Genomic DNA, 144,179 nt, shown 5'->3' with positions numbered 1-144,179 from the left:
TTTAAAAATAAATAAATTTATACTTATATTTATTATTATTGTTTTTGATTATTATGTTTTATTGATATTATTATTTTTATTATTATTATAATAATAATAATTATTATTATTATTATCCACATAAAAAATTGTGGCCAATACGGAAAAATTTATTGAGTATTGTCTTTTTATTATAATTTTCTCATTTTATCGAAGATCAATATTCTCATTTATTCGCAGATTAATATTAATCGTCGCATATTTTTTTTCTAATTTACTTTATAAAAACGCATGTGTCATCCACTAAACAAACATAGAGTTGAGTTAATGTGATATATTACTATACCACAATAAAAAAAAATAATGACGTGGCATAAAGTTTTTTGTTACAAATATATATATATATATATATATATATATATATATATATATATATATATATATATATATATATATATTTTCTTAAATTATAGTTTATCGTATTTTTAAGGAATTCTTTAAAACAAAATTTTTAATTATATTATCTCAAGTTTAATAATATTTTTTCGGTAGAATTTAAATCTTAAGTAATTAGGATACAATGATTTAATTTATGTGTACCAGTAAAAAACACGTGTTATGTACATGTGTATCTTTATTTTTATTTTAGCAAAATTTTATTAAAGTATAATATAAATTTTATTAAAAATAATTATAAAATAGACCATTTATATAATTTCTTACCATTAAATAATTTTTTTATTGTAAATAATTATCTGAATTTAAAATGTAACAATTAAATGTAAAACCTTTATTTTTGTTTTAAATCTCTAAACCGATCATCCTAAAATCACAAACACAAAACTTCCCTTCAAAACTCATTCTCCTTTACAAATCTTCAAGCTTCTTCATTCAATTTCTCATTCATATTTCATCCCTCTTGTGATCAAATGGGTGAGTTTTATTCGTTCTTCGTGAGTATGAGATGAAAAATCCCTAATTTTGATGTTTAATATGTATGTGTTAGAAATTTTGAGGTTTTCTATATGAAGTGCAAATGTGGTAATGTTGGTTGGTTTGAGTTCTTTAACACAAATTTAGTGTGTTGGTAACTTGTATGAAACTTGGAATGAGTTGATGTATGTTGGGAGTTGTTAAATTGCAAAATTGAAGTTATGCATTAAGCAGACTTGTTGGGCGAGCCCATCACTCACTGAGTTAGTGTCGAAATTAATTTTTACAAAGAGTTTCTCTTTTTAAGCGAGTTGTGTTTTCTTGCTCTGAGTCATTTCAAAAAAAAATTAATTATTACTTCGTTAATTGTTGGGTCGAACTAAAATATTTACAGTATGTCCTAGACGTATGATTATTTGTTTTGACCGTTAGGATCTTTGTTTGAAAGTTTATAGTGAGAGCAATTTTTCTTGTAAGGTTCCCGTACATTAGGTTATTAACAACTATGATCTTTGCCACTTGTTTAATATATAACTTTTTCTATAGGTATCCAATTGGGTTGATTCTTTTTGCATTGAGTTCTTGAATAAATTATCTTTAATATGAATGTTAAGAATATAATTTTTGGAGTTTTGTAAAAACTGCAGTTTTATTTTTAAAACCCCCAACCAATTTTGTATTTGTGTTGTTAAGTTATAGTGTAATATGTTTGGTGATTATGTGAATGTTTGGGGATGATATGAACTTTTTGGAATATAATGATGTATGAAATTGTGATGATGATGACCTTGTCAATGGATATGTGCCTTGTATATTGATGATATAATGGATGAAACTTGTTAAATAGTGAACTGAGAATGGTGAATGGATTTTGAAGGGAAAATCCGTTTAAAATATGTGTGCTTTGGTGTACATTGATGTAGGGACTCCAAATTTAAAAGCTTATCTTAAAACTCTACGAATCATTCAAACTCATGTAGAGGAGAATGAATTAGAATGGAGAGTAGCAGGAGGTCCTAGTTGGAAAAACCATTTGTAGTTCTAGAAACCAGTATAGAATTAATCTTGTTGGTGGAAGTTATCCATCACAAGTGCCAACGCTTCCAAATAGTTTTACATCAATGCTTGTTATTTGGATAACTGAGTCTAATGGATCTTTTATGATGTGGCTTGTTGCTTATAATGGTGTGAATTACTTAACTTCCTAATATGATTTAATTTGTGATTAATGAAACAATTATCTTTATATTAGTTTATCCTCTATTGGGTGTGTGTGCTTTTTGTGATGTTGTTCTTCTTTTGCAATGATCACTAATATTTGGTGTGAACAGATGAGGTTTTAAGTGTTAGCTCTCCTAATGGTGATGACAATGCAATTGTTTAATTTTTTAAATTTTCTTTCATTGTTAAATTGTATTTTTTGAAAAACTTTTGTAATGTTTATCTTTTTGTCATTTTTTCTAGAGATTTAGACTGTGCCAATATACCAATTTTGTATTTATCTCTTGGATAAATGTAATAGGAACTCTTAGTGTATAGTGTTATCTGTATAAAGTATTAAATATTAAATATGTGATATTTTTCTTTAGTAAAATTATTTTATTAATTGGGATGTTACATTAAAATATAAAATAGTAAAATAATTATTTAATTTACAAAATAATTAATTTTACATTAATGATAATTAAAGAATAAAAGTAGAAATATAACTATTTTAATCAAAAAGTAAAATTAGAAAAAAAATAGTATACATGTAAAATATTTTTTTTATGTATAGATATAGATTTTGTTGGGAAGAAATATAATTGCTGGTAGTACGTAATTTTTTCAAGAAAATAAAACTTTAGCTTTATGGCAACCGTACCCAAGCCCAACAGAAAACGACTAAACATGTTGCACTTTTATTAGCCTGCAATAAATAGCCGCATCGCTTGTTGAATCTAAACAAGGGTTGCTTTAAATATCATATTTTACTCTCAGTTGCTTTGATTTATTTACTTTTGGCTTAAATATCTTTTTCGTCTTCATTTTTGTAGTGTTTATTGTGGATGATCCTCATTTTGACAGAATGTTTAAAATGGTCTTCATTTTTACCGAATGTTTAAAATGGTCCTCATTTTCGCAATTCATATTTTATTTGGTCATTTTCTGTGACGTCGTTTAAATCAGTAACAGAACCATCTGTACAGAACATGTAACACACCCCAATGCAACATAATACAAACAGTGCCACCTATACAGTGCTCCGTTATTGACTTAAACAGCGTCACAGAAAATGACTAAATAAAATACGAATTGCGAAAATGAGGACCATTTTAAACATTCGATAAAAATTAGGACCATTTTAAATATTCTGTCAAAATGAGGACCATCCACAACAAACACTACGAAAATGAGGACGAAAAAGGTATTTAAGTTTTTACTTTTTCAATTTCATGAATTTCCTCTTTTAATATACTCTATAAATGTCGTTCGCACTATTCTAATATATCCGTTAAATAAATGTTTAACCTTTAATAAAAATAGGGTTCCAAATTGTACAAAAATAAAGTTAATTTGTTAGTTTTTATTAGTTCTAAATAAGGTTATCAAATTTCGTTTTGACCTGTCTTGATTTTTTATATAAGTTGATCCATATCGATTTTTAGCATGAGTTAGTTTGTTTTAGCTTTTAATTTGGATCGGCGAATCTCGACTTTCAATATTGTTCGTTTTGATCTTCGACACGATCTAATTTGTCTTGATTTTTGGTCTGTGATTAATCTCGACTTCATCTTGACCTTCAGTTTGTCTTGACTTGTCTTGATTTTTGATCAGATCCGACTCGTATTGACCTTTAGCTCGACCCAACCCATATTGAACTTTGGTTGGTCCATCTTGTCTCACCTTTCGGTCGAAGCTGACTCTTCTCAAACTTCGGTTATAGACAACCTATCTTGAACTTCGTTTTGAGGCGGATTGTCTCGGTCTTTGACTCAGCTCAACTTATATTGACCTTTGGTTTGACAGTCTCGTGTTGACCTTAGTCTTGACTTAACTTGGGTCGAATTTTAGCCTGCACCAACTCTTGGATTGACCTTTTGTTACGTCCAACTCGTCTAGAACTTCAATCTGAACAAACTTGGGTTGACCTTCAACACAATTTGACTTAACCTTTTATTTAGACTAAACATATTATATTTAGGAGTTAATTAAAATCTTATCATGAAACCAAAATCACTTTAGTCCTAACCCTAACCCATTTTAAGAGAAAATTTTAGGAAGTATAGATTTTTTTTTACTCATTAGGAGTGGATTTTAACTAATCAATGACACTTCTAATTCAATATATTGCCAATCCTATTATTTTATGCAATTATTATACAACAGCCTTTATAAAAAAGTTTATTGAACAATTCAATTTATGTCTTAATTAAATATTTCAATTAAATATTTTATTATTAAAAATCCGTTATCAATTAATTGTTTAGAAAAAACTAGGGGTGGCAATGCGGGCCGGCCCGCCCCATTTAGGCCCGCCCCGCATAAGGCCCGCATAACGCGGGCTGGCCCGCCCCGTCCCGCTCCGCCCCGCATATTTTATGCGGGCTGAAAACACTGGCCCACTCCGCATACTCCTTAGCCATTCGGCCAGCGGGCCGACCCGCTTTTTTTTTAATTTTTTTTTTAATTTTTATGATAAAACTTTCAATGTTTAAAAATTGGGAAACTTTAAGAAGTTCACAAAATTAAGTAAAGACTTTGGAGAATTAGATGATAAATTGATAATTCAACATTTTGATCATTTTCATACTATGACATACACAATGTATTCTTTAAATTTTAGCACATTAAAAATTACATAATACTTGTCTTTTCCAGTTATACAAGAATTTGAAACGTTAATGCAAGATTCCATAGAAGAAGTAATTAATATACACAAATACAATTTTTTTTTTTATTTTGTGCGGGCTTGCGGGCCAGCCCGCGCGAACCGCGGGCCTATGCAGGCCGAACCCGCACGGGCCTACAAGCTCACTTCCTTGGCCCGCTCCGCATTTTTTCTCCAATCCTCCGGACGGATCAGACCCTAATTGCCATCCTAAAAAAACTAACTGTCCATATATTTGCATACACATACCGACGGGACGTACAACTGCACAGTTACATTAAAATCTTATTAAATACAGCATACATGATGTTGAATTAACAGATGAATTAAAATTATACAATTAAAATAATGAAGATGAAATTCCTAAAATAAAAATAAAAGGAATTGAAACAACTACGTAGAATTATGTATTTGGTAATAAGGATAACAAACGGGATAGGAGCATCCAAACTCTGGTAAGACATTTATGGAAAGAAAAAATTGGGGAAGACATTTTTTAGGTTTTTTTTTTTCTTCTCATGCACCCCATTTGTTTTCCTGCAAATGCATAAAATCTGTAATCTCAAAATTAACCTTCACTAAAATTATAATAAGAAAAATTTTCTTTCTTTTTTGTTTTTTTTTAATAACTTTCTGATCAGGGGGTCCAAAATATATTTTCGAATTTAAAAATGTTTTTCAAAATACTTAATCCGAAAAGTATAACCAAATTTGATGTTTTGGGAAATATTTTTGAATTTAAAAATATCTTTCGGAATAGTCCGTTAGAAATATAAAAATATTTTTTAAATTGAGAATTTTTAAAATTTAATATTGTCATCAAACATTCGAAATATTGTCTATTTTGTAACATATGTTCTGTAATTTTGTCCATAAAAGTTATATTAAAGGATAGGAGGAAGAATATTATACATTCGTATTATGGTTCAGTTAATAATATGTACTTCGTCATGATTTTGTTTTTTTAAAATAAAAAGAGAAAACTATTTAAATCGTCTTCTATTTAGATTTCTAAACAATACAAACGTGATAAGTACAAAATTATATTATAAAAAATATGAACAGAAATACCGTCCAAAATATTTATTCCAGAATATTTAAAACAAAATCTTCCCAGAATAGTGAATTCCACCCGTAGGCATTTTTTATGAAAGGAACCAAAGCAATTTGAAGCCAACAGCAAGGTTTTCATGCCAATCCATAACAGAGAGCCCGAGAGTATATAAGAAACGAGCCAGAGGGAGGATAATCCTTATCTTTCAACTCGACCTTCAAACTGCCACCGTAAGCAATGTCGTTTCGCGCTGTCATTGCACACCACTGATAACCACCTTGAACCACTTACCAGCAACCAATTTGTCTTCGATCTTAACTCCGCGGAGATTATAATTTAAATGAGGGGAACAAGTTTTACGGGAGATTAAAAAATAGGTTAAATTATTCATTTGGTTCCAATTTTCGTATGTAAATTTGAATTTGGTCCCTTAACTTTTAAAAGTGTTACCTTTTTAAAAGTATTACCTAGGTCCCTTAATTTTTAAAAGTGTTACCTAGGTCCCTAATTTTGATATTTTATATCAATGAAGTCCCTTCCGTTAAAATGACAGAAACGGCGTTAAGAGAACAGTGACGTGGAAATATGAGACTGAAATGTGTCATTTATATTTAAATGCATTTGAAAACAGTTAAAAATTTTCAATATAAATGTGTAATGAATCATACATAAATATCTCATTGTTCATCATTCTCTGTGGAAAGTTGAAGAAAAAGATGGTATGGATATAAAGAATGTTGAAGGTTGTGGTGCGAATATGAATGCAGGGTGGTGGCAGGAGAAATTGAGAAAGTTATTGTAGGGGCTGGAGCATGCACCTCACTGATCACATTACTGTGCCACTTCACTGTTCAAATTTCATATCTCTATGTCACTGTACTCTTAACGTCGTTTCTGTCATTTTAACGGAAGAGGCTTCATTGATACAAAATATTAAAATTAAGGACTTAGGTAACACTTTTAAAAATTAAGGGACCAAATTCAAATTTACTTATAAAAATTGGGACCAAATAAATAATTTAACCTAAAAAATATGTTTCATTAATAATTAATTTTAATGATCATGAATCGTTAGTCATTATACTAACAAATTTAGATACTAATTAATAAAATAAAAAATTATTATTTATTAAAAATAGTCAATGAATAAAAATTTATAATTAATTATTAAATTGGTATTTAAAATTGGCTACCATAATTTTGATTATTAAAGAAAATTGATCACTAGAAATAATTATTTAAGTTTTAGTTACTAAAATAATTTAGTATTTAAATTGATCTCTAATTAATAAATGATTAATTTAGTGATTAATTATAATTTTTTTAGTATAATGACTATTTTAATAATTAATAATTTTTTATTTTTTAAATTAATATATAAATTGATGATTATAATAACTAATAATTTTTATTATTAAAATTGGTTATTATTATTAATGAAATATTTTATTATAGTGGGAGTGTTCCATAAAAAAAAAAAAAATAAGATGAGAAAGAAGCAACCCATTTATTAATGCAAAACATCGTTAACAACTTTTTTCTTTAATTTGGCCCATCCCAACCAGAGTAGAATGTCACCCCGATGCAAAAGGGTAATTTTTTCATGCACCTCCGTAATACTTTCAACCTCTACTATTAATTTTTGTATTCTGGAATGTAAGTTTTGATTTTTTCTGGAATGTATAATCTCAAATACTTTTTGTTTTTGTTTCAGAATATATAATTTGAAATATATATTAATTATTCTCGAATATATAATTCAAAATACAATAATTGTATTTACAAATGCATAATTCATGATACAATTTTATATTTTGAATTGTAAAATTTAAAATATATTTATATTCCAAATTATGTAACTAAAAACATATTTTTAATTTTATATTTCAAAAAATATAAAATACAGAAAGGCATTTTTAAATATATAAAAATTCATAGTGATGCAGGTTGAAACTATGGAGGTGTAAGAAGAAATAGTCATGCAAAAGTTGTTTATTTGGTTCAAGCCATTAGTGTCATGTAGATAGTTTGGAACTAGATATTTACACATATTCGTACAAAGGTTGAATTAGTCAGATGATATCCACTTTCTTTCAGATGTGTCAATTTGATACTTTAAAAAATGTGTCAATCGAGTCCCAACTTTTGACAAAATATCTCAATTAGGTCTCATTCAGAACAAATTTATTAACACCATTAACTTTATTCATAACTTTTACCACTAAATTTTAATATAAATATCAATACTTAATTTTGTAAGTCATTTTAAATATCAATGTGGTTAACGACGTTAATAAATTTTTTTTTTTTGAAATAGATCTAATTGAGACATTTTCAAAAAGTTGAGACTCAATTGACACATTTTTAAAAATGGGTACCAAACTGATACATCCAAACAAAAATGAGTACCATTCGACTAATTAAACTTTTCTATAAGAGTGTCTAATAGACTTAATTAAGTTTTAAGTCTTTTATAAATTTATTCATATGTAGTTAAGTATTTATTAAATTCTAACATTTTTTTACATTTTCTAATTAAGTCTCTATTATTTAATTTTTTCGTTAATTAAATAGTATGATTATTATCTTATGCATTATATTGTTTCTTTATCTCACGCGGAGTTCGGATTCCTTCCATGGTATATAAACATTGCTCTTACCATCATGCCGGTCAGACCTTGGTTTTTTACGTTATGGTAGATCTTACTGAGACCCTTTAGAAAGCACATATATTTGACATTAATTTAGGACAAATCACAAGTAAAAGCAATATCACAAACACATCTTGGTATAGGTTTCAAAGATTCAAACTATCCCCAAAGAATATTGAGATAAGTGTAAAATTGAATACACTTATTTCTCCGTATTTAACGAATGAATTTATCGGAGCAAATCAGATTTGGAAATGATCTCTTTTGAGAATCTATCCTTTAAATCATCCAAAGATTCTTGCCATCATCAATGTAAACCATACTCGGGCAATGTTCAATTTATCCAAAAGAAAATCATAACATTATTGAATGGACACGTCCCGGAACGCGGATGCTTCCGACAACAAATTTCAACTTGTTTTTCCATACAAGAGTTCTCATATTTTGGCTCCAAGAATGGTAATTCTGTTTCAGAAATGACAAGAATAACACAGGTTCTCACTTCCATATAAATAATAAAGACTGGAATTCATGATCCACAATAGAAAAATCTATGAGAGATGAAGAAAAGAAATAACGAAGAAACAAGAGCAAAAAATTAAACATGAAGTGACGCAGCAGAAACAGGTGCTCTGATACCGTCTTCAGAATGGTACTCACCAAACATGTTTATAGTAACATCACTCATTATACATAAGAAAAGAAGAAAAGAAGTTAAGGTAGAAAACTGATTGTGATAAAAGAATGAAAACAGATAAATGTTCTGACAAAGATAATAACCAAAATATACAAATATGAATCTAACAAAATACACAAATAGGAATCTAACCAAAAAAAAAAGTTTAAGCCAGAGATAATAACCAAACACAAATCAAAAGCTAAACAATATATATCACAATTCTTATTACAAACAACAATACCCCGAAGTAATATTTAGTTCATGGAAGATTTTGTTGGGGAACTTTTACAAAGTGACGCCAAAACCAGTGTTTACTCCAAACGATGTACATGGACTCCAAAGGAATTCCTTTTGTCTCAGGCAAGAAAAATATAATAAAGATTGTCATTACAACAATCCAACCCGCGTAGAACACGAAGGCACCAAACTTAAAGTGGCATAGCATTGCCAAGAATGTCTGAGATAATATGAATATGGTTACGAACTGCACACCAATAGCTATGCTTTGTCCAGTGCTTCTGATTTTTAAGGGGAAAATCTCACTCGGAATGAGCCATGTGAGAGACCCCCACGACCCACCAAAGCTTGCAGCGTACAAAGAGAGTAACACCAACACCACAATCGCATTTCCCTTTGATATATCCTTTGTTCCATGAACACCAGTTACCACCGCTAGCACAATGGATAGCGCAAGCTTCACAGTAGTCATCACAAAAATTGTTAATTATTATGGGTGCCACCACGTTTCAAATAATAAAATGATAAATATTTTGCTTACCTGGCAAAGAAACATGACTATGCCACCAGTTACGAACAAGAACCTGCGACCAAACCGATCAACAATAGCAGTGCCCAAGACGATAGAAGCAAGGTTGACTGTTCCGAGGATAATGGCAGAAAGTAAAGCAGCATCGTGTCCCAAACCCACTGATTGAAAGAGGTTAGGAGCATAGAATGCGACGACGTTAATCCCTGTGAGTTGTTGAAAAAATGTGATAGCAACTGCCATGACCAAGTGTGGTCGATACTGCCTCTCAAATATGGTCCTGAAGGGTTCCTGCTCCACAGATTTTGCAATCTGAGACCACTTAATGAGTTCTTCCAACTCAGGTTCAACATCGATGGAGGATCCTCTGGCTTTGCGCAAGGCTCTTCTGGCTTGGTCTATTTTTCCACGCTCGACCAAGCTACTTGGGGTGTCAGTTATAAGCAATGCACCCATTGTCATAACTGCTGCAGGCACCACCGCCAGGCCAAGAGAGACCCGCCACCCCATTTGTGCTTTGCGGTTCCGTAGTTTATGCAGCCCGCGGCAACCACTCCTATTCCGACGAAGAAATTGAAGCCCGCGTTGAAAGCTCCTCGCCATTTCGGTGGAGCTATTTCAGAAAGATACAATGGCGCAGCCTTTTCCAGATTCATGCAATGCAACACACAGATGACATTAATAGAAGCAAAAATAAAATGAATATGACATGAATTGAGAAATTATATTCTGTTATTATGAATTCATTATTAACTGCAGCAGTATATGAAATGTGAATGTGTTGACTCACTTGATTTGTAAAACCAACGCCAATTCCGAGTAGAATACGACCTAATATGAGCATAGCAATATTTTCAGCCCCTGCATTTAAGGCACTACCAACAAAGAAGACGATTCCTCCAAAGAGGATGATGTTTCTCCGACCAAACGCTATCGTGATTCTACTAGCTGCCAGAGATGACACTAACCCAGCGAGGTATAAAGAAGAGGTGAACAGTGTCAATATTTGACTGTCATATACGCAATACATGTTTACTTCGGCACTTGCGATCTTTCTCAGTATATTTGGGAAGAATTTTTCCAGAAACGGTACCATTGTTGTCACACCTCCTGAAATTTGTTCACATTTTTATCGAAGGGAAGGAGTAAGCTTTACATATTCAAATTAATGAAAACACTATTTAAGTATATGATAAAACTAGAAGGACTTTATAGAGTTTTTCTTCTTCTTCTTTTTTTTTGTCTAAACAAGTGTTTTTACTTTGGTAAAAAAATAAAATTAACTTATATCAATCAGGTGCTAAAAAGCTTCTATACTACTTATAACATCGTTGTAAATGTAACTATTTGTTTTGTTAAGATGGTAAATTGCAATTAAAATTAAAGGTTTGTTGAGGTGGACAATTAGTTCCTGGGCAGACATAAATTGAAGGTCTTTTACCAGTGCTTTAAAATGCAAACCTTTAAGAGTCATTTGACTTGAAGTGAGCATTTGGTATTCTGTCCAGGATGGAAATATTTCTAGGAACCTTTTTACATGTTTTGCAACATGTTATTTCTATTTTTTAATTAGCAGTACTTTTATATTTCAAGATAGAACATGGGCTTTTTTTTCTTTCTTATTGCATATTAAGAAAACTAATAAAAATACCGTTAATTTTTTTTCCAAAATAATAATTTTTTTCAAAAAAATCTTTAAATAGATCACCGAACATTTTGGACCTGTTTATATTTTTATATTTTGCTTTTTTGCTTTTCTAGAATGGGGCGAAAAAACAAAAAAAAATATATATATATATATGAAAAAGTAATTTAAAATAATTAATTAAAAGTATTGGATTTAAATTTTAATTACTTTAAAAGGAGGAATAAAATAAAACTAGTTAATGATTTTTTTTAATATAATTTGAAATTAAATTTATTAATATTGATTTTTTTTAATAAAACAAAATATTAGAATGAAAAGTACTTATGACCAATAACAAGAACAATGATAATAATAACGTTGTCAAATTTTAAATTTTCTTTTATTTTTTATTTATCCTTATCTATAAACCATTATAATAATAAAAAAATTATTCTAAATTATGTTAAAAAATTAATATTTTTAAATTTTTGACTAAATAATAATTTTCTTAAAAAAAAATTCAAATGAACCAGAATATTATTTCCTCAAATAATGGACGAACAGAAGTCAAATTCTCAACTATTTTTTTTCTCCGATATCAGAAACTTTTTGGGAATTCGAAATTAAAAGTCAATAATGACAAATTTAATTTTAAATTACATTAAATAAAAATCATAAATTATTTTTTATTTTATTCCTTATCTTAAAGAAATTAAAATTTAAATATAATATTTTTAATTAATTATTTTAAATTAATTTTCATAATTTTAGTTTTAACTTTTAATTTTTTAGTTTTTTTCCTTTTTTAGAAAGAAAATTCAGAAAACCGTAAAGACGGAAAATATTGTTCCAAGTTTTATTTTATTATTATTACTATCAATCTTATTTTTAACATTAAGTCTGTACTTGGTATGATTCAATTATTGCGGTAACAATTGTTTTGGGCAAAGTTTAGTTTCCATTAAAAGCTTACTAGAAACTTGTCAAAAACATATAATTAGTATCACACTCATGTTGACGATAATTATACATTTAAAAATTAACTTGAGTGCAAAACTAATAATGCAATACTTTTATATCTATTCACCCATGTCCATAATATCCTTACAAATAATAAAATAAGTAAAACCTGAGGAAGGTCAAAACATTTCCTAGGAAAAGTAATTAAGTTTGAGACGTAATGTATTTGCGATTTCAGAGAAAGCTAGTATAAACCATAATCGTAAGAATTATGTATGTATGTGAGAGTAATTAACAACTCTGATGTCTAAAATCAACGAAGTCAAATTAAGGTTGAAACTTAAAAGGAAACTTTTGAAAAGCGAATATGATGTTCATATAAGAAAATTTAGAAAAGGATTAACTAAGAACAGAATAAAGGTATTATTAGATTGAAAGAATGAACCTGAAATTCCAACGTCATATCCAAAAATGAGTCCACTCGATGCAGCAACGAGGCAAGTGATGACAACGGAAAACGTGATCTTGCCGGCGAAGCCATTGACCGCCGGTGATGAATCCACAGGAACCACCCCACCGGCCATTTTGATGAACCTCAGTCTTCTCTACTCACTCAAACTTCACTTCACTTTGCTTTCTGTACTGTCTGTGTAATGGACATTGGACAACGGCGTGGCCACTAATTTATAGGCCAACGATGGAAACCAATGAAACAAAAATAAAAACCGAAAACTTTATTCCTAAATAGTCATGAGTGTATGAACGCTGTCTGTTGCAACTTGCAAGTGGAGGAGAACTATTCTGCATTTTTTCTATAAAAAAAAAATTGTAATGTGTTCATTTAGTTACAGGTCAATGGCTAATGATGATTACTTTATGATACACTATATGAGTTGTCCAATAACTTTTCAAAATGATTAATTACAATTCAAGACAAGCATAAAATATATATATATATAAAAATTCCTCTTGATAATGTTTTTATTCCTTTTGATTTTCACTACTAGAAAAAAAAATTTAATGAAAAAAAGTTCATCAAAAAATAAATAAATTGTGTTCACAAAAACAATCAGTTCTTTTACTAATAATATAAATTTAATTAATAAACAAAATTGACTTGCCTCAACCCATTTGTAAAATATAAAATAACAGAAAAAGAAAAATTAAAGATCATCCTCATTTTACATTTGTGATACTGTAAAAAAGAAGATAAAACATGAAGTCTCCTTAATTTGTACACATAATTTTCCAATTCAACTACAAATCTTAAAATATTGGATTGTTCTGTTTTTCCATTCAAGTGTATCATATTTACGAGTATATTACAAATTGTATTATACCGTGCTCTTGATAAATTATTGTGAAAAAAATTACCACAAATTTAAGTATTAAAAATAGTTTTGTGACAAATTCTTTTGTTATAAATTATTACTAACCAAAAACTATAATTTATAATCATGATGTAACTTTTTTAACTTAACATCGTATCAACCCAACTATAATAGTTCAATTGGCACTTGATCCATCTATAATGGTGGACCTTAGAATGTTTATAGGGGGTTTTGGCCCCCTCCCCTCCTCCCACATTTTTTTTTCTATATAATATATATATATATATATATATATATATATATATATATATATATATATATGTATAATTTAATTTTAATGTATTTGATATTTTTAAAAATTTTATATATTTATTTTGGAGTTAAATATTCTTTTAGTTTTTTAGTTTTGAAGTGAAATTGAAATTCGTTCATGTTAGAAACTATGTTTAAAACTTTAATATATTTTGATCATAAACTTTAGACATTAATATATATAGTTTTTTTTAATCCAATTACACTAATTTTGTTTTGTTTTGAAATGTAGACGCATTTCATGCTAACATTTAAGTTATTTATAGGTCTGTCTTGATCCTGTTTTAATAACTGCTAAGAAACGTGTTTGATGCATTAACAAAATTTAACGTAATTGGGTGAAAAAGATTATATCCATTCATTTTTAAAGTTTGTGAATTCAAAATGTATCAAAGTTTCAGACAAAAACAAATTTCAATCTTGCGTGAAAGTTCAGATACTAAAAACACACACTCTTTATCTTGACATCCCCTAAGTTTTGTTTGAAGATCCATCCAGTCTCCGCAATGAAACAATTGATATACCTTACAACAATTTAATTATTATTGGATCACATAATGGTAATTTAAAATGTTTAAAGTTAAAATATTCATAATTAAAAAAATGTTATTCAAACTATCCATAACATCTTTTATACGAGCATTTCATTAACCATTATATAGTTTATATATAAAAGATCATCACGTACGGTGTTTATGCGGAAATTACGTGGGAAAAATAATTATATGCTTCAATCTCGTGCATCAACCATAAATTACTAGCCAAACTTTTACCTTTTAAACCTTTTAATTTATGGATGGGCATAATCAAATACACAACAAGATAGAACATTAGACATGCATAATTGCTTTGTGTAACCAGAGTATAACTAGTTGTTGTGATGGAGAAATTTTTTTGCAGGAATTTTATCGGAAATATTAGAAGGGACTCTATAGTATTTTTTTTTTCGGCAATTTATCTTCTATACACTAGCGAACACATAGGCATTGTCGCGTCTGTGTATCTGCTTTTTTTAATTTTTATAAAATTAATAATATTTATTTTTAAAATATATATAATAAATTTTAAAATAGTTGTTAAATAAAATAATTGTTTAAAAAGGTTTTTAGAATAACGGTCAAAATAAAAAAGATTTAAAAAAAACGGTTACAGAAAAAATAATTATAAAATAATTAATTTTTAAAATAGTAATTAAGACTAAAATTGAAAAATGAAAAGTGGACACAAAAAGAGGAATCTCCTTTATATATTGTTATAGATAAGGTTATAGATGGGTTAGATTAGAACACTCTAAATATTTTTTAATAAAAAATTTATAATTTCATATTTGATAAATTATTTATCAAGAAAGTTAAACTACATAAAATAGAAAGGAAACAGGGTTGTTAACAAGTTTAGTTAATATGGGGGCTACCAAGTTTACTAAGAAAAAAAAAGACAAATATGAAAATACAGAATCCAACTTTTGAATATAATATTAAAATTAAGATGAAAATAAAAATTTTACATGCGAAAAAGGAAACATTTTAATAACTTTAATTTAAAATATGTATAAAAGTTGTTATTTTTTTTCTTGTATTTATTGATCAAATTTTAGGACAAGGAGAGAAATTAAATTAACAACAAAGCCAACATCTTAACTTTTTCCTCAAATATCATATTCACAATGCAAAAATCTCATGAATATATCAATTTATAAATAGTCATCATATAATCATAACATTGATATCATTGAAGACGGTCTAAAAGCACGTGATTATGTAAAATAGAAAATAAAAGTTCCATTTCTACTTCTAGAGATGATGGTCAATAATAATAACGATCATATGAAAAACACATAATTAATTAACCAAAACAGAAAATATCAAAATTGTCTATTAACAACCAGAGAATATTATTATATGAAATTTTGTACAACACATAAATTATTCTCTTATATATCCTTCGATTCAAAGTATATTCAGCATTCTAAAATAAAAGAATTAAACTTAAACCTCACAATACTTTACTATAAGAGTATAAGAAAAATTAAATACAAACTTAAAGTGTATTTGACCGGGATAAGGAATATCATAAACTTAGAATTTATTGTATAATCAATAACACTTACTTCATTTTTTATCTTATAATATGAAACTTTTTAAGATATATTATTTTTATCCGCTCAACATTACACATGTAAATAATTATAATTAATAAATAGGAATTCCATTTCATCTTTTAGAAGTATAAATTATATTTCGTCTTCTTCAAGGAAGAAAAAAATACCACATATGTTAATAGTGAACTACAAATTCAGATAAAAGAATAAGTAGAATAATGTAGAAATTTTATTTCTGCAAAGTGAAAATGGAGACTATGTATAAAAAGATTGTAACTTCCATAAATGGCGTATTTGCACCAGAACATCAGTACTCATCAGAGGTCTATTTGCACCATACCCTTCATAAGTGGCGTTTGTAACGTCAAAATAAAAAATAAAAATGTGACTTCCATTAGCTAAAAAAGGAAAAACCTATGACGCAGCTCAACAACTTTGATTATCTATTAGCCTAATACCCCTTCTATTATATGATGCCATTACATCTCTCTTTTTTCTCTCTCATAATATGTTCCAGTAATCATGCACAAACTAATTTATATTCAAAATTACTTTTCATTACGAATTTTCGTAATATAAAAAGATTAATTAATCGTCCTATACATTACATGCTAAAGTATTGATTTTAAAATTGATAGTTTTGTTTCTTGTTTATTTTATTTTATATATTCGTTAAATATAGTGAGCTTCATCCTTACCTTTATATTTTATTTTAACTCTATTAAGAAAAAAAAAATCTACATCGTTCCAAAATTAGAAAAAGAATCAAAAGAACTATTTTTAAATCATAAGTATTACAGATCCAACTTTAACTAAATCTAGAAACACCTACATCATATTTACTGTTTAAATTTATTTTGGTGCTTGTTGACTATGATATATTCTTTTAATTAGGGTTTAATTTTTCTGAAACAGTAAGCTTGACCACACAAGTGGGCAGACAGGCAAATGCAACATGATGTAATGATTAATTGTTCAGTCTTTATTTATCATTTATTAGCCAGGCAGCATTTTTTTTTCTTCCGGGGGTATATTATTAATATTTACGAAAATAGTATTATATATATAGTATAGTATACAAGTGTTTATAATTTATTAAATTGAACCGCAAACTATGGATATCAATTCAAATTAATAAATTTCTGGTCAAAGCAGCTCAATATCTATATTAAGAGTATTTTTCAGAAATCTACTAAAATTATATATATATATATATATATATATATATATATATATTAATTCTAAAAATTCTTTCAATTTAATAGAAAGCTTTGTTCAAAATAATTTGTAAATAATATTTTTTTAACTTGTATAAAAATTTAACTAATTTAAGTTAAATATTTAAACTTTTTTGTTGAGAAATGTGAATTTTTATTTTAAAGAACGCAAACTTAAATATTAGTTTTACTATAACTTTAAGATTACAAATGGCCTAATGCACTTCAAGTTGGATTAGGACCAATATTTCCTTTTCTTTTATATAAAAAATTTGTCAAATTAGATTAAATAATTTTCTTTAAAAAATAGTGGTGATAAAAATCATCTCTTGACAAAAATATTTACGAAAGTTGGCAATCCAGTATAAACTCTTTACAAGTTAATTACAAATATACGTTTGATATTTTTTTAAGTATTTAACTAATTTTATGCTATATATTTTTTTTATCGGCAATACATGTTATACTATATATGATTTAAACTCAAAATTACGTACCAAGTTAATTATATAGCCTTTCAATGTCAAATTCATGCAAACAAAGTGATTCAATCATTACTTAATTGCATTTGGCGATAATTTTTTGTCCATGAACATTTTGTCATAATTGAGCTGTGGCGATATGACAAAAATATTCAAAATATGGAGTTATAAAAGAAAAAGACAATATTCGAAAAATATATATACTTTTATTGAAACAGGATTTTGGATTCAAAACTAAAATACTCTTAATAGAAAAATATTTAAACATTAAAGGTCGGTTAAATAACTCTTACTCATAATCAATTAATCAAATTAATCTTGGTACTGGTTGAAACGACATAATGCTTATTATATAAAAACAATATATTTCTTTCTGTTTATTTTCTCCTTCCTCTTTAACAAAATAAACCATACGTTTGACGGAAAATGGATAAGAACAGAAATTACACCCTAAGCAACCCACATGAATTATTGAATATGCAAGTCAACTCATCTTTAATAAAGCTAAAGCACTAAGAACAAGAACATGACATGCAGTGTCTAAATATTTGTGAGGTAACAGAAAAAAAAAAATTAATAACAATATTAAAACATCATGTGGGTTAGTTGACAGTTGACACCACACCACACATCCAAAAGGAACAAAACACCATAAGATCCCACATTTCCGCTCAATTAATTTAAGATAACGCCACGTGAGCGTCATTTGAAGGAAATTCGAATTAATAAAATATACACAGACAAAAAAAAAAAACCCTAACAGAACTATAAATAGAACTGAGTTGATATATATATATATATATATATATATATATATATATATATATATATATATATATATATATATATATATATATTACTATTTTTTTTTCTAAATTACTTATTAGGATAACTTTTAAAATACTTATGTGATGGGTAAGTTAGAAGGACAATGTTTTCTTATGAAATCGTTTTTCACAATTTCGCTTTCTTTATAATTGTATGTTGAGATTATTCCTTTACCATATAACTTTTTTTAATTAGTTTAGAACTTACACTTAATTTTAGTTTTTATTACCGAAGTCTTGTACATAAAATTTTTGTTTAATTTAATTTATACTGATGTTTTTAAAACATAATTTCAGACTGAATTTAAATAAAATGGATTCATACTTACAAATAAAATTTTATATTAATTGCAAATATAATTTAAATTCATACTTAAAACAAATTTTTTGATATAAATTCATTTTTGTAGACACAACTTGATGGAGATAAAGCAAGTTTGAGATATATTAAGAATTTTGAAAATTGATAATTTTGAAAATAAAATTGTACCATTTTACTGCTTGAAACACAAACAACTTGCTGTATTATGTTGAGTCTCTTTTTGTTCTATTTTCACAAAAAGAAGGCTAAATTTGGCCAGAGCTAAAAGCCACAGGTTATGATAATTATCTGAAGCAAATAAATGTAAGCAGAATATTATAAATATCGTTAATATTATTATTATTATTTAAATAAAATGTATTTTAACATACACATTAAGTTAAATCAACAATTATTAAGTGTTTCTGTTAGTTTCACTTTTCAATATAAAGACAGAAATTATAAAGTGAGGTGTAATGTAACATAGCGTATAGACTTTGATTTACAAACATCAATGTCAATTGCACTAAAAAATAACTTTTTGGATTATAAGAAACTATTCGCGCACTTTGCATGGTTTAGTATAAAATGAACATGTTGATAAAAATACTCCAAAATATTTAGTCAAGGAAACACAATACTCTTGGAAAGGAAATCTAACTGTAGCAGGAAAGAAAAATAGATACACAGAACTGATATATAATAATTATATTAAACTTGGCTAATTAGATCAGTGGCATACAAATAGTTATGACTAGTTATAACTGGATCATTACAGAGATTTTCTACATATACAGAAAACATTGAACTTAGAAGGCAAAGTCAACAATATTTAATTTTTAACTGTTTGTTATAAACAACAGTCCTAAAGTGAAATTTAGTTCAAGGAAGATTTTGTTGAGGAAGTTGTGTTACAAAGCGGCGCCAGAACCAGTGTTTTCCCCATATGGTGTACATTGATTCCAAGGGAATTCCTTTCGTTTCTGGCACGAAAAGTATAACAAAGAGTGTCATCACTATAATCCAACCCGCATAGAACAGGAAGGAAGCAAACTTAAAGTGGCACAGCATTGTCAGGAATGTCTGGGACAATATAAATATGGTAATAAACTGCACGGCGACAGCTATGCTTTGTCCAGTGGTTCTGATTTTTAACGGGAAAATCTCACTCGGAATTAGCCACGTCAGAGGTCCCCATGACCAGCCAAAACCAGCAGTGTAGAAACAAAGCAGCACCAACACCCCAATTGCGTTGCCTTTTGATATGTCCTTTGTGCCATGAACACCAGTTACCACTGCTAGCATAACTGACACCGAAATCTTCATGCCACAAAAATTGTTACTGTTAGTAATATAGGGAGACATTGGACAGATATATAACATAAGGAAGTAACTAAATTTTGCTCACCTGACAAACAAGCATGACAATGCCACCAGATATGAACAAGAACCTTCGACCAAAGCGATCAACAACAGCAGTTGAGACGAGGAGAGAGGCAAGGCTTACTGCTCCGAGAATAATGGCAGAAAGTAAAGCGGCATCATGTCCCAAACCCACTGATTGAAACAGGTTAGGAGCATAGAATGCAACAATGTTAATCCCTGTCATCTGTTGAAAAAATGGGATAGCAATTGCCATGGCCAAATGGGGTCGATACTGCCTCTCAAATATGGTTTTGAAGGGTTCCTTGTCTACAGATTTTGCAATCTGTGACCACTTAATGAGTTCATCTAATTCGGGTTCAACATCACAGGAGGACCCTCTGGCCTTCCGCAAGGCTCTTCTGGCTTGTTCTATTTTGCCTCGTTCCACCAAGCTATTGGGAGTGTCAGTTATAAGCAAGGCACCAACTGTCATAACCGCCGCCGGCACCACAGCGATGCCAAGCGAAACTCGCCACCCCCACGTGTGTTTGGCAGTTACAAAGTTTATGCAGCCAGCGACCAATACTCCAACTCCTAGGAAGAATTGGAAGCCTGTGTTGAATGCTCCTCGCCATTTGGGTGGAGCAATTTCAGAAAGGTACAACGGGGCTGCCTGTTTTTCAGAATTATTGCAACATGCCAATAAGTTATCTTAAGGTTCATTGCTTAAAAAAGTGAATTTGAACTATTTAGTTATCTTAAGGTTAACTTATTTCAACCATTATAGGTTTTATTTTTTTAGTTTTTATTTTTTGACTTGTTTATAATTTAATAACGTCCATGTGTTTCACGCTAAAAAAATAATGGCGTGATCCTGATAGAAGGTTGAATTCAAGCCTCTGTTTCGTTCACTATTTTGGTAGTTATAGAATTATTGTTATGCAGTTGTGTTACGTCCTTTGGATGATCGTGCCGGCTCTATATATGTGGGATATTTATGTTGGAATAAAATAGAATATTAATGGCCTGAGTCAAAGTTTAAAATACTGTGACGAGTGACCTGATATAATTGATAAACATGCACGCAGCACTAATTAAGAAATAAAGGTAGAAAAACAAGAAAGTGACATATATTGCAAGTAGAAAGACGGAAATAAAAAGATGTACACAAGAAAAAAAATATGAGGCGAAAAGGAAACATAAGATAAAATAAAAACATCTTAAATATTTTCTTAGTATGAACAATGAATGCGAAATTCCACGTGAATTAATAAAACAGTACAAGAAATATATATTTTTTAAATTCTATTACTATATTTTTCTACTACATTTTATTTAATAAATAACAAATACATTTTTATATTTTTTAAAAAATTAAATATTTTAGTTTAGTACTTTCTTGAAGTCCAAGATTTATCAGATGATTAGTAAAATAATACAGCCTTAGTTTTAAAATAAATTTATCATGTATTTATAATTTATTTTTTGAATTCAAAATAAATTTGGAGAAAAAAAAATAATGACAGATAATTTTTTTATTATTGGGTAAAGGACAAAATTAGGAGAAAAGATAAACTCCTATATTTTCTAAAATTATAATATTTTTAGAAAAAGCGAGAAACAAAAGTGTGGGACTTGTTAAAAAAATGGAAATAACATATTTATTTGTTGTCTATTTAATATAAAAATATATGATTAGAGATAAATATGTTTTATAACTTTATTCTCTCTTTTTCTTATACATTGTTTCTTTTATTGACTTCTCTCAACACAGAAAACTTAAAAATCAACACATTTACAATGTATTCACCTTTCTCTTCCACCTCTTTTTACTCATTTTGTTGTTCTCCATATCTTTCATCGTCCAAACAAAACATAAAGAGAAAAAACGGTGGAAAACAATATGATATAGTCTAAGATATCAAAAGGTTATAAAATACAGAAGAATAAAGAAATTATTGCAATTTGGTGGGCAACAAAGGGACAAAAAGCATGGTCTAGGATATTCTAGCATGATTAATAATAAGTACTTTGATTAATAAAAATGCGATAGTAATATAGTAGTTTAAGAAATAAAAAATGTAACTTACTTGATTAGTGAAACCGACCCCAAATCCAAGTAGCACACGACCCAGAATGAGCATAACAATATTCTGTGCAGCTGCATTAAGGGAACCACCAAGAAGAAACACTACACCACCTAATAACATGGTGTTTCTTCGACCCACTGCTGTTGTTACTCGACTAGCTACCAGAGATGATACTAACCCCGCAAGATACAGAGAAGACGTGAACAATGTCAACACTTGACTGTCATAAACACAGTACATGTTCACTTCACTCCCACCGATCTTTCTTAGTATGTCTGGGAAGAATTTTTCCAGAAACGGCACCATTGTTGTCACTCCTCCTGAAATTTTTTAACATTTTTATTCCAAGGAAACACTCAGCTTTAGACATTATATATTTCATTACTAACTTATCTTTATCATAAAATGTTCAAACATAAATTACACTTAATAATCAACTTTTAAAAATATTTTAGTCATTAAAAATTTCACTTTTATATTTATAAAATAAATAAAAGTTGAAAAATAAAATAATAAATATAAAGTGTTTGTATACCCTCTATTTTAAACGCTAATAAACTATTTTGTCAAACTCATCCAAATTCTTAGATACCATACCAATAAAACTTCTCGTGGGCCCAATGTGACGTGTGCAAAGTTACTGTTAACTGTATACAAATGTCGATGTCCATAAAAGTTTAAACATTTTCAAACACAACAATTCAACTTATGCTCCATTTTCTTCTATCATGCCCACATGATGTAAGATTTTATTATTTTTCAACATCTGCAATTAATGGACCTTCAAATACTTTCAGATTCAATTCAAACCATGTGCCATCCACAAAAAAAAAGGGTATTTTCTGTTTGTGAGGCCAGTGACATCTGCTTTTACTATCTATGATTAAAATTTCTCTTTTCAAATTCATTTTGTGGCCCGTATTAAATTTAAATATTTTTAAAATATCTTCTTTTAATCTTTTCTATTATTACTATATTTGTGTTCTAAGATGCTAAATATATCTAGTTTTTCTACAAAAATATCATAGTAATTAATTCTGCCAATATTAGTCCCCGGCAAAAAATTAGTGGAATAGCTAATTTTCTTTAAATTGAGGGATATATAATTACATTTAAATTTATACTTGATTAAAAAATTATAATTGAATATACCTTATTGGTAAGGTAAAAAAAACTCTAAAATAAAGCAAGGGTGGAGTCTAATAATTCTTAGAGAACTTGAGCCAGTATAATTATTCTTATACTGTATGAATAATAATGCTATCTAAAAGAGTAACATCTGGTATATCTCCTATTTCTGCTAGATCTTTCGATTTTCAACCATATGTTTGAAATCATTGAGAATCTAAAGCAAACTCTGCAAAAGCAAATACATATCATTCTGCTTCTACTGTGATTTTCTGATGAAAATATTAGAACAAAAACGCAGAAGCTAGAGAGTGTTGTTTTGTTTCAGAATTGACGTGGTTGTAAGAAGAATTTAGAAGAAAATAACCTGAAATTCCAAGGTCATATCCAAAAAGGAGTCCACTGGATGCAGCAACGATGCAGGTGATGACGATTGAGAGCGTGATCTTGCCAACGAAGCCATTGGTAATTGGTGATGAGTCCACAGGAACCACCCCACCCGCCATGTTGATGAACCTCTTTATCTCTTTCTCTGGTTCGGTTCAATTCTGGATTTTTGTTTTGCCCTCTGTGCAGTGGCCAATGGCGTGGCCACTAATTTATAGAGGCCAAAGAATGTGGAAGTATGAACGTTGTCTACTACAAGTGGAAGAAAGCGCCACTACTTTTTTTTTTCTATTTAAATTTTGTCATTATATGTGTTGATTATCTTGTCTATTGTACACGCCGACGTTAATTCAAAATGTTTATTTGTCATGACTTTGTAGTTACATTATTACAATGTGCAGCACAGTAAGCACCCGGTGTGTACGAAAATAGTTAAATGAAGAGAGTGATTTCTCTAAAAATGATTGGTTCTTTATGAAAAATAAATATATTTAATCACAATTAAATTATAAAAAATAAAAATATGTATATGATTTTTGTAAGAATTAAATATATTTTTAATCTTTTATTTTTTGGTAAATATTAGAATCGGTTTTTTTTTTTTAAAATTTTGACCTAATTTAATATCTCAATTTTAAAATTTTAGAATTATATATATTTAATTATTTTAATTAAATTTTAGTAAATGTATTTTGCATTTTGAACTCTATAAATTTTGATCTCTAAAGTATTTGTTTACATTTTAGTTAACATGGGCTATATGTACAAGTGGGGGGACACCGATATACAAAATGATATAATTAATTGTTCTACCACATGTTGGCCAGATAGATTGGTTCTTTATGAGGATACATTGTTAATAATAGTCTTCTACTGTTATAAAAGTCTGTCTTCTATAGCATAATACACGTGTGCTTACTAAATTCAACAACAACCAATCCAGCTTTTGTGTGACTTCTAATCGCAATTCAAATTAATAAATTGCTGGTCAACCTTAAGTAAGCTGATCAAGTTCATATTTTTACAATTTATATAAAACATGTTTGAATATAAAAAAGAAAAAACACGAGGGTTTTTAATATTTCACTAAACAGTGAAGTAAAAATATTTTAAAAACTCATAATAAACTTTATAATTAACTGGTTTAAAATGAAAAATTTATAAATTATTTAATTGCCTTATATAAAATTTAAAGTAAATTATGTTAAATATTGAAGTTTTTGTGCTTGAAATACATGAATGTTTGGTTTGAAGAAAGCTAACTTAAATGATCATTACAACTTTGCTACCTGACCCCGCCACGTGTCTGCAATCTGATGCTTCTGGGTTTTAAATGGTCAAGATCATTTTCGCTTGTTAACCGTTCATATTCTCTTCACTTATATTTTCGAAACTGCCTTCTCCCGCATTCACTTCTCTCTGGAACCGCTTCGTGTCTCGCTTTTCTCTACATCTACATCCTCATTTCTCTAGTTGACTTTGCTTGCTTTCATTTTTTCAGGTGCGTTCTCCCTTATTTCTTCTTGGTTCTGTTTACACTTTTTTTGTCATCTTCTCCGCATGACCTGTTATTACTGCCCTTTTGATTCATAAGAGTTTGTTGTTTTGGCTGGTTCTAATTTAATATCTCCTATAGCGCAAAATCCAAGACAATTCCTTTAGTTCTTGATAATGTGAATACCTGTGATTCTGTTCTATGTGGCTTTCATGATTTCTGCACAACTTTGATTTTCAGTTTTGATAATTTTTCGTCCTCTTTACTTTACGTTTCAGATTCATGGGGTTTTTACCCTTATCCTATCTAACAAATCCTTCTTAAGTTATATGTTCACAACTAGGAAAAATAAATAAATTGAACGTGTTTTTATGAATGGAAAGATCTGAAAAAAAGTAAGATGATCGATTTGATCAAATTGATTTAAGTAAATTTGAAGGTGAACTTTGTGTATTTTTTTTAAGAGATTTGAAGGTGAAAATGGGATAAGTTTGAGAATAAATTTTATGAAAATTTGTGTAGAATTTGAATGATGTGACTAATAAAAAATGAATTTTAATTTATGAAAAAGTTAAATTATCAAATTAGCCTTGATATTAAACATAATATAAAATGATAATTAGATAAGTTGTAATTAATTTTAATTTTTTTATAAGTAAAAATATTAATAATATTTATTAATTAAAAAAGAAATATTATAATATATTTGAAGTTAAAAATAAAATATTTAAATTTTGTTCATTAAAGCAAAATCAGATGTGGATAAAAAAATTCAAGCTCATTGAAATCGGATACATCACAAATGTAATCAAGTAAGTGGAGAAAAATAAAGGAAGTTGGAATCAGATATAATCACTAATGTACTCGGGTAAGTGGAACAAAATATATGAAGTTGGAATATCTGTTCCATTACTTCTTCATAATAGACATGTATCTCCAAGAAGGAAGATCAATGGTGTAATGGTACAAAGATTTTCTAATATAATAAAGAGGGAGTGATAAAATGACAAACTTCTCTCCCAAATCTCCTCAAAACACTAGGATGGAAAATGAACATAATCTCACAAATCATTATCTATAATTGTTAAAGTATAATGCAAATTCTAGAATAATTTTGAAAAATTTAAAGATGGAGTTATTGAAATGTAATAAAACTTCTAAAGTATTGAAGAAAAGCTTAGGATAAGAATAAAATTCAAGGACATTCAACTATGTAAAAAAATTTAAAAATATTTGCACAAATTCTAACTAGAAGTTTCTAGAATAATCTCTGGGTCTATAAATACTCATGTATCCTACCATTTATAACATCAAGAAAAATAACACAACATACAACTACTCTCAACTACAAAATACACTTTTCCAACTACTACTTTACACTCTACTATTTACACATTTTCTCTTTCCTTTTTAACAACCTTAAAATACTAACAATAATTCATTTCCTTTTATTGAAAACAAATATTCATGTTTCTTTAAATCATCTCTATCCATTCATCGACTACTGTAATTATATTCATAAAAAACATGCTCTTAAAATAATAAATAATAATTTATATTAAAATAAAGAATAATACAGTTGGTAAGAGTTCTTTATTACCAATTAAGGACACGGAAATTATGTGTTCCATTTTTATTATGTTTATTTGATGAAATTTGTGTTTTGTTTTATTGAACATCTAGGAAAGTGGCAGACAGATCTTATGAACACCCGACGAAAGTAACAGAGTCACATACAAGTTAGTCATACAAAACTTCGCATATTATTATATTAGAACACTTTGACAATTCTTAAGCAGAAGATCAGTTTCTAGGCACTTAGAGCATCACACGTGAATCCAAATATGTTCGTTTTCAAACTTTTCCAGTGGCTCAATCTTTTGGAAATTTGTCAGACTCATGATTTTTATTCAGGTTGAGACTTGTTATCAATTATGGTTTGATGGTGATATAATATTCTCTTTCAATAAAAAAAAATTATCCATAAATATTTTCATCGATAATTAAAATTTTAATTTATTAATAAATTTTATTAACAAATTATCATCAATAAATATTCTGATCATTAATTTTAAAGTTTTAAAATTTATTAATAAAATTCATCAAAAAAAATTAATTTTATCAACAAATTTCTTTTGTATCAGGAATTACAGAATTTGATGAAATGGTATATTAAGAATATTTAGGTATTTCAATTCGTATGTAACGGTTTGAACAAATCAAAGAGTATCCACAGACAAATTTAAGAAACTAAATCTAGTCGTTCACAATACTAATTGTCTCTAATTATATCTAGTGATCAGCCTTTCGATACAAATTTTACATCAAACTTGATAAAATCTGTCTAATCTGTAATTTTCACCAAATATTAAATATGATTAACCGTACGTGATATTATTTTATTATACTTTTATATTTCTTTGTGTTTTTCTCTATTATATATATATATATATATATATATATATATATATATATTATAATCATTGTCAAATAAATAAAATAATTATATTTCTTTTATTTCACACTTATTTGAGAGAAGAGTTTTAAAATATCATGGTAAACTTTAAATATTAGAAAAACATTATACCCAATTATCGTTTCTTCATTAGTATATTCATTGTAAGTAATTAATACTATTTAAATTTTAAACCAGATTTAACTAATTATAAAAACTTTTTTATATTTAAGATTGTGTTAACATTTTTATCTTTGTTATTTCAAATAAGATTATAATACACCGTAAACTTTAACATCTCAATTATACTAACATTCTAAAATCCATACATCATCCTTTATTTTTTATAGTACTATAGAGAATTTCGAAAAGAAGTTATAGATGAGTATTACTAAAATTTGTTGAAAAATAATTATAGAAGTATTAAGTATATATACAAAGTTGTCACATTCTAGTGTCTTCAAACTTTTAATGGTCAAAGAGCTGTCATATCATGTTTATTATTGAATAAACTTATACTTTTACCACGATGTACTTTATGAAAAAAAAAGACTTTGTTTAAATTAACTCTTGTTATAAACAAATATCCATTTTATTTTCTCCTTTATTTATAAAGAAAAACGTGATTTGACTAAAAAGAATAAAACCAAATTACTTGCTAATCAACCCATTAATTATTGAATAGAGAAGTCAAGTCGCAATGAATAAAGCTGAAACACTAAGAACAAGAACATGACATCCAGTTGGCTAGATGGAAATAATAATGAAACAGAAGAAATAAAATTAGTAACAATATAATGCTTTGAATGAGCCAGACTTTGCGCATTGGAGAGTCACATTTCGTGCATAGGATGACCCAAACCACATATGCATTTTATTTCTTATATATGTCTTGCCAAATTACACTTTTTTGTTTTGAATTTTTTTTTTCTTTTCAATTGTGGGTGTGGCGCACATAACAAAAATTGACATTTGTGTTCTCTCAATAATATTATTTACAAAAATAATTTTTTATAAAGTTGTCAAAATTATTAATTAGAATTATTTTTTTATTTTTTTTAAATTACAAAAATAAAATAATAAAATTTTAAGATTTTTTTATCAAAAATGATTGTTTTTCTCAAGTAAAATTTTGTTAAACTATCATTTCTCTATTATTTATAGACACATGAGGATGGAATTTTATACACTGCCTTTTCCTATAACAGTGGAATCAGCTACTCGTTGCTAAACAATGATAAAAAACGTTAGAGTTTTCCACATGTACCTGAATGATACTATATATTGCTGTAATTTTATAATTTCTTAAGATTTTAAATTTTAATTTAGTACGCTAATCAAGATATCTTATTAAATATCATTACAGGAAAAAAAATTAGATCAATTAAACCTACCCAAATGTGCGTCCGTTAGATATATTTTGACCTGAGTCTGATATTATGGTAAAAACTAAACCTTAAGTTTAATTTAATATTATAAAATTATATATATATATATATATATATATATATATATATGGATGTTAAGTATCAAATAATTATAGCTTTCATTCTGGTGGCATTTCATTCTTATCAACTCTGTTTTCCTCCAATAAATTTATTTAACTCTCAGTGAGCAATCCTCATTCTCTATCCATTTGTGTCTCATAGAATTCAATTCTTTGAATGAATTATCATCATTCTTTCTCTTGCTCGTTTTACTTCAAAATTCCTTGCACACTTTTATTCCTCCTGCATAATTTCAATAATATTAGCGATACTTTAATATTTAACCTGTTTTTCTATTTCTAAATACTGAATAAACGTTAACGAATTTTGATAAATGTGATCGAAGTGTTCCTTTTAGTTGTCGCAGTAAACAACTGATATGTACTAAGCTTTACTGACTTGACAATTTCATACAAGAACAGTCAGAAAGCATATATTTAGATGCTCGTAAAAGCGTTTATTATGAGAGTTTTTCTTCATATACATCTGCGGCTGGGGAAGCTAATTTTCTTTTCTACTGCTCCTTACAAACAACTAAAGTTATGTTTCAAGGAAGATTTTGTTGGGCAGCTTCTTCTTCTTCCACAAAGCGACGCCAGAACCAGTGTTTACCCCATATGGTGTACATTGACTCCAAAGGAATCCCTTTTGTTTCTGGCAAGAAAAATATAATAAAGATGGTCATCACTACAATCCAACCCCCATAGAACAAGAAGGCAGCAAACTTGAAGTGGCATAGCATGGACAAGAATGTCTGGGATAATATAAACACGACTATGAACTGCACGGCAATAGCTATGCTTTGTCCTGTGGTTCTGATTTTTAAGGGGAAAATTTCACTTGGAATTAGCCAGGTGAGAGGACCCCACGACCAACCGAAACCTGCAGAGTAGAAACATAGTAGCACCAACACCAGAACTGCATTGCTCTTCGATATGTCCTTTGTACCATGAACACCAGTCGACACTGCTAGCACAACAGACACCGCAACCTTCACACCAATGGTTACAAAATTTGTCAATATTAATAAAATTCAAGTGTCAAATATTTTTTGTACAGACATTATACCTAGAATCAAAACCTCATTCGGGTTTGCTTACCTGGCAAAGAAACATGCATATGCCGCCAGTTATGAAGAGGAACCTTCGGCCAAAGCGATCAACAATACCGATTGAGACGAGAAGAGAAGCAAGGTTGACTGCTCCGAGGATAATGGCGGAAAGTAAAGCGGCATCGTGTCCCAAACCGACTGATTGAAAGAGGTTAGGGGAATAGAATGCGACGATGTTAATCCCTGTCATTTGTTGAAAAAATGGGATAGCGAAAGCCATGACCAAGTGGGGTCGATACTTCCTCTGAAATATGGTCTTGAAGGGTTCCTGGTCCACAGATTTTGCAATTTTGGACCACCTAATGAGTTCTTCCAATTCGGGTTCCACATCGGTGGAGGATCCCCTGGCTTTGTGCAAGGCTCTTCTGGCTTGGTCTATTTTGCCACGCTCAACCAAGCTACTTGGGGTGTCAGTTATAAGCAATGCACCCATTGTCATAACTGCTGCAGGTACCACGGCCAGACCAAGAGAGACTCGCCAACCCCACGTGTGCTTTGCGGTTCCATAGTTTATGCAGCCTGCAGCGACCACTCCGATTGCTATGAAGAATTGGAACCCTGCGTTGAAAGCTCCTCGATATTTTGCTGGAGCGATTTCAGAAAGGTACAACGGCGTTGCCTTTTCCAAGTCATTGCAACAACTAGTTAATAACTCATTTTTCTACTTTTGACTTTTTTGCGGAGTAATTGACTTCTGTGCATGATGTAATAGAAAGTTTGACTTAATCAGTTTTTCCTTTAATTATTAGAAAAATCATTTGTGAACATGATCATACATTCACTAGTTTTCCGGTATTTGTTGTTACAAATGAGAGGAGAAGACAACTTAAAATCATTGTATGGGTTTCCTTTGACCCGTTTGGATGATTGTTGTGGTTCAATGCATACCTGGGACTTTTATAAATATAAAAAATCAAAATTTAATGACTACTTGTTGGAATTATAAAAATTATGTTTACGACTTTCAAAAGGATAGGAAAACATGATAAAAAAAAATGAGGTAAGTTAAGTGATGGAGGGGAATAAAAAGAATTATTTACAAATTTATTTTTGAAAAACTGTAATACCTATGATTATATATCACGAATATCCTTTCTCTTAATTAATATCATAACGAATATCTTTGGCCATTCTTATTATTATGGCAGTCATGATGTCATCGTGCATATGTTAGATAAATTCTTCCATAAATATTTTTAGAAAAAGAAACATAAAATAAACTTCTTTTTGGTAAGTTTATTTCTAAACGTCTTTTGATATTAACTTTATCAAATTTTATATTTTTTATTTATATAAATAACTAATTTTATTTTACAAAATAAATTGTTTTAGTTATTTTAGTTTCTTTTCCTAAAAGTGTTTTTATAGAAGTTTAGCAAAAACACTTATAGTTTATGAATTTTGAGCAAGTGGTAGCGGTGTAAGAAATATGCATGTGTGAACTCACTTGGTTGGTGAAACCCACTCCAAATCCAAGTAAGATACGACCTAAAATGAGCATGGCAATATTTTCAGCGCCTCCATTAAGGGAACCACCAATGAAAAAGATGGTTCCACCAAGGAGAATGGTGTTTCTTCGTCCCAGTGTCATTGTCACACGACTAGCTGCAAGAGATGATATCAACCCAGCAAGGTAAAGAGAAGACGTAAACAATGTCAGCACTTGACTGTCGTAAACGCAATACATATTTACTTCCGAACTAGCAGCCTTTCTTAGTATGTCTGGAAAGAATTTTTGCAGAAACGGTACCATTGTTGTCACACCTCCTGAAATTCATGCACATTTTCATTCAATGAAAACCTTTTATGCCATATAAATCTAAGCATATACTTATTTTCTTAATATCAATACCCCTTTTGAATTAGTATTTCATTGAAAATTTAGTAGCACACGAAAGTATAATTGCAAGTTATTTTCTTTGAAGTTCGCAATAATTACATTTAAAGTTTAGTTATTTACATCTACATCTATTATTTTGTAAATAATTAACACCATTTAGTTAAAAAAAAAAACTAAAAATAAGCTTGATGTTTTTTATGTAAAAAAGTATATAAAATAGATTGATGCTTAATTTTAATATGATTAACGTTATATAAAACCCATATAATTATTCTTTATTCTTTTAATAATACTATTGAAAATAAGATGGTTCTCTTAACTTCCCCCTATATGTTTTTGATATTGATTTTCAACCATGTGTCAAATCACGGGAGTCAGCGAATGATTAAGAAGTTGTAGCAGAGTTCCTAAAAGCAAATAGCGTTGGAAAGAAAAGATAATAACCTGAAATTCCGATGTCATATCCAAAAAGGAGTCCACTGGATGCAGCGACGATGCAACTGATGATAATTGAGAACGTGATCTTGCCGGCGAAACCATTGTTTGGTGTGTCCACGGCGAAGGCACCACCGGCCATTTTGAACCTCGTCGTGCTCCTCAACTATACTTTCTGTGTTACTCACTCTAACTCTGCGCGGTGGCGCTCAGAATAATAACACCGTGTGCATGGCAACTAATTTATAGGCTAAGCGTCTTGTATGGACGCTGTCTTGTGCAAGTTGCTCCCAGCGGAAGAAATTCTGCGGGATATCTTTTTTATATTTTTTTACTACAAATGTCATTATAGATGCTGATTGTCTTGTTAATCGTACACGCCAACGTTAATTAATTTAATTATTTTTAGTAACTCTTCGTTATGTGATACCTTCTCTTTGATATTTTCTTCTGTACAGAAACGACCACAGAAATAGAACTCAAACGTTTTCATCTACACTCTCTAAAATCTCTCACCAGTATTGTCAAAATACATGCAACTCAGTCACGAATCCAGTTAGTGGTGAAACCCTAGTGGGAATATTTTTAAAATAACCTTGAGTGTATTATACATAAGTATACGGCAAACACATAATATGCTATCTGATAAAAATTATTCATTCAATCTTCACTTATCGTTAATTAGCTATGAAGAATAACTCGTTAACTCTATACAATTTTGGTGGGGACATACTACTGATATTCCTGTAGTATAGAAGTCTTCTCTTATACACAGTAATGTTTATTTGTTGGAATGCAAGTATAAATACAAAGTTTTACATTACATAAGAAATGATGTTGAATAATACGTAAGTAAGAAAGAGTCAGAGATTTAACTTGTAGAACGAGTATAATGTCATACTACTTGGTTTGTTTGAAGAATTAATTTCCTGTGATTGATTACCCACTCAAAATTATTAAATAAACCACAAATTATGGATGACAATTATATTCCGGCTTGTAAGTGACCACGATCACAATTCAAATTAATAATTGTTGTCAACTTATAATTCAGCTACTCAACGCATATGCAAGCTGTGTTGTTCAAGTCCGTATTTTTTTCAAATTTATTGTGAGATTTCAAATAAGTTAATTAATTTAACTTATGTAATACTGAAATTAAAAAGTATTGACAGTAAAAATTATTTACATTTTATCGAGTGCAAAATCTTCGCAATACAATTTTGGAATGAATCACCATTAATTTACACGATGCATGTATGAATAGGTATTAAATCTGTAGTCATAGCAAATTGCATTGCCTGGTCCTCCAAAATTGAGGGTCAACTTGTGGTATACGCATGAATTAAGACATTAAAAAATTGTGCTTACTTGGTCACGTACAATATTTTTTGGATAAGGAGTTGTGATTTGCTGGTTTAATACAGCTCATATCTGCAACGTTATCTTCCAAAGTCAGAACAACAAAAAGACAGGCATAATTAGTTAAGATTGTTAGGGTTAGGGAAGTTCATTAATTATATTTTATTTAAATAGCCGCTGTTTGTTTTAGTTTTCAAAATAGAAGCACACACAGCAGCTATTAAACAAAGTCTGATGTAATGCAGATTTTGATTTAAAGATAACAAAACATATCAACTATGAATATAATACACAGTCTGCAACCAGTATTCAATTTATTCCCATGCGCTCATATTTTTAGAAATTTAAAGAAAAACGTTGAAAAGGAAAATAAAAAGTATATATATCAACATTAACACGTGTTACGAGAGGTGGTAATATTTTATTGAGAGCCGGAATCATGTGTTCAGGAGCATGTGAAAACTTGTTTGATATATGTTAAGCTCTTTTAATTTAATCAACTAGCTTACAAGTTTTCAGTTTTCAGTGATTTGTTCATGGATTTTAAGTTTTCAAATATAAACTAGCTTAAAAGTCAGTTTTCTATGGTAGGTTTAATAAAATAATTAACTATACTTCATAATATAAAATTAATTTTCTGAGATTTTTAAAACCAGTTTTTCCAAACAATTTAAACTTCGAATATTTTTTTACGAAAAATGTCAATTTGTAAATTAAACAGTATGAATTGGGTCATGGTCTTGTGTTGTAATTCTTCCGTGGGTTTCGCTCAGTTTACAATTCCTAACCAACCTACGACCAAAGCCCAAAAAGCTTTTAATAACTACGTAAAGCGAACTTTGCGAGTACAATTTTGGTTTTTATAAACGCTAACCACCACAATTTTCTTTCACAACTACAAAAAAATAATAATCAATTTTAATAACAAAAAATAATTAGTCCTAATCTAAAAATTAAAAATTAAAAATAATTAAAATAGTTTTAAAAAATTATATTTGATCTTTGTTACTAATGTTTTGTTTACAAAAGAAAATTGTTCTTTAATTAGAAAATTAATCTTTAAATCACTCTCTAAACATATTTTTAATTATTAAAATTAATCACTATTTAAACGTTTTCTTGTAGTGAACTCTTTATGGTTAATAATACAAAAAATGTGTTGACTGATTTGTGTGTTCATATTCTATAGAAGCCCCCATGGTTTGAGTTCCAGTTTTTTGAAAAGAATTTACTCAAATATTTCACACGTAATTAAAACAAAAATTATCTAAAGGCTTAATTAAAACAGGGCAACTATTAAATATAAGTATACCACAATCTTCAACAATTAAGTCTTAAATCGTATGGAATTTTGATGCGCAAACAACGTAATAATAGCAATAAAAAATATATAAGAGGAAGAATATGTGAGAAACAACAAATCATAAAAGAAGATACCAATACTTTTTAACGTAAAAATCCTTCTCAATGTCACTACTAAAAATTCACAAACACAACTCAATCAATCAAAATACAAGAGAATCAGATCAATTACATTAATAGATACCTAGAATAACTAAATACATCAGACCAATAACTTTTTAAATTTGAAAAACAAAGACAGATAAACATAAAATATAATACTAATGGAAATCTGATCTTTCTAACCAAATAATTCAAATTGACTTTCACAACTGTAAAAATGAAAGAAATCTATCCTGCAGACGCAATGCCAAAATTTCAACTAAATTCGACCAATTTAGTCTTTAATAAAATGTTAGAAATATTTAGTGAGTAGTCTAATCAAATGAAGAGGTTGATAAAGGTGATGAGGAGTCCAGCAAGTAGTGAGTTTCAAGTATAAAACCCAAAGGCAATCTGATTCGAAAATCTATGAGAAGAAATTACTCGATAAAAGGTGATATGGTCGATGTCATACGGATTATATAGTTGGAAAATCTGAGAAATTATATCACATGCACTGGTATGACAGTATATGTGTAAGATATCATTGAAATAGCAAAGGTGGAAATATACAGGTTACGCCCTGTGTTTGTTAATATTTATGCAGAACGGTATTCTCAGGATTGTTGAGGAAGAAATTGAGCATAGAACCTTGTATGTCATAAATGTGCAGGTAACATCCAAATTAAGCAATGAGGAGCTGGGAAATTAATGCGGTCTACTATCCCAAATCCCTATTGGGAATCTGAAAATCATCGGTACACCGGAACTCATATTGGTACGTGGCATCGAAATGGTTTAACCGGTCAAACCTTTTTTTTTTTTTTAAAATGAATTTTAAACTTAACTCAATCCATAAAATCAACCAACTTTGTAGGATGACGTCAAAGTATATCGAGTGTGGAACTAAATATTAATGGGTGATCCGATAGAGGTCCGTGAAACAACATGTCCAACTAACAACAAACTTTTCGATAGTGGATGACACAATAATCCGAACAAATGACAAATCTTGCTAATATAGATTTAACTTACTCTGATACGAAGTTAAGAAGTGAATTTTAAGCCTAATTCAACTACACAAAACTGACTTGTAGGATAAGATTTATACCCACTTGTATATTCTGAAATCACCTTATCTTTATAGCTAATTGGGGATTTCCAACACTTTGCATGTTCGTATATTCTCTAGGATCTCAAATTTTCAATTTAACAAACTTCAGAACAAGAAATAGGTCGAAGAAGTTGATTTAGTCACACTATGGATTTAAGTGTTTTTCTCATAAACTTAATATAATTTTTTCATCTAAAAAATCACAATTGACTGCGGTCCACATAATTTATGTAAGTTCATACATTACTGCTTCTGCCAACAATTTTTATGCTTGGTCAGCTACTCCTGTAACAAACCTCCTCCAAAACCAGTGTTTGCCCCATATGACGTGCATTGACTCGAGAGGAATTCCTTTGGTCTCAGGCAAGAAAAATGTAATGAAGAGGGTCATCACTGCAATCCAAACGGCATAGAACAAGAAGGCGCCGAACTTGAAGTGACACAGCATTGTCAAAAATGTCTGCGATAACGCAAATAGTGTTATGAACTGCACCCCCACTGCTATGCTTTGCCCAGTGGTTCTGATTTTTAAGGGGAAAATTTCACTTGGAATTAGCCAGGTCAGAGGACCCCATGACCAACCAAAACCTGCAGCATAAATGCACAATAACACCAATACCATCACGGCTTTACCCTTTGATATGTCATTTCTACCATCAACACCCGTCACCACAGCTAGCAAACCGGACACCGCAATCTTCAAAGTACAAGTAAGCGAAATTTTATTTATATACTATTCTAATATCCAATTATGACAAAATAATGCTTGATATATATGTTTATTTACTTACCTGACAGACAAGCATGACTATTCCACCAGTAATGAATAAGAACCTTCTACCAAACTCATCAACAAAAAAAGATGAGACGATGATGGAAACAAGGTTGACAAGTCCAAGGACTACGCTAGAAAGTAAAGCTGCACTGTGTCCCAATCCCACGGACTGAAAAAGGTTAGGTGAGTAGAATGCGACGATGTTGATGCCCGTAAGCTGCTGAAAAAGTGGGATAGCAACCGCCATCACCAAGTGAGGTCGATACTTCCTCTCAAATACAGTCATGAAGGGCTCCTCCTGCTCCACAGAATTCACATTATGTGACCGGTTCATGAGCTCCTCCATCTCCGGTTCAACATCAACGTGGGATCCTCTTACTTTGCGCAAGGCTTTTCTAGCTTCGTCTATCTTCCCACGTTCAACTAAACTGCTCGGGGTGTCAGTTATGAGAAAGGCACCAACTGTCATAACTGCTGCAGGCACCACGGCGAGGCCGAGAGAGACTCGCCACCCCCAAGTGTACTTCGCCGTTCTGTAGTTTATGCTGCCGGCGGCAACTACCCCAATCCCGAGAAAAAATTGAAAGCCTGTGTTGAAAGCGCCTCGCCATTTGGGTGGTGCGATTTCGGAAAGGTACAGTGGCGTAGCCTTTTCCAAACACATACGATAATACCATGCATACATGCATACAGTTTATCAATTTTACTCACAAAATATTATTTCACTTTTCCTATTTTTTGAAGTCAAAAATAAAAGTTAAGACTAAATCTACTATTACGAATTTTGGAATTCTATAGACATAAAAAATTTAAAAGCTAACCTGATTAGTGAAGCCAACTCCCAGGCCAAGAAGAATACGACCAAAAATGAGCATGGCAATACTTTGTGCGGCTCCGTTAAGAACACCACCAACAAGAAAGATGGCCCCACCCAACATGATGGTGTTTCTTCGACCAAACTTTGTTGTAACCCTACCAGCTGCCAGAGATGACACCAACCCAGCAAGATAAAGAGAAGAGGTGAATAATGTCAACACTTCGCTGTCATACACACAATACATGTTTACTTCGGAACCCGATGCATTTCTTAGTATCGATGGAAAGAACTTTTTAAGAAATGGTACCATTGTCGTTACACCTCCTGAAATTAATGTAACATTTTCGTTAAATTCACATTCAGCTTTATGTAAATTTATAGTCAAACTATGTTTTTATCCTTTAAATTTTTTGAAGTTTGATTTAATCATGTAAAAATTGTTTATTTTTTGTTTCTGTAACTTTTTTAAATTCATAATTTTTTATTTATTTTCTCAAGCTATGTAAATCATTTTTTTTAATAAATTGTTATCTGAACCGATTGAAGAACTAACTGAAAGTCGTACATTTCAAAATTAGAGATAAAAAAATTACAATTTTTTTAAAGTGACATATATATTGTACTTCAAACAATTTGAAACAACGATGAGCATATTTTATCCAAATAACTATTTCTTGTCATACAATCCTCCATCTGAAATTTAAAAATAAAAAGTGTGTTGTAACGATATAACTAAACATTACACTGTAAATAACTTTATATAAAAAATAGGTTTATCTAATTTTTATAGCCAAAATAACTAAAATAATCTTCATCAAATAAGAAACATATTTGATTTCTGCATAAACTAATATGTTAATTGAAATTTTATATATATATATATATATATATATATATATATATATATATATAAGAGATTTTACGCAAAGACCGTGTTAGATTTTTGTTTAGAATCAGAATTTCATCTTAAGTATTTGCGTAAAAATACTTAAAATTATTTACAAGATAAAACATAAATTTAATTACAAATGATACAAAAGTACATAACACATTGGTTTAATTACTAGGATGATATTCACTTTTATTTGGATGTGTCAATTTAGTATCCGTTTTTAAAGAGGTGTCAATTGAGTCACAATTTTTGACAAAATGTCATAATTAGGTCCCTTTTAAAAAAAAATTATAAATGCAGTTAACGGTATTAATATTTAAAATAACTTAAAAAATTATGTATTGATATTTATACTAAAATTTAATGGTAAAAGTCATAAATAAAATTAACAGCATTAATATTTTTTTTCTAAAATGACCTAATCGAAACAATTTTCAAAAATTAGAACTCAATAGACATCTTTTTAGAATCGGATACTAAATTGACACGTATAAATAAAAGTACCAAGTACGACTAATTAAACCTAAAACATTCAACATAAATTTTATCTTATAAATAAGAAATTAATGAATGGGTTAGGCAGACTATCTAGTTCAACATCAATTATTTTGGTCAAACATTTAGGTTTCGTTCATTGATTAAAAAAAAATAACAAACATAGTTAATCTTTTTATGAACGTGTGGTGGGGTGTCATTGGGCAATACAAATTGGTCAACAATTACGTAACAGAAAAAGTGTGCTTGTGCGACTTTTTGGTACCAAATTTAAAACTGGGTTCATTTTTTCTCTTACACTCATAAATCATTGTTTTATTACAATATTTTATGTATATATATTATTATTATTATCTTATTATTTTATTATGAGAAGTAATTTTTAAATGAATGTGTATCAAAAAGTGAGTCTTAAATTATATTTTTCCATTCAAAAATTGGTATAAAAAGTCAAAAGATGAAGAGAATGATTGAAAGAGAACTAGAAAAAAGATGAAATAAAATTGCCCAAGATATAGAAGTTTTATTGATTGCAATAATACATAAGAAATACGGTAAGAAACTGTAGAAGTTACTCAAGAATACTATTGGATAAAATAACAACTTTATCTAAATCTTTTGAACTAAGCAACTTTATAATCTTTATTTTTCTTCTTATTTTTCTTCGATAAGCAAAGATGTATCCTTATCATGTTAGTATATTATATTTTCTCGTATACCTAATCTCTCTCTTACTTCTTATTTTCCTTACTAATTATATTATGACCAAAAATTTATATATTATTTTTATCTCTGAAAATAGGATATTTTTGAAAATTTTCATAACCTTTTTATAAGACTCTTTGCATTTATTTTATATATTAATTATTTTTATCAAAATAGTATTAATCATTTTAGTTCATAAATGATAAATCGTTATTTATTATGTTTTTTAATGAAGATTGAAATTTTCAAGTTTTCAAAATTAAAAACACTAGTATCCTTCTTTTTTCTTTATATATTAATTTTTCAAAACTATTTCTAAAATATTACAATTTCATATAAATTTCACGTTAGTAATTAAATTACTTCTTCAATAACCGAATTATAAAAGTCTTACACTTCATAACAAATAAAGACTTTTTGAAATTTCACTATTGATTTGACGATTGATAAGATTATTGTCCATACATGCAATTGTTATAAACCTTAATAATCACTTTTCAGAAGTAGAACTATTTTCTTACGGCAAGAGAAAGAAAGGATATAACTATTATATTATATTTTGATAGTCTAAATTTTTTTTACACCTATTTAACATTATTTTTCATCGTTTTTTTTCACAACTATAAAACTTCACTTTTTAATAGAATAACACAATAACTTGCTATAATTATTCATTCCTACAATTTGAATATATTTGATTATTAATTGAATTTATATGAATAGTCTTGCTATTCAATAGAATAATAATCTAATCTAATAATAGACGATATAAAAAAGAGTAATTCTTTGAGGAATCACATATATTAATAGGGAAAGAAGAAAAAACCCGAAACTCCGACGTCATATCCAAAAATGAGTCCACTGGATGCAGCAACGACGCAAGTTATAAGAACAGAGAGTGTTATCTTGCCGCTGTGGAAGCCACTGGACGGTGCATTCACCGTGAATCCCCCGCCGGTCATTTTCAGCTTTGTTCGTTGATCACCTTCACAGGTTCCAAGTTGTTAAGGTGATTACTCGAGCGTGCCCCTAATTTATAGACCAAGAAGTTTCACGCACTTATCTTTCACAAATCGTAATTGGTCCCACATGTAAGAAATTTTGTTATTTTTATTTTTATAAAGATTAAATTATTTTTTCATATAATATGATAATATATATATATATATATATATATATATATATATATATATATATTTATAGTATTGAAAATAATCTGTGTGAGCCAAAAGTCTCACATTGAATGAAGTAGACAAAATTAAACATTATATAAGAATAAAGGTCCATAATACCATTATCTTAAAATTTTTGGATAAGAGTAATATCAAATATTTTATATGTGTATGACTAATGTCATGTACATAAAATCATAATCTTTCAAATAACTATAACCGTATTATATAAAATATATCCCAACATATAGTGACTTAATTAGGAATTTGATCATCTATGTACACTGTTTTGGTTTTTATTAAGTCTTTTTTACTTAATTATTTTTTTAAAAAAATCAATATAACTTGTGTTAAATAGTTAAAAATATCATATGTTAAAATTTCGATCTATCAGGTACTTAATTATTGTGTAAGTTTTTAATAAGAGTGAGTATAAATATGCATAATTGATTTGGTAGGATAAAGTAACTGATGTTAAAGCTCTTGTTAGTCTATCATTCCACATTTCTCCATATGATTTTTTTCGTTTCACTTCGCTATAATTTTCAATCAACTATATTTCACAGAAGAATAAAAACAAACTAATATATATCATCTCCGACAATTAGTCTTTTTCTTTTTATCACGTAGAATCAACATATAAAGGATTTTCTTATGTAACTACAATAAAAACATTTTTTATGTCTATATATATCTAAGTTAATGATCATTTTCCATCAGAATTAAGTGGTTTATAAATAAAAGAACATTTTAATGCCGAAAAGTATATATACATTTATAATAATGGCTTTGGTACTATTTTTTACATCTATTATTTGGAAGTTTCATACTCTCGGACCTTAGTTTTCGTACTTTCGCTGCACGCAATTCGATTTTAGTGGATCAAAATCGGGATGGACTTAAGTGAGTTGAGTTGACCTCTTTTAAATATAATTTTTTTCTCTTCATTTAAAAATAAAATCAGGGTAACTTTAATTCAGTTTTCAATTTTGAATATTTTTTATTTTAGTTTCATTGATTCTTAAATCTACCGTATTCATCTAATGAAAAAAAAAAGCTATTTAATTAATTAAAATATAAAAAAATAAACATAGACAAAATTGAATATCTAACAAAAGAAGGTTATTTTCTTTTATAATGAGAAAACCAAATACCTATATATAAAATGAAAAATAGAGCAACCAAAGTTATATTCAAAAACAATAAATACGTAATATTGTTGATATATATCTAAATTCACTTGAGGTGTAAAGGTATAAAATTAAATATTGGTTTAAACACTGAAACGAAACTCTCCTAATACAATGAAATGACACTTTAAAAAAATAGAAAATATTTATTTTTCACATGTACTCATTTTTTAGGAGATCATAAAATATTAAATGATAATATATTTTTTAATAGAAATTTAAAGTTTGATTACTGTTTGTAGTGAAGGATTGATTTCTCGGTGTTAGAACAAAATCTCATTCATATGTCATAATCATTAAGCTTGGTTAAATTTATAGTAGTTGTTGACTTAAGCATTCATTTAACTAACCTTGACTGTAATAAATATAGATGTGGCATGAGGCAATTTGTTCCTCGTAAATATCTTGATTTAGTGCAAATGCTTGATTGTTACTGTCATATACGTGTAATCATCACATTTTACTTCCTGATAAATCTTTTCAACTTCTTAACATTACAATTACAGAAATTTAAAAACTAAATTATGGGAGTGAAATATTATTTAAGCGATTAATAATATTTCTTTTGGTTAATTGCAGATTTGGATCAATTAAAAGGAAAAAAAAAATATGTATCTAAGTACAACCAACATTGAAGACAAATAAAAAAAGATTATGCTTTTAGTTACACAAAAAACAGAAAGAATTACTTGTGTTTAGCTAAAAGATAACCCTTCTATTGAAAGAAAACAAGTAAATAAAGACACTGTTCTGATTCAATGTATACCTTACGAACGATTTACGTGATGTTATTTATATTAATTGCAAGTTAAAAAAAATTAACATAAATTCTAAGAGTAGTTTATGCATAATACTAACATTAAACTGTGGATAGAGACACTGGAAAAATATCATTGAACTCAAATTTGAAGTATTAAATCAATTTAAAGAAACTGTTTTATTCCATTTGGTGAACAAATTTGAGTAGTAAGGAAAATTAATTCTCAATTATAAAGTTATTTTCCTTATAAAATTTGGTTTTAGATGCATTGGGTTTAGAATACTCTAATTAAACAGAAATTCAAACATGCTCTGACTGAATTAGTGAAAAGAATTTTACAAATTTGATTTGATTTTTTTTTCCTAGATGAAAGGATAGACCTACATATATACAAGTGGACTCGGAAAAGTATTTGGTCAAAGTAGCAAAATGAAGAGCGCCTGATTTTGTGTGGACACTAATAAATATGGGTACACTAACACATTACATAGTCAAGTCAAATACTTATCATTCAATTCCACCATATATATGGTCTATTACTCAGTGATGAGTTTAAAAGAGAAAAAGGGATGGAAAAAACCAAACAACCAAAATGTAACCGCCTAAGTAAAATCAAGGTGTTATGACAAACATAACCAACCAAGGTGTTACGAAAAATAACAAAAGAAAAATGAAAATAATGCACTAAAAATTAAATACATGACTGTAAAATATAGAATAAATACGTGTATAAATATTGCATTAAAATAAATAGTTATTTTGATTTTATAAATACGTATTTTAATTAATGAATATTAAATATGAAAAAATATATGCAGTCAGACAAATATAAAAAAGAATAAAGTAAACGATGATTATTATATTAAAAAATCGATATTAAATAGAAAAAGAAATAATACACGTAATCGTATTCTTAATTAATTCATGATAGATTTAACATAGTGCTACATTCCTATTGTTAAAAGTGCATATCTTAAAACCTATTGTTAAATAGTGCATATCTTAAAAAGGCTGACCAATTACTGATCTTCAATTTAATAAGCTAATATAAGTTAAATATGTTAAAAAAAATTGAAATTAATTCATATTTGAAACTTTGTATTAATATAGTCCTTCATATTTGAGAAACATGAATTTAGTCTTTTTTTAACCAAATTGTGTTCTTTTATCAGTAATAATTAACATATTAGTAGAACAAAAACTGTTTCATTCAAAAGGTCTGTATACAAAAGATAACAGAAATGAATAACAAAACAAAAACTCTACTTTTCTAATCATTATAGCAGGTTAAGTTAATTTGACATTTCAAATGTATTTCAAATACATTTATCAATCAACTACCATTAAAACAGGAATGTGTTAATCTGAGTAAGCAATTCACATGTTTTTAAAGTTTGAGAACTAAATTGAAATAAAGTGTTAAAAAGAGACTAATTCAATTTTTTAGTAAAATTTAATAGACCAAAAACATATTTAACCCAAGAGCATAGCCTAAAAGAACTAATTACATGCTTACGGTTAAAGGAAATTATATTCATTGATAAAAATTATTTATAACAACTGCAAGCTATTAAATGATTGAGGAAAGCAAGGAAAGAAATGTCAGGTCAGCTATCCTCTTAGACTATGTTTGGATGGAGAGATGAATTTGAGGAAATAGATTTAGAGGTGAATATGAGGTTATTTGAATTAAAAGAAAGATAGTTTAATTTGAATATATTTGAGAGAAAAGTTTGTAAGAATTTGTATATGATATGATGGATAAGTTAGATAAAGAAATGTTATAATTAAAAAATATTTCATAAGTATAAATTAAAATTAAAATTTACTTAAAGAAAAAATATTATAATTTTTTATTAAAAAATAATATTTATAATCACAAACTAAAATATAATCAATAAATATCAAAATTTAAATTATTTTATTATTTTAATTGTATATTTATAATAATATAAAATATACATAAACATTATTCAAGAAGGAAAAAGAAACAAAGTTGAAGAAAGTTTAAGGAAGAAGAAGGAAGTTGAAGTTGCAAATCAAAACGCCATTGATTGCTCGTAGAAGAAAAAAAAAACTGAGTGGTGAAAATTCAAACGTCATGTGAAAGTGAAAATGACTAGGGGTGCACGTATATAGCAGAGGCATATAAGAGTAGTAAATTTGTTTGATAAGCAGTAATTACTGGTTACCTGATAAAATTCTTATTTAAAATATATATTGGTTTGGACATATTCGGTATCACAGAAAAATTTGGAGGTACCGAAGAAATACTTAGAGCTGCATGGAGAAGTTCCTTTAAACATTGAAAACAAATAGGGCCTGTGGAATTTTGGGCCCCAAACCCTAAATCGACCCATCAAACAAGGGTTTCATCTTCCTGCATCCCAATTTTTCTTCCTGCACCTCTAAGTTTGACTGTGAAGACCATTATATTCTTAAAAAAAATAAAAATAAATTATAAATTAAATATTTCTGCAACCCGCACTCCCAAGAATGAAATTCGGTACCCTGTTTCTGAAAGCCGGTAAAAACGATTTCTGAAAGTCGGTAATACTGGTTTTTGAAAGTCAGTAATACCGGTTTCTGAAAGCCGGTAACACCGGTTTTTGAAAGTCGGTAACACCGGTTTCTAAAAGCCGGTAACACTGGTTTCTAAAAGTCGGTAACACCGGTTTCTAAAAGTCGGTAACACCGGTTTTTGAAACCTGGTAACACCAGTTTCTGAAACCCGGTGACACCGGATTCTGAAAGCTGGTAATACCGGTTTCTGAAAATCGGTAACCCCAATTTTTGTTTTTAATTTTTTTATATATATCTTTATGTATTATAAAATTATATTTATATATAATTATATTATTTATATTAAGTTTAAGAAAATTTCTAATAATTCTATTTATATATTTTTTAGTTGTATATCTTTATTGTTTAAAAATAAAAATTAATTTGATGGATGTTGGTTGATAAAAGCGATTAAGGTTCTATCTCTGGTCATAATAAAATTATTTTTCAATAAGTCATCAAGAAATTACTAAAGTAAAAAGGAAAAGTAAGGAGATAAATGATTATCATAAATCATTAATATTTTATTATGATTTATGTATCTTAAATTTATGATTCTCTTATGATGTTTTTTCCAAATTAAGTTTTACTCAAATTAGTATGAACCATAATTATGATTTTAGGAATTCTTTTATCAAATTGGCATGAACCTTAATTATATTTTTACCCAAATTAGTACAACCTTAAATTATAAAATTTAAAGGTTGTTGTGTTTTCTGCTGAAATGGTAAAATTTATGGATATATCTTGGGTTGCATTACAAATTCTGCTACACATAATGAATTAGTTGGATAACCTTGATTTGAAATAGAAATTAGAATACCTCTGTTGTGTGAATTCAATGATTTGGAAATATTAGAAATTGAAAAGTGCATACGTCTATAAAAATGGTTTAAGTAAAGAAAATGAAGAACTTTTTATTTAACTAGAAAATTAATTTATATATAAAAAAATTAAAGTTGGCACCCCTAAAATTTTTATTCATGTTTCGTCACTGTTCGTATCTTGAAAATCGATAAAACCGAATTCTGAAAGCCGATAATACTGGGTTCTGAAAGCCGGTAACTCCGACTTCTGAAAGCCGATAATTCTAACTTTTGTTAGCCGGTAATTTCGGTTTCTGAAAGCCGGTAACTATAAACCAAAAGAGTAACAATGGAATTATAAAAAAGTTGGGGGTGTAGAAAGAAAAATTGGGGGTGCAAGAAGAAAAACCCTTAAACAATGTGATCATACCTACCTTCAAATCGTTGCAGGATGCCATACAAAATTACAGAGTGGTTTATTAAGTATGTATTACTCACTCTTTATAGCTTTGGTTCAATATACTTTTAGACTTAAAAACAAATTGGAAACGGCTCAGCATAATTTTGGATATCAAACAAACACTTGAAACACATGTACATTAGGATCACTACAATATTTTATGTCATGTTTTTTTGAAATGAATTTACCATTCGAAGGTAATTGTGAGCAGTGATTCAATAAATTTATTATGTTCTTTTCTATTGAATGAAGAGCGGTGAAAGACGCTGATTTGTAAGAGCATCTGTTTTGTAGATGAGATTTGAGAGTGATGGTGCTTCTTTTATTAAAATATACTCCTTTTTTTTATTAGAATAAATGAATAGAATAGAAGAAGATGCACTCTCTCGTGCTCGAAGTTTGTCCTCCTTTTCACCATTGTTGTTGGTGGAGGCCATGCATGGCTTGAGACAACACAACTTGGAACTGGATTTGTTTTGGAACCATATCTGTGAGTGAATGGAACTAGTTCCATTTTAATTGGAACCTATTCTATTTTGACGCAATACTCATGGAAACTGTTATGTTGGAGTTGTAACATGTTCCATTTTTATGCATTTTTGTAACATGTTACATTTTCATGGAACTTGTTCCAAATATTAAATTTTTCAAATCAAAAATATTATAATATTAATTTTTTTTCAATTAATAAATATTATTAACAATTTTATTTATGATAAAAAAATATCAAAAATTAAATACAACTAATCTAAATATCATTTTATATTACTTTTTTAACACCAAGGACAATTAGATAATCTTACATTTTTATCTATAAAATTTAATTGTTTTTAGTTACATTAATCAAATCCTTCACAAATTTTCACACAACTTACTCTCAAATCCACTTCATTATCACCTCCAAATCCATAAAAAAACAACAACATACACATCACCTTCTAATCAACCAAAATCAAGACAAACATTATAACCTTAAGATAACTTTTGTATGAATTCTATAAGTGTTATTATAGTTTTGTTTTTCTTAATGGAATGTAAAAGGAAAAGAACTCTCACATAAATTAGTTTTATTGATACTAACATAATAAATTCAACTATGTAGATCCTTTTTTTTCTTTTTTTTGTTAAAGTAAAAATTGGATTTGATTTATCATTTTTTTTTTCGTCTAATCCATCAAAACGTTGAAGTGGGATGCTGACCCGTATATATTTTTCAAAAATAAAAAATTTAATAAAGTAAATTATAATATTTTAAATTTAAAATTAAGTGTCTTATAAAAATTTAAGTACCTTATATATAATAATTACAAAAGAAAAATACATATTAATAATTTGTTAGTTACTAGAAATAAATGAAGAAGTATATTATGAAAAAAAATGTTAAAATGATCATAAAATAATAAAATCTATATTTATACTCTAAATATATTATATTATATTAATAAAATAATAAATAAAAATGTTTAATCATATTCAATATAAACATTAATGCAAATTACAAGAATGAATCTAATTTATACTCACTTAAATCTAATTCACACACTAAGTTTTTTAAAAGAATAATTTTTTAACCTTCTTATCAACACACACCACATAACCTTCTTATCTATATTTTTTCGTGCGTAAAACATGAATCAGTATCAAATTATTTAAGATTAAATAAACAAAAACTTATATGTAACGTAGTCATTAAAACTGCAATAATTAATTATTTTCTGTAAAATCTAATGTTAATATCCTTATTCAAATTATCTGCAAATCAATATTATATACAAATAAAAATATATAAAAAAATATCACCTCTTAAAAAATTTTGATAAATCATAATAATGAAGAATATTTATTTTAAAATATGAGAATATAAAAATTAAAATTTTGATTATTTGTGCATACTGTAACCAATGTTGGTAAAATCGAATAAAAAATTGAACTGCATACAAACATTTAAACAAACTATTTAAAAAAATATATATTTCAGCAGCTTTAAAATTAAAAAATAATAATAATTGATTTAGAAATATAACAAAACATAAACATACGAAAATGCAAAACCAATAATTCATCCTTAAAATATTTATTAAACACAGCGTAGAACCTGACCTGAAATTCCAGGAAATGTGCCATAAATCACACAACAACAAGGAAATAATACACGACAATGGCTTTAGTTTGAGGACCGACATACTTAAACAGACTTAGATAAAGAGTAAAAAGACTATTCAAAACAACAACATATGACCGTGAAGCATCACTTCCTCAGCAAATTTCCCGAGAAAATCCTCTTGCAAAAAGGACTGGAGCGCAACATTTTGTAATTGCGAATTGCATCAACCAAAGAAGCATGCAGAAGGCCCTGTCAAACATAATCTTTAAGTACTTAACAAGAATTCTCACAATTATTTGTTTTTATATATGTTGTGCAAGTAATTTTTTCAAACCTTGGTGAAGGTGAGAGCAGATTGAATGACATAATTGGCATAAGGATCTTGCAGAAGTCGTTCAAAATTAGGGGCAGCCAGCAATTCTCGAACTATCCTGGACCTCGTATCTCCAACATTTCTGAGACATTTTTCAACCACATGACTGCTGAATTTCTGAGTAGACAAATGTACATAATTCCCTTTAAACTGACCAAGCATTTTGGCTACGGCAGTTGGAGTATCAGTCTCTATAATATATTGAACAACATAGTTTCTGCAAAAAATAGTTTATGACTGTAACTTAGTGTATCAAAACAATGGACAGATTAGGCAATTTCTAATATATATGAATAATATACTGATGTCCAAATAAAAAATTATCATATCAAATGGATTCAATTACCCAAATGGATCCTGGGCGAGGAGAAGTCCATGCTTGCATATTTCTGAGATCAGCCTATCTCGATTTTTACCCATAGAGTAATAAATACAGCGTTGCAGTACACAGCATCCATGCTGATGAGTAGCTATTTCAACACAAAACTTCACAGAAGCATCAAAGATAAACTGAAAGAGAAAGGCTATGTGTTTAAATATCAAACATTGAGTAATATATACATACTACCACTGTTTTGGGTACTCAACTACCATATCAATAGAAAGAATACTGTCTTCATATATTGTTAAGAATCCACGTTCTGAGTATTTGACATCTTCATATAAAAATAATTCCCATTTCCATTTTAGACAATGCCCAGGATAATATTATGATGATATGACGGTTCTAAGTATACTTTTTTATACTGCATTGTAATATAATTTCATCACAATGTTTAATAAATTCAAAACGTATTCAATTTTTACAAAGAACATGCACAACATGTATGATGTAACAGTTTAGACAGTAGAAGAGTTAAAGTAGGAGGGAGTTATACCTGGTTATCTTGAGAGCTGAAGCATTGCAAGCAGCGTTGAATGACGTGATTTCCATTCAAATCCTTAATAAGATCAAGAAAACCCGGTTGAATGGCAGACTTGACCAATGAAATCTGATCATCGGAATCGAGGGTCTCAATCAACTTCTGCACCACGCGCGTGCTGTTTACAGTGACAGTGTAAGCTCAGTGGCCAAACCACGCAACAAAACAAAACGCATGCTTCTTTTTATTTTATTTTATTTTTTCTACTCATGTATAGAAGAAGAAACTTTTTTTATAAAATAGGGAGAAACAAATATACCCGTGAGTATTCAAAGAGATTCTAACGAGCTGGCCTGGTCGATTAGTCAACATGAGCACAATCTGCAGACGTTGATGATCGGTGCAAACATCGAGCAACTTCTGCACCAGATAATTCCCGAAAGAATCCACCATAAGTTCAACAACACTCCCGATGATTCCCTCAAATACAATACACATATCTTCGAAGCTTCCCTCGTCAACCTTCCGCTGCAGAAAACGACAACCATTCTGATCCTTTGCCAGGTTGTAAATGTAACGCTGAGAGTCCGGCACAGAATAATAATCCAGTGGCATGGGAAGAGAGAATTCCCCAGCGTTTTGACCAGAGGGACCACCAGGTAAAAAGTTCTTGGAAACACCGCCACTCACACAAAACTCGTCACGGGGAGGACCCCTTCTATAAGAAGAGCCATACCCATTCTCAAAGCAGTGCCTTGAATCTCTCCCTTGCAAGATAATGCTATTGTCACACCTAAAAGCCGCAGGGTCTCCCCCCACTCTCCTCGGAGGCAGAAAGTGAGGAGGTTCAGTCTTGATCTCTTTCGCTGCTGCAACATAATAATGCGAAGGGTTATTAACATTGCAATTCATAGCCGCAATAGGAGATAACCTGACGTGGCTGTTGAACCCTCCGGAAGAATGTGGAGCCATATAACGATCACGAAAAGTGGGATAGTTGCCACTACTCGTGGCCTGTAACTGATTCCTCCTCTGCTCCACGGGGTGATGATACACATGGTTAACGTGATCATCTGGGGTGTCAAAAGTGTGACCTTTATCGAACAGCCCGGCGTTGTTAACATGGTGGTGATAGGGGAGGAGGGTTCCGGTTTCAGTGAACAACCCGGCGTTGTTAACATGGTGGTGATAAGGAAGGTTCTCCGTCCCGTTGAACAAACCAGCATTGTTAACATGATAGGGGAGAGTTCCTTGTTCACTGAACAAACGGGCATTTTCGACATGGTGATGGTATGGGAGGTTTCCTGTTTCATTGAAACAAGATTCATAAGGGTTTGGAAGGGTTCCTGTTTGATTAAAATAAGGACAGGGGTCCACATCGGTTTGGGTTTGATCGAGGAGATTCATTTTGGAGAAATCGGAAATGAGTGAGGAATCATGGTCCACCCAGAATTTGGGAGATGGAGGTGGTGCTGAATATGGAGGAACCCTGGTAATGGGGGACCCAACGGCCACGTGGTCAGGGTGAAGGACGCGGAGACAGGGTAGGGGTGTGGGATTGGGTGCATTGGGAATCCCAACAAACCTGGTTTCTCCTCCTTCCTCTGCTGCTGCGGTACGCTTGTTGTCCTCTGACATCTTCAGACTGATGTGTGCGTCCATGATTCAGGTTTTTTTTAGGTGAAGAAGAGTGAAACGGAATTAGAAAGTATAGGTGAGTGCAGCAATGAGTGTGCCTATGAATCCGGTGGATTTGATTCCATAGGGATTTGTGAGTGTGAGAGGGATTTTGATTGCTAATTGCTACACCACTGCCACTGAGTGACTGATACAGGTTTAGCAAAGCACCCACCAGCTCTATTAAGCCTTCTATTACCCTAATCCTACTTATATATCTCCCTCCTCACATCAACCAAAACTTCTCCTATTTTCTCCTATCAATATATTTTTATCTTTCTTATTATTTTCTTTTATTAACACAATCTAATCAAATATATTTGAGTTTTTCAATCTCATTTATTCTGTTAACATTTATCAATAATTCAAATTTTCTTTCTATTATTTAATATAAAAGGCAAATTTAACATCAATTCTGTTATTTGAAGCTAAAACAAGTTTAGTTGGTTATCTGTAAATATTACACGAATCTTAATAACTAGTTTTTAAATATATAATATATTAATGTGTATGTTAAAATTTGACAAAATAAAATAATAATAATAATAAAGAATTTGGATTATTTAAATAATAATAAACACTAAAACTGACAATATCACTGGGAAAACAAACAAAATAATACTAGCTAGTAACATGTTTACTATAATAAGTTTGGTTAAAATTAGGATGGATTAGCTTTGAAAATCATATCGTTGGTAAGTTTGAAAAGATTCAAAGATCATCCTTGCACGTGACTCGTGGAGATATATACTTCATCATATAAAGTTGTTTAATAAGTTTTATGTGATACATAAATTGAAAGAAGATATATAGAAAAGCTTGTAGATTAAATTTATCGTAATAACTTTATGATGATTTTGGATAAGAGAATTATATTTTAATTAATTATTTAACATTATTGTAACTTTTTTTAAGCACAATATTAACCTATTTAAATACCTTAATATGAAATATGCCTTGAATAGACTAATTATTAGTTAAATCTGATTATATAAAAAAAAAAAAAACTAATCATGGCTAAAAAGAACTGTAACAGTAACATCTAGGTCAAAGAAATTATATAAAAGTTATATTGTTTAGTATAATTATTTTATTTAATTAAAAATGGTAAAAAAATTAAGTAAATAATTTAATGATGCAAAAATGATATATATATATATATATATATATATATATATATATAATCCTTCAAATTCTTGAAAATAAATATTATGTTGAAACATATATTTGCTAAAGATTTTGGTAAATTTGATAAGAGAAGTTAAAGCAATAAAACAGGAATAAAAATAGCTATAAATGCGAGAATTCTAATTTCAAATTTTAAATAGTAAATGTAAGCTTGAATCCAGCCATATGGGAAGTGATTTGGTAATGGGTACAATTCATAAAAGTGATAACAATTTTATCTAAATTACTGTTTTACCCAATTTACATTAAATTAGTTAAATATCAAGTATTCCATTATATCCTTGATATAAGATACTATTAATAGAATTTATAAACCAATAAAACTAATTTATTCAGTTTAGTTGACTATTTAAGAAAAGGTTACCGCATTTATTCTTAATTATTTATAATTTTACCTAAAAATATATAATTACTCAAAATATTTAATAGAGATAGGTAAAAGAATTAATATTACACATAAAATGTAAAATACTTTATAACATTCACCATTGATCTCTTATAGAATATGAAGAATAAGCCAAAGAAATATATCATTAAATAGAGTTAAAGAAAAAAATGTTATATATAATGTAGTATCTAATGTTTAAAATTATTTTACAATAATAAATAACCACATCCTAAATTGTTTTTATAATACTTTTATATATACTTATAAGAAAGGACATAAATTGTTACTAAAATTATTTAAAAGTTGTCATTATAACTTTTTCATGTCTTTAAAGGAATTATAATTTTGTTTAGAAAAGTTATATAAGATTTACCTCTTTTATATAAAAAGAAACAAAATTATACGAAACCGTGCACCTTTTGCAAAGAATCACCGCCAACCTTTATAGTCCTCTAATCCTACTTATATTATTTTTCAGTTTAATCGAAACTCACCCAATTTCTACCCATCAATATATCTTCTTTATTATTTTATTTTATTTAACCAAATCTAATAAAATAAATTTGAGTTTTTTATAGTTTTATTTATTCTATTAAGACTGTATGAATAATTCTAATTATTGTTTATTATTTAATATAATGAAAATTTTGACTTCAATTATGTTAATTTAAGCGAAAACAAATTTATTTAGTTCTCTTAAAAAAGAGAGTAAACATTACAGAAATCTAATCTCATTAATATTTTTACATACATAATATAATATATATATATATATATATATATATATATATATATATATATATATATATATATAATATGTAAAAGTTTTTAACAAAAGTAAACTAGTCAAAATTTATCTTACCATAGTTGAAAAAAAGTGGCGATCTATACCAATATTATTTTGATAATAAGAAAAAAATCACATGTGTTTAAAGATTGTAATTCGTTACTTGAGATCTTAAACTTATTAATAATTAAATTAGAACTAAAATTTTTAGTTATTTCTTGTTTTAATGTAAATAATCATATTGTGTGCAACATCTTCCATTTAATTCAGTAATCTTATTTTGATAATCTTTTCATAAATGATTTTTTATTGGAGCTGCAGAAACAAGAATAGTTAAAACAAAATAAATCAAACTATCAATCAAGTAGAATGTTTTTTACTAAAAAATTGATGATAGTCAAATGACAATTAAAATTCCGGTTATAAAAAAATAAACAATACAATATTTTTTCTTCTATATTCATAAAACAAAGAATGTTCTTCTATAAAAGAACATTCTTTTTTACAGTTATTTCTTTTTAATGTAAATAATCATATTGTGTGCAACATCTTCCATTTAATTTCGCAATCTTATTTTGATAATTTTCATCATATTAAATGATTTTTCTATTGTAGCTACAGAATCAAGAAGAGTTAAAATAAAACTAATCAAACTATCAATCAAGTAGAATGTTTTTGACTAAAAAATTGATGATAGTCAAATCACAATTAAAATCCCGATTATAAAAAAAAATAATACAATATTTTTTCTTCTATATTCATAAAATAAAGAATGAATATACAAGAAGCTCACGAGATAAATTATTAAACTAATCTTTCCACTATAAGAAAAATGCATCATTAATAACCAATTTTAGTGACCAAAAGTTATCGGTCACTATAGTGACCAATTTACAAAATAAAAAATTATTAATTACTAAAATAGTCACTATTATGAATAAAAATTTATAATTGGTCGTTAAATTGACCACTAATTAAATAGATTAATTTAGAAACTAATACCTTTAGTAGCGAAAACCTTGGTAGCTAATGTTTAATATAAATTTCCTTTGTAAATCAAACCTTAGTAACTAAAATATATAAACCAATTTAGAGACCAATTAAATTTTTTTTTATAATAGTGACTATTTTAGAAACCAATAAATTTTTATTTTATAAATTGATATCTAAAATAATCTATAATAACTAACAATTTTTTATCACTAAAATTAAATGTCAATGATACATTTCATTGTAGTGTTCACTATCAAGTGAGACGAGAAATAATTATCTTTTTTTTTCTTTAAAAATGGAAGAGAAGATATAAAAAATTTGAGAAAAATCAATGAAGAAACTCAAAAGAAATGAATGAAAAAATAAAAAATATCTTAATAAATCTTTTATTATATTTGATTTTTTATTTTATTATTTATTAACGTTAAATATTATAATTTATGAATGATATAAAAATATTTAATTTAATTATTGTTAATTTTTATTATATTACATATAAAAATAAATAAAAATTCAAAATTTTTGGAGCCATAGCCACCAGTCCCTTGCAAGCTCGGCCACTGGTTGGAAAAATCTTTTATTGTGAGGTTCAACTTTTGACAAAATAAAATAATAATAAAGAAATATCCCATAGAATAAATTTGTAACAGTAACAACTTTTTAATTATTTAAGATGGTAATAAGCACTAAAACTATATATCATTGGAAAACAAAATAAAGTAATACTAGTAACATGATGATTTTACTAATAAGTTTGATTTAAATCAAAATAGATTAGCTTTGAAAATGATATTGTGATGGTTTAAAAAAAATAAAAAATAATCTGTCATTATTATTCCACATGACACACCATACTACTTTGTTATACAAAGTTGTTTTACAAGTTAGATTTGATATATATATTGAAAGAAGATATTAAAAGAAGATATAGAAACGTTTGTAAATTTATCGCAAAACTAAATTTATGATGATTTTAGGTAAGAAATCTATATTTGAATTTTATCACGATTTTTTTGTGTGATTATTTGAAATATATTGATTTAATATTTTAAAAAATATTAATTTTTTTAAGAACACAGCTAATAAATAATACTAAAAATCTAATAGAAATTATCAACTTGTTAAATTTAGTTTTGGCATGACTATAATTTAAAAATAAAATTAGAAACTTTTATTTTTATTAGTATTTTATAAATATGTTTTAAGTAGTTTCCTATAACAAATTATTTTCTTATTTTAATGGAGGATATAAAAAATTAAAAGTTACCGAGAATATTTGAAGTCTTTTGGCACTTAACATGTTTTAGTTGATATTATTTTTAGATTAGTTGAAGTGTAAGGCTTAAGTGTATTTTAATTTGGTTGTGTTTGTTTATAATTTTCAGTGAGTCTATTTTAATTTGATTGATTGTGTATTTAAAAATGCTCTTTGTGAAAGGAAATAAGTAAGTAGAACCCTTGTTGTACATACTCAAATTGGTCATTATTTTGTACAGAATCAATAATATGTTGCAATCTTATATCTATATTTTGAGCATGAACAAGAGTCTTTATTTGGTTAATGTATCACATGGAAAAATTATGGCTTTTCTTTATTTGTCTAACTCTTTAACATGAATCTCTTATTTTACTTTTAGAAAGAGATGTGAACTTATTTTAATATTTTATTATTTTTATATTTCAATAAACAACTTAATTCTTTAATATTATTGTACCATGTTTAAGTCCAATGGCCAATAATTTTTAGGGGTCAGAATAATACATTCAAAATTTATATATTTAATTATTGTCACTAATACAATATAATAGAAAATTATAAATTAATACATAATTTAGTATAACGGTACATTCTATCTAAAAAAAAATCACACATTGAATATTCCTATGTTTGAACACGTCTTGTCGGATCACGTTCCAAATAATAAATACAAAACTTTTCACTTATAATTATTCTTTAAACCTTATAAAATAATTCATCTAATTGAACAATTAAATTATTAGTATCATGTTTCCTGATATGTAAAATAGTTTGAATTTATTCTTTTAAAAAATAAATTTATTCTTTTATTTTTCATCAAATATATATATATATATATATATATATATATATATATATATATATATATATATATATTATAGCCACAATTCAAATTTGGTTATGAAAAAACACAACACATTATTTTTTCATTATATTCATAAAATTTAAATATACAAAGGCTGAAGAGATTTAAATGATAACACTAATTCTTAAACTAGTATTTTATGGTAAAGTGAGACAAAAGAGAGTTTTTTTTTTATTATTCAAGAATATTTAGAATAGTTTGAATTTATTTTTTTAAAAAATAAATTTATTCTTTTATTTTTCATCAAATAAATAAATATATATATATATATATATATATATATATATTATAGTCGCAATTAAAATTTGGTTATAAAAAAATACAACACATTATTTTTTTTCATTATATTCATAAAATTTAAATATACAAAGGCTCATGAGATTTAAATGATAACACTAACTCTTAAATTAGTATTTTATGGTACAAAAGAAAGTTATTTTTTTTATTCAAGAATGAAAGAAAATATATGTAAAAATAAGAATAAAGAAAGTTACTTTGTGTCTAAGTTACTTTTTTCTTCCTAGATAAACAAGAGAACATATGAGAATAGAAGAAGGGTATAATATGTGGTAAATTCAAAAAATAATGAAAAAGAAAATACAAAATATTTTAATTATTTATTATATTATATTTTATGTTTTATTATTTATTAACATTAAATGTTAAATGTTGTGTTATAAAAGGAATAAATATATATTTAATTTAATTTTCATTAATTCTTAATATGTACATTAACATATAATTTGAAATTTTGAAAGAACTTTAAAAGATGTCAAAAAAATTTTGCGAAGTCATGACTTTCTCCGGTCTCTTAAAACATCCATGGCTTCCATCAGTCTTTTAGAACATCCGGTAATGTTTAAGCCCAATATTAACCTATTTAAATACCTTAATATGAAGTATATGCCTTGAATAGATTAGTTATTAGTCAAATCAGATTATAAAAAGAAACAAAAAAAACTAATTCATGGCTAAACAAATATGTAACTAGTGGCGGCCTTTATAGGGACTAAGGATTATGGCTCTCTCAAATTTTTTTTATATATATATATTTTAATGTATAATTTTAAATTTATTTTTTAGAATTATAATTTATATATTTAATATTTTAATGAATTTGTATCCATAGAAAAAGTTTACTTTGGATTATTCACATTTATTTTTCAATTTTATATTTTAAATATTTTTTAAATAAAAATAATTATTTTATTAATATTATGATAAATTAAAATTAATTCAACCAAAATTTTGACACTATAGTATTAACCGATAGTCTGCCAATATATGTAACAGTAACATCCAACATAGGTCAAAGAAATTATAAAAATTAACATGTTTAATATAATTATTTTATTTAACTAAAGATGTAAAAAATAATTAAATAACATGTTTACAAGAATGATATTTTTAGCTATATATCCTTATAAATTCTTGAAAAAGAAAATGATGTCAAAACAAATATTTGCTAAACATGTTGGTAATGTCTGGTAAGAGAAGTTAAAATCATAAAATAGAAATAAAAAGGCTATAAATGCAGAATTCCAAATTCAAATGTTACATATTAAATGTTAGAGTTGAATGCAATTATTTACGAAATGATTTCGTAACTGCTAAAATCCATAAAAATGTTTTACCTCCAACGTGAATTAAATTAGTTAAATATTAACTATTCCATTAACTCCTTGATATAAGATACCATTAAGGAAATGTATAAATGAATAAAACTAATTAATTCAGTTTACTTTGTTGACTATTTAAAAAATGTTACCATTAATGATTTATAACTTTTTCATTGATAAAAAATATTTATACTCAAAATATCTAATAGAGATCAGTAAAAAAGAAAATATTAATACTATACATAATTTGTAAAATACTTTATAAAATTGACCATTGATCTTTGTAACTACAACATTAAATACTGGTAAAGAAAGAAATGGCATACAATTCAATTGGTAACTACTGATTCCGTATGTTTAAATTTATTTTACAATAATATATAACCACTTTTTAGCTACTTTATAGCTGCTCAAGATCAATGAAAGATCAAGGTTAGCGAAGATCTGATATATAGTAATTATCTCAAGCGTCATTCACATACAGTATATAAATGCAAAACAAGTGAGAAAGGCAAAAATAAAGAGGGATTGATTAAAGATACACCTTATATATAACTCAATATATTTAAGTATAAATCTAAAAACAGTGCATATATACACTATAAAAATGGTTCGGAACTTGCAAGTTAACTAAGTCCATCATGGATTAAGATCGGGTTAGGTTGAAAATATTTTACAAATTTAAATTCGAGTTAAATTTTATCCGTTTCATCTAGAACCGGGTTCACCCGAGTCAAACCTATGGTGAGTCAGGTTGGTTTATCAACCTGCAAATAAAAGGTCACATAAGTGTTTTTTGTTAAGTTGAATTTTTCATTTGGGTAATGTTAGATTATTTTTTTTAGCAAACACATAAATAATTTGTATTTTTGTGATTTTAGTTTGTATTTGAATTATATTAAAATTTACTTAGATTTTAATTTAAATTATAATTTAGTTTTGACGGCAAAAAAAATTAAAAAATTGTATGTTTTTTAATTAAGTGATCCCGTGAGCCAAAGCGTTTAATCCATTAACCTGTGATGAGTGAGTCGAATCGGGTTTAAATTTTTTTGACTCGTTAATAAGTGAGTCGAATTGGATTGACTTGATCAACCCGTAGTAGATCGAGCCAAATCGGACCAGGTTACCCGCTTTTATAGCTCTAATATATACACTACATTCTCCATAATATTTATCAAATTTCTTTGGATTAATTCTACATGTGTTATTCAAGATCCGATCCAATTTATGCTGTTGTATTATTTATGCATTTTACTTATTCTATATGACTGCTAATTCCTCTGTCTCAGCCTATTATGCTGCTTAACTTGTTTATATACGTTCTCAGTATATAAATGAATTTTTAGATGGTTAAAATTGTAATCAATGTAGGATAGATAGAGTATAATATTTCTTAAACGTGATAAATTTATTTATTTTTATTAAAATATGTATATTATAATTTGTGATTGATTATGTAAAATTAATTTATAAAATAAGTGATTATTAAGTTCTAAATGTAAGTAGGTAATAAGAATACACCTTACAGAAAAAAAACATAATAAAAAAATTATATAAATTTAATAAGAATGTACTTACATGACTTCCAATTCCATAAAAAATGAACTCTCATATTAAGAAAATTTATTAAAAATAAAGATTCAAACATATTTTAACTCTTTTTGATAAGTTTACCTATGTTTACTGTTCATCATGGGTTTAATAAGACTTTATTAATATTTGGTTTAATATATGGAGCAATTGAATTAGCTTTTATACCTTTCCCTAAAATAAAACTGAAAACTCCATTGTAAATTTGTAATGGTCTAAGTGAAGCAACAATACTTGGAGAGTTTATAACCTTTTAAGGTATGTCATGTTTGTTAATCTAACAAGGATTTTATTCATCTTCCTTCTTACAAGGGTTTATGTTTGAAAGAATTGATTTTGATCTCTAAAATGTATCTAATTTTCTCTAAATTTTTTGTACCAAAAAATTTCATCTTAAAGTTATACGTCGTTATACTCTTTATTTAATTGTTTTTGTAATCTAATGAGATTTGCAATTTTCCTTTTCCCTTTAAGACTTTTAGAATTCCTCTGATTCTAGATGTAGTTTATTAAAACTGAAGAACATTTTTGTTCACAATTGAGAGAGTTTCTCACACCTTAATACTTCTCTTGCTCCAACCAATCCGCACCAGTTCCTCATTGTTGTGAGTGACACAAGCGTTTTAATTCACTATAATTCAGATTCATCCTACATGACCCTATGTCTAAGACTTTATTTCCAAAATCGTAATGAGTTTTCAAAGGAATAACAATGGAGATTTTATATACACTCAATAATTCTTTAGCTTCTTCTTCTACTATGGCTTTAATTGCCGCGCGTATCTTCCATTGAGATTTTTTCATCTTTTTTGAAGTTGTGAATGGTCATATATCATCCAAGGACCAATTAATGAACTTTTCTCCGTCTTCTTTGAAATTCAAATTCACCATTAAATATTCATTATTGATTCAATATGCTCAAACTCTAAAAAGAGTTTTCATAATCCTTTAAAATTTTCGCATATTTTTTCCTTAAAAAATTGCAATTAAACACTTTTTTTAGGGTGCAAAGTCTTTCACCCATCTAACCATTTTAGCTTTTTGATTTATGTTTGCTTTCCTATATCTTTATCTCCAAAAGATTATATAATGTATAATGTCACGTTCCTATATATATATATATATATATATATATATATATATATATATATATATATATATATATATATATATATATATATATATATATATATATATATATGTGTGTGTGTCTTCTATATATAATCTATATATCTTTTATATATAAGGAAATTCCTTTTTTGAGTGTCCATATTTGTTTTCCAAATTTACCCTTTTAAATATATTTTTTAATTAAAATAATTATTTTTATCAATTTCTCTATTTCTTTAAAACTAACCTTTTTTATTTTGAAAAAAATAATAATTTAACCATTTTTTAATTCTAAAATTACCAATAAAATAAATAAAAATAATTTACAATAAAATTAAAAAAAATTATTTATATTTAATTTCATAATAATAATAATCTTATTATTTTTCACTATCGTAAAAAGTGTGTGCGCGTAGTATGTATTTTTACTAGTCCATATATAATGTGAATTTCTTCTTGACCTTCGTTTAGATAACAAATTATATTAAAATAATGTTTGTGAAAATATTATTAATATTAGTGTCTATCGACTGGACTATTTTTATGGAATGTTTGATACATAAAAAAATATTTTTTCAATAATTTATGTAAAATTTGTTTGTGAACTGTCATTAACTCTTTTATATACTGTCTATTTGTCTAATTTAAATAAAAAAATACCATCACTTTTAAGAAAAAAAAACTACATGAACATTGAATAAATGTAGAAAGGTAAGTCCATAACCATTTCTTATATTATACAATCTATCATGTCCACCAAAAAATTTCTTAATTAATATTCATTTTATTTTATTATATATATATATATACATGCATATATATATATATATATATATATATATATATATATATATATATGTATGTATGTGTGTGTAAAAATATTACCATTTTATTATAACTAAATAAAATTTTAAAAATAATCATTTATAATATATTTTAGCCTTTTAAAAATAATTTGCTTTTGAATTATAAAAACGTATTTAATATTTGTTCTCATATCCAGTATGATACTTTGTTCTTAAAATTGTAAAAGCTATATAAAAAAATATTAACTGGATATTGAGTTTCTTATTTTTCAAAAGTAATTTGGTTTAGTGCTAATTGGTCATTCCGTGGTTAACATCAAATATTACGCGTTCTTTGGTTACATAACAAGATGTAACAAAAGCGTATATCGTCCAATTATATATTAAGGATAAACCAAAATGACATAAAAATTGGAAGGCAATTAATTACATTTATATAAGAACATAAAATGTACAATTACAAAAACTATAAGTTCTAAAAGTGATTTAAACTAAAACCATTCTACCTGGATTGGAATTAGATTCATTTCGGTCATCGAGGCTTTTCATTTTAATAATCCGATATTGGTAGCTTGGAAGATTAAAAATATATGGTTTAGTTGTGTACAAATTACAAAAAATATGAACTTCTAAGGCAAGTTGTTGATAAAATTTGCCTTACATGAGACAAAAGAAGGGTCTGGTGGAATTCAATTCCTAATTTTAGTGTGAAAGATTTCTTCCGCAATAGGTTTCAAAAACCCTAATTCTAGATAGATTCTCTGAATGAGGGTCCTGGGCCTCAGTGTTGGACATATGTGTTTTTTGTTTCATGGGTTTGGTTTATGTCTCCTGTGATTTTTATGGCTAAAAGATCTTTGGTATGCTGATGCTTTTGCACACCAATTTCATAGAGAAAAGTTATATATGCGCTAAATGTTTAAACTCTTTTAATTATTTATCGTTTTTTTTGTATAACAATAATATTTCAACGCAAAACATGTTATTGTGGAAAGTCGAATTCTGAAAACTTTATTCTTTTAGTTCGTTACAAAATAAATGAAAACTAACTTTATTTATTTCTAATTTTTTTTATATTGTGTAATAAAACATTATTTTTCAAGAAAAGGAATTACATGAAAAAATACCAACATTGTAAACAAATGTTAATTGCGAATTAAAAAAAAAAACAATGTTAACTAAAATGATCAGAAAATATCACGGAAGATTACATTTCCAAATCATGGCCGAGGATATTCCGGGTTATTTTACTCTAAATCGCATAACTTACTCTAAAACCTATCTAACAATAAAACAACAAAAGAAATTTGAAATTTTATAAACAAGAAAAGTTTGTTATCTGACTGATATTTTTAAATAACGTTAACCTGTCATTAATTAATAGTTACAACAAAATTATTCAATTTCCGAATTAAAAGAGTTAGTGATAAAACAATGTTTGGCAATGGAAAAAATATCACGAGAGATATTATTGCATACTGTACCGTTGGCATATTCAAACCCGTCTAGCAGCCAAAGTGCGTTTTTGCACGCATTCACAGTTCTGAATGCAGACCAATCGGGACTATAAAAAGCGACTTAAGGAATCACAGAATCAATTAAACAGTTCAAATCACTTCAATAAAAGCAAACACAGGGAAGCACAGGATTATGGACATACAACCAATTAGCATATGGTTCTTTTGTTCAAGACATCAAGAAACCTAAAACACCAATTCCCAAAACCCAGAATACAAGGTCAAATAATATAATAACACATCCCCACTAAAAATTAATTAAAACAAAACAAGACAGTATGAAGATAAGTTAGACCTAATAAATTATACCAAGGCAATGCTGCTCTCACCACCGGGTGGCTTCCGTACGCCACCTAGGTAGTCTCTTGCTTCCACCTTTCCATCAGCAAAGATGTTGCTGCCACTCATCTCTCGTAGTTTAGCCCCACTCAATGATTTCTCAGCAGATGAAGGTGGCACATCACCTTTGAATATGTCATTCCCAGAAAGTTCTGCATATTTCTTGTCATAGATCTTCTTTGCTGTTTTCATTGGTTCCCCAGCAGCGTTGGTTTCGCTTTGATCTCCATCGGCCTGTACACCAACATCACATCACAAGCCACTTATTTAAAGATGCCCAATGATAAATGCTAAACAAAAACATCATTCTATGCACTATGCATGAAGAACATCAGCTCCACTTCCTTGTAAGATCATTGCACAAATGACATGTTTGTCTAAAAAATGTTCAATATAAATATTTTTTTGCCCCACCAAGCATAAGACGTAATCTCCTACACTGAAGGCAAACGGTGGTGAGTTCCCCCCACCAAACCAAGTTTTCTTCGCTCACTAGAGATGGATAAGGAACCCAATCTCTAGCTAAGGGGGAAGAGCGCTTGCCCCACTCATGCCAACCAGAGTTGATTAACAGATGCACTCTTTGCACTTATATGTTATTGAAGTATCTAATTTTTAAATTTCTCGGGAGAGTGATAAAAATATGAAAAATATTCATCCAAATAATTTAAGGTTAGCAACTTAGAGTGGTGCATACATGACGTTCTCCAATGCCTATGCTCCCTTTTAACTCAAGTATGCGAGGAGTTATTGGACTGGGTTTGATTTCTGGTGGTGGAGCAAATATGTCATGACCGCTGAGCTCCTTGCACTTCGCATCAGAAAGTTGCTTTTTCAATATAGAGTCTTCACTTTCCAAAGTTCCACTTAGTTCACGCTGCTTTGCCACCTCAGGCAAGGAAGTTGGTTTTTTTGGAGAAATACTCTCTTCATCACCAAAGGAGATATGGCTGATTCCAGCAGTCACTTGCTTTAATTCAACAGTGAACAATAAAGCTCCAAGTTAGCCAAATTTAATAACTGACACAATATGTAAAAGCATCTGTGTTCTTGCATGTAAACACACATATATAAGTACCTGGTACATACGTACTCCAGTCTTATTTGGGTTCGTACTGCCAGCTTCTGAGGGATCGTCTTCTCCATTGGCTACAAATATTCCACTACCAGTTATCTCCTTCATCTTATACTCCGAACAAGGCTTTCTGGAAATTCCACAACTAGATAATTTCAGGCGCAACACAGCAAAGTTGATCTAGGATTCATAATACTGCCTCCCGTCCTTTTAATAAGGACAGGAAGAAATATGATTAAAAATTTAAATTCATATTCATTTCAATGAAGTCTAGAATCATAATAAAGTAGGTACAAGAAAATAAAGAACACATAAATATAAGAAGAGGTAAGCAATGTTCTGTATTATACTTCTCAATTTCCAGGCAATCTCCAAGACTGGAACAAAGAAAGAGAAAGAGGGATAAAAAAAATAGACGAATATTGGAACTTTCAGTGATATGACCCGTTTCCACAAAAAGATTAATAATGGTAGCTCACAAAGTGAGTGAGGGATTAGAACACAGAATATGAATGTGCTGGAGTCGTGGGTTTTCCAGGGATAAGAGTGAAGAGTGAGAATGAACACATCTTGAATTTAATTTCTCGTCACTATTTAAAACCAGCCTGATGTTGTACATGTGACTTCCCCACACTAATGGTAGAAAATATATGAAGCCAAGCTGAACCCCAAACTAGCTCAAATCATCAGTTCATTTTCCAAAACAGAGAACAAGACGTGGTGAAAATCAGGAAGGAGCAAGAAAGCAAGGTTAAAAGATAGATCCGATCATCCAAATCCAACAAAATCAGTCAATCTCATTCGCCCCTTTTTCAAACAGCCGCTTCAATTAAGGGGTCAATAAGTAAAATAAGGAGATACTCCATAGAAAGATTGGGACCAAAAACAGAAACAAATTATTGATCATACATCAATGACAGAAACAAAGGGTAAAAATATACAAATTGTGTATATCTTGGAGAAAAAAGAAACAGCCCCTTTTGAAATTTCAAAACAAGACCAAACGGGTTAAAAAGTTTTAATAATAAAAAAAACTGATGAGAGAGAGAGAATGGACTAGATCTCACCGTTTGTTTAAGCTCTCGACTTCCTCATCGGTGACCTGACCCCCAAATACGACCTTCCTGATCCCATCGGACGGCTGAAATTCCCCGATAGAAGATAAATAAATAAAGAAGTTTTAAAAGAAGCGAAAGAAGAAAGAAAGAAAGAAAGAGAGTATACCTGGTGAGAACGAGAGGCGGAGGAAGGAGGAGGTGGGGAATCAGAAATAGGAGTTTCCGACCAAGTAAGCAGATCTGCTGTTGAAGTGTGTGGCTTCCTCACCGGAGTGCTTCTCTCCATATTGCTGACTAATGCCCTGCTCGACCAATTAATCAAACCTTATTAGCTATCACTCATTCCTCGCTCCCTCCCACTCCGGTCTACAAAATCTCCCAATAAAACAAAACACAAAAAATGACAACATAAAAATGGAAGGGGGGACCGTGCCTGTTCCTGGGTGCCCGAGGTCGTTATGTCAATCTTCAGCCAACAAATGACGACGATGACCTCCCGATCTCCAAGATTCTTTTTGTTTGCTCAATGGTAGAGAGGAACACACCAGAAAGTGAATTTATTTATATATATATATATATATATATATATATATATATATATATATATATATATATAAGGGCAGGTAATCTTAATGGGTAGAAAAAGAGACTGGTGTGTAGAGTAGTACAAACAAAGTAGAAGCTACTCCTCTTCTGTTTCAAAACAAAGCAAACGCCAACCACGCACACAGACAAACACTTTCTTATATAACCCTTCCGTTATCTTTCTTTCAATTTTTTTTTTTTCAAATTATGTTGTTAATTACTGTTTACTCTCTCTCTCCTTATTTTTGAATCTCAAACAACCCTTGTACATTTGTATTTTGTAACTAGGGACTGTAAGCATGTGCGCCGCATGTACCGCCACATGTCGGTTGTTACAAGGGAGCACAGTAATATTACTTCTTTGCCCTTAACCCAAATGCTACCCCTTTTTTTTCTTTCGTTTCCCTTCTTTAGCAAATCACCCACCCACTTTGTGATGATGATGATGAACTCGATCGATCTTACCTTTTTTTTTTTAATTTCCTACTAAATTTAGTCAAAGATTAACCACATAAGCCAACAGATATGAAAAGCATTGATGTAAAAGGGAAATAATATAACATTTGTGAACTTTGATTTACCAAAAGATCATGTCATAAACATGAACTTTTGCTATAAAAGAAATAGAAGTGAAAATTAATCAACTTTATTCCAAAATGGTAGGTACTGTTTTGAGAATAATAAGAGTTTATGTATGTGGGTGGGTGAATGGTATTCCTCTTTGGCAGGAAACAGAAATGTGGGTGGTCTTAGGGTTGTGGGCAAATTGGCAACTAGTAGGTTCTACAAAGAAGCAATACACATTCCATGGGATCAGATATCTCGTGATGTTCATGTGCAAAAAGTCAAGGCCTGCCAACTAATTTGTGACTTTATAAAATTTTTATTCTTCGGAACAATGGAGGGGGAGCCATTCAATTAAGTGAGCTTTTTCCAGAATTGTGAGATTTAGCTCCAATTCTCTTTTATTATATTTCACTGAATCATAAACCATTCGTGGGACAGAAGCAAAAAACATGAAAAGGTTTCACGTGTGGCAAATGCCCATCTCTCATCAGCGTTGTGATTCATAATGATGGACTCCGTTCTGTCAAAGATCAAAATCCCCTCCTCACATGCTCCCAACACAAGCTTTACCTTTTCAGCTTTTCTCTTCCTTCTGTGGAAAATTTTCAGTACAGAATAAAAGTAATAAATATAGTAAATTACAATGCTGAGGGTATTTTCGTCTCTCGCCATAATTTAGGTGATTGTGGGAATGTAACGGTATCAACTTAACGATAAAGTTATCCGTTAGAAAGCAAACTCGTGCCTCTAGCACTTATTTCCCCCAATATTTCAAATTTTAAAATTCTTTTGCAACTCAATTACACAAATCTCCTTTCCCACGCTTCTCTTTTATGTTTCAAAACGTTATTTAGGATGCGGGTGAAAGTGATGTGTATTTTTTTTTTTCAGTATAATATTAATGACATAAGACTGTTTTTTATAAATTTAAATTAAGTAAAATATTTTTAATTCTCTCTGTGTATCTTGAAATCTGATTTTATCCTATTTAAAATTTTAATATGTCTTGGGAAGTGTTATGTGCACCTCTTTTTACTCTTAAGCTCAGCTATAAAAATAAATGAGGGAAAATTACTATTGTATCCCTTATTCCTTTTTTTCCTTCCAATTCCATATTCTTGCGAGTACCAATAAAATACAATCCGAACCTTTTGTATAATTATTTTATTTTATCTTCTAAATAAATTGAAAACTATGTTTTTTTTTTCAAATTAAAATGTGGTACAAAATTAAAAGTATTTTTATATGAACTACTAGTTTTAAAGTGTATACCAAGAATCATTATCTATTAAATCTAAAGCGTTTTGTATTCTTTACAAGATAAGAAAGATAAATAAAAACTTAAACTATAAAAAAATTATTCATAAAGACTAAAAACGTGCTAATAAATATTTTTTAAATATTACGTTGATTGAAACCGCAACTATTTTTCACATTACAAAATCCGATGAAAATAATTATAAATATAGTATAACACACACACACACACATATATATATATATATATATATATATATATATATATATATATATATATATATATATATATATATAACTGTAACACTAACAAATAATAAATTTTAATATGTTTTAGTCATTAACTTTTATTATTATTTTCATTTGTTGTTATCGTTAGGGATGTGGGTGCGGGTAGGGTACAATAATAATTCCTCTCTACCTTACTTACTAAATAAATATATGTCCCGTATTCATATTCATCGTATAGATATCTGTTATGCGAGTATCAATATATTTTTTTAATATTCATGAATATCCACAGGTATTCGTAGATATTAACAAAAAGAAAAATTTAATATTTAACAACAAATTTTAATTATAAGTTTAAATAAAAATACAATGTATAACATTGTTAAATTTTAAATAAAGTGCAAATAACTCATATAAATAATGTTGAATGACAGTTTATAAATAAATAAAGATTTTTTTTTTAAAATCAATTGATAAAAAATAACTCATTCAAAATCAATGTGTTAATATTTTAATATTTTTTAATTTAAATTAAAGTATAGCAGGTACGGGTATCCACGAGTCTGAATACTCGTACCCGTCCTGTTAACATGCGGGTATAAAAATACTCGTACTTGTTATCTGTGGGTATCCATTTTCAATATTCACTTCTTACCTATTGCGGGTTTTATTCGCGGACACTGGCAGACCATAGTGTTGACATAGGGGAGCCATGGCTCCCCAACACTTTTTTTTCTTCTAATTTTTTATATATTTTTAAAGAATATTTTATATATTATTAATTTATTTATATTAATTTAATTTAAAAAAATATTTTTTAAATTTAAAAATTATCTTTTTCTTCTTTATTATAATTTTTTTACTTCTTTATTTGGTTTTTCTTTTTTTCGTGTTTCTATCTCTTTCTCTTCTTTTATTTTTATCTCAATTTTCATCATCAATTTCTTATTATTTTCAAAATCAAATTGCACCAGAAAAAAATTGATGAGTTAAGGAACATTTTGGATTGAACAATTTCTTCTTTTGGATTGAACAATTTCTTCTTTTGAGTAAATTTATTTTTTACTCTTTTTCTTCAAAGCAATATGTGCCTTTTTTTTATGCTCTAGGCATATCTCTATCGGTTAAAGATCATAAAAAATCATCCTCTAATTGTTCATCAAACTCTTCTTTGTGTAGATATAGCTATTTTAGGCTTTTAAGTCGTGTAAGGGAAAAACACGATTAAGAATATATAAGGTAAGGGAATGTAATAATCTAGAAGTTATTATTTTTCTTAGAATATTGAGTCTTGGTTTTAAGATTTAATTTAGAATATTCCTAATTTAATATTTTTCTAGATAGGTGAGAAGTGACAAATTTATATTAGAAAAATTATGGTAAAGAGTAAAATAATTGATTTTTTTTTTCAAGTGGAAGGCTTGTGATGAAGATGAAAAAAGTACATCTATGTCATATAAACTTGAGAAACTTTATGAGAATTCAAATATTGAAGAAAATGAAAAACAACTCTCTAAGGTTCCTAAACTTATATATAATAAATTTTGAAATGCTTTAGAACGTGATCCCGAAAAGGTAACTTTTGCTTTTTTTTAATATATTATTGTTGATGATAAATTTTATACTACTTTTATATATATATATATATATATATATATATATATATATATATATATATATATATTATTGTCATATTTTTTGAATTCAATCGTTATGAGTGCTTGTTTTGAATAGAGAAAATGAAACCTTTTTTTAACTAGAAAAAATAATTTATATATAACAAATATAATTTGGTCCCCTTAAAATTTTGGTTGAAGTTCCGCCACTGTCTGCGGATACCCACGAGTACGAATTTTTAATTTTTTTTTACATCCCTGGTTATCATAGTAATTAATATATTTTTGTCCGGTCTCTCTAACATTAATTTGCATAATCTATGAATATTTTATTTTGTGAAATAGTATATTTGTGGTTATAAAGTGATTTAGTAGTAAAATTAAAAAGAAAAATGAGAGATGTTGTGGGTTTAATTTCCCAACTAGCAAAATATTAACAACTAGCATTAATAAAAAAAATAAAAAGCAATATATATATATATATATATATATATATATATATATATATTCCTCCTTTCTTTTCAATTTTGGTTTGTTCTATATATTAACAAAATTCACACATATATCCTGTGTATTTTACCTCTAATCATAACCTTGATTGTACTTATTTCTTTTTATGTGGTTATGTTCAAATGGTGTATTATCAATTTCAGTTAATAAAATAGATTTTAGGTTTCACATTTCATTATTTTTATTCTCCTTTAATATTTTATCTTGTTTATCTTTTTCACATAAAAAGGTTTGACTCTTAATCTTAAGTGTTCAATCGTATAAATCATTCATTTACTAGATTATATAAAAACTTATCATTCATTTTTTTTTATTTGAAAAACTTTTGTTCTTGTAAAACAATTTTCATTATCTCTCAACGGTTTGACTATTTTTTATATTTGAAAAGTTTTATCAAATTTTCAAGGTATTTTTCATTTTATCATACTTTTAATTATATTTTTTTATTGTGCGATTTTATTCAATGATGTATCAAATCCTTTATCCTTTTCACTTTTTAAATGTTTTAGTTTATTTTTATTATGTAAAATATTGTTTTGATGATTTTTAAATAATTTTTTTATTTTCTAATTCTTTCTTAAAATTTTAACATCACAATTGTATTAACACATTTCATTTATTATAATATAATAAGTTAATGTTAATGTCATAAAAAATATTTTATACCTTTCAACATATATTGAAGTTAAAAAATGAAATATTTATGTCAAAATGTGAATTATTATTAGTTTAATATTTTTCCTCTATATAATTTTGTTCAATATAATATTCATGAGTCTATAGAAAAGAGATTAGTTAAGAGACATTTGAAACATTTTTAAACTTTAATATTCATTTTACTTTTATAATTTTATAACTTTATCAACTTTGTTTCATTAATGTATACAAAATTTATAGATGCTTTGATTGTGAAATTTTATTTATATCAATTGCGAAATATTTTATATATTTTATATTCTGATTTGAAATTTATATCATTATAATTTTGTTTAAAAATATTTCATTTTTAAGATATAAGAATATATTTTTTTTATATTGAATATTTGATAATATCATATTTTTTTATGTGATTTTTACTTTTCATAAAGATGTAATTTTCAATTTTTTTATAAAAAATAATTAATTAATATTAAAACAAAAAAAAAACAATAATGAGCGAGAATATATAATCATTATCCAATGAAAATAAGGTGGAATAAATATCTTATACCCTACACTCTCCTCTTCAGTTTCAATAATAATAGGATTAGGGATGGCAAAACGGGCCAGTCCAGCCCGCCTGTGGCCCAGCAAAAATGGGTCGGGCGGGGCTGACCCACCACCAATAAACGAGTTGGATATTGTAACCCCTCCCGTCTTAGGGTGGGCTAGCGGGCTAACCCGCCTTTTTTTTAATTTTTAATTTTTTTAACATTTTTTGAATTTTTGTTTATAAATCTATTATATATATAAAAATTTATTTATATAATATAAAAAAAGTATTATTTTTTAATTATTTTTAATTTTAAACATAAAAAAATAAAAAAAAGGTTGGCGGGTCAGGACAGACTGACCCGTTTTGGCCCGCTAAACTGGCGGATTAGGCAGACCGGGTTACGTCGGATTGACGGTTTAGAAATTCTAACCCGACCCACCCTTTTCTTGACGGACTGGCGAACCGATCCGGCCGGTCTGACCCGCTTTGATATCCCTAAATAAGATTTAAACTTTGTGATTATTTCTTACTGAATTTAGCCTCTTTTTCCTTTATACCATTTCTATCCTTATATTTAACGGTTAACCTTTTAAGTTTCCATCATCTAAACATTTATTAATAATAATAATATTAATAATAATAATAATAGTAAAAAAAAATTTGAGTTTAAACATTTAAACATAATAATAATAATAATAAAGTTTGAGTTTTGTAACATTTGTGTTGTGTATATAATTTTTTAACTTTTTTTTATCCTTATATTTTTTACTAACTTTTAAGTTCTATGATCTAAAAAAAACCCATAAGTATTAAAAGTGTTTATATTACATGGTCATAACAATTAATAAAAACTAAAATATTTTATAACTATTTTTCGACATATTTTGTTATACATTTATTTTTATTTGGATGGAAAATTATAATTACTTTTATTATATATGTTCCTGCAGAGAACAAACAAGAGGTTAGACACAAGCGTCACCTTATCATGTAGCTCGTTATCTCTTCAGTTGGCCTCTTCCCGGTCGATACATGTCAGCTTGGACCTAGGAGGGGTTACCTGCATAAGAATCTCCGAAGCTCAAGTAAGTCAAAGCTCTCAGAGAGTCAAATCAGTGATTAATGAATGCGTACCTTTAAATGATGGGGTCCACGTGTATTTATAGGGCATTAATGACGTTTTGACCATTTCATGGGCTGGGTTTTGTCATGGGCTGTAGTTTGGGCCATGAATGGGCCTGGGCCCCAAACCAGGCCCTTGAGACCTATTGAACGCGGGACATCGATGTTAGTTAAAGTTCATTGGAGTAGTCGGTCTCGACCGGCTACTTGCCTAGATGGCTTGTGTTGGTGATGTCCGGGTACTAGGTGGTTTCGATGTGCACACTGTTTACTTGGTTGAGTTTGGCTAGGTACGGTACAATATACTTATACAATTATAAGACTAATTTTGTCACAACATATTTTAAAGTTATTAACATTTTAAACATTTATTCGAACTATCTAAGACAATTATTATGAAAGTAAACTTTTATTTTAAAGTTACCACTTTTTTATATTGTGATCATATGAAAGTGATGATAGTTGTAACTAAGGTTGGCGAATATGATGTTTTAACATGTATGTGTAAATAGTTTAAAGCCAATTTTAACTAAAAATATAGTAAGTTCAATTTTATCAAATGTGGTATGCCGTCTTAGCTCAGTGGTAGAGCGCATGGCTTTTAACCATGTGGTCGTGGGTTCGATCCCCACAGACGGCGTCAAATGTGAATGGAATGTATACTCTACATATACTATCTTTTTTGATCAAAACCAAGAGGGCGACAAGAGTGTCTTTTGCAGATATGCCAATTCCCACAGATGGCGTTAAAGGTGAATGGAAATATGTGGAGGAATTTATACTCTACATATACTTTTTTTTAATATTTTTATGTCTTTAAGTATAATTTATTATTATTTATCTATATAGGTCTAGGTACCCCATGTTGAGGAGATAGATTCCCTAAAAGAGGAAAATGTTAGACTGAAAGAGGAGGATCAAAACCAAGAGGGCGACGAAGGGGAAGGAGAAAGAAGTTCTTAACCTCGTGAATTGTAGGCATCCCTTCATTGACAGAATCACTTAACCTCCTTCCAAGGCAGTGGAAAGCCCCTATGGTATGCTATGATGGTAGCACGAACCCAGATGAACATGTGTAAGTCAGCCTTTACTCAACACATGACTCTGTCTTGTACAAAACAGAAGTCGTCATAACATGATACAATTTTAGTTCACTTCATTCAAAAATGAAATCTTCAAAGCATGGTACGATTTTAGTTCATTTCATTCATAACTGGAGTCATCTCATGTTGTGATGATTTCACTTTATATATTTTTAACAAAAGTCGTCATTACCTTACATGACTCTAGTTCATCTATAGTGGAATCAATTCAACTTAACACGACTCCTTAGTTATGAAGTCGTGACAACTTGACACAACTTATCCATGTGCGATTTTTTTTTTTTAACTTGCATCATTATGGTTATTTCAACATGAAATTAAACTAGATTGGTGAAAATGATAAAAATTGATATAAGAAAAGTTTAGAAAATACAAAAAGAATAGAAAGATTGTAGAAAAATAGTGAATTTATTTGAATTTAACCTTTTTCTTTTAGATTTAACCATTTTTTTAAATTTAACCCTTTTTAATTATAAAAATATCTTAAAAATGGATAAAGATAATTAAAAAATTTATTGATAAAGATAAAATGGATAGTGATATATTCATTTAAAAAAGTTACTTAATAGTTATTAAAAACAATATCCTTTATTAATAGTTATAGATAATAATAATAATAATAATAATAATAATAATAATAATAATAATAATAATAATAATAATAACGAAATACATAAATAAATAATATTAAACTTTGAGATTTCACTTAAAAAAATATAAGGTCCAATTCCAAGTTCTAATGTCTCATTGAAAAATTATTTTGGAATTGAATATCTGGTAAATAAGAATACCTAAAGCGATGTTGTCAATTTTCCCACTTTTTCAAATTTTTAATAGCTTATATATTCTCTCCTTTAGAAATATATTTAACATTACTATTCTTTAAAACATATAATAATATTTATTTCCTGAATCCGAGCAACCATATATGTGGCCAGAACTTGGGTTATTTCCAACTAATAACACCAAACCGAATGATTATATATCAATCCTTTGACCTCCATCCATTTATGAGGTGTATATAATTTGGTGCCATCTAAGAAAAATAGGAAAAACAATATTCACAAAAAAATTAAACCAACCAAAATCCAATTTCTTAGACTTAATTTTAAAATTGACACAAAATTATGTATTACACATTGAAAGCATTAGTAGTAGTATCATTTTAGGGCGAAGGAAAGATGGAACAGAAAGAAACCATGCGTGAAAAAATATGGCATCATGTCCCACACTTTAGTGCAAACCTAACTTGAAGCACACCTAACCAACACAATGGAAAGGACGATTCCTTAAAGAGGCCATAAGGTGAGTCTTCTACTAGGTTTTTATCACTCTTCATTTCCCTCCACCATCTACCCCAATTAAAATAATACTTAAAATTCTCATTTATATGTTACCATATTGTGATGATATTCGATAAGCAATTAAGAAAAGAACACGAGCACGAGTCTTAAAATAAAGTAAAGATGTCATCAATATAGTATTGTAGCATGTGAAGTTATGGTCAACTCGAAGCAATAGTTGGAATTTCCTATGACCAGGGAGCATAGAAATTCTATTTAATTTGTTACTCTGACTTCAAAATTTGAATTTTTACTAGTATTGTCAACCCGATTCACCATATTTAAATATAGGATTAAATATGTTGGTTCTCCCTTAATTTTAAGTAAATTTTAGAACTAGTTAATCTTGAAATTTTGGACCAATTTAGTCTTTAATATTTTAAAATATGTAGATTTAGTCATTTTAATCAAAATTTGGTAGATTTATTTGATGTTTCGTACACAATTCATGGTTGTATTTAAGTTGTTTATACTGTTTGACACATTTTTGCTTTAATGTTAAGTCAAATACTATTATGAAACGCGTTTGAAATGTCAAATAAACTTAACAAAATTTGATTAAAATGATTAAATCTACACATTTTAAAAAATGAATGACTAAATTAATTCAAAATTTTGAAATAAATTAATTATAAAATATACTAAAGTGACAAAAACATATTTAATGTTTAAATCTACATGAGAGGAAAGTGTGCAAATCGTATATTTAAATCCACCGCATACAACTATATCAAAATGAAGTTGAATTATCGAACTTAAATATTAAAACAGTTAGATATTGCTAGTTGCTTGTGGTCCTCGATGCTTTAATTCATAGGAGTATCATCCTAATCTATAATTCAATTTTCGTTTTTAATATATAGTATTGCTTAATTGTCATGCATGGGTTGCACTCATCTCAATCGTAGTACAGCGAAGAGACTGAGATGGGGGTAGGTTTAATATAATAAGGCAACAGACGGATAAAAGTATACAACTAGTTGAGTTTTTGTTGCTAATTTGTTTATTGGGAATTGTACGTATTTTTAATTTATATGCATATTTATATAATATAAGCAAAATAGAAAAGTTATTAGTTAATAAATTAATAAAAGAATATCTAGAAAACAGAACATGTATTTTATGAGTTAACGTGAGAATATCATAAAAATTCAATAGTTTTGTTTGTTAATTATCTCAACATTCATTCTTGATTTTGAAATTACAAATTTTGATTTTTTTTTTTGTAAAGTATTCAAATATTAGTGTATTTGACTCTTTATTTTCGAGTATGTTAACTTATGTTTTTGTTTAAAATTTTATCTCAACAATGTTTATTTTTTACTACGAAATACTGAATCATTAATAATTGGAATTGGGGTTTGGTGTTGTGGATAAAAATTTGATATAATCCTTTTGAAATGGCATTATATTATTTTGATGTATTAATCCATGTTTCATATTTATATCGAGTGTACGAAGATATTATAAACAATTTAAATTTTACTTTAAAATACATTTAAAATACTAAAAATATTTAAAAAAATAGATTAAAATGATTATATATATATTTTTTATTTTAAAATTTTAAAACAAAATTATTCTAATTTAAAAACTAAAAACATAATTAATGTTTAATTCTCTCGCAACTAACATAATTGTTTTGGAAGTAATTCTATTTTTTTTATAATTCTCATAAAAATAGCTTAAAGTATTTTTTGTTGTGATATTTTTATCTGAACCACTCTTAAGTATATAAGTAACAAAAAAAACATTATATTCTTGCCTCCCAAATATATAATATTTTAATGACAGAAATTACTCTTGAATAGAGATGGCAAATAAACCCGTCCCCGTGGGTATTGTCCGAACCCGTCCCCGTTTTGACGGAGAATCCCCGCATTGACTGGGTATGGGTATGGGTATGGGGAATCCCCGACTTTTTCAGTTGGGTATGGGGATGGGTATGGGGATGTACATATACCCGCCATAATACCCGTCCCCGCCATATCTCCATTCTCGTTTAAATTATTAAAATATTCACAATTAATCAAGTAACTCCTATATATATATATATATATTTTTTTTCTATTGTTTTTTCTTTTAATTATTTCATTTGTCATGAAAGTCATTCTCATCTCCAATATATTTTTTATCTTATCATAACCTTTATGTAATTATGTTAAAATGATGTATGTTAATAAAAAAAATATTATGCCTCACATTTGAATATTTATATTATTTTTTAATATTTTTATTTATTATAAATTTTCCTTTCACATGAGAATGTTTATACTCTCAATTTAAGGTAATATAAAAAAAATTCTTTACTTATTATTATTATTATTATTAATTTTTATTTAATTTGAAGAACTCTTTTGTTTCATTAAAATAATTTTTGTTATTTTTCAACCATTAAGTATACATGTTGATATTTGAAAAGTTTTCTTAGTTCTCTAAGATATTTTTCGTCTTATCATACCTTAGTTATACATTTGATTTTCTTTGTGTGATTTTTTCGATAGTCTCTCAAATTATTTCTAAAACACACATTTGTTAGTTTTTTAATATTTTTATTTATTGTTTTTATTTTTATCATGTAGAATAATATTTCGATATATTCTATCTAATTATTTTTTATTTTATAACTCATTATTAATCATAATGTAATTTTTTCACTTTAAATTCTGTTTGAAGTGGTTAAAATTATATATATATATATATATATATAATGATATTTAGGAATAATATATGATAATTCACTACAAAAAAAACATGAAATGGTGACTGATTTAGTTAGTAACCCATATCAGTCATTATTTTTCGTCATTGGTGGTAGTAGTTGATTTATTGTCTGAATCAATGACTAAATTAGTGACTGATTCAATGATCGAATCGATACTTGATTTAGTGACCAATTTAATTACTAATTTATTTGTAATTTAATGACAAATTTTTTGGTCACTAATGATATTTCTATTTAATTTTAACCACTTCAAACGTAATTTAATAATTAGTTCTCTAAGGTATTTTTCATTTTATCATACCTTAATTATACATTTGATTTCCTTTGTGCGATTTCTTTCGATAGTCTCTCAAATTATTTCTAAAACACACATTTGTTAGTTTTTTAATATTTTTATTTATTGTTTATTTTCATCATGTAGAATAATATTTCGATATATTCTATCTAATTATTTGTTATTTTATAACTCACTATTAATCATACTGTAATTTTTTCACTTTAATTGTATAAATAACTTTTATTTACTACAATATAAAAATTTAATGTAATTGCTATGAATATTTTTTCGTCACTATCCAACATATATTGAAGTTCAAAAGATACAAAATCTATGTCAAAATTTTATTATTATGTTTATTATTTGTTCTTTGTGTCATTTTGATCAAGTGATGTATTATAACTTTTATTAATGTATAAAAAAGAGATTTATTATAATTTAAAAAAATTGAAGTAAACAAACATTTAAAATATATTTTAATTTGAATATTTGTTTTTCTTTTATTATTATGTTTTTAATTTGTTCTTTGTGTCATTTTGATCAAGTAATATATTATAACTTTTATTAGTGTATAAAAAAGAGATTCATTAGAATTTAAAAAAATTGAAGTAAACAAACATTTAAAATATATTTTAATTTGAATATTTGTTTTCCTTTTATATTTTTTTGAAATATTTTTTAATTTTATCAACTAAGTTCATCAATGTTGTAGTTTGCAAATTTAATAAATGTTTTGGTTCACATGAAATTTTATATGGTATTCTAATATAAAATGTAAACAATTATAATTTATTTTAAGGTATTTGGCATCGAAGAAAATCCTCCTAATATTGAATATTTCATAATATTATGTTTTCTTTACCGTAATTTTTTTTCTTTTATAAAAATTAATATTGAAGTAGTTAGAACACGGGTATGGGTATGGGTACGAGATTATACCCGTTACCCAGTGGGGATGGGGATGAGAAAAAAGTTTGATACCCGTTGGGTTTGGGTATGGGATGGGGATGAATTTTTTATGCGGGGATGGGTATGGGATAGCGAAACCCGTCCCCGCCCCGCCCCGTTGCCATCCCTACTCTTGAATCCCATAATATGTATTCAGCATCAAGAATTGATGATAAAGCAATTATATATGTATTTGCTTTTATTATTTTTCTCTCAAATAATATATTCTGAATAAAAAAATGTTTTGGTACCAGTTTATTTGATAAAAAATTGATGATAAACCAATTATATATGTATTCTTTTTATTATTATTCTCTCAAATAAGATATTATGAAAAAGAAAATTCGGTACCAGTTTATTTGTTATTTTTAATAAAACCAGTTTTATTTATATATAAACTAACGTATTTATAAAATAAGGAAAACAAAAATTATCAATTAATAAATTGAGAAAGATAATGTGTAAAAAAAGGTTACATTAAAAATTGCATGAAGAAAAGAAACAAATAAAATAAAAATTGTATGAAAAAAAAATACGCCCACCGTGGGGCTCGAACCCACGACCACAAGGTTAAGAGCCTTGCGCTCTACCAACTGAGCTAGACGGGCAACTTGTTATAAATATGAACTCACGACCACAGATTGAAGAACCTTGCGCTCTACCAACGGTTAACTTGTTACAAAACTGAACATAAAATTCCTACACTCTGTATTGTTCTACACAATCCATTTTTTTCTGATTGCTGGTGCTGCCTAATGGCAATAGGCGGAACAGTTGCCGGTATATACACGCTTTCTCCACCACTCTCTTCCTTCATCCCCACGCGCCTGTTCTCACGCTCTCATTTCGCTGCAAAGCTTCGATGTCCTCCTTCCATTCGACTTCGAGCTTCTTCTACTGCCGTCATCGACACCGAAACCAATCCAACGGTAACGCTTCTTCTCCCTCCGATTGAATTTCCTTTTGATGCACATATTAATTTTCGTCAAAAACTTGCATGAGGAACGTAATTTTTGTGTTTAGGAATCCGTCGTAGTTGAAAAGGAAGTGAGCAATAGCAGCAACCCGTTGGCTTGTCCTGTGTGTTATGATTCCTTGACATGGACTGGTGGTTCTGGTTTGTCCGTGTGAGTTAATTTAATAATCAATTATTTGCTTCCGCTATATGTGTGAATTTGGTCGCTTCTGCTCTTTTGTATTCGTTGTGATAATTTTTTTGATGCAGAGATACAATCAGCGGGTCTAGTTTTCGATGTGGCACATGTCAGAAAAAATATGTTGGTAACCAAACGCACATTGATCTCACCGCAACAGGTGGAGCTAAGAGCTACGGTGAAACGATGCCTGCTTCCACAGAGCTTTTCAGGCATTCTAGTTCTCTGTCTTCTTTTTTTCATATGAAGTGTTTTTTTATTGTTCATGATCAATGTAGTTGTATTTGATGATCTTAGAGAATGGTTTTGTTTGCCTTTAAGTTATATTCCTACTATCTGAAGATATATATCATATGCATATGAAGATTAGTTTGTTGATAATGGCACTCTGCGACTTAAGTTAACAGTATAGTTGTTTTGCTGTCTAAATGTTGTGGAATCGATTTGCCACTTACATGCATACTGATTGTTTGTTGAATCAGGGTGCCATTGATATCATTTCTCTATGAGAGGGGCTGGCGTCAAACCTTTTCTGTGTGGGGTGGTTTTCCAGGTCCTGAGAAAGAGGTTAACTAAATGTCCCAGTTCTCAATAACAATTCCTTCTTAATGAAACCATATTATTTATTTTATTTTGTTAGAAAATATGAAAAATATCAGATGATATCTTCTTAGATTATCTAAGATGATCTCTTAAAATTTATTCTTCTTTTATATTTTATTAATTTTTTTCTTATTTAATTAAGATAATTTTAATTGTATGTATATTTGATTAGAATTAGATTTATTGGAATTTATTTTGTAGGCATATCATATCATGTATATAAAAATATCCTATAATCATGAGTGTTCAATTTATATAAAATCAACTTTGTTGTCTAATTCATACACATGCTTCCATTTGTAAGTGGTATACACAAGGTTTAAACTTAATTATTTGTGAATGGAAGCTGCACATCCTTTTCTGTAATAAAAATAAGGATTATTTAGTTTGTAAACCTTGGGTCGTTTACTTGCTTCAATGAGGAAGCAAATATATTGAGCTAAGACATTGGGCCTAATGGAGGTGCCAACAATGATAATAATGCCTTCTGTCATGTTTGGTATTGTGTTCTTGAGAACATCAATGTTAACATCATCACTGGTTTTAATCTCCTTGGAAGAGGGTGCAAAGCCTCCGTAACTTGTACAGAACTCCACAAAAGCCTTGAACTATTCAAATCCATAATGCCATCTGATTAAATGCTTCTTTTAGGGACTCTTGCTCAAGGTACACAATGAAAGTTTTGCACCATCTTCTAAAGAGGAGACTAAAACCAGTCAGAAGGCATTCGCTTCCTCATGGAGGTGAGTAAGAAATCTGATGTTCACCAGCTACACAATCCTGATTTTTTTTTTATTAGATATGTTGCTTTTATTTGCAAATTATTAAGTCAATACCTTGCATTTACAGAATTATAAATAGTCGTTATTTCTCTTGCAGCGAGATGTTCTTTCAATAGTTCTAAATAGGTCATCCCACTAGCATGTTGCAGCTTTATATTTATAAGCTAAAAGTTTGAACATATCAAACTAGGCAGAAATAATTTATCCGGATTCAATTAGCTATCCATATTCATATTAGCCAATGTGCTCACTCTTAGCTCGTGGATGTCCAGAGAGCTATATCAATCAATTTGTTTTTGTTTACCTTTGGGTGATTGGTGGAAAGAATATTAATTTAGATATGGTGCTGCAAAATATAAGATAAAATTATATGAAATACTAATGAATCTGTCTTCTATTGTCTTATGTACTTTTATATTGGAATTATCTTGTTAATGTATGACTTCTTTATGCTTGTGTGTTCTTCAACAGTTAATCACGCCTTCTACTTAATTTGTCTGCAGTTTGAATTGATGAAGGGTTTCCTAAAACCAGTATTGGAAGGAAATATAGTTGATGCTAGTTGTGCAAGTGGATTGTTTTCAAGATTATTTGCAAAAAGTCAACTGTTTTCTTTTGTTGTTGCTCTAGACTACTCAGAAAACATGTTACAGCAATGTTATGAATTCATTCAGCAGGAAGAGAACTTCCCAAAAGAGTACTCTGTTTATATTTCTAAACATAGAAATTATTATATCTAACTTTTGATTTCATAGTTCTAAGAGAACTATTTAAGCCATCTTTTATTCATATTACAATTATATTTAGTTAATATTTATTTTTTTAGGAACTTAATCTTGGTTAGAGCAGACATATCTAGGCTTCCCTTTGTTTCTAATTCTGTTGACGCTGTGCATGCTGGCGCTGCTCTACACTGTTGGCCTTCACCATTGGCAGCTGTAAGTGAATAATTATTCTCTGATTGGATTTTGCAGAAAATGTTTCATTTGTTTCAAATACCTGTGACAGTGGCTTGAGAAAAATTATAAATTCTTTAGCCATGGTTTTTGAGATGTTTACAACGTTTTTATATTAATCTGTAGTAAATGGAATCCCTTAACGTGTATGTAGTGTTGTGTCAACAACTACAAAAACATGTTTCAAAATTTTAATCATGCTAGCAGATTTAAAATATAAGCAATTTTTTCAAGGGTTACCTTAATATTATGGATAAATTACTTCTGCCGATTTATCACACAGTAGTATGCCTAGTTTAGTCAGATGGTCATGCCTTGCATCACTCTGTGACTTCACTTTCTTTCTGTGTGATCTATTTTAACAGGTGGCTGAAATAAGTCGAGTTTTACGACCTGGAGGTGTATTTGTTGCAACCACCTACATACTTGATGGTCCTTTTTCTATTATCCCATTTCGAAGTACATTACGGCAGGTATTAATTTTGAATAATGTTTTTTATACAACATTTTTTTAGACGCTTACTAATTTTCTTATCTGTGCCTCCATTATATCAACCATTTTATTCCACACTTCTTTTTCTTCTCTTTTCTGTAAAACCAATTGCATAAATCTGTTCTATGATGATAATTTCTCTAAAATTTTTTAGCTTGAGTTTTTCTCTGTAAGTGTTGGCGGGCTCCGTCTGTATTGATAAAATCAGTAAGAGTAACCAGATTTACTTTGCTTAATTGTTTTTGTTGTTTTTTTTTCCTTAATTTGAATCTGCTAGCTTCAATTCAGTTTCTCAATTATAAGAAGTCGGTGGTAATTTAGTTCCTTAATGATATGAGAAGATATCAATCTAGAGTATTACGATTGTGCGTGGAATAGTGATTTTTATTTCAGATTCCATGTCAGGGTTAAAATTTTCGTCGACTCAATCTTTTCAGGCACTAAAATGAATGTTTATTGTGTTAACTTTTACCATTTATTTTTATTTCTATAAGTTGAGTAGTGGAATATTTTTTTATCGTTTTAGAATATAAGGCAAGCATCTGGGAGCTACATCTTCCTCTCTGAACGTGAACTTGAAGATCTCTGCAGGACGTGCGGGCTGGTTGGGTTTAAATGCATTAGAAATGGGCTTTTTGTGATGATCTCTGCTAGAAAGCCCAGTTAAAAAAGTTTGAGTTTCGGGTGCTCTGTTTGCTGCCTTGAACACATTTTTGCTGAAGCCTACATATTCTTTCCATAGGCTAAGTTTTCAATCTTAAGCAGACAAAATGGTGCATGTTGATCTGATTAAATTTGTGGTTTGACTTGGTAATAAATTAGGCTTCATAATAATCAAACCATATTACACCAGATGGATTATCTGGTAAATAAAGCAAAAAGAAATATTTTTGCTGGATTAATCTCATATGTAGAGTAGGTTTACCAGTACTGTAAAAACTGTACGAATAAATTTTGGCCACCAAATTATTTTATCATAGGTTGCAGTTTTAAAATACAAAATTATAATTCAATATCATCTAAATAACTTTGTCAATAATTTTTCTTAAGGTGCCTGTAAAAAGTGAAATTTATTTAATTCTTTAGTGAAACGGAATTAGTTTTAATAAAATAAAACAATACTTAGGAGATGGAAATAAACATTCACAGAACTCCAGAGTCAATAGTCAAAAAGTAAAAGGTGTAGAACGTTTTCTAGACTGTGACGAAGTGTTTGTAAAAGATCAGTATTGAAAAAAAAAATTAAAAGTTCTCAATGTTTATAGGAAAAAACAATAAAATAAATTAATGTTTGAATAAACTTTGTTTTGAAGGAATGATTATTTATTGCCACGTGTTTTTTTCGGGCTTGTGGGCCTATCCGCGTGGTCCGCCTCACTTTCTCATCTCTACAAATTATAAAGTTTACAAAAATTATCATCTATTACATATACGACAATAAATACAAAAAATAGTAAAGATAAATTATCTATCAACGTGACTAAACATTGTTAGCCACAATACACTTATTCTTCATATTTAGGAGAAAATATAGTATTTAGTTACGAAAAGGAAATTTTGTATTTTTGTTGAAAGTTTTGAATAAGTTGTCGAGTTGGTGGAATCTGTAATTGTTGAAGTTGAATATTTAAATGAACTTTTGGTTTTATATTGATATGACTTGAATTCGTAATACAGAAAGTTTGATTTTATGTATAGTATTTTTTGATAACTTGAAGAGTTCAATTGGAATTTGAATGCATAAAGGTGAATTGAAGAAAATTTAGAAGTGGTATGAGGACAAGAAATATTTTAAATTGCTGCCAGAAAACAATTGTATTTGATCTAATTGTATTTGATATAAGTGGAAAATATATAGGTATGGGATTTGCTATATGATTAAAGTACTTAAATTTAACAATTTGATAATGTTTTATGGTGTGATTGATCTGAATATATCGTTTAGGAAAGTTAATATTAAGTTAAATAAAATTTCAATAATAATCATTGGTGCAAAGTTTCTTGGTTTAAGCATCTGGTCACTCAGGTGATGAATATGTTGTTCAAACGATAATTAACATATGAAATGTCACACCAATTATCGTTTTTGTAAGGAGTGCGAATGAGAGATGAAAATCAATATATTTTCTTCAGGAGTATTACTAAGTGCTCTCAATCTTGAAAATTTTATAAATATTTCAAATTTTATAGAAATAAAGAAAAAAAAATCTTATGTAGCAATCAAAATCAAAATTCACTGGTTTTACACATCTAAAAATATTTTTTTTAAAAGTTATAAATGTTTTTCCTATGACTTTTTAATAATGAAATAAATTACTAAACGGCGAATGTTAAGGACTTTCGTTTAAATCCTCTTTTGGTTGATAGACTTTAACTTGTATTTATGTAATTGAAGTGGTTTGGTCCAACATCTGTCTTCGTATTGCATTATCAATTAATGACAGACTTAGCATGTGACAAGGAGCCACAGAAATGGTTGATAATTACTTAGGGGAAAGTTTAGGAAAGAATTAACATATCAAGTTTTTTTTTATAATATTATTTTAAATATAATTATTAATTAAGTTTATCAATTAACACTCATAAATTTCATAGACACTATTTATTTGTTAGTGTAATTAATTTATAATTTTTTAATACATTTCAACTATAAATAAAAATTATATTAATCTCTATAAATAAATTAATTACTTCCAAAATACCGTAAAAACATAAAATTATGATATTTTATTAAGATATTTAAATTATCTTTAATAATATTAAAGAGTGTCTCTACTAATAAATACCAAAAACTTAGATAATAAATATAAAATATTCACATAGGAATAATCTCCTAACACTAAGTTAAATAAGAGGAATAATGAAAAAAAATAATAATATACTAAATGATCTAATATAGAGGTCTTCATATTTTTTGGTATTTTCTGGTTAGAACCCATTTTGATATCCACAATGAAACAGGGTAAAATTGGTGTTGCGTCACACTTATTATTTTTGCTTATTAATTTTTTTAATATATGGATGACATTCTTTTATGAATGAGGACAACGAGGAAGACAATGTTACAAGATGGATGAAATTAAGTAAATTCGATGATTCAAAAGGTTATCATTAAGATGGACAAACTCTTATTGAGTATGTGAAGTTTTTGAAAGGAAGACTTATCAATTAGAGTTGCTTAGTGGATGAGTCATCTAAATTTTTTTTAACATGAAATATTTTCAATTTCCATTTCTATTAGTGTGTTTTTTTCCGAAGGATTTCTGATGAGGCATAATAAGGTTGCAAATAAAGGTGTATTTTGAAGTTGAAAGTCGACAATGGTAATTGTATAGTCACACATTTAATCATTGATCGAAGTAGAAAAAATTCAAAATCGACAAGAAACGATCATAATAGCCTGATCACAATATTAATCACTGATCGAAGTAAATGAAATTCATAATCAACAAGAGATAATCATAATCATTTGGTCATGATCTTAGTTGTTGATCAATGTAGTTGAAATCATCAATAGACAGTCATGATCTTCCAATCAGTCTTAATTGTTTAAAGAGGTAGTTGAAAATCGATAAGAGACAATCATAATTGCTCAATCACAATCTTTATTATTAACCGAAGTAGCTGAAAATCGACAAGAAACGATTATAATCATTCAATCATGATCTTATTTGTTAATTGAAGTAATTGAAAATCGATAAGAAACGATTATAATCATTCAATCATGATCTTATTCATTAATTGAAGTAATTGAAAATCGATAAGAAGCGATCATAATCAGATGATCACGATTTTAATTGTTGAGTGAAAATAGATGAAAATTGACAAGAGACTATCAAATTGTCTCATCATAATATTAATTATTGATCAAAGTAGAAAGAGGTGGTTAAAATCAACAAGAGACAATCTTATTTCAAAGAATTTAAATTGATTTTACAATTATGAAAAAAAAAGTTATTAAGTGCCAATAAACTATTAGAAAATTTGAATATTTTTTTTGCATACGTCTATACTAAATTAAATGAGCATTGATCCCAAAGTAAAAACAAAAGAGTAATTGTTAGAGTTAGAGACGTTTTCAACTTGCATACTTGATCGTATGGGAAATCATGTTTGAAGTACACAGATTGTTAAAAGTTTGTCTTAAACCCTAAACATATATATTACCTTAAAGTAAAATTTGGAAAAAAGCTTGATGTCCTCTCCTAGGTTCAAAAGTTATTTTATCTTCTTGTCTGTCTCCACATAATCCGTACTTTATTCACCTCTTATTAATTTATATTTAATGAGTAATTATGATATTTTCATCAAGATATTTATATTACTTTTTCTCTATTAATAAATACAATGAATCTAAATAATAAATATAAAATATTTATATAAAAATAATCCATAAACATTAGATTAAATAAGAGGATAATAAAGAAAAAATATAACACATTAAATATTCTATTTTATTTTAGATGTCCCAATATTTATTAATTAGAATAAATTTACAATCAATACTGAGTGTTGGTCGATTAACATTTGTTTCGATACATTACCCTTCTTTTAGGCCGGCCACTTTTATATGGTTATAGAACGCTTTTGAATTTTATTGATCTAAGTAGATCACAAGGAAATTTCTTTCCCGAACTAGGTTCTTTTACTCTTCAAGCACAATTATCATCATCTTTTTCTGATCTTTCATGTTGTTTGATGTAAGAATCCAATTTTTTTAAGAATTAATACTTAATAATTGTTTTCTTGTTTTTCAGATTTGTATATTTATTTATAATAAATAACTTTATTAAAAATTTATATTTTTTTATAAACTCATGTCAATATAAATTTAAAAAATATATTTAATTTAATATTTATAAATTAATCAAGAATAAAAGATTTGAAGAGTAATTATAATAAATAAGATAATTTAAATATTTTTTAATTATGGTAATAGAAAAATGATCATAATAAAATATTGTAATTATTGTTATTTTGTGTAAAATTAATTTTGATAAATGTATATTAATTTGGTTAAAATAATTTATGTTATTTTTTTTAGATAATAAGTTAGAAAAATAAAATAAAATAATATTATGATTGTAGTGAAAATATTTGAAAATAAATTTAATGTGAAGTTAAAAGTTAGTAATATGAATGTAAAATATTTATGTTTATTTTCCGATCCTCTCTCTCTCATATATATATATATATATATATATATATATATATATATATATATATATATATATATATATATATATATATATATATATGTTTATGGGAGATATAAGACAAATTACATTTCTTATGACTTCAGTTTACTGTTTTAGTTTAATTATGATAATAATGTAAAAATATAATTTTTAAAATTATGTTTACAAAAATAATTAATACTGAAATTTTTTTAAATTGTTATAAAAAATTTAAAAAGTAATTATTAATTTTAAATATTTTTATTAAATGTTTCTATAAATATTTTTGATTAAAATATGTTATTTTAATTTATTCATTTTAATATTTTTTCTAAAATAAATCTAACTCATCTAATTATAATTTAAATTATTTTTAAAATCAAGAACAATTTGACAATCTTGTTTTTATTTTCATTAAACTTAATTTTTAATCCATCACATCCTTAAATCATTCACAAACTTTCATACAAACTTTACTTCTAAATCCACTTAAATCCCTTACATTGTGTTCTTTTGGGTGGATGTGTACTATTCACAAGGAATGGGAAGCGATGATTAGGAGTGAGTAGTGTGTTCTTTTGGAGGTGATACAAGGTGATGAAAGGAGATGATTAGGAGAATTCACTGAAAATTTAATCTCATGATCTAGGATGAGATTAGACGGTGACACATTTGGATTTACCAAATTACCCTTCATTACTTAATTTTTGCTACATGTGATTTAGTTGTTAAAATCAACACACATGATTTCAATTCACTTTTTTAATTACATGTTAACTATAATAATAATAATTTATTATGGTTATAATAAAAATTTATTACTTCTAAAATTACTATTAAAAGAAAAATGTAGTTTCTATGTAAATAAATTATTTTTCATCTTATATATTAAATTTATTTTTCATACAAAATATATTGTATTATTCATTTCTTTATAAATAATTTTTTTATATTTTCAATCATTCAATACAATTTATAAAATAATTTTAAATTATTTATATGTAATTTTATATTACGTATAACAATAGAGACATTTTTTGTAATCTAGTTTTTTTTTTCTATTAAATTTTTTTTTAATATGTCATATCAGTCAATTCAGTTACAAACTCTTAAAAATTTCACTCTCTAATCCACTCTAAAATTACCTAAGGGTATGTTCACTTGGTAGAATAGATTTAAGAAAGTGTGAAGATGAATTTGTGTTGATTTGAGTGGATGAATATATGTGTTTTTTTTGAGTGAATTTAGAGGATGAAAAGAGTGGATTTGAAGATGAATTTTGTGAAAATTACTGAGTGATTTGATTGATATAATAGATTAAAAAAAGTTTTAATAGATAAAAATTTAAAAATTACTAAAATATCCTTGATGGTAAAAATAAAATAAAATGATAATTAGATGAATTAAAAATATTAAAATTTAACAATATAGTAATTAGCATTAATTATTATACATATTTATATATATTTATATTATTATTAATTAATTATAAAAATTATTATACATATTATTATATACAAATATATTATTAGTTACTACATATATTATTAATTATTATATATATATATACATAAATATATTATTAATTATTATTATATATATTATTATTTATTATTATATATAATAAATTAATAATAATAAATAATATAATAGTAAAAAATAAATAATAGTAATAATAATTAATAATAGTATATTATGATTAATAATTATATAAATATAGAAAAGGCATAAAAGTAAAGTGGGTTTAAATTTGTTTAAATCTTCATATATACGAGTGGATGGATTTTAATAACAGAGAACGCGCAAATTCATCTTTGCTTTTCTGCTTGAATCATTCAATGAGAACGTGCAAAACTTTTTACATCCATTTTCGTAATTCAGTGCCTTGTTATTATCTGTTCAAACGAACATAACCTAAATCTCTTAAAAGAAACAACACCAACTTCACCATTTAATCCTTCCGATCTTTCCCTCTCCTTTTCCCTCTAATCCTTCCGTTTACTTAAAATGAAGAACACAAACTTCACCCTCTAATATGTTCAAATTCATCTTCTTCATCTCCTTAAATCAATTTTTACAAGTGAACACACCCTAAAACTTTTAATTTTGAAAAAAAAAAGGTTAGTAATAAAGGTCTAGTAAACAAAGAATGAAGAATAAGATGAATTAAGAGAATTGATTTCAATTAAATTTGGCAAATGTTGATTTATATAGTTAAAATTTTATTTATTTATTTTAACTTATTGCACACAAAAAATATTAAATTAAATTATTTTAGCCAAATAAATATACATTTATCAAATATTAATTTTACAAAAAACAACCATAATAATTGCAATGTTTTATTATGATAATTTTTCAATTATCACAATTACAATAAATTTAAATTATCTTATTTATTATATTCATTCTTCAAATTTTTATTCTCAATTAATTTATAAATATTAAATTATCTTATTTATTATATTCAATTTTCAATTTTTTATTCTCAATTAATTTATAATTATTAAATTAAATATATTTATTAAATTTGTATTAAAAAAATATGAATTTTTAATAAAGTAATTTATCATAAATAAATATATAAATCTGTAAAACTATAAAAAGATGTTGCTAATAATTCGTTCATTCAAAAACATAATTTCATATATAATCTGCAAAATTAGAAGAAGTACGATGAGAATTTAATCTTTCGAAAAAAATATTGTACTTGAACAGTGGAAGGGTCTTGAGGAAAAAATTTCATAAGTTCTACCCTGGTCAATAAAATTTAAAAGAGGTTTATAAGAATAATAAAGTTCCTTTTACCATCTCAAGGACATACACGTACTATACCAACACTACTAATCTTGTGTTCTTTTACACATATTTACTGTACATAGGAGTGTGAATGTGGGCCAGTCCAACATGTTTAGGTCAAGTCCACATAATGTAGGCTGGTTTGTCCCACATTTTAAATGTAGACTGAAATGTTTGGTCCGTCTCGCGTAACTGCAGACCTGCAGGTCAAGTCGTTTTATTTTTATTTTTTAATTTTTAAGATAAAACTTTCAATGTTCACAAAATTGGATAACTTTAAGAAATTCACAAAATTAAGCAAAGACTTTGGGAAAGTTTGATGATAAATTGATAATTTAACATTTTAATCATGTTCTTACTATGACATACACAATTTATTCTTTAAATTTTAGCACAGTAAAAAATACATAATACTTGTCTTTCTTAGTCATATAAGATTTATTTTGAAACGTTAATGGAAGAGTCTATAAAAAAAGTAACTGATATACTGTAAATTTTTATTATTTATTTATTCTTATTATTATTTTTGTTTATGCGGACTTGCAAATTCACTATCCTGGCCCGCCCCGCGTTATTTTTACAGGTCTGCGAGTTGGCCCGATGGGCCAAACTCATATTACCACCCCTAATTGTACAAATAAATTAAGAAGCAACGATTAGAGTGTAATAATCGTGTTCCTTTGCGTGCAAAGAGGAAGAGTTTGGAAGTGATGGATAACAAGATTGTTATGAAATCCCATCGCGCTATATGTGTGATGATTTGAGGGTGATCAATGATCATTTATTAAATTACCCTCATACGAATTAATATTTCATGCACAAGTATGTGCCGTGGTGTGTTGAGGAAAAAAGCACTGGGTCGATTCAACAATATTGTAGAAGGAGTGGAATCGTTATAGAGAGGATGAAATCGATTCCATATTCTTGTATAGTGTGGTTTGGAACGATTTCCTCCATCATGGATCGATTCCATGATTATGTAACATGGTTTGGAACGATTCCCTCCATCATGGATTTATTCCATGCTTCTATAATGTGGTTTGGAACGATTTTCTTGGTTTGGATCTGATTGCATGTAATTGCTTTTTTACTTCTTTTTTTATTTGTAGGAACGTGTAAATATTTAATTTATTTTCATACCAAATATATTGTATTATTTATTTATTTTTAAATAATATTTTTAAAAAAGTGTAATTGATTGAATAAAAATTGAAAAAATAATTCTAACTAATCTAAATATAATTTTATATTACTTTCAACATAAGGACAATCTAATAATCTTATTTTTATATTTATTAAATTTTTTTAATATATCACATTAGTCAAATTTTCACAAAGTTTCATAAAGTTCACTTTCAAAATCATCTCACAATCACCTTTAAATCCTTTAAAAAGAAAACAACAACTTTACCTTTAATCCACTGAATCACTTCCTATTCTTCTCCCTCAAATCAATGTTTAAAAAATAACACATCCCACAAATCTTTTCATTATAATGTATTAGTGTCGATCAGTTCACGCTACTATTCTGTTTCCCCCTTTTTATAATTAAAAATTTAGTATAGACGGGTAGAACAACACCGGTTATAAATTAACTAAAAAAAATCACTAATTCTATTAGGAAGATGTTAATTTTTAATTTGAATATAAAAGGAAAACTCTCCATGACCCAATTATGACGGACTGACTGACCACCTTCTCTGGTTCTACCAACTCAGTCATGTAAGTTAAATAGAACATTCTTTTCTATTTTGCAGTTAAAAAAGTGAAGGGTAATTGTTCTAATTAAAGATATTAATTAAGAAACCAGTGGACATTTACTCCATTATTTATAAATATTTTAAGATAAGATAAAACAAAGTAGAACTTATTTCTTTAAATGGATTTCATGTCTATTATCAAGATCCGAATATAAATTTTTAAAAATCACCCTCTGACTGAGACTGTTATTTCTAACGGATCAATAATGAAAAGAGAAAAAGAAAGACGAACACTCATTTGGACCACAGTGACGAAGAGAGTCTTACAGTGAATCACACTATTTGCAACCTGCTACCGCCGCAACAATAGCTTTCACACAAATGCTAACATGCAAATACATTTTTTAATACACTTTTTCATTAAAGTGTACGAAACTATAAATTATAAACAAATATGGAAGTCAAATTATTTTAAGGTTTTAATGAATTTTGCTCATTATTAATTATATATTGTTAATAATCGTACGTTAGAATATTTGTTAGTTTCTTTTATAAGTACCATTATCATTCTCATGACAGGTGCTTCGTATTGTTGCTCATTAAAAGACAAGGCAGAACTCAGTCCAACATCAATTTCTTTGTTTACAAACAAAGTAGGCTTTTTAAATTTTTATAAGCAATAAGTAGAAAATAGTTCAAGATGTATACGATAAGATTTTATAATATATCCATATCCCTTTATGTGAGTTCTTATTTTCTTTTATCAAAATTATTTTCTTTACGTTGTCTTCATTCATTTCATCTCGCTCGTACTAAGAAATATGTGAATGGATTCACGTTATACGATTTCAGCCTAGTAATATCAGACTTTGAATTTTTTTGAGTTTTGAATATGCAAATATGCAACCGTTCAATTTTGGCGAAAGAATTTCATGATACATAATAGTTTTATTCAATTTGAACATAATTGCCTCTAACAAACTTGGGATATGTAAAGATAATTTAAGGTCTTATACTTTTAAAATATTTAATTATAGTTTTTCCAGTGTATAGTTATTTCTTTCTTTCAATGCTGTTTTTTAAATTTAAAGTTTATGTTTAATCTTAATACTTTTTGTCCTTGTTTCTAAAGAAACTAAAATTTAATAAATCTTATAGCCACTAATAAATCCTAATTTGAATTTAATTTTGATGTTTTGATTTTGATATAAAAATGACGTGTCTTGATTCAATAAACTTTATTTTCATGATTCTTTTGTTATTATACTTTAATCTATTTAAATTGGTATTGATAGTAACGATGAATATTCTATTTATATTATCCTCTATTCTTTATTTTTAATTTGTTTAAAACTAAAAGTATTCATGTAATTTCCTAACATCTTATTAACATCATGCAAATGTTCGGAAGTTGAACTAAATCCAATCTATTTTTAATCTTTTATATATATATATATATATATATATATATATATATATATATATATATATATATATATATATATATATATTCAAATTTGATGTTATGTTAAATACAAATATTTATAACATATACTTTATGCCTACACCACTTCAACTTAAAAAGTCATTTATCCTTACAATATACAATTTTCTCCAGTTGAAGTAACTTAGTTTGAAATTTAAACCAAATTTAGTCGTTTCTAATGAATGTGACCATATATAACAACAACTGAACTCTATATCACATGTATATTATAAATCAGACATTCTACGTTGGACTTTAGCACACCCTGTACTAGCTAGGGTTTTTCTATTTTTTATGATAAAATCTACTTGTTAAAAAAGAAATGATTAGCTATATATTTTTATGACATATCATACAGTAATTACTTCATATAATAGTTACCATTGGAAAGCATAAATAATTTCATATTATTATCTAAAATTTACTAAGCTGGACATTTTTTCCTCATCATTAATATTTTTAGTTATCAGTTCTCTTTGCAACCCCATTAAAAAATTATCATCACCATTATCATTATTATTCATAATAAGATTATCATTATGTATAATTACTTTCAGTATAGGGACATTATTAAATAATCGAATCTAATCATGCGACTACGATCATGTGGGCGAAACTAATATTCCTGTAATAATATTAGTTTTAGATCCCAACACTAAAGAAAAGATATATCACGAGCATCAAGTACAAATAACAGGAGTATGTATATATAAATATATACATATATATATATATATATATATATATATATATATATATATATATATAAATATAATACTCCTTATACTATGAAATAAAATTAATCTCACCCTATCTACCTATACTTTAAAAAATATAAAAAAATTAAAGCAAAAAAGAAAGAAAGAAAAAAAATGATAGCTGCAAATGCTAACCACCAACACTACAGCACTAGGATCAACATCATCATGATGACGCTCTTAATTCATTGCAGTGTATGAAATTCCACGCTGCAATGATTCACCTGTTGAGTATACTGTTTACTCTCACACACGCGAGATCCTATTGATCAGAAGAACAAATCCACGCTTCCACGGCACCTTCCCTAGGGGAATTACCATTCTCCAAGTTCTTCTCATGGTTCACGCTGCTAGAAGCAGAAACCGAGATGTTGAGCTTGCACCCACCATAGTTGTTCCCATCCAAGCACCTAAACGACTCTCTTCTCCCTCCTCCAACCATGCCTCCATCTCTACAATCACCGTCACCGCCACTCCTCAGAAGCATGCCCTCAGATACCACGTGTTCATGACCCTGTGCAACCACCAGATCATGCGCATCAAGCGCGGGCATGAATAGAGACTTTGCACCAAACCCTGCAGGGACAAGAGGTTGAAGAGAATAAGAGGGGTGGAATGCGGGAATAGGGTGATGTTGCATGATATTCTGTGGGGGCTGATAGGGTAACGACAGATCAGGAAGTAGATGGTAGTTGATGGAGTTATTAGTAGGAGAAAGATTGATGGTGGCGTTGTTGTGCAACGAGGTCCTTGAAGAAGCTGAAAGCAAAGGGTTCGAGCGGAGAGGGAGGCGGCGAGAGAAGGAAGGTGAAAAGGGCGGTGCTGGGATTCCGGTGAACTCTTGAACCATGGATCTGAAATTGGTGGTGTCGGTGGTGAGAACGGTGGTGGGTGCACGCCTTGAAGCTCTGCTTCGTTTCTTGGGGTTGCGTACGAGGTTGGTGGTTTGTGGCGGTGACGAGAGTTGTCTTGCACTAGTGTTGTCGTGGGCAAGGGGTTGAGGAGCCGAGAAGCATTGGTTTATTGGTGGTGTGGGTGATGAAGAAGATGGTAGGCTTTGAGGGAGAGTGCAATTGGATTGAGATCTTTGGCCAAGGGAGTCCATGTTTAAGAAGGAATTGTGGGGGTTTTGGTTTGGGTTGGATTGTGAGAGAGCATGGAGGTAGGTTGAGGAGAGATCAAACATTGAGGGGTGAGAAGGAACAAGGGATGGTTGGGGGTGGGAGATGGAACCAAAATGATTGAGGAAGGATGGATCAGCGTGTGATGAATCGTATTCTTCATCGCTGGAAGAGATGCTTCCACTGTTACCAGAATCCATAGGTTGAGCAAAAAAGAAAGACTGAAGAAGAAATGATTTGAAATAGTGAGCAGTGAATTACGTGTATGGTGATAAAGTTTCCACGAAATCCAATTGGGAAATCGGGGTTCTGAGAAAAGGAAAAGGAAAAAAGAAAGTATGCATATAGATGTTAATGATGATGCATAATATTAGGGTGGAGAGTGGGAGGAGAAGGAGCGTAAATTAGGAGGAGGAGTGGATTAGGGTTTGAGGGAAGGAAAAGAAGGAAATGAAAGAAGAAGAAAGGTTATTTAAGCTTTTTGAAGTGAGAAAAAGAGGGTTTGAGAAGATGAAGATGATGATGGATGAAGAGAGTGAAAGGGTGGGGTCGGCATTGGAGTAGAGATAAAAGAGATGCCGGTGGCTGGCCACAGGTCAAAGTCGATGTGAATGTGAGAGGGACAGTGAGAGAAAGAGAGGTGTAAAAAAGCCAAAACAATGTGGACATGTGGTGTGAAATGTTTGCAAGCTTTTACTTAACAAGATACCTCTTATTAATCCTCTTATTACTTGGAACCATTAATAAAATAAGTCATATATATCTAATCTTTGAAAATACTATCCTTACTTCAACTTATATTCATATCCAATATCAAATATTATCCCCGTGTAATTCTTAAATATTATATTTAAAAAAACATGTTGATGGAGTAAAAGAAAGTATTTATAATATTTTTTTTCCTATTTTGATGGCTAAAATAATGTGACATTTATTGTATACTAAAATAGTAGGCTAGTTGAGGTTAAGGGATTAGAGATGAAAAGATTAGGTAGCCCTCTCTAGTGAAGTCTGTGACTTTTTTCCAACACTTACATTTTTATCATAAATTCTGTTGCATCACTTGGAAAATATTGAATCTTTTCTCAATAGTTTTTTCATTTAAAAAAAATATTTATATATATATTACTGTTTACCCTAATTCTTAAGTAATGCAGGACACCTTTTTACCGGTTAAAATGTATTAAAAGTTTAAAATTACCGTGAGATGTATTTAACAAGGAGTAACACATAATTATGTGTTTTCGAATCCTTTTTATTGAACAGCTAACAATGTATTACAGAAATCATGTTGAGAAAATGAATACTTAAGATTTTGTATGAAATATAGTTTGTTTTTATACACTCTTAACCATCTAATTAGAAATTGTTGCATACTTTTAAATTATTTATTATAAAAGTAAAAAAAAAATCATAAGTAAAATTCTAATTTTAGGAGCACGTAGCAATTGATGTGCATTGAATGATAGTGTAAAATTCAATCAAAATCAACAAAATATCAAATTTATTTCTCTTATTTTATTACTGCCTCTGGTTATATATAAGCCCAAAAGAATGCAAAACTATCTCTCTCTATTCATGAAGCAAAGAAAACATATCATTTAAGACCCCATTAATTGAGGAGCATTAATCACTTAATAAAGAGTCACAGAAAGAAAAAAATAAAACAATAGATGGCATATATAAGAGGAAGAAACATTACCAGAAAAAGGGAAAGACAAGGGAAGCTAGTATAAAATGGATGTATCAAAATAAATAACTGGTTTGTTTTATAAGAAAATAGAAGGAACAAAAAGTTGTGAAAGAGAAAGTTGAACAAAAAGAACCATAAGACAAAGCAGGGTTAGATATATAGGAAGCTCTGCAGGGGTAAGCTCCTTTGCCTTTTCAAATTGTGTTTCATTTTCAGCATGTAGCAATGAACAGCTTTTTTAAAACCCCAAAAATGGTTTCATACCTTTAAGATTTTCTGTACTTATTTATGATGTAACTTTAAATAGAGTAATAGTTTTTATATTATTTTTCTTAAATTCAAACAAGTCAGGCAATTTAGATATATATACTTGTTAAAATCTATATGAGTTTTACATTCTTGTAATATTTTAATATAAAAAAAATCTCAATATAGTTTCATTGGGAAGATTAATCCATTCAAAATAATATATTTAGTTATTTATCATTTTGTAAATATCTTTTAGATAAATTACCCTGAAACCTCCTGCAGTTTGATAAAACTACAACTAATATTTCTCTCTTTTAACATTTTTTCTCCCGTAATCGATATAATATATATAGGATAATAATACTTTAACTCACTTTTTTTAATCCACTTTTAACCCATCACTCTCATCACCCTTACATCATTACATCATATCACATCACTACAAACAATTAAAAGAGATAATCTAAGAATAATAAGAATGATGGATTAAAAGTGAATCAAAAAAAGTAAATTAAAATATCGTTATCCTTATATATAATATATAAGAAATTAGGAGAGATTATTAATGAACACTATTTCGGTTTGAAAAATATTTTTTTAATAACTAAATTTTGTTAATTTCTTTTTATAATTTGAGATCATTTTTTTTAAGTGATTTGTAATTTTTTTAATTTTTTAATTCTTTTATTTTAAAATTACTTAGAAAATATAACTTCAAAAATATTGTTAAAATATTATTATATTTTAAATTTATATATAAATCACATGAGGAAAGGGAAGGTAACGAGATATTTAATTAAATAAAAAGAAATACAAGCATTGTCCTGTTATTGTATATTTAAGTCGTGTTTATGGAATTATGTTATTCTTTTTTATTGTGGGTGTTACATGTGACGATTAAAAGTTCTCTGAACTAATAATTTTATTCTGCATGATAATCTCTGAAGGTTTGAAATATGATAGAAAAAATCATAATTTAAAAACTAGTTATCAAATGTTGAATCAAAGTTATAAATTAAACATCACATAAAGAAGTTTGATTAAATATTTAATAAATAATAAAATGGTGAGCAACATGAAAAATAAACTAGTACCAACCCTATCCCAAAGTCAAGATTATCAATAATGAGGACAACTCATGGTTTTCAATAATTGGTCCACAAGATTACCCATAAAACCCCAGCCATAGTTCGTACTACTTTTGCCTCAGTTGTCAGTACTTTTTTTTTCTCCCTTCTTTAAAACAATTGTAGGTTATAATTATTTAATTATTTCATATCTTTTATTAAGCTTTTTTTTTTTGCTTTAACCCTCTTGATTTTAATTTCCATTCAAATAATTCAGATGGGTCTTTTAAAAGAAAAATAAGCTTCAAACGGTTGTGTTTATTTGATATATTTGAATTTAATATCTTACAGAAAACTAAATTTATTGTCACATAAATCAACAAAATTTGATAAGTAGTTTAGGAAATGAATGTTACCAATAATTGGTATCAAAAACTAGTTTATGGTTCAATTTAGTGTTTTTTAATTTGATTAATTTATATAAGATCTCATGTTCAAACTTCCTTGTCCTAATTGTTCAACAGAAAATATAAGTTATTTATTGTAATTTTCTTATATCTTGCTCCCTGCAAATATCTACCATAAAACAACAAGGCCTGAGAGGGAGCTTTTGCTACAAGAATTTCGTGGGTTTGATTTGTGTTCTTGGTCAGCCCATAATTCAATCTTTTCGTTGACCAGGTTAACATGCTTTCTTGATTAATTTCAGGGCCTGAAAGCCCGCATCATTTTTTCTCATTTGGGCTTCCAGAATAACAATAAATGTAGACACACCTTTTGGTTAAGATTTTGTGATATCGGTCTTGTTGTCAGGGTAAATTTGATAAATTTGACAAAGTTTTTATAAATAGAATTAAAATAGATTATTATTTTTTTTATTTTTTAATCAAAATAAAGTAATAAAGTAGTGTTTTTTTTACTTAAATAGATATAAACAGATAGTTTATCAAAATTTGTAAAAAATCCCTTGTTAACTTGTCATTTTTCTATTGCCAACACAAAGAGCATACTTGTTTTTTTTTCTATTGTTATTTGACTTAAATACCATCCTCGTCAATGTAAAATGTTGGTCTGTATAAAAGTTAAGCATCACGTTTAGTTCTCTAAATTTCTAAACTTAAATAATGTGAATTCATCACAATATATTATTTAATTACTAACATATCTTTGGTGTGATAACAATAAATAAAACTTTTAACTAAGCATTGCTATTAATATTGTGTATAAACAATTAATGAACATTCAACTTTGGCAACACACCATAAAGATCCAGCTAAGAAAAGATTTCATATGAGCCACAGTATTACCTCAGTTAATGAGAAAAAATAAATAAAAATAAAAACCACTATAGTCTACCTCAATCATCGTTGTCTGTTATTCCAAAACAGAGTCACCAAGGTTTGTTTGTTCCTCTCCCACTTGTCTTTCTCTTTATAAATATCATTATTTCAGGCAGTTTTCATCTTCCATCATCTTGACCATTGCTTATTTATTTATTCATGTTACTTTTTCTTCTTAAAATATATTTCCTTTTGAAAGGATTTCTCACAATCTTCCACAGTGATCTAATGGTATCGAAAATAACGCAATGAATATTGCGATATTTGGTCAATGTACTAGTACGCAGAGAAAGTAAATTATACTCGTTCCAAATTCAAATTATGATAAAAACGCTAACAAGTGACGAAGACCGTAAAGCACAGAGTGGTGTCAATTTATTATACCTGGGTTGAGTCATGTTTTATTGGTGTTGTATTTTGTTAATGATTCTCTTCGAAAGATCTAACCCATTCTTAATAAGAAAGAGAGTGCAGGTAACCACAGAAAATACACTGATACATACTTTTAATGGCAGAACAAGTTATCTGATAACATTGTTGTGATGTCTGCATTATAAGAAATCAATTTCATTTGACTATATATAGAAGTTTATTAATGTGTAACCTAATCTAATGTTTATTTGAAAATTGAAATGTTTACCAAAATATGAAACATTGACGTAGCTACCTTATTAAGCAGCAGCAAAAGCTTAAACTGAAAGTATGCATGGAAGGTATTGCAGCTTTGCAGTGACCTTGGATCACGTGACTAGGTAGCAGGGTTTACTTTACGTAAAATATTGCATGTGCGTCTCTGCAAACCGTAAACTATGTTATAAAGTTAGGAGACTTGAGTCGCAAGCCTTACCTTGCTTCTTTTTATACCCTCTTCTCACTCCAAGCCTTCACTTCAACCCTAACTTGGATCTCAAGCCTAAGATTATGCAATGCCACACCAATGTAACCATCTTCTTCCCTTTTGCGATTCCAACGTGGATCGCAAAGAAATCCAATTCTCATGATTCATTACCCAAAATTTTAGGCTTTAACATCTACAACTCATCATATCTTTTAGTTTACAAACACAACATCCTTGTACCATTCATATTGCTTGGATTAATTATTGCATGATAAATTGTATTTTTTTTCTTAATTTACTTTTGTTGCATAAATAATTTTATTTATGATTTCTACATTAATATTCTTTTTCTCTATTTCTAATTAAGTGTTGAAGATTGTTGGACTTTGAGACATGTCTCAAACTAATTTTTAAATTGATTTTATGATTAAAGTACTGTAATTTCGTGACGGCTATTTTAAAATTTATTTAATTATATGTTGGCTTAATCGACATTAAAGATAATAAATTAAAAAAAAATCCACAAACTCCATACTAAGAAAAATATAATGGATGAAAAAAATAAATGCGTATAAGTAAGATTATGGATGGAAGAAATGAGTATGAGGGAATAGTAGATGAGAAAAAAATGTGGATGAATGAGAAATAGGAGAAGAATATGGATGAAAAAGATGAGAATAAAAATGTAGATGAATGTATATAGATAAAAAAAAGATGAGTATGAATATAAGGAATATAAAAGTGAAAATGACGAGGCAGACAAAAAGATATGAGTGTGAGCAGATTTACAAATATAAATGAATAAAATAAATATGACGAGATTTATATAAAAAGCAAGAAAAAAATTATAAATAAAGATATTTATTTATTTTAAATTTGGGTTATTAAATTAAAACTAATTTATAGTCCATATTTAATACGAAAAACACATTTAAATTCAGAATATGTGACTTAGCATCAACTTGATCCATGTTACAAAATATTAAAAATAAAAGAGGTTAATGTCCAATGAGTCTAGGACAATCTTATTTATTTTAGATTTTTTTTTATAATAAGCTCATTAAATGAATGCGTATAAGTAAAATATTAAGATTATTTTTTATTTTTTATTATTATTTAGTGTGAGTTTAGTCGATACTAACTTATTAAAAAACTTTAAATACTTCTCTATTATATATATATATATATATATATATATTTTTTTTTTTTGTTGATAAAAAAAAATCGAACAGAGAGAACCGATAACTTCTTTCTCTTAAACTATCATTTTGAAGTATAAACATTGAAAATATTTTTTAAAAGCGACTAAATAGGAAGTATGAGTCATAAGCATCTACTCTAACATTATTCTCATCACTTAAGTGACCAACACACCACTTAAGTGAAATGTGTTTAAAAGAATAACTCAAAAATTGCAAACAATTGAAACAAAGCTAACATTTTTATCAATAATTCTTTACTTCGATTTCAACCAAAAAGTAAACTTGTTTTGATCAAATTAAGTCAAATTATCTTACTACACTCAAACTTAACATTCAAAATTCATAAACAGCCAAATATTTCAATAATCAATCTATATCAAACTAATAGCACATAAACCCAAATTATTCACCTTGTTGTTCAATATTTTGTCAACTTAGAACAAAAACAACGACGATAATTCTTACTTATCTAACTAAGGTTTACACCATCAGCACTATATTATAATAATTTCCTCTACCTTGAAACACTTCACTCGAGTACAATACTTTCAACAAAAAGAATAGTCAGAAATGTCGAAACTTGTTTCCAAAAGTTTGAATAATAAAAAAAACAAACACATACACAAATTTAGATCTAGAGGGATCCAAGCGACAGAAAATCCCTTCCACGAAGACATAATAAAAAGAAATCATTTAAATTATGTGAAAGAAAAACTTACTTATACTAAAGTTTTGATAAGCTCACAATGACATTTTAAAGTTCTATATTTTGAAAGGGAAAACAATTGTCTTAAAACCTGCTGTGAATATGTTTCTTAAGTTTAAAGAAAAAAAAATTAAATAAATAAAGAATGAATTCATTATATCATATATATATATATATATATATATATATATATATATATATATAATGTTATAAGTTTTAATAACTAAAATATCCATTTTCCCGCTGTTTGAAATATTCTCATCTATATATTTATAAAGAAACACAACCAGTTTATCTGTATTCATTTAATCAGTTCCTTATCAGTTTATACCATGCCAATGACATAAATAACTAAAGCGGAACAGTAATATAATTTGTGTGTGGAGTTCCAAAGTTAGGCAATTCTATATTCACAAAGATTTATCATTCGATAGGTGTATCATAATAATTAAGATTATTTAACGTATACTGCTACGAATAACAACATATTGCGAACAGGGAATTCATGTGTAAAATATGTGGAATTTGATGAAAACACACATGATTATAATATCAGCTATGTATGTAGCTAGTCCACAGAATAAACCCAAGTGTCAAAACATTAACATATCTATTTACCATAAACACAAGGAGTTTTTAATTCAACAGTGATTTTTAATGGAGACACTTAGTGACGTCTTGATGAGTCAGGTCTTGATTAATTAGTTAGTTAAGTGAATATTGACACGTGTATTATTTGATTTGTAATTATATATGATAATGGAAAGGAGAGAGAAGATGGTTCAGAGATCGATATCGAGTTTTTATGATTATATTGCAATTCAGAGTTTTAATTTGTGATAATACCTTCTAACTCTCTGATTAATGGGACTTTGGTGTTGGACACGTCACTGGAATTGATTTATGGAAAGAGATAGGAAGAAGAATTAAGAGGTTTAGAGGGAGGTGGGAAATGCATTAAGTGAGTTGATTGGTTGAATGACTGTGTGTATGAGAGTAAACAAATGGCTACAAAACCTTCAGCTTCAAATATTCTAATCACTCGTGTCTTTTCCTCCTCTGCCCCACCTCTTTTTGTTCACGAACAGACCCACCACAATTATTATCATGCCCACCGACGACACTGCAATATTCCTGTGTCGTTTTGTTGCTTACCCTCGATGTTAGGTTAGAACAAAGAAAAAACCTAAATTATCCACAAAAAAACTTCTCACTTTGTTTTTCTGTATCATCGTCGTATCTGGGCCTATTACACTTTTTTTTTTCCTTTTCTCTATTTATACATTTCAACACTCATACTATAAAATTTATGCATAGAGCTTTTAATTTTTTTTTTTCATCAAGTCAAATTTTACATATTACACCGACTTTTTATCGTACAATCACCATATGATAAAGTTAGCTAAGGAACCGTTAATTCTATAATTTATTTTGAAATATAACAGACTTAATAATTAATATTCCATGTATATATACACATGCTGACCAACATAAAAAATCATGTTAAAATAAAAATATAGAACTTCTGTTGTCTATTTTTTATAAATCACAAAGCGTACATTTCCCTTCAAACAAATGACAAAATCTTGAAGGTGAACATGTATGTATGATTGTCGTAGAACTTTGACTACGTGTTGTGTTGAAGCGGTCGGATTGTATGCACACGTGATCCTTGTTTGGATACGTATAGTTCATTTTTCCACTTCACTGAATCAGAGGGAATCAGTTTGTCTCCTTCTGTTTCTATATTTTTTTTTTCTTTTTCCAAATAGCAGAAGAACTAACTGAGAAATAAGATTATGTGAAGCGTAAGTTTTTCTAGCATTCAATTCTGACTTTCATCTTTGCTTTGCATGAATGGTGTCAATCAAAAACTAAATTCAAGCCGCGTTATAAATGAGTACCAGATTCCGACACCTTGTATTAATGAATAATACTTTCAAACTTTTAAATATTGCTTTTTTCATATAAATTTGCTGAATGTAAAATTGAAAATTTTCATATATTTGATTGTAATTTTAGAGAATTGAGAGGACCATCCATCTCAATTGGTGTAGTTGACTGTAATATAGAAGCACACACGAAATTTAAAATAGAATTACTTAACATGTAATTTTTATGAAAAATTGCAAATCTTCACTGCTATTCAATTTCTCACATACTCAAGTAGCATTATGATGACAATTTTAAAAACAACTATCTATAATCGTTCTGATCTTCATATTACTGGCTCCAAAGAGAGAGTTCCGTGAATACCGATTGAAAAATCAAGAAATTCAACATTGGATATAATTTGGTTTTAACCCGTCACAATGATTACAGTCTGAAATTTGGTGAACCTAAAAAATAATGCAGTGTTGGAATTTAGCTATAGTGCATGTAGAATGTTGAATTATATGGCGTGCCGTCTGGCGCGGGGTGGTGCCAAGCATTTAGAAGCCGGCACCGACGAACAGTGAACGAGACAGGATGTGGGTAAACTGTATGACAAATTGCTTCAGATAAGATCTGAATTGTCTCTAATTGGATGGCCCCAAATGCTTTCTAACTAATGAAAACGAATGAACTTCTCCGCGCCTAAATCTCGCACAAAAACAATAGGCAACAAGAATCCTCACCAACCACCAAAATAGAATAGTTAGGAGCAAAAGTAACCAAAATGGTTTATGTGGACGCACCTTCTTCGGACCCTCTTCCCATATATTTTGGTGGGGTCTTCAGGCCAAACAAAAATTATTTGTTGCTTGCCAAATTCAATGAAAGGAAAACAAAAGAAAACTTATTATGCAATAAATTAAACAAGAAATAATGTATGTAAAAGTTGAATTTGGAAAAGAGCTCTGTAGTTGTGCCTTGGCAACAAATCAAAATAGTCATCATATTCACCGATGTTACCAAACCTAAAGCCTTTTTTTTTCTTTTCGATAGGGGAAGTTGTTACCAGCTATTATAACAAAGTTTGTGATCGATTCTTACCCTCCGGGGAAAGATACAAATGTGCAATCATATTTGATTGTTTCGCCAACGTGTCCATTATATGAATTAAATATTGTTCCCACAACTAACCCAGATTTTCAAATGGATGGTTCAGTTATTTTTATCTCAACAATTTGAAAAGGGTCACTTTAGTATGCTAACAAATTAATTGTTTTCCGTGATTAGGAGAATCATATATTTGCTTTTCAATGCCTTTATTTCTGGTCAAAAAGGTTTGTCCCCCAACTTACATGTAAACCCATTTTTAATTTAATTTCGTGGATTAGTATATACAATACATGATTACATACTTGTTCTAAGTAAGACTATACTGAGAAAAGAAAACAAAGATATGTCAATTGCACACAATTGCGTAATAGTTTACACCCAAGTTTTTCATGCTTCAAATTTAAGTTTCACAGCTACCAGCATCTACACTATGACTGTTTCAAAGTCAGTGTATATAAATATACCTACCAACCGTAAACCACACATAAGTTTTCTACAATTTACTTTATTTTAATCAATTTAATAGAGGATTAAAAAGAGATGACTAATTAAGCCTTCAATATTGTACTTTTGATGTTAATTTCTTTTGAAATTACTTTTTAGATGATTTATACTGTAAGATCATTCTGAGATTTGAATTCTCTGTTGGATCGTGTTATCATTTCTTTAAAATACAATGATATATACTAGTTTAGATGTTTTAAAAAATACATGAAAAAGGTAACATATTTATCCAATTTTTATTTCAATGTAAGAGTTTGTGATACCCATTATTTAATTAATGTTTTATTAAAGTTTTTTGCAGCGATATATATTTTTAAGAAAGAACAACAATTTTTTTATCCTCATGGCCAACAAAGTTATTTAAAACATTTAATAAATAAATCTAATATGATTTAAGTATTAATTTTGTCAAGACTGTATCATTTTTAAATTCTAATATTAAATAGGAAAATGTTGAGAAAAGAGATTTCATGTTAAGTGTTTAAAAAAACAGTTATAAAATTAATTATTAGAAAAACACATGTGGAGACACAACTGACTATTCTTCCATTAAAGTATTCGTGTATTTAGATTGATGTGTGAGTTTTATATTGAAGTCACACATGAAAAATGTAATAGTTGTTTATGAGAGTTTTAGTTTGATATGGATAAATTGTTTTACAAACTTTGAACCAAACACGCATTTAGTCCTTAAGAAGCTATTATAGATATAATTTTTTATGGGACATTCTTTTAATATGTTTATTAAAGTAAGGCACTTTCTATTTCAACGTTAGGACAAATCCTTAATCATTAACCATTTTTTTAAACATCAGCATGGTTCCGGCATAACTAAAAGGAAACCACAACATTGTAATTTATTTCACCACTATTATTTTACAAAACATAATTGAAACAGTGGATATTTTAGGATTCCAAACTTGTGATCCAGGGGAAGAGATAAACCTTTCAATAAAGCTAATCTAAGTTTTCAATTCCAGTGAGCCGCCTCAGAGATTGTCTTTCTTATAAATAGTCAGAAAGTTAATTAATTCATTCAGTTTTTAATAAAAGTGTTTTGACACAGATTTATGTTGGAAATTAGTTTAAGTACACTTATCAATCGTATTTAATAATTTAAAACAAAAAGAGGGACTATCTTCTTGTTTTTGATTATGGTTCCAGTTCAACGAGAGGAACTAACAAACTACTTAAACCACAGCATTTTTAAGGAATATTCCTGCTAGTTGTAAGATGTTAACAACTTAATAGAATACTTCTAAAAACGTTTGATTTATCAACTCCATATTACAATTTTCAATTTTTAATTTTGTGGGATTAAAATTATGTATATCTTAATTAGTAAAAAGAATTTTTGACTCCTAAAATACATATAGATAGCTCATCGAAAAAGGCGAGAGTGGGGACTTAAATATAAAACTTGTTAGATATTGTTCAATCGTTTTCTCGGCGTTTATAAAAATTCCTTCTTCTTTTATGTCAAGTGGTTTCGCTATTATCTTTTTTTTCTTTTGCAGTTTTCGTTTTATATCAAGATTTATTTTTCCCTCTCAAGCATAACCTTTAATTATTTTACTTTTCATATTCATATTAAAAATAAATAGTTTGTATACAAATTAATTACAACAGACGCAAGAAATAGTAGGTATTTGTTTTTGAAGAAAAAACAAGGTGGAACTGCTCCTTGATAAGACGATTAGTTATACTCTGATCATATTTTTATTTTTATGCATCCTTATATAAAACGTCAAAGATGTTTACTTCTATTTGGTCCTAATGATAGCGGTATTAGACTCAATTATTATGATCCAAAAAAAGTTTTCCTCTTAAATTTGAATTTAATCAATTTAGGGTGGGCCCTTGAGATGGATTGAGGGTACATTTTAACCAATTGATTCTAACAGATAATGCAAGACCAAATTAACTCTGCAAATTACAATAATAAATTTTCTGCATTAGTGACATACCACAGTTATACTTACGTTGTGATTAAAAGTTACTGCTTTGTGTTAAAATAGACAATTAAATCCCACGGATGCAATACCATGAGCTGTAAATTTTTAAGCTCTGTTACCCTCTCCGCACGTCTGATTGGACTTCCATTTTTTTCTTTTCTTTTTAATTCTGTTAAGAAGCATGTAGTAAGATTTTGAAGGAATTGTAAAATTTGTCAAATAAAATACAGTGTGCTCAATGTAAACAAATGAAGTTTACATTAAATAATTGAATCTGTCTCATCTTAGTACAACTTTGTTCTTAATGTAACATAAAAAACTGACATTAATTAAGTGAAACTGTGCCAAACTCAAACGATCTTTTTCTAATAACTTGGCACACTTTACTAATGATAGTAATTTTTTAAAAATGTACACCGATACGATAATTTCAGTGTTGAATTGCACCATTTAATAGAAAACTATCTTTAGTTGTTAAAAATTTAAAATTGAAAGAGTGAAAAAGTGATTTTATTTTTCAATATATTTAACATTGTATTTTTAATTCCTTTACTATGTATTGTAAGAAGTTGGTTAACGGGACCCTGTTTAATTCACAATCCGCGAGGTATATACTTTTTATGGTTAAAAATTAAATTTGACTCTTTTTGTGGCAGCATCATATCCTGTGAAGAACAGGAGATCTAAGCTAAAATTTGTGGCTTTATATTTTTTTAAAGCAATTGAAGATAGCATGAAGAAGAGAAGATTGTAATGATACAAATTCATGCGTGAGTTACTATTGTTTTGAATCGACAACACTTGGCAATGTGTCTCCAAAGCCTGAAAAAGAACTCAAGTAGGTTTCTTGGAAGCCACTCTTGAAGGCTTCTAGGACCTTTATATATATCCACCCACAAACGACACGTCTTACATAAACTCCACTTCATTGTTTCATTTTCATAACCTTGTCTAATTTCTCTCAGCTTCTTTGCATACGTGCAGTTGTTTCTGTGAAACTCCTATTTACTGTATTTCAGACTCATCTTCAAGCATGGAAGGGAAAGCCAAGGACAAGGTGGATTTTGATTTGGGTTGCGGTTTGGTGGGGAGAATTTTCCACCTCAAAACCAGTAACAGGACAAGAAAATCCTCTGTTCATTCACTGCCCTTGAAGCCTTGCAACGCTGCACAACAGAGAGACCAGGCCAAAAACGAGTTCAAACCCCCTCTAAACCATGAACCCAAGGTTCCACGAGATACCGCCAATGGAATCAATCCTACACTGAAAGGGGAGCAGAATCCTGCCAGAAAGAGTACCTCTAGTCACCGTGCACCTTCTGCATACCGAAACATTCCAAATGGGAGACCCTCAGACGCTGCAAGAACCTCAATTCAACAAAACCATGACCCAAATGAGGAAAGTAAGAACTCTGGTAATTCTCTGGAACTTGCAAGGATAAGCACAGGTGGTAGTCATCATCAGAACAACGAGACCAAATCCCCAGCCAAAGATTTTGTGTTACCGATCACTGGGAATTTGCTTGTGAATAACAGCCCCAGAACTAGTGTTACCAAGAGCAAGGAGTTGAACTCCATGTCCGGTTCCTCTCCTTACAGTAGTAACGGCAACAAAGGCGTGATGGGGAATATCATGAGGAAGAACAGCGATGAACTTCTGCAGTTTCGGAGTCCAAGGAACAACAGAGCGGACCCTGAGGTGATGAAGTCCATGGGGAATGAAGCTTACAAGCTAGGAAGATTTGAAGAGGCTTTGATTCTGTATGACAGAGCCATTGCTCTTGACTCCAATAAGGCAACGTATCACTGCAATAAGAGCGCAGCTTTGATCGGTTTGGGAAGGTTTCTGCAGGCAATTGTTGAGTGCCAGGAAGCTATCAGACTGGAGCCTTCTTATAGCAGAGCCCACAACCGTTTGGCAACAATTTATTTCAGGTACTCAACGATAATAATGATGATGGTGTTGGTGTTGGTAATATGCTTCATTCAATTGTTGAGACTCTAGATTATGCGGTGTTTGTTTTGTTGTTTATTACTTTTTCTTACAGAATTGATAATTTGATTGCAGACTGGGAGAAGCAGAAAAGGCACTGAACTGCAATGAAACAAGTCCATGTGTTGATTCCGTTCTCAGTTTACAAGCTCAGACTCTCCAAAATCACCTTAGCAAATGCACTGAAGCTCGGAAAGTCAAAGAATGGAAAGCTATACTGAAGGAAACACAGGCTGCAGTATCTTTAGGTGCTGATTCAGCTCCACAGGTTAGTTTCCTTGGTTAAACATTTTGTTATTGAGGTTTCTTTTGTACAACCATGTTTTCTACCACTTTATTTCCTATTTCATCAAATGTTTTTGGCTTTGTTTTTATATAAAAGGTTCTATAGTGATTGATTGATGAATAAAAGGCTGTGGTATGCCTTATGCTGATTGAAACCTGACTATGCATACCAGGTCTATTGTTTACAAACCGAAGCGTTGCTGAAGCTCCAAAGACATCAAGAGGCATACGCTACCTTCGAGAAAATGCCAAAATTTGACCTTGATAGTTGTAAGAAAATATTCGGCCCAGCTCGTACTGCTTACCTCATGATGATAGCTGCGCAAATTTACTTGGCAGCCGGCAGGTTCGTGAAAGTGCTTTATTTTGATGACGTTTATCCAATTATTCAATCATGGTTTTTGTATTTTACATTATATGTAAGCAAAACACACCAATTTTTTTTTTTTTTAAAAAAAGACCTATAAACATCCAAAAGCAAGCTAAATAAATAGTGAGAAGTTCCAACAATCGGGTTTCCCATTTTTTAATTCATTTTATAAAAGTTATGAGATAACGGTGAGTATATAGTTGGTACTTTATGTTTATATTGCAATCTCACTTGACCAAATTCTATATTAGACACAACAACATCAGAGAAAATCGTTACTTCTCCCTATTATTAGTATTCACCGATGATAGGTAATATAGGGAGTCTAACTAGTAATGAGTGAATGAAGCTAAGTTGTTTTGGTTGTTTTTGTGCCGACAGGTTTGAGGATGCTGTAACAACATCTGAGAAAGCAGGTAAACTAGATCCGAGTAGCTTTGAGGTGAATGCAGTGGTGAGGAGAGCCAGAGCAGTGACATCAGCCAGAATGAGTGGTAACTTACTCTTCAAGGCATCAAAATTCACGGAAGCATGCGGTGTGTACAATGAAGGACTAGAGCACGATCCATACAACTCAGTTCTGCTATGCAACAGGGCAGCATGTCGTTCGAAGCTAGGTCAATTTGAGAAAGCAATTGAAGATTGTAACGTGGCACTTGTTCTTCAGCCTAGTTATAGCAAGGCAAGGTTGAGGAGAGCAGATTGCAATGCCAAGGTGCTTTAATTTCTACTTCAATACTAACTTGTAGCATAAACTATTATACTTGTTTTCAGTTAATAATTATTTTCTTGTCATATAACAGTTGGAGCGATGGGAAGCTGCGATTCAAGACTATGAAATGCTATTAAGAGAAAAGCCAGGGGATGAGGAGGTGGCCAGAGCTCTGTTTGAGACTCAGCTTCAACTCAAGATGCTGCGTGGGGAAGATATTAAGGACTTGAAATTTGGCTCAAATTTGTTTTTCATCTCAAGCAATGATCGGTTTAGACACTACGTAACATCACCCGGTAAGTTGCATTAGACTGCGTCTTTTATGCAATTGCATTTGGCATTACAAATAACAAAAGTAATGGACAATTTGAACAGGGATGTCTGTGGTGCTGTTCTGCAACAAGACAACCCACAAACAAGTGTTGTTGGTGTTGGAGCAAACCTGCAAGAGATTCCCATCAGTTAATTTTCTTAAGGTGGGTAATTTTGAATGCTCTAGGCCTTGCTGATTGTGGTTTTGTTCACTCAAAAATTGAAATAGAGAATCCTGAACTCTCTCTAAAGGACTGTTAGTGATTTACATTTTCAGGTGGAGATTGAAGACCACCCGTACTTGGCAAAATCAGAAGGTGTGAACTGCATCCCGGCCTTTAAAATATACAAGAATGGATCAAGGGTGAAAGAAATTCCAGGCAACAACCACGAGTTGTTAGAAAAATTAGTTAAATTATACAGCAGTTGAAGATGATCACACTTCTTCAAATGAGAGAACATACACTGCAGGAAATGGGGAAGGTTAGATTTGTCAGAATGAAAAAAAGCAGCCCAGAATAAATCGAGCTACCTGCTTCATAAATTTGGTCACCTTGCTTACAGCCTGTAGAAAAAGTGTATAGGAAAAGCAATTCTTTGGGTTAGTAATTGATTTTTTGAATACTTCCATGAATGTCTGAGAAATCTTTAATTCTTCATATTCAGTGTATATTTGTTTGGGAAACCTAAACTGCTTTTTTCCTTGTTAAGTCATTTATTCTTTACAGGAGTGATTATTTAGGTTGTAATTTTAAGTTATGACAATATAGTAAAAGGAACACGATTGTTGTACATTATTATATGCAAACTTTTAGCATATTATACTTGTACATTATATATATGTTTGAATCAATTCTGTTCGAACATCAAAGCGATTAGTAGTTTCTGAACTAAAACATAAAATTTAATATTCAAGCGGTCAAAAGCTAGTTTTTATTTTTATTTTTTCTCCTTGCTTGCACCATTTGGTATCGAAAAATCTATAATGAGCCAAAGTGGAAATCTATTTTGGAAGAAGTGAAAGGAGAATCTGTTTACGATTTAACCTAAAGTTAAAAGGATAGCAACTTGGAAGGGATTCGTCAAATTTGTGAACAGCCTATTAGTGAAAATAAATTTGAAGTTAAAGTAATTCTTTTTAGGAAACTTGAATCCAAATTCAGATGTTAGTTTGTAGACCCAAACCTTGATGGTTAAGAAAACTGAGAGAGAAATGTAGGAGAAAAATAAAGAAGAGTGAAAGTATAATGATGAGTGTGGGTGGGGACAAACGAAAAAGATGAGTGAAAAGAGTAGTCGCAAATTGCGCCGTTGATAGTAAACTCATTCTGATATCATATCATATCAAACCTTGATTATTCTAATTAACGCCCCGTGTGTGCAAGTTAGGCCCACTAATGGTTAACACTTTTTTTTTTTTTAATTTCCATGGAAAAAAGTTGAATTAATTATAGTTCTTCTATATTTATTTATAAAATTCATTTTTTATTCCTGGATAATGTTCAATGGATCCTTTAATCCTCTACAAAAATTCGATATTGCTTTTACCATGGGTTTGATTTAGACGAAAACGGATTACATTGAATTTTAGAAAAAGAGAGAGACTAAGGGTCCTATTGCTCAACATTGACGATGCATGGTTAGAGGATTGAAAGCACATGAGATACAGAGAAAAAGACAAAACGGAACGTACAAAGAAATTGGAAGTACAAAGATGCCAAAGCAACGTTGGTGAATGAATTCTCTTCACTCTCATCGAAAACCAAGATAGACTCATCAACTGCACTCACTGGACCTTCCAGTACCTCTCATACAGAATCCAACTTTTTCAGTCCACTTTATTACCCAAAGTAGACAACCTTTAACTGTCAAACCTGATGCAGAAATAAGTAAAATCACGTGTGTGTACATAAAGGGTGCAACATGGCAAATTCATAATGTATATATAAACTTCTTCTTAAACAGTTGATTCATCGATTTGGAGCACAAAATGACATATTTACATATTCAAATCTTTCTTCTATCCCTTCTATTATTTGTTTATTTATTAGCTTAGCAACTAAACATACAAAAATTGGCAGTATTTATGATAAGGTTAACAGATTACTGACGTTATATCTTCAGATTCTTTCAGGCTACATGTTCAACGAGGATTTTTTCATGTTGTTTGATCAGCGGGAGAGAGGAGTAATGTTACTTAATGTATATAGAATGACATTTTGCAATATATAAGGAGGTGTATGTAGCGAATAAGGAGGTGCAGAAACAATATCCGTGAAAGAAAAAAAACATTTATAAGCCCACTGGCCTGCTCAAAAAAGGCCTGAATCCCAATTTCTCTTTACCTGGCCCGGGGTACAAAGCCCTACTTACTAGTTTTTCCCCTCTGCTGCTGCTACGCAGGACCAGGTTTTAGCCATTGGGTTTCTCGCAGAACATAGCAAACATTCTACTATGGCTGTGAGTAACTTCTTCTTGCTCCCTCTCTCGCTCATCTTCTTCTATGCATTTCATTCACATAACCCGCATCTCCATAACTGAGTAATTTCAATTTTCCCTTTGCTTCTGGCACTAAGCCCATGTTGGTTGAGTATAGAAGATCACAGTGTGTGATTGATTGTCTCTTATTTTCTAATTTGCTAAAGTTTCTCTTTTACCTCGTGTTTTGCAGACTATACCAGTTAATCCCAAGCCTTTCTTGAATAATTTGACCGGGAAACCAGTAATTGTGAAACTCAAGTGGGGAATGGAGTACAAGGGTATGGTGCTTTCTTAGGGATCGTTTTATCTTCTGTTATTTCGCTGCTAAACGCTTCGTTTTGGTTTTTATTCCTAATTTCATTTTGTTTATCATGTCTTCACTGTGTTTTTTTTTTCAGGGTATCTCGTTTCTGTTGATTCGTATATGAACTTGCAGGTATATGTTTAAGTTAAATTCTGATGTGTTTGTTCCCATACAATAATTATATTTTCAGTCTCTTGTCTTAGTTGACATATATATAATCTCCTAATATCTATAACTTTATCTGTAGCTGGCAAACACTGAGGAGTACATTGAGGGACAGTTTACTGGAAATTTGGGAGAAATTTTAATCAGGTAAATTCCGCATTAACAATTGTTCATGTCTAGCGGTTTTTGTGTTTTGCTATTATATAAGGGTGTTGTTAGACCCTTTTGATTTTGTTGATTGAATAGAGAATGTGAAATTGTGGTAACATGAAAAAGCTGGCGAGCCATGTTAGACTCTAGAGGTCCTCAAGTCATGAGGACCTGCAAAACATTTATGAAGCACATTATGAATGTGAATTGCACGGAAGATATGTTTAGCTTTCAATTGATTGATTTGTTTTGGTGTTTGGAAGAAGACTTCAATGACTACTTATTTTTAGTACGTTTCATGATTCTAATACTAGAGTTTCGTTCGGAGAAAATCTTTGCCCGTATATCTAGTCACATCTTTCTCCTTAATTAAGATCATTTTGTTCTGTAGAAAATTTATTTTTCGCTAATGCTCAACTCAGCATAAGATCTGCTCTAGTTGGTATAGTGGATACAGATGCAGTCAAAATCCCTGATTGTGATTTGAATGAAGAACATTGTTGGTTAGATAAGTTCTAGTCTGTAGAATTGATTTTGATTAGAAGTGGATTTCAGTGATTTAATTTATATTGTAAATTATTTATTTAAGTTTTCTTACTTGATATTTGGTTGCTGAGACAGTAACATGATGTTAAGTTAAATAATATTCATGTAAACACGTACAAATCGGATTTACTCATTGCAAAAGGTTGCAAAATAGTCTAATAAAGTAACAAAAAATTGTTTTCATCATGTTGAAGAAGTCAAAACCCAAGTTTATAATCCAAACTAAATCTACACACTGAGTCCCCGACACCAGATTTCGCAGCCATAAACATTGCAGCAGTTACTGTTTGTTTACAATGAGCAAAAGCGATGATATAAAATTGAAAGTTAGATATTCCTATATGTAGAATATCTCTTCCTTTTTTATATATATAGTATCAATATTTCCTATAATTGCTGTATTTCAGCATATAGTTATTGCTATATATATATATCTGCCACAGCTCTATGACATATCTTCCCTGCAATTCACTTTCATAATGTGCTGTATAAAAGTTAATTTTGTTCTTTGTTGTCTTTCTTTATCCTGTGTTACCCATCTCGTGTGATTGTATTCATATATATGGTGGAAATATAAAGATTTTTCAATAGTAGCATGCTATAGAGGTGTAGTTGCCCTGACCACCATATGCACTGAAGTAGTGTTACATTTCGCTGTATCAGCCAAAATTGCAGCATTTTGTATTGTACTGATGGTGATAAAAATCCCGAGAATGACCTTCTATGTTAACGTGTTAGAGGGGTATTTGATGGAGATATTTTTTATTTTATTTTGGGTACTGAAGTGATTTCAGCTTGTAGAAAACTCTTTCAAAGTTTATTACTATACCTCACTTGTCTCCTCTTGTACCTTGCGACTGTTGCACAAACCCAGTGCAACTCTGGCAATTACTGTGTGACCCTCTGGTGACTCTCTCAGGCAATCAATGCAGCAGCTTGCTAGTTTTTTTTTTTTTTAGTTATTTCTTGTAAACTTGTCCTCTTATTCTCATCAATCTTCGTTTTTGCTCTTAATGTTCGCTTTGTCCCTTCAACCTTCGTTTTTGTTCTTAATGTTCTCTTTGTACCATCAAAAACTTGTTCTCTTTGTCTCTTAATGTTGATGTTTATTTCTTGTAAACTTGTTCTCTTATTTCATTGTTTGCGTTTCTAGATGTAACAATGTTCTCTACCTTCGAGGAGTCCCAGAGGATGAAGAAATCGAAGAAGCCGCAGAAGACTAGATTGATCGAAATTACTAATTGTGATGACAAACAAAACTAACATTCGTTACTACCTGCTTTGGTATCTTTGGTGTATGTTTTTGTAGTTATGTTTTTGAATCAATGATGACACCCTCGTGAATATTGGGGTGCCTATGTGAAAGTTGTTAGCAATCCTTCATGTGATTTTTCTACATAAATCTGTTTCTGCACCATGTTTTTCATACTACTTGAATACGAGTTAAGGACTGGACTTGGATTTTATAGAATCATGCAGCCCAATATCGAGGAAGTGACTAATTTGTTCTTATTATTATTATTATCATTCGTTGTCAAGATATACCGATGAATAAACAATTATTTGTTAGAAATAGCTAACCGTGTTATTGTCACTTCTGTTAGTTGATTCAAACTGTTAACTGGCATTAAAGGAAGTTCATACATAATTATCACCAGGCACGCCTATAAACATACACAGCATAATCAATAAAGGCAAAAGTACAAGTGAATTACAACATTGATGGCGGTAAAATAATGAATTCAAATTTAAAGATAATGTCATCTGTGTTTCTAATATTATTTTAGTTCTTAAATTTATACCTTTCATTATAGTCCTCTAATTAAGGACTAAAAGTACCACTATACGACTTTTATGAATTACATTTTTGTCTTGAATGCGAAATTGTGCAGCGTAAGTGTCAAATTAATGCCGATCATTTCCCCTTTTCTCTTGTAAGCAAAGTTGAGTCTCATTGTAGAACTGTTTATTAGTCGAAAAAACTAATCACAACTGAAAATATTGATTTTAAAAATCATAAGAACGAAGAAAACTAAATTGATAAATAAAAAACTTGAAATTCGGATTATTTTAATTGAATTAAACTAGTTTTGATATAAGAAACTCACTCCATTTACAATCAATCTTGAAGAAGATTATGATCTTCAATCTTTGTTTTAAGTATGTGATAATTTTTTCTTAAAATCGTGTTCATGTTAATTAACAATTTTTTTTGTTTAAGTTTGATATTAAATTTCTTTCTTTATCAATATCAACATGATATGTCGTTAAATAATGCTAAAACGTATTGATTGTTATGAAAAAAAAAATTGAGAGAAAAAAAATGTAAAGATATATTTTAAAGGTTAATAGTACTCAACTGAAAATAAAATGAATGGGTAACATAAAAATAGAAATTGGTCGAATGTAATTTGAGACTTATTTAAGTGTAATTACATTCATAAATTTATTGCATAACTCAAACAAAAATCTTACAATGAAACTTAACTCCTTTACCGTTTTTCAAAATTGAAAAAAAAAATCATTCTTTGTATTTTTTTGGTTTAACTACTCTTTTAGTTTTTATTTTCGTTTAAAAATGTCAATTTAGTCTTTTATTTTTTTTTTCAATTTGATTCTGATTTTTGAAAAATTGATACAATTTGATTATTTTCGTTAAATTTTTTAAAATTTATGAGATTTTTCATCTAAATCGAAGCTTTTAATAAGTTTGGTTTGATTTGTTTGTGTAATTAACATAATGTTAGTGTCAATTTTGATGAAAAATCATTGATCTATTTTAAGAAAGTTAATAAAAATAACCAAATTGCATCAATTTTTTAAAAATTGGATCAAATTGATACTAAAAAAATTTGAGGACAAATTTGACATTTTTGAACGGCAACAAAGACAAAAAAAGTAATTAAACATATTTTTTGATCCATTACTCCTATTAAACTTACAAAAATTTTTTTATTAGAGGTATTGCTCGATTGGTTTTAATTAAAAATATATCTGGTCAAATATTAAAACAATGCATAGTTTGACTTGTGGTTTATTTATTAAAAATTGAATCTACTCTAATACAATACAATATGGTTTGGATTAGATTGAATAATTGGAGTTTTATCAACCCCTCTGATAAAAAAACCTTTCACTGTATATACGTAAGACATTTATGTTTGGACATTTGCTGCTTTTGTGTAAATTTTTTATTTTAATTATTTTGTTAAGAATGATGAATGAAATCACAACTAAAAGAAAATTTGTATTATCACTTGGTTCAAAAGAATATAACTTTATCATTTATATTTCAAAATGCGCAACACAAATTTTCACACAGTTAATAATTAGTTTTATTTTATATATTTGTTAGGATTACATAACTTAATTTTAATTAGAATAATAAACTTAATTATATATTAAGTGCATGATGAATTTAGAAACTTAGTTCTTAATAATTTTGTATGATCTATTGAGAAATCAATAAATTTTTCAATTTTTCAATTTTTTAATTTTTCAATTGAATATCCTTTATATGTTAACTTAGTGTTGTAGCTCTTAGGTGACTCACACTAGATATATAACCTTAATCACAAATAAAGGATTGTGTCGGGACCAAGAATGTCTATTAGGAAGCAAGAAATGTGAGTCAGGTGTTTTGTCCCTTTTCAAGATAACCTAACCATGTCAGGCTTCTAGTTTGGTGCTTGTTCTGTCTACGGAGGATATCAAGGAAGAATTTTGTCTCATGCAACCCTTAACATATTTAGAGACAACCTGAAAATACCAACAAGATCATATGTAAAACAAAGGTGTAGCAATAAATGCATATGGAGGATTGAACAACATATCATAGATTCGTTATATCGTCTTATAGTTATATTGTCATATCGTTATATTGCCATATTGTTATATCGTCATATCATTATATCGTCATATCGTCATATCGTTATATTGTTACATCGTTATATAGTTATATCGTTATATTGTTATATCGTTATATCATCATATCGTTATATCGTCATATCGTCATATCGTCATATAGTTATATCGTCATATCGTCATATCGTCATATTGTCATATCCATATCGTTATATTATCATATTGTCTTATCGTTATAATATCATATCGTTATATCGTTATATGATCATATCGTCATATCGTCATATCGTCATATTGTTATATCGTCATATCGTTATATTGTCATATCGTCATATGTTATATCGTCATATCGTTATATCGTCATATCGTCATATCATTATATTTTTATATCGTCATATCGTTATATCGTCATATCGTCATATCGTTATATCGTCATATCGTCATATCGTCATATCGTTATATCGTCATATCGTCATATCGTCATATCGTTATATCGTCATATCTTCATATCATCATATCGTCATATCGTTATATCGTCATATGTTATATCGTCATATCGTTATATCGTCATATCGTCATATCATCATATTGTTATTTTGTCATATCGTCATATTGTTGTATTTTTATATTGTTATATTCTCATATTTTCATATTGTTATATTATTATATCATCATATTGTTATATCGTCATATCGTTATATGATAAAAATATTATATTTTTTATTCTATTTTACTATTATCAAATATTCTGTTTTATGATTGTACATATTAGGTTGTCCTTTTCCCCTTATATCACTGAATTTTGTACTCTATATATTGGATAACTTTCTAATAAATCAGTATGAAAGCTTTGATTAAGTTACTCTTCATCAAACATCTCTTGTGGGTATTTGTGGGTTTTTTTTCCTTCTTATGGCTTATTCATACCTAATAAGGTATCATATTTAAATCGTCATTCGCATTTTCTCCTTTCTTGTTGATTTTTTGCCATGGGGTGAATCCTACTTCATCTTCTGATCACCTCACAAACCCCAAAAATCCCTTATTTCTTCATCCCGGTGAGAATCCTACTCTTGTCTTTGTGTCTCATGTTCTTTTCCATAACAATTGGCGACATGATATGCTCGTTGTGTTGGAAATAAAAAACAAGAACTGTTTTGTTATTGGCACCCTTCCATGACCACTCTCTAATGATCCCTTGCACGCAATTTGGAAATGTTGTAACAAGATGGTAATTTCGCGGCTCACTCACTCAATGGTGTCCGCAATTAAACAATTGTTATGTGTTATGTGGATGGAGTTTGTGTATGATATATGGACCGATCTTTTTCAATTGTTCTCTGATGGTGATAAGTTTCGCATTGCTAATTTACAAGAGAAAATTCAAAGTTGTCGATAAGGTGATTCCACCATTTCCCAATATTACACACGACTTCAAATCTTCTAGAAAGAACTCCTTTTATATCGTTAAGATTCTATTATGTACAATATATATATATATATATATATATATATATATATATATATATATATATATAAAATCATCACATAAAAATAAAAGAGAAGAAAACAAAGGACACACCAAATGCAAGGATAAGCTCGTTTTTATAAAAATAAATCTCAATCTAAATCTTTTTTCTATAAAGGTTGTATAATTAAATATTTGAAATATATAAAATATCAAAAAAGAGACTCAGGATCATACATAGAACTACCATAACACATCTTAAATGGATTCGTAAGACTTTTCACTTATCAAGTTGTCCCTCTTCTCCTCCTTCTCAATAACAATAACTCAAGTGAAACAATTATATAAGTCATCAAGTACTAACAGGGTTAACTTTACTAGTTCCATGAGTATGATCCTCTCTCATATCATATTGTTTGCCTTGTGAAGCTTTCTTCGACTCTCACCACCTAGTTATCATCCTCTCTCTGAGATATATTATACTAGTAGAGTCAAGATAATCTTACATCATAAGTTTCCTTCAATACACTGAAACTAATCCTAGATTGATTTGTATTCCCCCTTAGAGAATGGTTATGGTGGTGGTGGTGGTTGTGGGTTTAGTTTGATGGTGACAGTGATTTTAGTGTGGTGGTGGTTGTGGCTATGGTGTTGGTGGTGGTGGTGGTGGTGGTGGTTGTAGGGTAGTAGTGGTGGTTTTAGTTTGATGGTAGTAGTGGCATTGGTGAAAGGTTGTGAAATGGAGAGTAAAATTAAATTGAACAAATTTAACTAAAATAGAGACTTATTTAAACAAAACACCATCAGTCATAATTTAAATAGTGTCGTTATCAATTTGAATAGTGTCGTTATCAATTTGAACAGCGTCAACGAAAATGACAAAATGAAACATAATTTAACAAATTAGGAACTAAATTAAACACGAAAAATAGAAACAAATAGAACAAAATAGAAACCAAAATAGAAATCAAAATAGTTTTTAAACCTTAATAAAATTACTTTCTTTTGGTATTCATGCGTATTGAACAAGAAAAATGATAGTTGAACACGATCTTTTAAAAATGGAAAGAGATATTATTTAACAACTTTTATAATTATAAAATGGTTTTGACAATGTTAATTTTTGAATTTTCAAAAAATAAAAATAAATAATAGGATGAATGACGTCAAATGATAGTAAAGAAAATTATGGTATAAAAAATACACTTTTGTTTTATAAAATACACTGATTTAACACTAAGTTTTTAATAATAAAATATAAGACATTAAATTAAAAGCGATGTAGAGACGGGAAAGTGTTTGCAGTTTGCAGTTTGCAGTTTGCAGTTTGCAGCATCCATAATATATTGGCATCGATTATAGTAACATATGTGAACTAAACAAAAATTAAATATTCCTTTCCCTAATAACTACCAATCTACAACACCAAGGGAGTAACACGTTCATTCTCACGTACATGCCAGCCACCAAAATATTTCACCGGAAACTTATACAAATAAATCAGAAATGAAACTGTACAGGTACGAAATCAGTAATTCCAGAAGCTAAAACTGGGATTTTAGTATTAGATTTCCCAGTTTCCACACCAAAGCCGTATCGTGGATGAAGAGAAGTCTCACAAACTCGTAAAAGAAAAAAAAATTATCGAAAAAATAGCTGTAACGGTGAACGATGATGTTGATGATATTGATATCTTATCTTTTGGAACTTCGACTCCTTGACATGAGATCTCTGAGGCCGCCAACAATCCATGTCTCTTTTGCAATATCAGAAGAAATGCCGTAAAAATCAGAGTCGTATCGCATCACCACCATCTTCTCCTTCTTTCTCCTCTCTTCCTCCATCAACGACTTTAAACTCTGTCCCTTCTTTACCACCACCTCCCCTTTTTGTTTTCCTTTTTCTCTCTCCTCTTCTTCAACATCACCACCTTCCCTCTCTCTCACCCAACTTTTCGCCGGAGCAGACCTACAACGCATCAGCAATAACGCGTTCGGAGGAGGAACCGACACCGACACAGACACGCTTTCCTCGTCATTTCTTCTCTCCTCTGTCTCTTCTCTCCGCTTGTTTTGGTTCTCTTGCAACACCATGAACCATTTCGAGAAAACAGTTCTCGATGCTTCACTCTCGTTTTCTCCCACGCCCACGTGCTTTTCCTCCTCTTCTTCCACTTCCTCCTCCTCCTCCTCATCGTCTTCTTCTTCTTCAGTGGCGATGTCGGTTCCGGAGAAGGAGCCGAAGCATCTGAAGTCGAACCTTATGCTTCTCAAGCAAGTCAAGAACTGCATTATATCCTTCTTGAAACCGAGGGTCTCGGCCCAGCTGAGACGCTTCCTCTGTTTTTTGTCGGTGTGGATCTTCTCTATCTCTTCCATCACCGATTGCCAGCTCCTGCACGTCGTTTTGGGCCGGACCTTGATCTGACCGGCGCACGTTACTTTGGGTGAGGTTGGTTCCGTGATTTCTGAGCCCATTGATTTGGTTTTGGACCATAATAAAGGACTGGCTTGGCCTCCGGCGCCGCCTCTGGAGAAGGATTTCTTACGGTGATGGTGGCTGTTGTGGTGGCGTTTGCTGGGCTCGGAGGGTCGGGCCGGGCTGCAAATGGGCTTTGGCATTAGAGTGAGATGAGCCCGAGATGGGAAACATACCAAGAGATCAGCGGAGGGTGGTGCTTGTGGTAATGCTTTGCCTTCTCTTGCTTTGATCATATTGTGGGTTATTGTAATTTGTTTTGGGTGAACGTGTATGTTGCAATGAGCTTAGATCTTGAGCCTGGTTCGGAACAGTAGCAACAGAAGTAGCAAATACCAATGGTGGTGTTATTGTGTGAGGGGTTTTTAAAAGAAAGGAGGGAAGCAATGACAGCTTATGCAGTTATGCTTTAGCCTTTATCTAGGTGTTCCTTCTCTTTTATCCATGGGTTTGTTCAATTCATTCTTATTGCGCTGCTTTTTGGTCCCCTTTCTCACTGTTTGAATTTGTGTCACGGGGGTTTATTTAAAATAGATAATAGAAATTGGTGCTTGGTTGGGGAAATGCTTAAAAAAGAAAAAGGTTAAATGGAAAGGCAAAGCCCACGAGGCTTGCTTCATGATCCAATCATGGCCACACCTTGTGAGCCCATGACAGATGGTTGAGTTCACTCTGCATGCCCTCTTCTTCCTCATACACATGCTCTCAACTCACTCTCACCCTCAACTACCTAACGGCCCCTCCTTTGGAACCCACAACTTTCTGTGAGAAAATTTAAAGAAACCAAAACTCTCCTTCTTTCGAGAGAATGAATGAATAGAGATCATTACTTGGGGATCAGTTTCAACTCATCTTCCACTTCATTGCTTCCCAACCCAAACTGCTGCTGGACCATCATTCCATTCAAGTACAATCATATTTTAAGTAATAAATTTTTACAGTTTTTTCATGTCGAGATGTCATCTTTTAAATAATTTTAAAATATTGAAAATAAAAAAATAAAAAACCATTTAAAAAATGTCATATATAAAAGAAAGTTATCAAAATTTAATAGTCAAAAATCATTTTTCTTCTATCGAACCCTTTTCTCTTACTACAACCATTAACTACTACACATCAACAAAATAATCACCTATCTTACATAATTTCCTTTAATCGTTTAAATAAAATTGAAAAATTATACTTTGAATCCCAATTTTTTTATTTTCATTTTTTATTCCCTGACGTAGTTTAGTATGGATCGTTAATCCTTTCAAAGATAATGATAGATTAATCAATGAACCACACTAAGTCATGTTAGAAATTAAAGAATGGAAATACAAAAATGAGAATATTATTAAAATCGTGATAAACATTCTTGACTCTTTGATAAAAAAATACGAATGTAGTAATTAACCTTAATAATGTTATATAATAATTTATCAGTTAAATTTTTTAATGGAAAAAAGTAGTTATCTATAAAATTATTAGTCATTTAAGTTGGGTAACATAATTAAAAATTGTGCAAATGAGACTTTGTCACCCTTTTCTTTATCTTTGTTGTCTCATTGTCTCGTACTTTTTATCTTTAAAAAGTGAATAATACATCTAAAGAAACAAAAAATGTTGGCGTGAAGTGACCGTAAAATTCAAAGGAAATATAGAATGATGCTAAGTGTATGAATATGATTTGACAGTAGCAAAGAGGAGTTTCCTTAGGTGTAGGTTGAAGAAAATTTTGAAGTAGTTTATTCTTTTTTCTCTCCTTTTGTTTTCCTGAATGGGGAGAATGTTATGTTGCAGCCGAACTAAAGTTATGAAGGTGTGAAACGGGGACTAAGTAAAGTGAGGATATCATAATGAAGACGGTAACGCACTTGATAGCATGGGAAAAATGGTCCCCTCTAGTCATTATGCAGGTAGCACTAGGATTATAATTTTATGCTTTACCAGGACGAATCATATAATACTCTTCTTCATCTTTATCTTTTAATTCATAGTTGTCATCATCATATTCAGATCTTCTACACTTATATTTACATATTCCATGTTACAACCCATATAAACAAACCCAAATAACGCTTACAAAAGCTCATGGTAACGTAACTTCCTCAACTCATACACGTGCTTCACTCTCAACTAATATATTTCTATTATCTTTTCAACTTTGAAAAGTTACTCTTGCCTGTTTCACATAAAATTTTTATCACAAAACTTACTGTTACTCGCACAATCTGTTAAATAATTTGGGAGAAGAATGACATGAGAATTTTCAAAATATCCCAGAAAGAACAAAGAGAGTTACCCAATAAAATTTTGAAATAAAAGGAGTTCTTAAAATCTAATTTCAAGAGTTTTGACTTCTACTTTTTTTTGTTAGCTTTATTTCAAATATCAGAGCTTAAACTTCAATTTTGAATTCTTTAGTTTTAAAGTAACTTTCAAGCTAAAAGAAATCAGACAAAGTGGTACTTTGGAAGTAATATATAACTGTTTTGAGTTCATTCAATTTAGAAGACACTTACAATAGGTGATGTGCATAAGGTTGAAGAAGTCATTTTCTCACCACATCACGTTAAATAAGAGTGTGGAAAAAAGGAAGAAAGAGAAAGCGTGTTGAAATGGTTGCATCTTCGGCACTGTAGTTTCGGCTTTCCATAAGAGAGACAGCTCAACTTCTTACGAAGTCATTAACCATGAAACCTAAGAAGTAGAGCTTCACACCATTTAATAATCCAATTGATATTGAAACATGTGGATTTAATTTAGCTTTAAATTCTTTAAAATATATCTCATTTCATATTAGTTGAATTTACCGTATAATTCACTATCGTAGTAGAAGTGGGCTTTAAGTTATTTATGATAGGCTCTAACCTAACTCTGATACTATATTAGAAATGGATTTTAAGTATAACTCAACCCTACAAAATCAACTTGTAAGACGAGGTTTACACCCTACTTATATATTGTGAACTGACTTTATCTTTAATCAATGTGAGACTTCCAACATATTGAGATTCCTTCTAAATTTGATGTTCAGTATTTTTATATGAATATTTAATATTCTTACACTGAGAATATTTGTTAAAAGATATTATATTGACAATATATAAAAAATCTTATCGAATCCAATATTTTAAAATTAAGATAGTGTTGTTAATATTATATGTTAATATCTTATAAAAGTATTTTAGCATGCGATTAAGTACATTTAAGCCAATAATTTTCTTTTATAATTTTTAAATAAAGTTTGAAAAAAGTAGCTCAAATAATGATGCATGTTTTTCATAAAATGATATATTGGATAAGAGGTGAAGTGAACCGATAGTTTTCACATATACTTTTTGTTGGGTAGCCTCCATAATTAAAAAATTGAAACATTTTGTCTAACTAGACCCATCATGCATTTACTTATTCTAACATCTCTTTACGGAAAGCAAGATGCTTCGTATTCGGCCATATTAATGCTATGGAAGCGGAAGGAAGACCAACACAACCACATTAGAGAGAGGATGGCTTAAAGATTTTAATCACTTCAGCTTCGGTGGATATATACAATGAGAATAACAAAAAGGAGTCTTCAATTTAAAAAATAATTTGGAAAACATACATGTAACACCAAAAAAAAAGTGTTTTCAATAATTTTCTTTTAGTTTTGTAACACAAGATGCAATCAATATCTTTGTAAACGTGACAGATCCAGAAATTTCTTTTGAGCATAATAGTTTATAGTATATATGTGAAAGAAAAAAATTATAGAATATATAATTTTATGAAAGCAAATGTAAAATATTTAAGTTTGTGTGATTTAACTAATATGGTAATTTTATGTAAATATTGAAATCAAAATAAATTTTGACATGCCAAATCATATCCTTCACTCAAAATAAATTAGAAGATTTCCTTATCTAATCAATGATCTAAGTACTAGCTAATTAGGCATGTCAAAACGGGTTAGGTCCTAGCGGTCTTTTTAATTTTACCCCTTTCTTTATTCATTTGTTACGATACAAAGAAGAAACCCACAACAGGCGACTCACACATAGAACAACACCCACGGTAGGCAACTCTACTTAGCGACGGTCCTTCTTTAACAAAGGTGACCTACAGTTTCCAAACTCACGGTGAAGGTCACCCACAGTTTCTAAGTTCACAATCGCGAAATGTTTGTCCTTTATTTTCTTTGGAACATTTTTTAGGGTTCCTTTGTGGTTGTATCGTGTAGTTGTGGAGATGAAACATTTTGTGAATTGGGATTTTTTTTGTTTTAGTGACTTCGTGGATAGGGTGGTTGGGATTTGCATAGCCCCTAAATTTTGGCTTTGGGGAGGAGTTTTATTGAGTCTTGTAGAGAAAATAGTTACTATTTTTTTGTGCAATATCAAAGAAAAATGTGGATTACATATACAAAGCAACTGTGTTCATGCAATGGGTAGTAGAACAATATTAAGATAGCTATGTTTTTCTTTTTCATATGTGGTTGCAGATCTTGTAGCTGGTACAAGTTTTAGAGTTTCATCAAAGGCCAATTTTGAAAAAAAAAATAAGGAAGGGGTGTGGTGGGCCAGCCTGCATATTGGCGGGATAAGTCTAACTCAACAGTCCCTAACTCGTTAGTCCGATTACTCATTTATTGGCATACTAGAAACGAGTCTGGCCTAAACGGACCGAATTAGCCTGTTTTGACATGCCTAAAGCTAATAATGTATGAATAGATGAATCTTATAATAAATTATATATGTATATCTAAATGTAGTTAATATTCAAATTTTAGTAGACAATCAATCTTTGAAAATATTTTTAAAGATGAGGAGAAAATTAAGTTAGAAAGTATGAGAATGATAAATATTTGAGTCCTAACTACTATTCATATTTATCAAAGATTTCTTTTAAATGATAAATGGAGATGTGAAAAGTGTTTTGTGCAAGTTTCATACACATGTCAATTTCTTGTAAGAATGCTTCTTAATCTTCATTTATCTTATCTAAGTGGAAAATTTGCACATATTTGATCCAACCATGCCATTTTTTCCTGTGAATTGCATTTATAAGATTCTTTCAAAGGTTCTTACAAACAAAATAAAGTATGTTTTTGGAATCATTTGATAAGAGAAAAAATAATTTTTAGTGAAAGAAATATGTTGTATATGACACACATAAGAATGTTGCAAGCTTTGACATTCACTTGACATGAGTATTTTTTTTGTCTTCAGTTTAAAGTTCTCTTGGGATAGATTGGTGATTCCTATCTAGCTAAACATAATTGCTTTTCTCCCTCATGTCTAGCATATCTATAAGGCATGACTCAAATAAAACAATCATTGTATGCTTCCAATAGTAATAATCTACACCTTTAGACAAAGGCAAACACATGGACCTAAAACTTAACAAGTTTTGTTGTAGGATCATGCCTTTCGTAGGACTTAACCCGCAATCACAACTCCACCAAAACCCCAACCAACACACCCCAAAACTAGGATTTGGATTACGCGAATAAGCAGGGTACCTCTCAGCTCACAAAAAGGGCGAAGAGACCTCAACTCATTATACCAAAACTCTGGGTGTTGATGGTCAAAGGCACTTCGACCTACAACTATATTATGCATCAAGACTCTCAACTAGCACATCTCGATTCTGGGAGCTAGTGTATATACATAGGTTGAGAACATCTAAGCCTAATGCGTGTGTAGGTCAAAGCCACCTTGACATGTACGAAGAGATTAGAGACATGTATGTCATTACTGTAGTATAGATCCACCTAAGCAAAAGGTCAAATCATAAAGTGATTAGGGACAAGTAAATGCATTACAAGTTTTAAAATCTAGTGAGTTTCTAAATCAGATTTTGAAATTCAGTGAGTTTGTAAACCAAATTTTGAAATTCGGTGAGTTTTTAAGTGGGTATATTTCTTGACTAGATTTCCAAATTCGGAGTTGTGGCTATTGGGGATGCGAGATATTCAATATCTACTTACCCCAATTTACTTTTTTTTTTTTATTTACTTTTGTGAAGGGTATAATTTTGTAGGGGCAAAAAATTTAGAGGTGGAAAAGAAAAACTTGGAGGTGCAGGAAAAATCCCCTTATGAGGTCCGGTACTCTTTCGTAAGAAAATTTTATTCTTTTTTATTCTCTATGTGTGTGCACTCGTGAATCTCAAAAATAGAGTAGCGTATGCATACGGGCCACTGGGCTTAGAAATCCAAATGGATAGGAAAAGTCAATCTCCACAAACATGGAGCAATATTACAAAACAATGCCTTTTAAATTTCAGGAAATCGTGAAAATTTCTCAATAAAGTACTTACTTGGTATTTTAAATAGCATGTTTATACAAAAAAAAAAGACACTTATAAAAAATTGTACATAACTATTACAAGTAAAAAAGATTCTTCTCCATGAATGTAATAACGTTTGAAGTATGAATTACAAATGATTTAAACTCCTTACCACTGAGTAGTAACCTAATTTCTATTGCTTTTATTTTGAAATATATAAATATAAACAAAAACTATTAAAGGCTACGAGAAAGCATGAAGTTAGTACCCATGAAGGCCTGACGAGAGAGCAGCAAGGTAGGAGTGACAAGAATTTGGAGTGGGCATAGCGAGCAAAACCCAACATCTTAAAGTGGGCCAGATCCAGCCCAACTTAGACATACCGAAGTTTTTTGCTTCCCGCACTCCCACAAATTATAGACGCACTCTCCTAATTTTTAAAATGATTATTTTACTTTTTCACAAAATTGACACCCGGATTACCTGTTCTGGAAATCTTTTGGAATACACTATCCAAATTTTTTGAAACATGATTTCTGTAACAGAATCTTGGAAATAAGATTTTCAAAAGGAAATTTACAGAATAAGTTTTCATGAACACATAAAATGTATTCTAGAACAAAAATTTTGAAACAAATTGTCTGGAGCATATGTAATATCTTCTGGAATGAGTTTTGTGAAATGATTTTTCTAGAGCAAGTTTTTTGAAGCACATAAAATGTGACTCGAGCTTTTTGGAATGAGCTTTTCTTCCTCGACATGTTATCTATCTCTTTTTTATTTGCAGCAGTAATGGTACAGAAGACGGTGACAATAATTATACGGTGCAGTTTAGTCTTTCTCAGTTCTTATCAAATTTCAATTGTCTTACGTCACTCTAAGAATTTTGTTTTTTAAGAACAAAATTGTAACGATCTCTACGCTCCAAATACATGCAGTACTGCCGAACTAGCGTCGTTGGTGACTAAATTCCGAGGTCACTGTCCAACTTTTCACACTGCAACCAAAAGCCAAGTGACCGACAATATAAATGAAATGTAGCATAATTTATGAGCTTTTTGTAGCTGCTAGGTTCTTCCCCCCGTCCCTTTACATGAGCTTTTTTAATGATTTATTGTTTTGGGTGGTGCCTTGGTGCTAAGTCTTTCGAAGATATACTTCAGCAGCCGCTAGACCTTTTAACAAATAATTTGTACTACTATTGCTGTTTGTGGGCTACATTGATGGCACTGTGCCAATGGCTACCAACACTTTTGAGTAATGATTAGCACCGATAGATAAAAGATTCACTCATTCACAAATCATATATATCATAGTTTTGTTCCAACTTCCAAATGATCTTTTCATTGGCTAAGGTAGCAGGAACGCAATTAACGCTGTTTGAAATGTGATTCCAAACAATGGTTCGGAGTTGTTATATGGTAATGTCAACTTAAGAAATGATATATATTGTGAAGATGCGTATGAAAAGAGGAGGATGATGGTGTGTCAGATTTTGTATGTATCTGAAGCAAAACAGCTTTGAAACCTGAAAAGAACCTAACTTACTTGTTAAAGGATAATGGATGGGACAAAAGAAAATGGAAAAGTTTTGAAATATGAGCTTGCAATTATAACAGGTGTGCGTGTCAGTCTGATGGGAAGGACAGTTATGGTAGGAAAAGCATTCGAGTTTGTGGTAGATTATTTTAGCTGTATTGCGGCCAAAAGGTTGAAAACAGAGGCACGTAGCTTGCAGGGAAGAACAAGAGCCTACAAATGTTGGCACCTCATCATGGAAGAGTAGAAGGGAAAACCATCCAAATGCCAATAAACATTATCCAAATTAACACTTCCTGCTGTTTTTTTCCGCCACAAAAACGTGTCACAAACTCAACACTCCACGCTTCTCTCAACATTTTATCTACCTCATTCTATGTAATGCTTACTTAGTTCATGCACACACTCATGTAAATTTTCAGAGACAGCCACGTCTCATCAAAATTCTACATGCACTGATAATTTACCTTCTTTTCATTAATATAACCACATTGATTAGTTTAATTTATGTTATTAGAATCATTTTATTACCAAAATTATTTGTCTATAACATTGAAACTAGTTGTAGGTTTCAGCATTAGAATTTTCGCATAATTCAAGTCCTCAAAAATGGTTTACGAGGAAAAAATTTACATCTATATTTGGGTATTGGAAAGAAGAATCATCAGATAATATTTCACACCAATAAATTATGAATCAATTCATATAAATACGTACAAGTGATTATGAATCTCATACAAACTTAAAATTTTAATTAACATTTTAAGATAATATATATATATATATATATATATATATATATTTAAAAGTAGGGTTATTTTTGGATGAATATAGTATTAAGGAAAATAGAATTGATGTGAATATCCTTATAATTTATGTATAAGAGTATTGTGTCATGTGTCATTGTTGTACTACAGGTAAGTATAGACCAAAATTGAAAATAAATTAAACAAAAAATGAAAATTTATCATGTTAATCAAGCCTAACAAAAACAAGAATCAAAGTATTTAAGTCAAATAATTTATTTTCTTAAATTCTTATTTAGGAAGAAGTTTTCCCAAACATGTCCATATTACTTTGACTAAAAAATAATCAAATTAATTTTTTTATTTCATATGCATTTTTATTTGAATTAGTGTAAAATTAATCATTAACATAAATTCGTATAAAATTTATGTAAAAAATTTTATGTTCTCAAACAATCAAATAAAGTTTTGCATTATATGAATAAAATTTGCATCACAATAATTCATTTGGATTGATGTTAAATCTCATCCCTTTTGTTAAGAGATGTTTCCTCATTATCCATATTATTTTAACTTTAATTTTTATTAATTTGAGACACAAGTTTTTTTTCTAGTACACCTTCTAATGCCTACTACTTTTAAGTTTGATGCATAAATGATAAGGTAACTTATTGAACAGCATACATAAGATCATTATAACTGTACATATGACCCATCGTACTTTCAATATTAACTATTATGTATATGTACGACTTTGATTGAATACGAGGCACGCACTTAATTGAAGATAGTAGTAATCTGGAAGCAACTATCTTCTCATTATGGTTTTAAGTTGCGACTAATGATTTAACGTCCATGTACGTAACACATATCATAGCTTTTCCTTCTTTCACTTCATTCCTCTCTTTGAATTTTTTGTCTTTTCCTGTTCGTTTTCTTGTTTCTAATTATTTTGACCGTACATGATAATATCAATAGTAATAATAATGTAAATCGGATCACGTAAGCACGTACATTGGCTCGCATAGAAGTAGAGGTGCAATCAAAATGATATGAAAATTTTGAAAGATTTGGTTTATTTTTTCTTCGATGTAATTCTTTATTTTTATACGTGACTAATTTATGAGAAAGGGTGGTGCTGGTTTTAGTTTTGGTTCTTATTCAGGTGGGTAAACTCTAAAGAACATTTTTGCTTTACCAGAAAAACAAAGAAGAATGGCCCCGGCGGCAGCACTTGCGAATATAATAAACGTGTAGATTCTTTGTACTTGTAGTATTGTTGCAAAGAAGCACGTGGTGATGAGTAAGTAGGAATGGTTAATAAAGGCTTAGTCTCGTCCAACGTGGGTGTTTGTACGATGAATAAGGATGTGTTAGTTAGAGCCACAATATTTTGTGGATTTTTAAATGAGAGAAAATTGAAAAAATGAGGGGCGATTATTAGTTTATAGTTTGGGAGTGGGGTTGGGTTTAAAATTCTGCAACAGGGCATGCAGAGGAGAAGAAGGATTCTTGTTCTTGACAACATAGTTCAACTAACCACCATCATCCAAAATGCCTCTCATTCTTGACAACCTAGATGCGCACTATTTTCACTCAGATTCTGTGTAAATATTGCAACAACTTTTTTTGTTATTCTTAAGATATCAACTTTGAAATTCACATTCATTTATATAATACAGAGCATCTCAACAAAATAAACAATTAAATTATCAATTATTAATACCCTATTACGTGAATAAGTGTTGCTTATCGATAAACTCAGTAAATTCTATGCACCCATTATATGACATAAAAATATATAAATGAAAGATACGAGATATTAGAACGCTGTAATTTTAATGATATTTGGAATTTTAAAACTCTATTAACAACGGTGATGAATATTCATGATGTAGATATGTGTTGTCCTCATTTAGTTTCATGTCTATTATTTTTAGAGGTAGTTTTTTGAACTTTTGTTAAGAGTACAAATTTATATTTATACTGAATTTAATAGTTATTTATGCATTGGTTAATGTTTAGAGAAAGACTTTCGAAGATTTTGGTTGGGAAATAATATTATTTAGTGTGACATACTTTTTCACCAATGAGAGTGGTTACTTGAAATCTTAGAGAAAGATGATCCTAGAGCTTACGATGTTGTAAATATATGCAATTCAAATTTTTTTCATATTTTTCATGAAAGAATTCTATACACTGATAAATCAACTAATTTAGGATTAATTTTTAGAGAATAATATAAATGTTTTAATGTTTTATCTAGATTCTTTTCATAATAGGTATTATTTCTCTCTACTTATGTTTTGTGATGACAAATAATTGATGAATTTTGGAATATTAGTATAATTATTTAAATGTTAAAGTTTACACTTATGTTTAATATTGTTTTTGAATGTTGAGGCCATAAAAACATTATACACTGCGTGTCCAATTTACTATGTTGTCTTATTATTTGAATGTTTCTATGTTTTTGTTTCAGCATCTAGTGCTGCGTTAATTTGCGCCAAATATGGATTTTCGTTAGCTAGAAGGGCCGTTTCTCAAATGTTGTATATAAAGGGTCACTTAAACTGCACTACCTTTTCAGGAAACACTGACTATTTTGTTCCTGATTAATTTCTTTTTTATTTGCAATCCGAAATTCATAAATAAGATTACTAAAACCTATATAATAATAGCATTTATATAGAGATTCACTTTCACTTATTTGATGATTGTACAATTTCTATCAACTTTTTATTTTGTTTATTAAAGTTTTGAAGTTATAAAAATAAGAGATTACACATGTCCTTAGCTGTTAGGCGAAATACAAATTATTTTGAGGAAGAACCCCTGTTAGTGATGTGTGATTGATGTGCAGAGGAAGGCATTGATTCACATCGCAGGAATAGTCAGATTCAATGGTTCAGACCCACCCTTATATCTAAAAATACACAAGAACTATAAATTATAAAATTGTTATAAATTATTAGATGAAATGTGTTTTAGATGGGGTAGCATTGTAGAGCAATCAATTACAGCTTGGACCATTCTATAGCTAGTGCTCCATGCACTAATAATAAAAACAAGCAATGGAAAGAAAGAAACTTCGTTAAGATAATGACAAAGATTCAAGGAACAATCCTTTTTACTCACTATCAGTGTATAAATTACATTTATGACAATAATTTGTTCGTGGAATGTTCTTATTCGTTTCACTAAGTACATTTAACTGGATTCTTTGATATAAAAAAAGGGAGTAATCTTGGATTTATGTAGTGGTCCGATTTACTTTATACGAATAGAAAAATAATGATCATTATACGCATCATCAAGTACACTCTTTTTGATCCAACCCCAAATCTTCTATGACAACCTTATTGGTGCCACTCATTGAGGTGTTAAATTAAATCTTGTATGCGTGCCCGATACGATATTGAGGACCTAATCTTTGCATATTCAAGTAGGAAATATGCGATGAAAAACGTAGGCTTTTAGTTTTTTGTGACTTGAAACTGAAAGGAGAATTGATGCAAGGGGTTTAAAAAGCACCCAAGTTGCTCTAATAGCATCATTCCGACTTTTGATGTTTGACAAGTGAATTCCATTCCAAAACTTCCAATGACCCATTGAAGATCATAGGATATATAAAACTAAAAAAACTAAAAACTAAAGTGAGAGAGTGGATATCCGAAAATGCAGATTAGAAATGAAGAGGTAAGTGTATGTGTTGGTTTGGATTAATATGAATGATTTATAAAGGTGGTTGCACTGAGAAAAGATGTGGGCATGGTGGGCATAAGTGGGCTTAGCACTAACCCATGATTTGTGGGTCCAACATGAATCATTGCCTTCCCATTGTGGCTGCCAAGTCACATCACAGAAAGGCAACTATGTGTGGACCCTTCGCCTGCTGCAACTGCCTTTCCTTTCCTTCCTTGATGGGACCACTCATTTATATTTTTAATAATATCATACCAAAAAAATTAAGATCTTATATATTAAAAAAGATTTTAAGTTATAAACAAAAATCGTCTTTATAATTTAATATTACTTTTTATTGATAAAAAACTAATATCAAAAATATGTGCTTTACAAGATTTTTTATAAAATAAAATAAAATTAAGAATTGATGTTATGGATAGCTTCCTCATAGCTGAAAGTCTCTCTCAATGGGTTATCCAAATGGTGGCTGGCGGTTTTTTCAGTTGATTACCATATATTTTATGTGTGCTCCTGCAGTGGGGTTTCCAATTTGGGATAACTGTTACGTGAGAATGAGCGATTGAAGAAGCTTTGTGAATGGTGGATGTAATGGACTACAATGGAGCCTACTGGCACAGCACCGATCATTTCGATGGAGACCATACTTGCAAATTCAATGCTGGTAGCATCGGAGCATATCCCTCTAACAAACTTTTCCTTGTGTTAAAGTGAAACGATAAAATTGATGTGTAATGTAAAATTTATAAATAAATTTATTTTATCTTTAGCCAATGTAATAATATATTTTTTATATGAGACAATTTTTGAAATATGAAATTAAGTAATAATAAAAGTCCTATTATCAGAAGTATAATAAATTCAATAAATAACAAATTTTGTTATTATAAATTTTAAATTATTTTAATATTATTTTAAAAAACAAACTTTAAATTTAACTCATACAAAACCAATTTATAAATTAAAATTTACATCTAATATGTAATAAATTTATCTTATTTTTAACATTGATTACGAAAAAAGTTTTAAAAACACCTGTAGTGAAAATGAATAGATGATATCTTATATATTTGTCATCAGTATTTCATGAATAATTTTTTAGATTAAATATATTTTTTCTCTCTATAGTATTTGACAAAATTAAAAATGGTCTATGTGCAAAATTTTGAAGCATTTTAATCCTTATCCTTTCAAAAACAATAGATTTGGTCCCTAATTTTAAATCATGTTACAATTTCACCCAAATGACAAACAGTGTTGCACTTAGACCGTTACATACAATGACACATGGCCGGCACGTGTTTAATATATTTTTTAATTAAAATTAAATGACACCTCTCTCTTTCTTCCATCTCCGATTTATTCCTCAACTCCACAATTTCTCTTCCCCTTCATCAACAATCTCACAAAACCCACAAATTCCTTCAAAATTCATCTTCTAGAGTCGCGATTCACAGCTTCTAGCGCCGGCGAAGCCCCCTCCTTCTTCGATTGTAGCAAGTGGAGGATCGAAACCCCACTAGCGGCGTCAACAATAACCGTCATGCGCCAGCCACGGGCCATTCCTTCTTTGTTCAGGCTCGCCGCATCCTCTTCACCATTAGAACTCGCATTTCCTCGCCACGTTGCAACGTCACCACCATTACAATTTCAGGCGAGGCTTTCACTTGCTGCTGTTTCTCAGAAGAACACGACATTCACAAATTGAAACATAATCATGTGTGCCCCTCGTCCTCTAAGTGTAACCCACACTTTTCCTACTGGGGTTAGGTCCCTGAAGCATCAAAAGGAGATATTCTTGCTTAGAAATGTCTTACATACAATTTGTCAGCCAAGTAATGTTACTGTTAAGAAAAAAAAAAAACTTCATAATTGATTTGATTTTAAACACCGACAATTACGTGTCACTATATGTTACAAAACCGTCTAAGTGGAGTATCGTTGGTACGTGGGTAAAATTGTAACCGTGTTCAACATCACATATAAAAACATATTTAATCTTGTTCTTTTAATATTTTAATGATGAAAGAGTAACAAAAGTTAGTATATGATCTAATGTTGATCATCTTGCATATGATCATTGTTATTGGAAATAATCTAAATGTAAATCTAAATTTAATTTGAATAAAAATAATAAAGTTAAACATAATATTAATAAAAAATACTCTTAAACTTACTGTTTCGAAATTTTAGATTTAAAATGGTATTAATTCTTAATTTAGGCTGCACTAACATACATATAATCTATCTTTAATAACCTATTTTAAATAATAAAATCATCTGTGATATCGGAATTGATGATTTATGATAACTGCTTAAACTATATTGGCAAACTTCAAATTAAAAGTAGTATCATTGTTCCTATGACTTCAAACTAATCAATATTAAAAAATAAAATAATATGACTTAGTACAATCATTAAAAATAAGGTTTTCTCTTTACTGCGATGTTAAACTTAAAAATTTTACTAGATAAGTAAGAATTTTTTTCTTGGAAGTTATTAAATTTTAAGCTCTGAATCTGCTTTAATGCATTGCATATGTTAGGAGAAGAGGATCATTGCTTGAAATATTACAAATTCAATATGAACACGAACTCTTTAAAAAGTCTATGCATCACTTTTAACCAGAGGTAAGGAGCACTGAGAGGATCTCTATTTGAGATATTATTCCTCCAATATATATAAAAAAATGAAGAATTGTCACTATTGTAAAAAATTAGATGAAAAAAATTACATTATAGAAAGACTTCAAAGATTAAAGAATTTAATCATAGCCTCCTCCATTCTATTATATAGATATATTATTATTTATCAACTTCATTCATATAAAATATTCATTGATTTCATAAATAATCAACTTTTGTTACAAATTTTAAATAAAGGTTTCTTGTCTGCCAAGTTTACTTCATCCACAAGCTTAAATTCAAAGTAATTTAAATCGGAAGTATTCTTTCTAATAATAAAATGTCTCTTGTACCAACAACTTGATGTATACATAAGAGTTTATATTATGATATTCACCGTTATCATTAGTATTATTTAGATTTTCTTCTTCTTTATTTTCTTAAAAAATAATTTCCCTTTTTTTAACACAATAAGTAGGATGGATCTTCTTAATGGCCCCTCCAATCTTTTAAACTTTTATATATGTATAGTGATAATTTATTGAAATTAAATTAGGTAAATTTTACTTTTATAAAACACGTTAGTTAATGTTAATAAATAATAAAATATAAAAATATAACAAAAAATACAAAAATTTTTAAGATATTTTTATTTTTCTTCTCGTTCGTTTTTTTCATTTATTTTTATATTCATTTTTCATTATTTCTCATGTTATTTTTTAAAAATAAATTAAACACAAATTTATTATTTTTATTTTCATTTCTTACATATTTTTTTCTATTTTGAAATTAAAAAAGATAACTCTCTTGTTATACTTGTTATTAAAATATTAATTTTTCTTTTATCTCATGGATTTTTTTTTTAGTATTTTTTTATGACCAAAAGAATTTAACTATTATATACTTTTTTTCGTAATACGTTTTTAATCGTAAATTAATTATCATATATTTTCTTTTTAATAATTACACCACTATTTAATAGATAGTAATTGTTTATTTTTTGGTCTTAAACTTTTTTTCAAGATAAGTGTACTTAGTAAGAATAAAAAAATAAATCCATTTTTTAAAATCGATAAAAGAAAAGATACCTTTAAAAAAAATTTAAAAATTCAATTTTTTCACTTGCTTTGAAACATGATGCTAATATTTTTTTTTTCATTTTTGTTGCATTTATGGCATTGATTAAATATATAATTTTTAAATGTATTATTTCATCTATCCAAACCTCTCATATTTAATTAGTATTTTTGTGTTAAATAACTTGTATCTTTTATTTATTTATTTAGGACACGTGTAATTATTTGTCTAAAGGAAAAGAGTGATGGATGGAGAAAAATAGAAAAATAAGCATGTGAGGGAAAGAAAATAAAAAGTTGGCGTAACATATTGAAATATGAAGATCCATATTGCAACTTATTGTATCCAATATAAGTAGTTCCTTAGCAAGGAACCTATGTGAGAAAGGACAGTTTGAAAGGCATTGGATTCTACCTTTGACCCAAAGAGGTTCATGCATTATAGCATCTACTATGGCCTACGGATGCCACTCTTCCTGTGCTAGGTTGGCACCCCAAAAATGGTGAAAAAGTTTTCTTCATAATTCATATAAAGGTTTCATCCTTTCAACAATTTATCTAGAAACATTTGAATTTCAGATGATAAAAAGATATTGACATTTAGATATAATAAAAAAATATCTTAAAAATATATATAATTTATCACGAGTGGTTAAATCTTAATAAACTTGTATCAAATTAAATAAAAATGGCTGCGAGATAAAAGATAATTTGAAAGCTAGCTTAGAAACAATCCAATTGAGAGGGTGACATAAGTGTGATTATAGACTATAGAAACATGGGTTCATTCATGAGATGGTATTTCAGAATTGGATAAACTCATGTGACACGAGTCTTCCACAATATATACTTTTAAGACACTTTTGGAGGTACGATGCTTAATTGGATAAACTTTTTTACCTTTTACCCCTATTTTTATGTTGTAGACAAATGAGGTATATAATAAAGGACAATACAATATTAATATTTATGTATCATTTGAAAATAAGTAGACCATAATTCATTTTCAATCGGAAAGATTTTCCCACAAATCAATTAGTTTGACATGTTTTTATAACAATATTACTTATTTAATGCAGTTGTTTTATGATGAATTTTTCTATAAAAATATCTCGAAGACAAAAAAATTATAATTTAATTTTATTATTATCAAGAATATATGATTTTTTATATAAAAATATCTCAAAAAGAAAAAAATTATAAGTTAATTTAGTTATTATCAAGAATAAATTGTTTTTTAAGACCGACCCGACCAATTCATAATGTACCGGTCGGCTCATATTATATCATAATAATTTTGTTAGTATAAGAGGAGTTGAACCCAAAATATTTTACAAATCCTTTAAATTAATCTTATATCTCCTAAATATTAGTAATGAAGTTGAACCCACAACTTTTCTCATCCTTCCTTCTAATTTTTACTACCAAATTAATCTTATAACTCCATATTAATCATACATATTATCAAGATTAAGTTGTGATCAAATAACTTATATGAACGTTAGTACAATTATAATTTGATTACATTCATAATATTATAAATTTTGATGATTTTATTAGTTAAACTTTAAAAAAGAAATCCTAAATTAAAATAATGCAAATTGTACATACCCCTAAAATTTATGAAATGTCTTCAAAATATTTATAGTTAATATGATATAATAATTTATTATCAAATTATGTTATATACTTAATATATTATAAAATATTTTCAAGATATTTATTATTAATATGTTTTGATATAATAACTTATTATCATATTTTGTATCTTTAAGATATTATAATATAATAATTGATTATATAATATCTTCAAGATATAATACTGAATTATTTTCAAGTAACAAAATTTATTTAAATATATATTATTTAGGACCTCGGAAGTCTATAAATGCATATCACTCTAAATATGATTACATAATAATGACTTTACTCTTATATATCCACTTATTTGATTTGAGCGTCAAAGAGTCTTTGTAGATAAACCTTATTCTAGTGATGATTCAAAATTAGATTACAATCAACAATCAAGTGAACCCATCTTAAAGAATATTCAACCAAATTCGATAAAAAAAACTTACTATTTTTATGATTCCATATCTAACATAATACAATTGTAATGCCAAAATTTTCAATGTTAAAGATTAAGAATTTTTTAAATAGGGACTTAGTCGAGACTTTAAAATTAAAATTAAAAATCTTTTAAATAGGGACTTAGTCCCGAGACTTTAAAAATAAAGAAAGACGATTAAGGAAAATTTGAAATAAAAGAAGAATATAACGAAGGATAAGAAAATAAGAAAAGAATATCGGAAAGAAAAAAATGAATATTTTATTTTATTTTAAAAAGGATGTCTTCAAATGGTAGTAATATACCTGAAATAATTTTACCATCACATAAGAACTAGAAGACTTTTCTTTCCAACTTAAAAAAAAAGAAACTAATATACTTCAACTAAAAAATAAAGAAAAATCATGTAGCACATGCATATTCTAAAAAATAAATGAAAAAAGGCAAGATATATTCTGTTCTTACTTTGTATATTAAAATAACAAAACAATAAGATGTGATTTGACGATATCCAACTCAATCTTGAAAGTGTTATTCCTTCACTTCAAATAATAATTATAACTACTGATATATTTCAATGCTTGAAATTGTAATGAAGTCATTTAAAAAAAAAATGTATAAAATGTTAACATGAAATGATTTGTTTTTATTGATCTAAAGAACTCGTTACATTACATAACATAAATAGACCATCTAATGACTAAGACAAAGACAAAATTATACACCACACACAAAAACACACATTAAAAAAATGAAAAGCAGAGAATACGGTGTGTTAAGGTAAAAGTAAAAGATCCTCATAACTAGTTCCCACCCAATGGAATCAACCGACTGAAAGTGGCCCAATTGAATTGTAGAGTGTGGATACGATGGATACACGTGGACACATCACAGCTATCTATCTATCTATTATTTTACAAATCCCACACGTTTCAATCAA

General features: G+C 28.9%; 10 protein-coding genes, 2 non-coding genes and 1 pseudogene across 13 annotated transcripts; 4 read left to right on the top strand and 9 right to left on the bottom strand.

The window, feature by feature from the left end:
• Positions 1 to 9,342: 9,342 nt before the first annotated feature.
• LOC114162662 lies at positions 9,343 to 13,271 on the bottom strand (annotated as a pseudogene).
• A 6,635-nt stretch (positions 13,272 to 19,906) lies between these two features.
• LOC114196101 (sugar transport protein 5-like) lies at positions 19,907 to 24,264 on the bottom strand. Its single transcript, XM_028086627.1, has 4 exons — positions 24,042 to 24,264; positions 22,547 to 22,866; positions 20,500 to 21,129; positions 19,907 to 20,411 (listed from the first exon to the last, which is right to left on the bottom strand). Exons 1-4 carry the CDS (start codon positions 24,178 to 24,180, stop codon positions 19,974 to 19,976), a joined length of 1,527 nt encoding a protein of 508 aa, XP_027942428.1. The 5' UTR covers positions 24,181 to 24,264; the 3' UTR covers positions 19,907 to 19,973.
• Positions 24,265 to 29,829: 5,565 nt separating this feature from the next.
• On the bottom strand, positions 29,830 to 33,108 carry LOC114162181 (sugar transport protein 5-like). Its single transcript, XM_028045979.1, has 4 exons — positions 32,894 to 33,108; positions 32,057 to 32,376; positions 30,599 to 31,228; positions 29,830 to 30,489 (listed from the first exon to the last, which is right to left on the bottom strand). Exons 1-4 carry the CDS (start codon positions 33,024 to 33,026, stop codon positions 30,046 to 30,048), a joined length of 1,527 nt encoding a protein of 508 aa, XP_027901780.1. The 5' UTR covers positions 33,027 to 33,108; the 3' UTR covers positions 29,830 to 30,045.
• Positions 33,109 to 37,019: 3,911 nt separating this feature from the next.
• On the bottom strand, positions 37,020 to 41,449 carry LOC114164843 (sugar transport protein 5-like). The gene is made up of 4 exons (XM_028049614.1): positions 41,314 to 41,449; positions 38,400 to 38,719; positions 37,595 to 38,227; positions 37,020 to 37,500 (listed from the first exon to the last, which is right to left on the bottom strand). Exons 1-4 carry the CDS (start codon positions 41,447 to 41,449, stop codon positions 37,069 to 37,071), a joined length of 1,521 nt encoding a protein of 506 aa, XP_027905415.1. The 3' UTR covers positions 37,020 to 37,068.
• An 8,236-nt stretch (positions 41,450 to 49,685) lies between these two features.
• Positions 49,686 to 52,439, bottom strand: LOC114163689. The gene is made up of 5 exons (XM_028047983.1): positions 51,097 to 52,439; positions 50,793 to 50,955; positions 50,261 to 50,424; positions 49,876 to 50,131; positions 49,686 to 49,790 (listed from the first exon to the last, which is right to left on the bottom strand). Exons 1-5 carry the CDS (start codon positions 52,437 to 52,439, stop codon positions 49,686 to 49,688), a joined length of 2,031 nt encoding a protein of 676 aa, XP_027903784.1.
• Positions 52,440 to 64,655: 12,216 nt separating this feature from the next.
• Positions 64,656 to 67,625, bottom strand: LOC114164172. Its single transcript, XM_028048732.1, has 6 exons — positions 67,484 to 67,625; positions 67,217 to 67,352; positions 67,060 to 67,133; positions 65,996 to 66,122; positions 65,615 to 65,887; positions 64,656 to 65,151 (listed from the first exon to the last, which is right to left on the bottom strand). The coding sequence occupies exons 2-6, from the start codon at positions 67,334 to 67,336 to the stop codon at positions 64,882 to 64,884; spliced, it is 864 nt and encodes a 287-aa protein (XP_027904533.1). The 5' UTR covers positions 67,337 to 67,352; positions 67,484 to 67,625; the 3' UTR covers positions 64,656 to 64,881.
• Positions 67,626 to 74,701: 7,076 nt separating this feature from the next.
• TRNAK-UUU lies at positions 74,702 to 74,773 on the top strand. The gene has a single exon. It is a non-coding gene; the product is annotated as a tRNA-Lys (tRNA).
• Positions 74,774 to 81,064: 6,291 nt separating this feature from the next.
• TRNAK-CUU lies at positions 81,065 to 81,137 on the bottom strand. Its single transcript has one exon. It is a non-coding gene; the product is annotated as a tRNA-Lys (tRNA).
• A 31-nt stretch (positions 81,138 to 81,168) lies between these two features.
• LOC114162317 (uncharacterized methyltransferase At1g78140, chloroplastic) lies at positions 81,169 to 85,491 on the top strand. Its single transcript, XM_028046163.1, has 8 exons — positions 81,169 to 81,458; positions 81,553 to 81,656; positions 81,755 to 81,895; positions 82,166 to 82,250; positions 83,572 to 83,765; positions 83,895 to 84,006; positions 84,390 to 84,497; positions 85,044 to 85,491. The coding sequence occupies exons 1-8, from the start codon at positions 81,285 to 81,287 to the stop codon at positions 85,182 to 85,184; spliced, it is 1,059 nt and encodes a 352-aa protein (XP_027901964.1). The 5' UTR covers positions 81,169 to 81,284; the 3' UTR covers positions 85,185 to 85,491.
• A 10,971-nt stretch (positions 85,492 to 96,462) lies between these two features.
• Positions 96,463 to 98,319, bottom strand: LOC114162408. The gene has a single exon (XM_028046278.1). It carries the CDS (start codon positions 97,756 to 97,758, stop codon positions 96,700 to 96,702), a length of 1,059 nt encoding a protein of 352 aa, XP_027902079.1. The 5' UTR covers positions 97,759 to 98,319; the 3' UTR covers positions 96,463 to 96,699.
• Positions 98,320 to 110,849: 12,530 nt separating this feature from the next.
• LOC114163865 (TPR repeat-containing thioredoxin TTL1) lies at positions 110,850 to 114,563 on the top strand. Its single transcript, XM_028048233.1, has 7 exons — positions 110,850 to 112,032; positions 112,166 to 112,358; positions 112,549 to 112,721; positions 113,127 to 113,460; positions 113,549 to 113,753; positions 113,833 to 113,933; positions 114,047 to 114,563. Exons 1-7 carry the CDS (start codon positions 111,131 to 111,133, stop codon positions 114,197 to 114,199), a joined length of 2,061 nt encoding a protein of 686 aa, XP_027904034.1. The 5' UTR covers positions 110,850 to 111,130; the 3' UTR covers positions 114,200 to 114,563.
• Positions 114,564 to 116,084: 1,521 nt separating this feature from the next.
• On the top strand, positions 116,085 to 118,886 carry LOC114162609 (probable small nuclear ribonucleoprotein F). Of its 2 annotated transcripts, none has more exons than XM_028046552.1 (5): positions 116,085 to 116,229; positions 116,441 to 116,528; positions 116,649 to 116,686; positions 116,802 to 116,866; positions 118,569 to 118,886. In XM_028046552.1, the coding sequence occupies exons 1-5, from the start codon at positions 116,224 to 116,226 to the stop codon at positions 118,636 to 118,638; spliced, it is 267 nt and encodes an 88-aa protein (XP_027902353.1). In that variant the 5' UTR covers positions 116,085 to 116,223; the 3' UTR covers positions 118,639 to 118,886. The 2 variants fall into 2 exon arrangements, with proteins under 2 accessions (XP_027902353.1, XP_027902354.1); XM_028046553.1 differs by having other exon boundaries at positions 116,180 to 116,310.
• Positions 118,887 to 124,059: 5,173 nt separating this feature from the next.
• On the bottom strand, positions 124,060 to 125,998 carry LOC114164618. Its single transcript, XM_028049348.1, has one exon. The coding sequence runs from the start codon at positions 125,459 to 125,461 to the stop codon at positions 124,442 to 124,444; it is 1,020 nt and encodes a 339-aa protein (XP_027905149.1). The 5' UTR covers positions 125,462 to 125,998; the 3' UTR covers positions 124,060 to 124,441.
• Positions 125,999 to 144,179: the final 18,181 nt, after the last annotated feature.

The sequence above is a fragment of the Vigna unguiculata genome, chromosome 9 (assembly GCF_004118075.2).
Source record: "Vigna unguiculata cultivar IT97K-499-35 chromosome 9, ASM411807v1, whole genome shotgun sequence".
NCBI lineage: Eukaryota > Viridiplantae > Streptophyta > Magnoliopsida > Fabales > Fabaceae > Vigna > Vigna unguiculata.
Note: the sequence above shows the minus strand (reverse complement) of the source record. Positions and strands in the feature narration are given on the sequence as shown.

Excerpts from the sequence above, each read along its gene's own strand:
- LOC114196101 (XM_028086627.1), bottom strand. The coding sequence starts at position 24,180 with ATGGCGGGTGGGGTGGTTCCTGTGGACTCATCACCAATTACCAATGGC. Across the intron at positions 21,130-22,546 it reads GGGTCGGTTTCACTAATCAA|GCAGCCCCGTTGTACCTTTC; the intron begins GTAAGTTACATT and ends TCTGAAAAACAG. Across the intron at positions 20,412-20,499 it reads TTGTCATGCTTGTTTGTCAG|ATTTCGGTGTCAGTTATGCT; the intron begins GTGAGCAAAATT and ends TGTGGCATGAAG.
- LOC114162181 (XM_028045979.1), bottom strand. The coding sequence starts at position 33,026 with ATGGCCGGTGGTGCCTTCGCCGTGGACACACCAAACAATGGTTTCGCC. Across the intron at positions 31,229-32,056 it reads GAGTGGGTTTCACCAACCAA|GCAACGCCGTTGTACCTTTC; the intron begins GTGAGTTCACAC and ends GACTTGGAAAAG. Across the intron at positions 30,490-30,598 it reads TATGCATGTTTCTTTGCCAG|GTTGCGGTGTCTGTTGTGCT; the intron begins GTAAGCAAACCC and ends ATTGGTGTGAAG.
- LOC114164843 (XM_028049614.1), bottom strand. The coding sequence starts at position 41,449 with ATGACCGGCGGGGGATTCACGGTGAATGCACCGTCCAGTGGCTTCCAC. Across the intron at positions 38,720-41,313 it reads ATATGACGTCGGAGTTTCGG|GAGGTGTAACGACAATGGTA; the intron begins GTTTTTTCTTCT and ends CATTAATTTCAG. Across the intron at positions 38,228-38,399 it reads GAGTTGGCTTCACTAATCAG|GCTACGCCACTGTACCTTTC; the intron begins GTTAGCTTTTAA and ends TGTTTGGAAAAG.
- LOC114163689 (XM_028047983.1), bottom strand. The coding sequence starts at position 52,439 with ATGGACGCACACATCAGTCTGAAGATGTCAGAGGACAACAAGCGTACC. Across the intron at positions 50,132-50,260 it reads CTCGCCCAGGATCCATTTGG|AAACTATGTTGTTCAATATA; the intron begins GTAATTGAATCC and ends TATTTTTTGCAG. Across the intron at positions 49,791-49,875 it reads CTGCTCTCACCTTCACCAAG|GGCCTTCTGCATGCTTCTTT; the intron begins GTTTGAAAAAAT and ends TATGTTTGACAG.
- LOC114164172 (XM_028048732.1), bottom strand. The coding sequence starts at position 67,336 with ATGGAGAGAAGCACTCCGGTGAGGAAGCCACACACTTCAACAGCAGAT. Across the intron at positions 66,123-67,059 it reads GTCGAGAGCTTAAACAAACG|AAAGCCTTGTTCGGAGTATA; the intron begins GTGAGATCTAGT and ends TGGAATTTCCAG. Across the intron at positions 65,888-65,995 it reads CTGGAGTACGTATGTACCAG|CAAGTGACTGCTGGAATCAG; the intron begins GTACTTATATAT and ends GTTGAATTAAAG.
- LOC114162317 (XM_028046163.1), top strand. The coding sequence starts at position 81,285 with ATGGCAATAGGCGGAACAGTTGCCGGTATATACACGCTTTCTCCACCA. Across the intron at positions 81,896-82,165 it reads GCTTCCACAGAGCTTTTCAG|GGTGCCATTGATATCATTTC; the intron begins GCATTCTAGTTC and ends TTGTTGAATCAG. Across the intron at positions 84,007-84,389 it reads GGCCTTCACCATTGGCAGCT|GTGGCTGAAATAAGTCGAGT; the intron begins GTAAGTGAATAA and ends CTATTTTAACAG.
- LOC114162408 (XM_028046278.1), bottom strand. The coding sequence starts at position 97,758 with ATGGATTCTGGTAACAGTGGAAGCATCTCTTCCAGCGATGAAGAATAC.
- LOC114163865 (XM_028048233.1), top strand. The coding sequence starts at position 111,131 with ATGGAAGGGAAAGCCAAGGACAAGGTGGATTTTGATTTGGGTTGCGGT. Across the intron at positions 112,359-112,548 it reads GTGCTGATTCAGCTCCACAG|GTCTATTGTTTACAAACCGA; the intron begins GTTAGTTTCCTT and ends TATGCATACCAG. Across the intron at positions 112,722-113,126 it reads ATTTACTTGGCAGCCGGCAG|GTTTGAGGATGCTGTAACAA; the intron begins GTTCGTGAAAGT and ends TTGTGCCGACAG.
- LOC114162609 (XM_028046552.1), top strand. Across the intron at positions 116,529-116,648 it reads GTGGGGAATGGAGTACAAGG|GGTATCTCGTTTCTGTTGAT; the intron begins GTATGGTGCTTT and ends TTTTTTTTTCAG. Across the intron at positions 116,867-118,568 it reads TTGGGAGAAATTTTAATCAG|ATGTAACAATGTTCTCTACC; the intron begins GTAAATTCCGCA and ends TTGCGTTTCTAG.
- LOC114164618 (XM_028049348.1), bottom strand. The coding sequence starts at position 125,461 with ATGATCAAAGCAAGAGAAGGCAAAGCATTACCACAAGCACCACCCTCC.